At 38.9% G+C, this 112,422-nt stretch overlaps 5 protein-coding genes across 9 annotated transcripts in view; 1 reads left to right on the top strand and 4 right to left on the bottom strand.

The window, feature by feature from the left end:
- The window catches only part of LOC129770434 (mediator of RNA polymerase II transcription subunit 24), an 18,756-nt gene extending 5,599 nt beyond the window's left edge, over positions 1 to 13,157 (bottom strand). The window contains exons 1-3 of the mRNA XM_055773272.1: positions 12,925 to 13,157; positions 2,545 to 2,631; positions 1,288 to 2,482 (exon numbers count right to left, since the gene is read on the bottom strand). Coding sequence (XP_055629247.1) covers positions 1,288 to 2,482; positions 2,545 to 2,631; positions 12,925 to 13,032 — 1,390 coding nt within the window. The 5' untranslated portion in view covers positions 13,033 to 13,157. The remainder of the gene's footprint in view (positions 1 to 1,287; positions 2,483 to 2,544; positions 2,632 to 12,924) is intronic.
- Positions 13,158 to 20,671: 7,514 nt separating this feature from the next.
- Positions 20,672 to 36,630, top strand: LOC129768285 (SWI/SNF-related matrix-associated actin-dependent regulator of chromatin subfamily E member 1). Its single transcript, XM_055769817.1, has 3 exons — positions 20,672 to 20,829; positions 20,894 to 22,187; positions 33,852 to 36,630. The coding sequence occupies exons 2-3, from the start codon at positions 20,906 to 20,908 to the stop codon at positions 34,619 to 34,621; spliced, it is 2,052 nt and encodes a 683-aa protein (XP_055625792.1). The 5' UTR covers positions 20,672 to 20,829; positions 20,894 to 20,905; the 3' UTR covers positions 34,622 to 36,630.
- Positions 36,631 to 51,630: 15,000 nt separating this feature from the next.
- On the bottom strand, positions 51,631 to 75,457 carry LOC129769355 (WD repeat domain phosphoinositide-interacting protein 2). 2 transcript variants are annotated; one of them, XM_055771576.1, is made up of 6 exons: positions 75,153 to 75,457; positions 73,841 to 74,029; positions 69,221 to 69,392; positions 68,418 to 69,157; positions 52,681 to 52,808; positions 51,631 to 52,545 (listed from the first exon to the last, which is right to left on the bottom strand). In XM_055771576.1, the coding sequence occupies exons 2-6, from the start codon at positions 73,906 to 73,908 to the stop codon at positions 52,382 to 52,384; spliced, it is 1,272 nt and encodes a 423-aa protein (XP_055627551.1). In that variant the 5' UTR covers positions 73,909 to 74,029; positions 75,153 to 75,457; the 3' UTR covers positions 51,631 to 52,381. The 2 variants fall into 2 exon arrangements, with proteins under 2 accessions (XP_055627551.1, XP_055627550.1); XM_055771575.1 differs by having other exon boundaries at positions 75,095 to 75,457.
- A 12,549-nt stretch (positions 75,458 to 88,006) lies between these two features.
- LOC129765489 (guanine nucleotide-binding protein subunit beta-1-like) lies at positions 88,007 to 94,727 on the bottom strand. Of its 4 annotated transcripts, none has more exons than XM_055765861.1 (3): positions 94,493 to 94,727; positions 94,078 to 94,278; positions 88,007 to 93,939 (listed from the first exon to the last, which is right to left on the bottom strand). In XM_055765861.1, exon 3 carries the CDS (start codon positions 93,618 to 93,620, stop codon positions 92,595 to 92,597), a length of 1,026 nt encoding a protein of 341 aa, XP_055621836.1. In that variant the 5' UTR covers positions 93,621 to 93,939; positions 94,078 to 94,278; positions 94,493 to 94,727; the 3' UTR covers positions 88,007 to 92,594. The 4 variants fall into 4 exon arrangements, with proteins under 4 accessions (XP_055621836.1, XP_055621833.1, XP_055621835.1 ...); XM_055765858.1 differs by having other exon boundaries at positions 94,063 to 94,278; XM_055765860.1 differs by having other exon boundaries at positions 94,056 to 94,278.
- A 4,466-nt stretch (positions 94,728 to 99,193) lies between these two features.
- LOC129767609 (guanine nucleotide-binding protein subunit beta-1) lies at positions 99,194 to 106,630 on the bottom strand. The gene has a single exon (XM_055768657.1). The coding sequence runs from the start codon at positions 105,610 to 105,612 to the stop codon at positions 104,590 to 104,592; it is 1,023 nt and encodes a 340-aa protein (XP_055624632.1). The 5' UTR covers positions 105,613 to 106,630; the 3' UTR covers positions 99,194 to 104,589.
- Positions 106,631 to 112,422: the final 5,792 nt, after the last annotated feature.

The raw sequence follows: 112,422 nt of genomic DNA on the forward strand, positions 1-112,422 counted from the left end.
AATTATAGTTTATTACCAGGCTTTGTCAGCTTTATCACGCTTTCAGCATGGCTTATGTACTCATTTCTGGTTTGGAAGAACGAACTAATTCTCAAACAATTAAAAAAATTAACAGAACACGTGTACACTTTGTTATCGAATACCTAAAAACAACGAGATTTATATTCTGCAAAATATTCCAGATCCCTTCTTCATAGAACGATGTTTTTATGCATAGTCTTTCGGAAAAACACAAAAAAAAACTTATTGTTTGTTCTCAATATTTCGAAAACAACATCAAGTCCAATTGTGCCATGTTAATATTCTAGGCATAACTGTCTCGCCATGAATTTTCAAGTCTGTAACCAAAATTGTTTGATTCAAATGAGAAGATCTTTTCACATTTCATTAAACAATAGTTCTTTGCTTATTAACCCGTTTTATGTCAAGTGTTCGAAAAATCGAACAGTAACTTCGATAATTTTTCATTGCTTTGGAAAGCAACCATATGGTAAGGTTTTGGCATCAAATGTTAGCTTAATCTATTAGCTACCACTTACTATCAATTTTATTCAAATCTGTATCACTTTATTGGGCATAAAAATCAATTTAAAGCAACTATGTGCGAAAAGTACATAACCTCACATAACCTAACAAAAAACAAAACCTTACCAACTATGAAAATATGTAAACTTTTCTAGAATATTACTTCGGTAAAAGATCACACATTGTGATGTAGGAAAAAAAAGCATTGGATTGAACCTCATACAGGAACAAAAATGTAGGTTTTGGCCAATGTTTTTGTTTGGCGCTTTTTTGATTTTTTGTCATTTTCCGGGAAACGGAAGAACGGAAAAAAATAATTCTTGAAGAGGTTTCTGTAACGCCCATAATCAAAATTACACCAATGGCTTTTGTTAAAAAAATATTTTTCGCAGCTTGGTCGTTAATGGGTTAAAAACCCCGTGTATTGCTAAACCGGAATGCGTAGAACGGCAGTGCTATAAAATGAACAATGATTTCGGATTCTAACTGAATCAAACCTTAGCAGCTAAAGGTTTTGTTATCAGATTTGAATAGTTTTAGGGTAACAAAAGAACCGAAATACAATACAATAATTTTCAAAATAAAAAATACAGATTCACCGGTAGATATCTTGAAAACCGCCAGTAAATAATACTATTGACTTCTTGTAACATCCTGCAAGAATGATTTCTACTAACATCTTACCGAAATGCGATCAAATTGAATCTATTGTAGGTTGCAAATTAAATGGTTTAAAAATTTCATAACAAACTGATCACTCACCCGATAACACTTGACACAGCATCCCGAGTAGCGCCTCTTGCACCTTGTTGTAATCTGCGGTCAACGTCTTCAGTATCCCAACCAGAGGGGACTCAGCACGCAGCACAAACTTCACAATCGAGTGCTGATTGCTGCTCAGTTCGAGTTTATGTAGCCCAGCGGAGATCATCTCCCTCTTGGCGACAATCAGCTTCAAATACTGTTCGTTTACTAGATGATGTTTCAACATTTCGTTGAGTAGACATTCAACAGTGTTACAGGCACATCTCGTGTCCATAAAGTCGAGAATGGGTGAGTCCTGAAGTAAGGAATCGAACGCTTCAACCACTTCCGGCGCATAATCGAGCTTGGCGTCTTCGAAATCGTTCGGATTGAGCACCCGACATTGAAGGTGGATTTGACGTATTATTTGTGGCACTTTGATGAAGGTAAACGCACAAACAATAGACTCCCGAGCTGTCCCGCTCACGTTGTTGAGGCTTATCAGGGAGGCTCGAATAATCTCACAGTATAGCCGAGACAGTGAATATCCCTTGAGACGTTGTATCGATAGAAACTGCGAGACGTAGGTTTGGGTATCGCAATTCGGGTTGAATAGAATGTTGATGGCGATCAGTGGCTGCAAACAGTACGTGATGGGTTCGATGCTTCTTCCGTCGAATTCTCTCATCTCCAAAGATTCACTATCGATGAAAGCCACCTTTCGAATCGAATCGTTGAGCGTTGCATTTCTGTTGTTGATTACAGGAGAAACGAAGCCACAAGCAACGGTCAGATTATCAATATGATTGCATTTCTTCGCCAACAAGCTGAACAAATCCGGATCCTCTAGTTTTCCCACATACACTACTCCCAGCAGGAACTGGCTTTGCACGATCTTCTCGAAAACATTGGCCATTTTTTCAACCACTTCCTGCTGCTCGCCACCCAAAGCGTGCTGCTCGCTGTATGTTTCGATTGCGTGTTCATAGATTTGCATCAACCAGTAGACCAGCGAAAGCATCGCTTTCGTTAGAAGGCTTTCCTCCTGTTTGCCCCGACAGGTCACTCCACCGATGATCGAATCGAGAAATTCGAGCAGCGCAATCAAACAGTAATGCATATCGAGATGCTCATACATCGATATCCGTTTGAGGACAGCTGCGTGTGATATCAAATGGGCACACAGAGAGTGTTTGAGGTAGGACAGAAACAGCTGCGATGGGGGAAAATAATTCAAGTTATCGTTATCAAGTTATCAAATTGGGTGCCACTTACAGTATTTGCTCCTGAGCCTACGACCGCCTGTTGGAGGATACAATCCGAAAGATTATAGACATCGCCACTCACGCCTCGTGTTAGAACCTAAAAATTATAAATTCACAATTAGCGTGTTTGAATGAAAATGGTGTAAGTGATAAAATTGAAAAAAATGAGATACTGGCACGAAACAATACTTTGAGCATAGTTTTATACCCGGTAGAAACGTGGATTTTTTTTCTTCTAGTGCTTTTTTAGCGATATAAAAACACTACATAATAGAAGTTCGTTAAAATTTTGTGGGAAATTAGAAGACTCGGTGTCAAATTTCGAAATATTTCAGTATAGTGGCTATATATGGGGTACAGACTAGGGGGCGTTGCTGATTAACGGTCAGCTGCATCCCAATAGGAAGTATCCCGTGTCGGGCACACGTACAGAGCATTGAAGACTGCAACATCCCAATTATGAGAACACTTGTTATACTAACCTCGAGCCAACCGCGAGTAATCAGTTACATATTACTAACATAGTTGTAAGCAAACATTGTCGAAATATTGAACTCCCGGCCCCGATAGGCTGACGCCATATGAGCCTTGATAAAAATATATATTACTAGTTGTACCCTGCCACGCTTTGCTGTGGCACATTGTGCTTGCATGGTTGAGTTGAATTTTTCATTTTTTATGTTGTAACAACAATCTTAGATGGTTGTTTTGTATATTGTGTCATAGTTTGAGATCAATCGGTTCCGTATTTTTCGAGTTTTGAACGCGCACACAAACGAACAGAACATTTTTACATATATAGAGATAGAGATAGATGAGGGAAATCGATAAATTTTAAATCACTTCGAAACAAAATTTCAGTTCATGATTTTGTCAAACACATATTCATTGCTGAGTAGTCGATTTTCATTAGAAGCTCAATTTCAGAAACGCACTCTGGTCATATAAAATCATTTTTTTCCCAATTTTCCAATTTTTTATGCCGTAACAATACTCCTTAAAGTGGATTGTATATTGTGTCCAACTTTGAGCTCAATCGGTCCCGTACTTTTCCGAGTTTTTGACGCGTACACAAGCGAACAGAACATTTATATATATATAGAGATGGATAAAAAAATAGTGGCTTAGATCTATAGTTAATTCCACATTATGATACTGCAGGAAGTCCATCTGCTATAGAATTTTCACAGCTAAGAATGGAATGAAACCGAACTAAAGAATAGATGATTAGCATGGGGATCCGGAACAACATGGAGAACTACATCACCTCAAATACAAAGCTCATCAAGAATTGAAGAATCGACGTTAAACAGAACGCCGAATCAATTGATTTTTACGCTTCTATCACTTGCGTTTTTCAACTCTACTTACTTTTTGTTACAACTTCTCTCTCCAATGCTGTTCAGAGCAGAATCAATTATGTTTCATTGGCGACGGAAATATGTTTATGTTAGGGTATAAGTACCTCTTATCGCAATAGTATCTATTATGGTAATGTGAGTGAGTTTTTTGTTAGTTTAGAAAACATATCTCATTTTCAAAGGCTCTAATAAGGTTTTTAAACATCAGGAATCTCTTCTTTGTCGATTTTGGTACTTGATTATATGAGAAACCTTATTTTTTTGTTGAAAAATCGAAAGTTCGGTTATAGTGTGTTCGATTATAAAGAGTTCGAAAATAGTGTGTCCCATTGATGCTTGCTTCTTAGCAGTTTATTAAGGAGTATGTGATCAAAATATTGAGATTTTTATACTGTAAAGCGGTTGTTTTGATGCAAATACAGTGTAGACGCATACATTACAACCTTGTTGATGTAGTGATTCGACCAATTTACACGGTGTTATTGAAATAAACTTGTATTTTGTACTGTACGTATTTTAAGCAAAAAAAAAGCTGGATAAATTTCCTGTCTAATGGTATATAACACAACATATGTAGCGATAACGTTTTTGAATAATATGCCTTTGAAATCTCTTAATGAATCGTTACATTTTTCGTAAAGTGACGCCCCAATAAAGAAATCAAAGACATAGTCCTATGTCAACATTTTTGAGGCCAAATGTATTGAAATTGCATGAAACGTCGAGATCTATTGTCATCTAAAAAATGTCTTTTTTTCGGAATACGAGCAAAACGTATGGTTTAGAGTGATCATCTCGAATTTTCATATGGAACTTCGTGCGAAATGTTGATTCACACGATAAAATACCAAGTGCAAAATATTGGCTCAATCGGACTTCATTTTCTAGTGTCGCAACCGTGAAGATTTGAGTTTTTTGAAAACCGCAGACAAACAACAGCAAAAGGTGAAAAGACGTCATCCCGATACATGCGTGACATGTGATGTTCTTGAAACTGAAGTAGAGAATAATGTTTTTTTTCAAATCATCTAAATGAGCCAAATGGAGGGGGGAACAACATTTGCGTCGGACAGAGAAAGCCAAATCCTCTATGGAGCAAACAACTAGCAATAGACAATCCGGCAAATGTGAAATCTATTTGCTTTGATTTACAGAAAACACATCCGATGCTCATACTCTCAGTTGGTATTTTGTATTACACCCATACCTCGCTATATGGCCGCTCTTTATACGGCATTTCGCCATGACGGCTCTCTTCAATTAAGGCTCGTTTTCGATTGATGGCCTAAAATGTTTCGCTATAACGGCAAAAAAAAATTTGGCGTTGGACTACGTCTTTCATTTCTATACCGGGATGTAAAATCAAAGTTTCGAAAACGAAAGCGTTACGCCGGAGACCAAGATATTGAGCGTTAATAGCTCCTAAACAACTGAACGAAATGGTATGATAAACACTTCATTCGAAAGATGAAATGGCTACGCGTTATATACTTGTTACTTTTTGATCCAAAAGCTTGTTTCAATAACCTTAAACTTGCTTTCACAATTCACCAAAAATTGCTATTGAAATCACCAATCAATATATAAGCGAGCGCCGCTCGGAAATCCACTCAGTTATAATTGAACAGCGATTGGAGCATGTTGTCGCTGTTGTGGTGAAGCTAACTTCATTCATCATGAAAGTGCTGATGAACGGTGTTACCAAGAGCCTATTTGTGCATCTTAGGCCAGAAGGGAATCCATCAGGAGGAGAGTGATGCCACTGAAAAGGCGACCAAGAGAGTATCAGCATCGAAAAACGGTTCCGCTTGAGCAGCCGCCACAAACACAAATACACGCGCGGAATTCTTTTCATTTGGTTGCTATCCAGCATCGAGAAGATTCCGGAAAGATGTCATCGTTGCTGAAAAATAATCTGTCAGTTCCCCTTGGAATTGGAGAATACATTCAATCGAAAGAGTTTATTTTAAAGTTTTCTATTTATAAAACATTGCGACCAAATACATTTGGTTTTGTGATTTTCCAATCAAGTGCAATTAACATGTGGTTATCGAGTTAGCCTTCGAGTATCGAGAAGAATCTGCAAAGATGTTATCGTTTATTAGAGGTGCAATGAATCTTAAGAAGGAATCCCCGCTTTACGCGCACTGGCAAACGATGTTTACTCAACAATTTCTCAAACGAGAAATGGGTGTTGTGAGAAAGGATGAGCGAACGCAAAAATTATGTAGACTGATTTGATGCAACAGATATTTTGTCTATTGGAAATGGAATACAAATCATATCACAATACAAGCAATGTATTATGTATTATACAACGTTTGTGTGATTGCTTCTTTTGCTGAATATTGTGCCTCCAACGAAACGCTCTTGTTTTCGAAGTCCCCCAAATATTCATTCATTCACTCATTCAGTATTGATTCAGATGCAACTAAAAACAAATGATCACTAAATCGATAGTCCTACGTCACCCTTGCGGTTATACCACAGATATAACCCACATCCTGTTTTTTCGATGTCGATATTAATACATAATTCATGGAACATGAAGTTGTTTCATTTTTATTTATAGATTATTGTTGGGTTTTTGAGTATGTTATTATTTTATGAACAAATAAAATGAAAAGATAATATGTATTTTGTAGATAACCATAATGTTAACAATAATGTTACATATTTTCCGTATTTAGATTCGATTGAATTTTTATGAATTTGTATTAGAATAATTGATTCCTTATGGGTCCTCGTAGCCTAATTGGTTGCGTGTCCGCTACTAAGCGAACGATCATGAACTCATAACTCAGGGCGCCTCAACTGACCATCTTTGTGTGTTATTCTAGCTACTATGCCTACGCAACAATCATCATGTGACGGTAACCCCAGTCCCTTACCACTCACATTTTCGGTCTGCTGCATCGGTAATTGACACTATTAATAACGCAACAAAGGAAACCTCATATCAACAGTCCCGTTGTGAACAGCCCAACTGTGAACATTTGAACAATAGCAATATTCTTACGCCGAAAAAGGCGACATGTGTTGTGCATCGATAGAATAGGAATTCTCTTACGCCTAAACGACTACTGTGTTATAGATAAAAGAAATGTTTATCGATAGATAGCGATACTCTTACGTGTGACGTCGAGTACCCCTCGTCGCCTGGTTGTAAAACCGGCCAACTCCACAAATTTGAGAAATTCGTTTTTTCGGTTTCATAGACCTTAGATACATTTTTCCACTTATTGGTAGTGAAAAACAGCATCACTAATCGATCAATTCTCTATAAAACACGCATTTGATAATCATGATGTGCTGCATAAGAGGTGGCATGATGCAACAAAAAATCGTTCTTGAATGGCGTTAACGTTCCCTGTGGAACTTTTGCCGTCTCAACGTATGCATTAACTAGCGTCATTTATTAACACTTAGTTGAGATTTCCTAAGCCGAACAACACGCCTTAAATGTATTCTGAGGGGCAAGCTCTAGAATACGCGTGACCACCAGTGCAAGTCGGAGGAAATTTCTTTTTGACGAAAAATTCCCCCGGCCAGGACGGGAATCGAACCCGAACACCCGGCATGATAATGTGAGACGCTAACCACTCGGCCACGGGTGCAAAAATCGTCTTTCCTGTGATTTTTTCTTTTTAGAGTTGACCGGTTTTGCATTTAGGCGACACAATTGTAAGAGTATTGGTGTATTTTTGCATGTCAGCTTAGCAGCTTAGTTGTATATGTTCAATTTATGCTCGAATCATTCTCACCCCTACTCAGCGTAAATAAGAGATTAGGATAAATTATCTTAGTTTGTCCGATTTAGGGTGTTTTTACGCAACTAGTAAATGCAAATCAACTTTTCTTCATGAAAATAACATATAATCGATACCAGTTTGGGTTTGTTGAAAAGTCCCAAGACTCTAGTTGCTAATGCTACCATAAGGCGTTGAAAATATTCATTTTTTTATGTTTTTTAACGATTTTCCTCAAAGAGAAATTATGATCATGGTTTGACCACCTTTGATCATGGTTTGACCACCTTTGATCATGGTTTGTCCAAAAAATTATCATGGTTTGTCCGGTTTTAGAAATCATTATTTTTGAATGAAAAAATTTGAATTTTCAAGTAGATGTTGCATTCATCATTGTTCGAGTTTACTGTCATCATATTGATCCATTCATAATTTAGGCTTTCTTCAGAATATTGCCTATTCTTGGGCATTTTAAAAGTGTTCACCACAACACAGAGAAACTAAATTTCTGCTATGCGCGAAGGACACAATAAACAAACTGCAGCGCGCCAAGCGGTTGCCATAGAAATTATGTGGACAAAACAACATTAGTGAATTGGACAATTCATGATCAGAATTGAGGTCATCGAAATGCGTTAATTTAATGGTTTAGCTATGTAAATCTGATACAAATGGTGTGCAAGCATTATGTTTACAATATTTGTAAGTGTTATGATCCAGAAAAGGTCTGAATATGTGCTAAATAATCATCTGGTGATTGATTGAAAGTTTGCTCAAATGAGGGGCGCATTGACACCAATAGAAGGTGTATTTTATAATCCTTTTAAACATGTGAATCCGTAAAAATCTATCTATCTATCTATCTATATATATATATATATATATATATATAAATGGAGTGATGTCTGTCTATCTGTCTGATTCTTATAGACTCGGAAACTACTGAACCGATCGACATGAAAATTGGTATGTAGGGGTTTTTGGGGCCGGGGAAGGTTTTCGTGATATTTTGAGACCCCCCCCCTCTCTAAGGGGGGGCTGCCATACAAAAAGAAACACAAATTTCTGCATTACTCGGAAATTAACCAAGCAAACGAAACCAAAGTTGGCATGTGAAAGTTTTAGGGTGCAATAAATGTTTCTATGATGGTTAGACAGTCCTTCCCCCACTCAAAGGGGGGGCTGCCATACAAATGAAACACAGCAAATGAAACCAAATTTGGCATGTGGAGGTTTTAAGATGCAATAAATGTTTCTATGGTGATAAGATACTCCTTCCCCCTCTCTTAGAGGGGGCTGCCATACAAATGAAACACAATTTTTTGCATTACTCGGAAATTAATCAATCAAACGAAACCAAAGTTGGCATGTGAAAGTTTTAGGGTGCAATAAATGTTTCTATGATGGTTAGACAGTCCTTCCCCCACTCAAAGGGGGGGCTGCCATACAAATGAAACACAAATTTCTGCATTACTCGAGAATTAATCAAGCAAATGAAACCAAATTTGGCATGTGGAGGTTTTAGGATGCAATAAATGTTTCTATGGTGTTAAGATACTCCTTCCCCCTCTCTTAGAGGGGGCTGCCAAATGAAACACAAATTTTTGCATTACCCGAGAATTAATCAAGCAAATTAAACCAAATTAGGCATATGGAAACTTTAGGGTGCAATGAATGTTTCTATGGTGGTTAGATACCCCTCCCCCCTCTCTTAGGGGTGGCTGCCATACAAATAAAACACAAATTTCTGCATTACTCGAGAATTAATCAAGTAAATGGGCGGGACGAAGTTTGCCGGGTTAGCTAGTATACTATAAAACTACTGTAATTCATGGAAAAGCCAATTTTATTTATATGTTTTGAAACATTCAAATACCTGATTTGACAAAGGTGTGCTGAATTAGAGGATTCAAAAAAAATGGAAAAAGCATGATTATATTTTCGACAGGACAAACCAAAATCCTTTACCTTATTTCGAAAATGTTGAAATTCCATTAAAAAAAACTTTTTTTATGTTCAAAAACAATAATGATTCATCTAGACAAGACATAAAAGAAACATTCTGTCCAATGTTTAACCTTGTAGTAGTTCTGTATAAGGCTGAGCATTAGATTTTTCTGGTGTGTTGTTTAATGTCTATTTACACATCAAATTTTGATGAATTATTAAAAAATAACTTTTTGTACTTTTTGTTTTTGTAAGTATTATGCATTGGAATTGATAATATGTATCCTACTAAATTCCATTCCATTCTTTGTTTTTGAGAGGCTTTTAACTTTACAGTTCTAAATAATTTACAGCTTTAAAAAATATTCGCAATATTTGTCATGATATTTTTTTTTAACTTTCATTTATTTTCAACTGGCTCAGCAACGTTAAGCATCAATGAGCCGTGTTTATGAATAGGGAAAAGCCGCTGAAGGCATAAAAACCCTATAGTTTTTTTTAGAAATGGTACAATATAAATAATTACATAACAATGCGTAACAATTGTTAAGATATTACTAATAGCAATTTTCTTCGTGTTTGACTCAATCTCACCCCAAACGACGATACGTCGAGAAATATGAAATAAGATAAAATAAGAATCATGTTGCGGCAGACGTTACGACCAATCTAGTACCGTCAAACATTACCGATGGGCACAGTGATCTAATGTAGACCTAGAGCTCGGACTGGGTTACGGATAACGTCAACAAGAATCGCCATTCGCGTTGACGGCGGAATGGTGTCGATATCTGGATATGACATTAGTTTGTATGGGGCCAATTATTCTCTATCAGATTAGTCGGCCCTAAGGCAGTTTTGAATTGCTTAACATTTGTATGAAAATTTTTTCTTGGCGTTATTTATCTACTAGAAGTACGTTGTTCTAACCCTAATTTGTACTATTTTCTATTAATTTTCCGATATTCTCACCAAAACGTACCATTATAGTATAAAATTATCTTTAGACACAATTTTCGTATGATATTTTTTTACTACTTGCAAGCAAAAGTGATTTTCATTTACATAGAGTACTAATTTGATTTGGGAAAAATAATTTTCATTCATAATTTCTCATTTCTTCTGCAAATTGTCATGCCTACTCTCCTATTTTGTAATACGAAGCTCAATGCCGTCAACGCGGATTGAATTTGGATAGTTTTGGTTTTCTCAAACTATATGCGCAAAAGGAAGAAGTAAAGTTGAATTTTGGAAAAATAATATTTCGGTGCACTTGCATTTTATTTGGACTTGAAACAATAATTCGATTTGTAAGTAGAGATCTACCCATAATCATCGATACTAAATACTAAAAAAACCTCTAAAATTAGTTTCGAATATTGAAAAGGCTGCAATTAGAAAGCAGATCCGTGAGAGGTTAGGAGAAACTATATCATTGAAATTATAAGTTGAAATTACGAAATACTATTTGAATTAAAACTAATTTTATGTACAATTTTGAAGCTTAAAACTAGTTCTAAATATACATAGCTGATAGAACTGTGACTTGTTTTCTTTGCTGGGGGCAACAAATCACAATATCATAAAATACTCATATACTTGTACGTTATCAGGACTACGAGCTTAGCAAACATTGCTCATAAGTTTCTATTAACGGGACATCCTTATTGCAGATCCATATGATGAACAGGCCAGTCAAGATAATGAAGCACGATACTGGTATGTATCAATACTTATTGCTCCCCTACATATACCATGTTGTATGAATCAAACAGATTGAAAATGGGAAAATGGGTACAAATGTACATCTTAGAGGGAAAGGGGTGTAAGTGAAAATACGACTTTCAAAAAAGTTCAACAAATCCAACAGAAATTTTGTTTCAAGCTTCAGCAGGACCTAATTAACCTTAATGCTACATTAGTTTAGATATATAACACCTGACGAATTTTCTATATGATGCTAACTTTGCAACCGATTTGCTCGAAAGATACTTTTTGTCACATACACCCCATTTCTCCTGACTTTCCTCAATTATATTACATCAATCATAGTAAGCACTGCATTTGCTTGAGAGTGCATCTGACAAACTGATAGGGAAACAAAGAAATGACTGACAAATTCAGAATAGGTTCCGGATTGATCCGATATATACGTGGAAGGCCTACAACACCATCGCCGCCGTCAAACCCCAAATTTAAGTATATCAAACCATCAACAGCCCCTGTGAACGATCATCAACTGACGGCACCACCAAAAGATTATCATAACATTTTGGGAGTAAAAAGATCCGCGAGCTATCGTGACATCAAACAAGCATACTATTCACTGGCTAAAGAGTTTCATCCAGATTCGCACCGCGCCGGCGATGGAAACCAATCTCCTCTGAACGAAGTCAGGTTCAACCAAATAACCGAAGCTTATGAGGCTCTCATGGATGAACGCAAAAAAGATGACAGCGTCATCGAACTGAACTCGGAAATGTACAGGCAAGTTTTTTTTTTTTGAATATAACGCTGTAAAATGTTACTGTATTTAATTCAAGTCTATCTACTATCCCAGAAATGTAAAACACCAACGTCGTCAGTCGATCGCATCCAGCTGGAATGCAATCAACGAGCTGAACTACTAAGACGTCGTTTTCAGCATCTCGTTCAAAGAAGCTGCCGAGGGTAGCAGACGGGAAATTCAACTTCCCTTCGGGACAAAGTGCGATAAATGTTCGGCTTGGGGGAGATTTCCTCCGTTGGATAATGAAGGACTCTGCAGGGTTTGTCAGGGAACCGGAAAGCAAACGCTACAAACAGAAAATGGAACACTATGTACGACATGAAAATTTTGTAAGGGCGGTAGAACTACGCCACACAAGTTGGTGTACCCCAAGTGCCACGGTAAAGGAATCATATTGAAACCCCATCCAGTGATGTTAACCATACCAAAAGGATCCAAAAACAAGGACGTTGTTAAGATCAGAATCCCAGGTCACCATCGGTCGGTCAATATTATCTTAAACATACAAGACATCGAACGTTTCCAGCTGGAAGGCATTAACGTCCAAACACATGAGGAAATTTCGTTGACACAAGCTGTGTTGGGTGCAAATATAACAATCAAAGGTATTCATGGATGTTTCAAGGTTCACATTCCGCCCGGAACACAATCTGACAGTGAAATTAGCATACCCTGCAAAGGTGTTTGGAACAATCAGACACAGCAAAGAGGACAGCACATAATCAAGCTAAAAATACACATTCCAACGAAGGTAACAGCTCGGCAAAGACACTTGCTAAAAGAGTTGGAGGTATCACTTAGAAGAAACAACGCTGCTAACTCACCGTCTTCACGTTGATTCCCCACTGGCAGTCAGTCCATCGCTCCCTCCAAGCTCTCATCAGCATCTGCTTGAGCAGAGCCGTCTTGCTGGTGGATTTTTGGGTATCCATAAGTATTTTGAAACCACTATACAAAATTTGTATAATTAAATTTTTGTTCAGCGAACACTCGCTGAAAATTCACCGTTTTATGCCGATACCGAATTTGCTTTTCAGAACGCTTTGTTGATGTTGACGAATTATGACAGCCGCATGTTCAGCTGCGTTAACACTGTACACTGTCTGGATTATTGTAACTGTTTTGTATGAATTCTAGGATTTGCTACACTAAGGATTTTTTTAGTAATTTTGATTATAAAAAATTGCGAATTTATTATTCAAACCATAAAATATGACAAAAAATTTAAATTGAATGTAGCTGCTGTAAAACACTGGTGCGTAAATGGAGCAGATCTGCCTCTTGCTGATAATTCGAGAAATAATAACCGATTTACTGTACTTAGCATACAGTAAATTACCTCTAATTAGACATCTAGCTTAGAGTGATGCCAGAATGAACGCGAACAGGAGTCGCTCATCGACTTGTCAAAAATCGCGACCAAGCTGCGTTCATTTGGTTCTTGCAAAAAACTGCCTCATATGCCAGAGTAAATGCGATGCGATACGACGCGATAAGCGAATTTCTGCGTGGCGCAAAATCAACCCCGACATTTACAGCTTCTTGACGCGATGAACGCGCGACAATTGACAAGAATTTCAATTTTATATTTTACTTACATCATTGCGGAAGATGTTTCTGTGGTTATGTAAACGGTGATCGGAGTTATATTTCACAAACATTGAGATCAGCGAACTTGAAAATCTTGAAAAGTGATGGAAAGAAAATGAAATGAAATTGCTCGAATATACATTAAAAAGGTTTTTTTTTCTCAATTTCAGACTATGCTCCCAAGGGAATTTTACGTGACACTTCTCGGCGTGAACTGCGGAAGTTACCGGAGTAGAGATCTGGCAATATTGATTATGACAGTATTTCCACTAACTAGCTATACTTCAGCAGTCTATTTTTTGGGCTGAAGAAGCACTTCAGTGGCAACCTCATTTGTAACCGACAACCAGAGTACGGAATGATACTCATACATCGATGCTTTGGAAGGTTCTTTCGAAACTCCACCGAGTCAATTTGAAACGTTGCAGGTAGTCGAAACATCCATCGTACAGTCATCAAGTGCCTGAGTTCTCCTACAGAATGAAATTACAGGACAGAGCTACGGAAAGAATACTCAAGCAGAACGGCTTCTGGAATAAGAGCAGCGATAAATTGATGTGAAGTTTCTATGAATATGTAATCCTTATGACATATGAATATTATTGTAAAATTTGTAGAAGTTTATCTAATCGACAACAAATCATTGTTCAACGGTTAGTCCGTTTTAACTATGTTTATAAAAAATTCATAAGCTCATGATTTTGTGTTTATGGTAGAATGAATGTTTGGCTTCGTTCAACAGGGACTTTTCTCTCAGAACAGATTTAATCGGTGTTATTTTATAAGGTGGTCGGCTTCCTTTTTCTAATTGACTATGTTAACTAAATGAGGAATACTACTTTTCATTAGTTCATATTGCAAATATCTTCACAAAATATCTTCATAAAACTCAACATATTATTAGTTCATACAATGCATTTTTCTTTCTGAAATAAATTAGAGTTTCCCGGAATAAAACTGCAATCTGAAAATTGAATCATTTTATTTTATGATTCCTTTGTGCTGCTAACAAAACCATAAAACGCATCGTAAACCTGCTTCCCGGTTTCTGTTATATCGCGATGAAAAGGATTATGCAATGAGATCATAACTGTTCGGCTGAAAAGTTTATGAGGTAACACAGTTAAACTATTTTTTTTTTTGCAAAAATCTATTTTATTATTCAATATAATTGTCTCCGAGGGCGATACAGCGATTATAGCGATCTTGCAACTTGATACCATTTTTATAGTACTCTTTCGGTTTTTCCTCAAAATAGGCCTCAGTTTCGGTAGTCACTTCATCATCGGTTTTAAATTTCTAGCCAGCAAGCATTCTCTTCAGGTTTGCGAACAGAAAATAGTCGGTGGGGGGGGCAGATCTGTAGAAAACGGTGCGGAAGCAATTTGAAGCCCAATTCATGCAATTTTGCCATCGTTTTCACTGATTTGTGATTTTTTCATTTTTTTCACGATAACAAAAGTTGCTTCACTCTCAATGCTGTAACTCACGAACCAATCGACCGATTTCTGTCAAATTTTGACACGTATCCATAGAAAGATGGTGCTTTGTGATGGTCAAGTAGATTTTTGCAAGAGGCGCCATAGACGTCAACCTTATGAACTTTTCAGCCGAGCTGTTAATTGTAGAACATATGGGAATTCAATACTCCGAATTTTCCGACTTTCCTTCAGGGTTTTCCGATTTTTTCTTCGATTTTTATCCCGCTCCGCTCCGCTTTATTAAATAGATTATATAGATTATGCTTTCTGTTATCTTGATTTATCTCTCACTAATGTGTCAGTACATCGCTTAAACGCTTCGTACAGTTGACTATAGAGCATTTTCATGTCAAGTTAACGGACGCATCCCCGCCCCTCACCGATTCTTTTTAAATCTTACACACACGCTGGTGGTTACTCAAATGACAATTTTTAAAAAATACATCAGAACTAAGCTTTTCGTTTTTTTTTGGAGAATCAATTAACGCCTTCGGGTTTCTTAAAGTATATTAACACTGTCGAGGAAACTTTTTTTTATTGCTCAAAAATTTTATTTAAAAAATCATATCTTTTATACCTCAGAGCACTCGATACTTCTTCATTTATTTTCATCAGAATACTGACTAAATTTCTAAAGTTTAATGGACAACGGGAAACAGCGATAGATGCGCCATTTTCTAAAAAAATTAAAAGCTGCGTTGAGCATTATGCGAACTGTCGGGTTCCCAATCAGTGCACATATTCTGTGAGTTTCTCCAGATCCAATGAAGTTTTCCTCTGCACCTCGAACTCTTGTGTGTGTGCTGTTCAGGTGTTCATAATAGCAGTCTATCGGTCAGTGTGCATAATGATCAATCAAAAATGCATACAGCAGCTACACATTACGACTAAGGCTTCGAAAGTGTGCTGAGCAGCGAGTAAATTCGACGTGGAAAGAGCTCGTTAATTACACGTTAATTATTCTTCATAATATGATAATCGAAGATGAACGAGATGATCCTACTCCAGGCTTTGTACATGGAAACATTAATGGCGAAGTATCTGTGGATTATTTTGAGGCGTATTTGAATCGATATCAAGAAGTGCATAGGGGCTGTCCACATACCACGTGGACAGAAAAAGCACGGTTTTAGACTCCCCCCTCCCCCTACGTGGACAAGCGTGGACATTTTCATACCCCTGCCCTCCTTTGTCCACGTGGACATTTTTCCTTTTTAAATTAAAATAATTGAGGAAATAACTGATTTGCGCCTAAATTCCATTTTAAATCAATTTAAGTTGTTTTTATTTCAAATTTTACTTGCTGTACCCTGTATCTGCTTTGTTGTGGCCCATTGTTCTTGTATGGTTGAGAAATGAGTGGCATAACAAAGCACATGTTTCTTGTGAGTTTAATTTTGAAACATTTGTGAGTATACAATATTTTTTGTTTTTCCATTATCAGGGAAGATATAAAGGCTATTTGGTTTGCTAACACGGAAACACGCAATGTAAAGTTAACCAGGTGAGGAACAATCCGCATCTGAATATAAACTACACAACTTCAAAGTTTGATCTTGAGCTTTGCTAATTGAAATTGCAAGCTCCAATCGAATAGAAATAAATGGATTTAAACTCATTTTCAAATGTATAGTTCACGATTTTCTAAACACTTGCGAAAAAATTGTTGATATCACATTCCAAAGTTCCAAATTTGATATCACATAGACGCCGGTCATAATCCAGTCAACTTAAGTATTTCGCTTTCATTTGATTCATATGGAATTTCAGTAGAACCTTTTACTACAGAGATATTCTCAATCGAATGAAAAGTTATCCTTTCATTTTGGATTATGAATATTTAATGACATAACGATTGCACAACAAATCGAAGGGGAAATATGGAAACTATAAAATGTTCTATACAAGATCCAGTTATTGCTTTGACAAATGCATTGTTTCATTTGTCAATTGCATTGTTACAGTGTTACAGTGGTAAGTGCGATTCACATGAAATAATTCACATTAAACGTCACGTTGCGTCAATTATTCTTCCAAGCAGTTCTTATGCAAACATTCATATACATCGGCAACGGCAACTTCGACTTGCCGTTGCTGGTGAATGTGAATGCTTCAATAGTAATTGCATGGAAGAATAATTAACGCAACATGACGTGAAGGAACTTCAACGTGACGTCAATTATTCATCCATGCAATTCTTATGGAATCATTCACATACACCAGCAACGGCAAGTCGAATTTTCCGTTGCCGATGTATGTGAATGCTTTCATAAGAATTGCATGGGAGAATAATTGACGCAATATGACGTGACGAAACGTGAACGTGACGTGGATGTTGAATGTGAATCGCACTTTAGTCGGTAGCGCAAGTCAAAACCAAGGCGCCTCTATATATATGTTGCTTCACCTGTTATACATTAATATAAACGCCTTGGTCAAAACCTTTTCGCCATAGTTCGGAGAATTTTCAGAGGGTATTGAAGGCGTTTTAAAATATTTTATTATTTTTCAAATCCCATTCTGCATTGAGTGTCTAGATGACTTTCAAAGTGCATGCGGGGAAAAATGACATCAGACAACTTATGATACATTGATTCCCAACTATGAAATTAAGCTCAAATCTCAACTGTGAAAGTTGAATTTCTCTTGAGACTTATTTTTTGGTCTAAATTGACCTCAATTCAAAATTACGCTACTTAGAAGAATTTAATTGCATTCATTTGAAAGATGAGAAAAATTTCTGTTGTGGAACATTTTAAGTAGTAAAAGATAACAATAGGAATAACATTGTAGTGTCGAGGAAGGAATTGTAGAAGGGTTGGAGAGCTTTAATTTTGTTGATAGAAACAATCAACCTTGAAAAACGACAAATTTTAAGTATTTTTTATCTTCTAAAAGCTACTTCAATCCATCAATTCAAATGTTTTACAACGGCATTATATGCGAAATTTTCGGAAAAAATAGAATACTGGGTCAACTGATTCAATTTTGACGACTAGTGGTGCATGGATCATTTCACGCAAATGTAAATATTAATTCCTAGAAATTGACGGAATTCCAATACTTTGAAAAATTCAGCCTTTTCGAGAAAAATACAGGAAAACCTGTTTTTGTACGGTTGCTTTTTAAGCGATTTCTCATTTGTGTGACTGTTAGGTGCGATAGTATTATTTGTGCGATTAGTTTGTGTGATTCAAGACCCGATGTCATAATAAAATCGCACAAAAAGAGTCGCATAAACGGGGAATCACGCAAAAAGGGACCGCGCAAAAACAGGTTTGCCTGTAATGCGAGAAAATAATTTTACACAAAATTCTGCATGAAAAATTATTCAGACATTATTGTCCTAAGACTAACTGTTCTCGAGATAGAACAAAATTTATAGAGAATTATATTTGATGAAAAAAACATATGTGTAATATTATGAAAACTTAACCATTATGGAATGGTTTATTTTTTTTAGGTTTTAGCTATGTCTATGCACAGGCCGCAACTATAAAATTATAGGATCATGCAAATTAGCTCTGTCGCTCACAGTTAACATGAGTTATTTTCAGAATATAGATTTCAGTGAAGAAGTTCAATGATATTAGTAAAAATATATGCACTCTCAGGCAGCGTTTATTGATAAATACGGAGTACTCAGGATGTGCGAAAAGTTTTAAAATTCTTGAATTCTTGGATCAGTTTTTATTTAATTTAGAATGTATCGGTGATTATATTTGAAAAAATATTTATTTTTCGTGTCCACGTGGACATAGTCTATACCCCCTACCCCCCCTAAAATTGTCCACGTGGTATTTGGACAGCCCCATAGTGCCAGGCTTCATCATCAACTTCAGAATGATCTGATTGAGCACTTGTGGAACGTTTGAGGCGATGAAGAGTAGTTAGATACTCTTTTCAATGATGTTTCGATTTTTCTTAATTTTTATTGAATAACATCGATGATAAATATAAATGGCGTCCAAAAAAAAAAAGAAAGAATTAACTGATTATATATATATATATTTTCAATGTTAATTATTTTTAAAAAATCCCACATCTGGCCAGCCTTCATCATCTAAATAAATCGAGCTCGACTCTAATTCGTCTCTAGATTGCTGGTGATTCGACGTGGACAGAACTCATTAGTTAACATTATTTTTGTAGTTTCGCTATAGTGGTGAAATGAATACTCTTGTAGTGTCATTAAGAATAGTCCAATTGCTTTGTCTATGGTGAAAATGTATGTGAATAAATTCCTACTGTATTGACATCCGCCACAAATAAAAAATGTTCTACCCAATCCAACGATATCAATGCTAGGACATGAATGGATGTCTATGTATGTTGAGTTTCAGCTAATGTCCAATGTTGTTCACCATTGTACAGCGCTAGAACCATGCAAGCAACTCGATACAATCGCTGTATCTGTACCGACCTGTTTTACCGTTGTACATAGCTACAGTTGTACTGTGCGCAGCGCTATAGACGGTTAGTGGTGAGTAGCATGAACAAGCCGAATAAAAACACTTGGTAAACATTCTTTTCATTGACTTTCTCTTGAGTTAATAAATCAGATTGTAAACTTGTTTGTTGTGTTTGATAGTTTAGACACTAAATAAACCTATATTAGACGTGAAGTGTTGCGGATTACGGATTTTCGTAGCACTAAAAAAACAACAAGGCAACAACAATACAAAAGATAACTGAGTGTCCGTGCAAACAATAAAATCGCTCTCTATTGTATTTCGACTTCGGTGGCGTTAGTACGTCAGTACCAAATTGATTTATTTGATTTGCTCGTTTATCACCTTGGATATTATTTTATATTGAAATGAGATTTGAGAACTAATTCTTTAGAAGAAACAACAGAAAGAACAGTATACAAACTGGCTATTTATCGGACTCCTCTAGTGCAACTCAATCTCAGCCTGCAGTATCACCAACCAGAATAGGAACTCATCACATGCTGACCATATGATTTTTCCATCGACTGTACTGCAATAAAAGGTTGCTCTTTCATCACCCATTGAATTGGTTGCGGTAATGTAGACGAACCGAAACACTTTACGTCTTCGATTTCTGCTGAGGCATGTGTGTTCAGCTTTCTTTTCGTTTTTGCATTTTATTTCGAGTTTCCGATTTTTTTTCATTCCCGGTCAACAATTGAGATAAATTCTTGTAAGAACAATAATTTATACCATCAATTTTACAGTACTACCTCAGCAATGCGGTTATGTATTGCACCTTTATAATTTTATTATCATACAATAGAAGTACGTGAAACTTCCTTTTCTTTGTCTTTGTCTTTAAGAGGCTTTTAACTTTGTAGTTCAAAACATTATTTCTATTTATTAGTATTCACACCTAAAGATAAATAATTCTAAAATAACAATTCTTACGGGAATTTCGCTACATAAAGTGAACATCCCTCTACTCAGTCAAAACTACACTTTAGCAGTCGATTGAATATTCGTCGATTTTTTCGTAGTTTCAAATCTGAGTGTAAAGTATACTGACGTTTCAACTTTATAAGCGGTACGCAGATTTTGATGCTTATTTGAAGTGGAAGGAAATAGTGAAATGAAGAAATATTTGCATTTGTGTATTTAAGCTGTGTATTCTTCATAAAATTTACAACTATCGACTGCGCAAGAAACTGGATCACTTCAGGTATTGGTATTACAAATATCGAAAAGAAAACCGGGAATCACAAAAATAATCCTTTTTGCTGCAGCACGAATCCAAAATGGCGCTCCCATCCAACTACAAACAAAATGCACCCATTTCGACACCCACAACGCAACGATTGCGTCCGTCCGGCTCGAGTTCCGACAGTCGCAAGCCGGACAATTCGAGTCCCTTCATGCACAGTCCCCACGGAAATCCAGCGTTCACACCGCAGAAGCTAGGCAAATCTGCTGCCACAGCGGAGGCGAAAATAATTAAGCCCCCAAAGGCACCGGAGAAACCCCTAATGCCGTATATGCGATACTCGAGGAAAGTATGGGACTCGATCAAAGCATCCAATTCGGATTTAAAACTGTGGGAGGTTGGGAAAATAATTGGACAGCAGTGGCGAGATTTGCCGGAGAGTGACAAGGAGGAATACATAGCGGAATATGAAACTGAAAAACTGGAATACGAAAAGAATCTCAAAGCGTATCACAGTTCACCGGCTTATTTGGCTTATCTGACCGCGAAAAATAAATTGAAACCTGGTGGTGATGGTGATGGCCATGAGAGTTCCAGGTCCGGTTCGAAGAGTACTCAGCAAGACCGCAGGATCGATATACAACCGGCTGAAGATGAGGAAGATCAGGATGATGGTTATTCGTTTAAACATGTTGCATATGCACGATACTCGCGTAATCATCGTCTTATAAATGAAATATTTTCGGATGCCGTTGTTCCAGATGTTCGCTCGGTGGTAACCACGCAAAGAATGCACGTTTTGAAAAGGCAAGTTCAGTCATTGGCAATGCATCAAATGAAGTTGCAACATGAGCTTCAACTGATTGAAGAAAAGTTCGAAACTAGAAAACGTAAATTCGTTGAATCAAGTGAAATGTTTCAAGACGAACTGAAGAAGCACTGCAAACCGGCAGTAGATGATGAAACTTTTCAAAAAATGGTTGAACGGCAATATGAAGTGTTGAAACGTGAAAGATTGCGTACCGTTGATGATCAACAAAAAGTGCAGCAGGGTGTATCCCAAAGCACGAAGCCAGACGATCAGCCAACAGAAAGTGCTGCACCAGCACCTCCAGAAGGTAATATTTCCAATGCAGCTGTGCCGGCTGAAGAACCACGTCAAGAACCTGTTGTGAAGCCAGTGGAACCGCCAGTTACTAGGAAAGAAGAAAAAGATGAAGCAATGAAAACAGATGACACTATCAAAGCGGAACCTCCTGTTGCACATAAGTCGGCGGAGGAGATTATGAAGCCCATGGAGAATAAACACCCTTCACCGGAACAAATATCTCCATTGGCTCCTGCAGCACCCACGGGACCTGTAGCTCCGTCTCCAGGTAAAGTTGAACTGCACTTGTTCACTAACTGGGCTATAGCCTATAAATCAGTTAAGCGTCAAATATAATATAAACAAGAACATTGGTGAGGGGTACTCCAATGCATCACAAATCTATAATCATCAATACTCTGAGAGGAATAATTATTACGTATTTATATAACAAATTTTATTCTGACTAGTACCAGTTCCATAATCATTTTCTACCGTACTAACTATTCGTACATTCTACGTGAGTAAATGTTGAATACAAATGCCAACATTTATAGCCGAATATCGGCTCAACATCGATTCAGCTTTCGGGACTTCGAACCAACGTCCAATTCATCAATATCGAGTTGCTTTTGTATTGTTATTGTATTTTCAGTTCTTGCAATTATGGGAAAAAAAAACGTTACGTTTTGTTCATCTATTTCCATAAAATAAAATTTCAACAATGTAGAGTAAGTGTACCAATTATGGAGGACATATGTCACCAACTTGCAGAAATTGGCGAATAAATACTCTATTTTAGTTCAAAAGTATGCAAAAGTATATTTTGAAGATTCTCACTGATATTTCGATGATTAATTGACTAAATTGTATAAAAAACATGTTTGTGTTCCTGGAGTTTCGTAATAAGTGTACATATTATGGTAATAGTCGGTGTCACATTGAAAAAGCGTTAAAAGGGTTCAAATAATACTTCAATAATAATTTTTAAATAAAACTATGCCTCTAAATCTTATTCCTAGTACGCAATACTATGTGGTTGATTCTACACTCGACAAAAATTATGGGAACTGAGCGTGAAGTCGAAGTTTTTAAGTGATTTCAGAAACGCTGTAACTTTGTGAAAAACCAACGCATGAAAAAGGGATATACTCCATTTTAAAACTTCATGTTTTGAGATTTAATATTTTAATGCTTCTATCTTTTTGTGTGTAGGTGTAGTGGATAACAATACTGGGAAAAAATGGACTTTTCCGTTTTTTATAAAGATTTTGTAGATTAACAGTGTTTTATTAACCACGTCAGTAGTAAACCCACTTAACCTTATCAATCAGTTTTTACTTGATTCCAAGAACGCTCCTGTAGGTCATTTTACTACAGGAAAAAGTATTCATAGAATAAAAATTTCCCTTTTTCAATAATGCGATTATTCCTAAATCAGAAGGCAGTTTTGAAAATTCCAACAAATTCTGTACAAGACTTATTTATTTTTCATTATTCGGCAATTTTTGCTTTTAATTTGATCGATTCTTTTAATTGATTTTCTCTTACGATAACCATGGCCTTCCAGACAGCTGTTGTGCCACATAATTGCAATATGCGAAGAACATCAACCAATTACTTGTATTCAAAATGAAAAACTAAAGAGCTTCCGGGATGATAATCTGAGAGAGTGTACACTCAATTAACTACAAATAAAAAAAGAATTAACAAGCATTACAGGTTCCGGTTATGATTTACCTTCTGTGCGAAATTATTGTGTTTTTTTTTTAATATCCGGTATCCGGCCGGTTACCAAACATTGACCGGATAGGCAGGATACCGAATTTTCGTTTCATCTCTAGATTAGGCTGTTGTTATGTGCTTCCTAGTTGTAAAATAACTGCCTGCTTCTCGTTGTCTGGCCTTTCTGCTAGCTGACAGGAGAATCAAAGTCATGAGGGTTGTGAAGCAGTTTTCGCTCCTCTTCAGAAACTGAACAAAGGATATTATCACATTAACCTAAGATTTAATTTGCAACAGAGTACATCAAACAAATATGCTTCGGTCGGATACTCATAGTGCTATTTCACAACACTACTGAGCGCTCAAAAGCGCCCTATGATATGCAATTGCACAGCGTAAAACGTGAGTTATAACCATAATAGCATAACAACCATAACATAACAACGTACAACCATAATAGGAACATACAAGCTCTGCTATGCAGCGATTTCGTACAACCATAATTGAGACAAGGCAGCTTTCGATATTGCGATCATTGACACGTAGATGTAAAATTGTAACAATTGTGGTAATACAAAAATACATGTTTATTTCTATAAAATCGTATAAATTGGTCGAATCACAACAACAAAAAGGTTTTTATGTATGCGTCAACACTGTGTTTGCATCAAAACAGCCACTTCACAGCATAAAAATCTCATTATTTTGACCGCATATTCCTTAGCAAAATGCAAGCAAGCATCAATGGGACACACTATTTTCAAACTAAATTCTTCTACAAAAGAACAATGTTTTGCATGGAATCATGTACCAAAATCAACAAAAAAGAGATTTCTGATGCTTAAAAATTATATTAGAGTCTTTAAAAATGAGATATGTTTTCTAAACTAATAAAAATCTCACTCGTATTACCGTAATAGGTAGTATTTGAGAAGTAGAAAATCGAAGCTTGATGCTAATGAACTTTGTGGCGATGGTCCGAAACTATTCGAACTTGGGCACTTGTTTATGGTGGCACAATTTGCAATTGGGTTCACTTCCACGCTCGAAGTATTTTGCTGCTGAATGATTGGCAAGTTGGTAATGCATATCTGCGCTGGTATTTTGCTGCCGGTGCCGTCTAGAGTGTTGATTAGAATTGGAAGAATTTTGCTGGCACAATATTTGTGCAATAGATGAATTGAACCAGCTGAAGGCTAATTGAAGAACCCAGCAAACATTAAATCGTATAACCAGCGTATATACATCATCATTTATCCAATATTTTGGGTGGTATATGATACACCTAACTGGCATATACATATTTACTAGACAACAACATACACTCTGTCCAACTTCTATAAGGCCACCTTGATTCTATTTCGTTGCAACAAAAACAGTTAAAATTTCAACAAGATACATTCATACATTGTTAAATGCTTAGAATAAAGTATATTTAACGTGAATTTCGTTCAAAAGAGTTGTTTGTTTATTCATTCTGCTTAAATATGATAATTTCAGCTGTCCAGTTTCTATAAGACCACTTCAAAATTCACAAGTATTCAATGAAAAATTCAAAACGATAGGCTGATTTACATATCAATAATTGGTTACCTTGCCATTTCAACTAATAACCTGGAAAATTCGTGTTCGAATACTATTTACCAAATTCTGCCGAACGGATTTCGCGATGATTTCCATGCTTCCGAAATTGCGACCCTGAGCTCTTCAATCGTACCGTACCCTCAGTGTAGATTCTGCGTATCTTTGTAAGATTTTCAACAGGATTCAAGTCTGGAGAGCGAGCCGGCCAGTCCAAAAAATGAAGTTTTTGGTCCTTAATCCATTACTTTGTTTCCTTGTTGGTATGAATAGTAGCATTATTTTGCTGGAATGTGATTTTTTTGTGACGATATCCACGCAAAAACGGTAGGAGAGAGAATTCCGGAACATGTATGTAATCCTTAAATGATGTGGAAACTATCTTGAGTTTCACGGTTGCACAAAATCTCGCCCATACCCCGCACGAGTCCCCACCAAAATTCCTGGTTAAAAAAATACTGTTCTTTCCGTAAATCACGCCAGTAACCGTTGAAACCTATATATTGAAGAACTGTTCGTTTTGTATACAGCAAAATGTATTATTTTGGAAACATTCTTTGTCACAACATACGATGTCCCACTGTAGGTTCATGTGAGCTTTGTCAAAATTCAGACAGCTTCCGATGTGAGATGGCGTAAGATGAGGAGCTTTACCCTTTCAAGCCCTCTTTATATGAGGATTTTTTACCAAAACTTAACGAATTGTCACCCGAGTAACATTTAAATTGAAATATTCCTTCATTTGCATAAGCGATTTCGAGAAATTCGAAACGTTCCTAGCTATTTCCCGCTTATCCCGGTCAGAGAGCTTCGATTTACGTGGAGCTCTCTCTTTCTTACCGTATCCTTGAGGATTCGCCAAATAATTGAGCACTACTTGACGAGATCGTCCAATCCGACCAATTTCTCTGATACCAACATTTTCTTGGTGAAATGCATCGATTTGTCTTTCTTCTCTATCCGTGAGCACATTTCCCTTCGGCATTTTCCTGATTTATTGATCAAAACATTTGAAACAACGGAAAATGTAACTGGTCTTATAGAAACTTGACACTTTGAAAAATACAAAAAAAATCGTTTACGCTCAGCGTTTGCACAGAAACATATGAAAATGTAGTATGTAGTGTATGGTAGTCACCAATACCTACACACTAGAATATAAATTGAAACATTGTTTGTTTACAATGACACAAAGCAGCAAGATCATATACCTGGTATTATAGAAGTTGGACCGAGTGTACACAAATACATATACAAATAAATAAGTATTGTCATTCGAATATACGATTAATTATCGACATAGAAAAAAGCAAATTTACGTCAACTGTGATTATAACCTTACGAATCGTCATTTGTATGTATGAGAATATTTATGGGATAAAAATTGTGTATCAGGACGTTGTAAAAGTTTTTACTTATCTGTGCTTTGGTGGTTCCGTACGAACGTGAGCATGATGGGTGCATCCAACGTGGTCATGGATGTTGGAAGCAAGGTGGAGCACAGTCTTGCAGCCTGCGTAAGAGGGGCATGCGATGACGCGCATGATACGGTACCAAGTGGCCTGCGTGAGAGAGGTACGATAGCACTCATAAAGGCTGCATGCGATGCTCTCACCGAATGGTGGAATGCAAGGGGGAGCACAGTCTCGTAAGCCTGCAGGACGGTCTCGTGCATGATTCGAGCGCATCATGGGCGCTGTGTATTGTATTTGCTGTGTATGCGATTGAGTATCGCGTATACGTACCCTGTTGCAACGTTGAAATAGACGGTGTAATAAACGAAAAGGGTTTGACTCGAAAAGAGATACTCGATGGTGTCGGTCGCTTCAAGAACTCCTCACTTAAAAGTGTGAAGATTCTTGAATGCGATCGACTGAAGTCTGTGTCACTTAAAAATGACAAACGAGTTCTCAATCGGACAAACTCTTTTCGTGTGACATTTGAGGGTTCCGCTCTTCCAAACTACGTTGCAATAGGTGCACTTCGTTTACCTGTTCGGTTGTTTGTACCCCGGGTAATGAAATGCAACAAATGTATGCAACTCGGTCACACGGCCGCCTATTGTTGCAATAAACAACGTTGCGCAGATTGTGGAGAGAGTCATGATGGGACTTCTTGCGCAAAAGAGCGCAAATGTCTTCATTGCGACGAGGTTCCACATGATCTTTCTCAATGCCCGGTGTACAAACAACGAGGGGAAAAACTCAAGCGTTCCTTAAAGGAACGTTCCAAGCGGACTTATGCAGAAATGCTTAAGAGTTCCGCTTCAACGACTCAGGATAATCCCTACTCCATTCTGCAGAACGACGAGCCTGTTGCTGACGCTCCCAATGCAGGAAGTTCCGGTACATCGCAGGGTGCCATTAGGAAAAGAAAAATTACTTCTTTTCCATCACTCCCCAGAAAGAAGACCGAAACTTCCCAAATAGGAATGAAACCTCGTATCGAACGTGCTGAGAATAGACCGAAGCAAGTACCTCCTGGTTTAAGCGGTTCTTCTACGCACCAGGGGTCCTCAGCACTTCCCGGAGCAGAGCCCAACACGTCTGTTCCTTTTTCGCGGTCGAGGCAACAGCCACAATCTGGCTTGCTTGCGCTTTCTGACCTGGTGGACAATATTTTAAATGCTTTAAATATAAATGACCCTCTTAAAAGCATAGTATTATGTTTGCTCCCGATTGTGAGAACATTTTTGAAAGAAAAATGTGGTTTTTTAGCAGCGTTCATTTCCCTCGATGCCTGATTCAGTGCAAGAGGTCAAGGATTTGACCACTGTAATACAGTGGAATTGCAGAAGCATCATCCCTAAACTAGATCAATTTAAATTTTTAATTCATAGTTCTAACTGTGATGTATTTTCCCTCTGTGAAACATGGCTTTCTTCAGCCGATGAGCTGATTTTCCACGATTTCAACATTATTCGCCTCGATCGAAATGACTCGTTTGGTGGCGTACTATTGGGGATCAAAAAATGTCACTCCTTCTATAGAGTCACTCTCCCATCGATGACAGGCATTGAAGTTGTCGCTTGCCAGACGCAAATCAATGGCAAAGACCTCTGCATTGCCTCGATATATATTCCTCCAAGAACTATGGTTAGCCGCCATCAGTTTTTTGATATCATCGAGGCACTGCCGGAGCCGCAGCTAATCTTAGGTGACCTCAACTCCCATGGAACAGCATGGGGTTCACTCTACGATGACAACCGTGCCACTTTGATTTATGATCTGTGTGACAACTTCAAATTGACAGTTTTGAATACTGGGGAAGCAACTAGAATAGCCAACCCTCCTGCACGGGCAAGCATGCTAGACATATCACTTTGCTCTTCTTCGTTATCCCTGGATTGCACGTGGAAGGTAATCCAAGATCCCCACGGTAGTGACCACCTGCCAATAATTTTATCGATCGCCAATGAATCAGGTTCTCGTGAGTCAGTCGATATTGCGTATGACCTCACGAAAAATATTGACTGGAGAAAATTTGCAGAAATAATATCTGAAGCACTTGTTTTAATGCATGAACTTCCTCCACTCGAAGAGTATAATTTTATATCGAGTTTGATTTACGAAAGCGCACTTCAAGCTCAAAAGAAACGTGTTCCTGCTACCACTTTCCGACGTCGTCCTCCATCACTTTGGTGGGACAAGGAATGTTCAAAAGTCTACCTTGAAAAATCATCCGCTTTCAAAAAATTCCGGAAAACTGGACTAGTGGAATGGTTTCGAAAGTACCAAGCTCTAGAAGCCAAACTAAAAGGTCTGATTAAAGCAAAAAAGCGTAGATATTGGCGAAAGTTCGTCAATGGTTTGTCAAGGGAGACCGCTATGAGCACTCTTTGGAATACGGCTAGGAGAATGCGTGGCTGGAACCATACAAACGAAAGTGAGGAATACTCTGACCGTTGGATTTTCAAATTTGCAAGAAAGGTTTGTCCCGATTCCGTTCCTGCACAAAGCGTCGTACGCGACATTCCGCTCCAATGCGACTATGAGAATTTTTCGATGGTAGAATTCTCAATTGCCCTCCTCTCATGTAACAATTCAGCTCCTGGGTCGGACAAGATTAAATTCAACTTGTTGAAGAATCTTCCCGACTTGGCGAAACAGCGTTTGCTGAACTTGTTCAACAAGTTTCTGGAGCTGAATATTGTCCCACATGACTGGAGACAAGTGAGAGTGATAGCCATACGAAAACCCAACAAGCCGGCTTGCGATCACAACTCGTATAGGCCGATTGCAATGTTATCCTGTATTCGTAAATTGTTAGAGAAAATGATTCTACTTCGTTTGGACAAGTGGGTTGATGCGAATAATTTGCTGTCAAATACGCAGTTTGGCTTCCGCCGAGGTAAAGGGACGAACGATTGTCTCGCGCTGCTATCTTCTGAAATCCAAATCGCATTTGCTCGTAAAGAACAAATGGCTTCCGTTTTTCTCGATATCAAAGGGGCATTTGATTCAGTTTCCATGGAAATTCTCTCAGAGAAACTTCATAATCGTGGACTTTCGCCAATTCTGAATAATTTCCTGTACAATTTACTCTCAGAAAAGCACATGTTTTTCAATCATGGCAGCTTGAAATCTTCTCGATACAGTTTTATGGGCCTACCGCAAGGCTCCTGCCTAAGCCCCCTCTTGTACAGTTTTTACGTCAATGATATAGATGATCTAACTAGAGACTGCACGCTGAGACAACTTGCAGACGATGGAGTTATTTCTATCACGGGTACTAATCCCATCGTTCTGCAAAAGTCGTTGCAAGATACCCTGAACAATCTGTTCACGTGGGCCCTCAAGCTGGGTATCGAATTCTCTACGGAGAAAACTGAAATGGTCGTTTTTTCTAGGAAGCACGAACCCGCCCAATTCCAGCTTCACCTATCCGGCAAAACGATCAAGCACTCGATGTTTTTCAAATACCTTGGAGTATATTTTGACTCTAAATGTACCTGGGGAATACACATTGCGTATTTGAAACAGAAATGCCAGCAAAGAATCAATTTTCTCCAAACAATAACCGGAACATGGTGGGGTGCCCATCCAGGAGACCTCATTCAGTTATACAAAACAACGATATTATCAGTGTTAGAATATGGCAGTTTTTGCTTCCGATCAGCTGCCAGGATTCATATTCTCAAGCTGGAGAGAATACAATATCGTTGCTTGCGTATAGCAATGGGGTGTTTGCATTCGACACATACGATGAGTCTCGAAGTTTTGGCAGGAGTACCCCCGCTTACTCTTCGGTTCACAGAATTATCCTACAGATTTCTCATCCGTTGCAAGATCATGAATCCATTGGTGATTGATAACTTCGAAAATCTACTCCAACTGATTCCTCAGTCAAGTTTTATGTCTTTATACCATGAGTACCTTACCCACGACGTGCACCCTTCACCAGGCATCTCCAACCAAGTTTGCTTCCCATACTTTTGCAATTCTTCTGTCATTTTTGATCTGTCCATGAGACAAAAAATCCATGGAATCCCAGATCACCTACGCTCCGATTCTATTCCGCCGATATTTTCGGCAGAATATGGGAAAGTTAGATCTGATAAAATGTTCTTTACTGACGGTTCATACATAAACGGGTCCACTGGCTTCGGCATCTTCAATGAAAATTCCAGTGCCTCTTTCAAACTCAAAGATCCTTGTTCCGTGTATGTCGCTGAACTGGGTGCGATATACTACGCACTGGGGATCATTGAAACATTGCCCATCGACCACTATTTTATTTTTTCAGACAGTCTCAGCTCAATAGAGGCAATCCGCTCAATGAAAGTTGATAAACGCTCATCTTATTTCTTAACTAGAATAAGACAACTATTGAGTGTTTTGGTCGAAAAATTATTCAAGATTACCTTAGCATGGGTTCCCTCTCATTGTTCGATTCCGGGGAATGAGAAAGCGGACTCGCTAGCTAAGGTGGGCGCTTTAGAAGGCACACTTTTTGAAAGGCAAATTGCTTATAATGAAATTTTCCACATTCCTCGTCAGTACACGCTCGTAAGTTGGCAGCGCATGTGGAGTGGAGATGAGTTCGGTCGTTGGTTACACACGATTATCCCTAAGATCTCGACGAGTGCATGGTTCAAGGGATTGAATGTAGGTCGTGATTTCATTCGCGTGATATCTCGGCTTATGTCCAATCACTACAACCTAAACGCGCATCTCTATCGCATTGGGCTCGCAGCAAACAATCTTTGTGATTGTGGCGATGGCTACCACGACATCGAGCATGTTGTCTGGTCGTGTATCCGGTTCCATGCTGCTCGCTCTCAGCTCTCTAGAGCACTGAGAGCACAAGGCAGACAATCGGAGATCCCCGTCCGGGATATCTTAGGTAGCCGTGATCCTGATCTTCTGCTTCATCTATGCCTGTTCCTCAGGAACGCCGATGTCAACGTTTAATGATGTTTCCTTCGTTGTGTCCCCGTTTTATATCCCTCCTATCCGATCGATAAACTTTTACTTAGTCGCGGCAATACATACACACACTCTTTACAGATACACGGGCCGAAGGTTGTGCAGTCCACTGATGATTCAACAAGAGCCAAAGGTTGTACCGCTCATGACAACTCTACATGAACTGATGATTGCGCCGGTTAGTGACCATTCTATCCTGGATTCCTCGAGTCGAGAAAGACGCACCACGCTAGATACGAGGTACAGACTAGGGGGGCGTTGCTGATTAAGGGTCAGCTGCATCCCAATAGGAAGTATCCCGTGTCGGGCACACGCACAGAGTATTGGAGACAGCAACATCCGAATTACGAAAACACTTGTAATACTAACCTCGAGACAACCGCGAATAATCGGTTACATATTACTAACATAGATAATAAGAAAAATTGTCAAAGTATTGAACTCCCGGCCCCGTGAGGCTAACGCCATATGAGCCTTGATAAAAATATATATTTTGGAAAAAAAAATGGGCGCTGTTGCGCCGTGTGAGCATATGCACGACACAGAGTATGCCGAGTATACCAGCCCGTGCATGATGAGGCATCTCTTCTGTATGAAAAGCATTAAGATGGTGATGAATATGCCATTCAGCATGTTGCCAAATACTTAGGAAGCGATTGCCTTTTGAGGGTAAAAACTTTTGAAACAACCCGATATATATAGTGGAAGTGGAATAGAAATGATTAAAACGAGTGGTGGCGATTATTAAGAACATTGCTCTGATAGGATTCTAGCTCCGTTTGCTTGGATTGTTTAGCAGTGGCTATCTCGCACGGCGTTCCGAAATATAATTTCAGAGCCGTTAAAAATTGTACATATAAAACAAAAGAGATGCAATCGGATACGTCATTTCTGGTCGGCTGTTATATTTTAGTGGAAATGTACCGAAATATATACATAGAAATGTGGACAGTTAGGATTCAGTGCTACGTGTTTTAATAATCAAATAACATGAAGTAAAAATTGTCATTTTAATTTTACCAATTTAAAGATGCTTTCATGCCTGCTATCATATCACCACCAGAAGTCGACACTGTACATACGACATCACAAAACTTTATATGTCAAATTCCTAATACGAGGTAATATGACCTCAATTACGATCTAATATGATTTACTGTAGAACGATTTCCCACAGCATGTCCCAGCAAACATTAAAACATATGAATAGCCGTAATTAGAGGCGATACACATACGTCCGAAGAAACATTTGGATGATATATAATGCATGTAACTGGCATATACACGCAAAAGTTGATGCCATATTTTATGCGCATACAAAGCCGTATATAAAAATACACGATGCTTTTTACACCGATATGCGATTTGACTCGACAAAGCTATATAAACTAAATAGAATGTGCGTTTATAATACTGCATAACGCGATACTAGGATGATCGTTATGACGATATACGAGTCCATCAATAATATAGTAAATCGCGTTTTGGTATTTTATACGATTTCGAATATACATGATGCATCCTCTGATATTCTATACGACCTAGCACATGCAAAAGTTATACGATTTAATGTTTACTGGGGTAATACAATTTTTACGCAGTACTGCATTGATTTAATTAAAATGTTCATGGAATTACAAAATGCATCAGCCTAATATGCATAACTGATTTCGTATAGATCGATTTTACGATAGTGTATATCATAAAACCGATGTTTGTTACACCGGAGACTTAATCTGTAGTGATAAATAAAATAGTGGTTTCCACATTTTATACGATTTCAAATGTACACAATGTATCCTTTCATAGACATTGTAAGAGTTTTGATATAATTGTAACACGTGCATTATCACCGGGCCAATATTCGGCTTTCGAATCATGGAGCTGCTTGACATATATGTTCAACAATTTCTCCTTGTAGACTAGATCAATAATTAGCACGGTAGAAAATGACTAGATTGGTTGCATTTTTCAAAAAGTTCGTTATACTTACTAATTTTTTCTTCCAGTGTAGTTTTTATTTTGTGCTTCCATATTTTTCAATTAATATTTTTTGAGTGCATCATTGACGTTCCCCTCGGTGTTTTTTGACGTTTGAAAAGTTAGCCCAGCTAATGGGCAGCTTTCGTTAACTGGGCTTTGCCTCCCGCCCAGTTAGCGGACAAGTGTTGTAGTCTTACAAAAATAGCATATTGTTATCAATTGATTTTACATTACAGAACATTATCGCCCTCCACAACCCCAAGCTGCAAACATTCCGGAACATAAACAGGAAGTTCCAATACCATCCCCTGTTCTGGTTGCACCTCCACCAGCTGCTGCCACCCCTCCACCACCACCTCATCATCATAATCCACCAGCTCCCACTTCCGCTCCCTCGTCCCCGTATCCGCCGAATCCTCCACACAGTAGCGAGTCCAATGTTCCGCCACCGAACGTGACAGTCCCTCATCACCAGGGACCCCCTCCTCCACCACCCGGCCATCATATGCCACCTCACATGCAGCCTCACCCCGGCATGCCATCTCATTCGGGCTATCCTGGATATCCACACGCTGGTCCTCCTCGTCCTTACTATCTTCCAACTGCTTACGGTGCTCATCCACAACCATATGGTCAGTATGGCCACTACCCCTATCATCAACAGTATGCACCACCTCCACCAGGGCAGTATATGCCAGGACCACCACGTCCAAGCCACGGAGGGCCAATAGGTCACTATGGGGCTGATCCTCACCATGGAGGGCCAGCTGGAGATGGACATCATCCACACTCACCGTACGGACCAGGGCCAGCTTCGGGCGGGGCTCCTTCTCCAAGTGGCAGTGGGCCCACTCCAGGTGGACCATTGCAACCGTCCGTTCAACCAGGCGGACATCCAGGGGACAGTGACATCCCGGAGAAACCCGAGAAACCGGAGAAGACTCCTGCGAAGAAGAAAAAGTCAAGCAAGAAGGATGCCGAGAAGAAAATTATTCACGATGATTAATATGGCTAGCAGCGCCTTTATGCTTTGGGTGAAAATATATGACATTATTTCGAATACATTTATAATTTATCATGCAATGGTTAACACACCAATATAATTATTATCTACCTATTTGTCAAACTATTGTGTAATGAATTTGCTCGCTGGGATATGAATATGTTTTTTTTCGTTTGCTATTAAAGAAATCCTATGAATTTTCGGAATCACAAACAACAATTTGAATCAACTATAACATATTTTTGGTGGATCGTTAACTGATGATTCATATGATCATATTAGAACACAAACAAATGTAGGGTATATAGTGGCAATATGGTCCCCCTAAGAACTAAACGTCCTAAATCATGTATGAACATCTATAAATTATGCTACATATTAAAACCTCACGATTTGAAACCTTATTGATCAATGTAGATCGTATGAATACGTTTAAAAAAGATTCATGTTTAAAAATTACACTTTTAAAAATGTGTTCCATTTCCGTCGATCGAAAACACTACGGGTTAAAATGGGGCACCATGGGCAATACGACCATGTTTATTGATTGAATAATTCAAGCATGTTTTTGTAGGGGAATAACGTAACAAGTTCATAAAACGAAAGCTTATTCTATTTTGCAACTTTCACGTGTATTCTATTGGATTTAATTCAGTTTGCATGTACAAAAAATAACAATGTGATCGAAGTGATTGGACTAAAATTTTACGTTGCTCAAATCAGGAACATAGAATATCTGTGCATCGATAGCATTGGTTCCGTTTATCGCCACCCGTAGAGGAACTGAATTGAGTCACTCAGTAGCAACTGGAATGGAATATTCTATAATGGTTAATTCTTGCTCAGCACCCAGCGCTCATCTGCCTTTTTCTCCGCATTGCTAGGATTTTGGAATTTTTGGTCTGCACCTGTTGAATAAAGATAATAATTTTTAGTTTACTGTGTGCTCCTATGAAAAAAAAGATAGTTACTGGAATCACTGATGTTTTATCGACGTTGAATTGCTTTTTTGGTGGAGTGTTGTATTTCTGCTGTACGTCCTCCAGTGAACCGTAGAATTTCCCGACTTACTTCTGGTGTCCGAAGTGAGATTTGTGGATGACACTTTCGAAAACCAGCCAACCAATCTATTCCGGCTAATTGCTTTTACTATTGAAAGGGTGAGAAATATGGAGCAGCAAAGGATCTGCACAACGTAAATAACGTTTAAGTGTTTCTCGCGGGACACAATGCACTAAGGGGCTGTCCACATATCACGTGGACAACATTAGGCGGGGTAGGGATCGCGAAAATGTCCACGGTGGGCGAGAAGGGGGTTTAGATAATATCCACGTGGACACGATAAATTTTCAAGCGGTGTTTTCAAGAATTATTGAACTTTTTGCCCTCTCAGTACTGTGTTTTTTAAAAAAGGGTTGAGCTGCTTGAGTGCATCAAACATCCGTATTTTTCATATGGCAGAATTTCTTCTCTGAAATGTATTCTGAAAGTCATTCATATGAACTGAGAGCGATCGATTTGTTTCCATTGATAGGAGAGAATCATGTATTCCACTGGGATGAAGACACTATCGAAGAATATTACTATTGTATAATACACTCGACAAAGAAATTAGAGGAACAGAGTATTATGTTGAAAATTTTAAGTGATTTTGAAATGCTGTAACTCCGTGAAAAACCAACATACATCATTCAAAATCATCAACTTCAACATTTCAAAGCTTCAAGTATATATTACGGACACATTGTTATCTTGGTGTGTATGAATGTAGTGAATAAAAATATAGGTACAAATAAAAACACATCCTCTTTCTGTTATTTCAAGGTCTTTCGGGACGTTTAGCTAAATAAGTCAAAAAAAATCCAGTCAACCCTATCAACCAGTTTTCATTGGATTCCAAGAACTTTCCTGTAGAACCTTTTAATACAAAGTTATGTTTGTTTGAATGAAAAAGTGCTCCATCGTCTTCGATGATTAATAATTTAATAAATGATGAACGCGCTGCAGTTTTGAAAATTCCATTAAATTGTGTGCAAAGTTAATTCGTTGATTCGATGAAAAAACGAACGAGATTTTATATGATTTTTTGTATCGATTTTTTAAAAGTGCCAAAAACAGTTTTGCTATAGTGTTTCAGAAAGTCGTCTGTAATTTTGCAAATACTGCAAATATTCTAATGTAAGTACAACATTTTGAGTTTTCATGCATTTGTGTTGAAAATTAAAGCATCAAATTATGTATATCCTTTATTCATGCGTTGATTTTTCACGTTATTCCAAAAATTACTTCAAAATTTCGACTTTAAACTCTGTGCCTCTTATTTTTTTTGTCGAATGTATTCAAAGCACGACTTTATTTTTGTATGCGCGGGTTTCGATTCAGCTTCCGCTCCTTCGCTTCTATTTATTGAGGTTTCTCGAAAATGAAGGCAAATAATACATTCTTTGATGCATTGGCCATATCTCTGGAGATGTGTTCCTAGCAGCGATGCTCTTTTTTAAATGAAGTAATTTTTGCAATACAGATTCACTACAGATATCTAAAAGTACCGTTCATTAGAACTTGGTGAATAATGGTTCATAAAATGCTGCAATGGATGGGTTACATATTATTTGATCAAAAAAATTTGATTGAATGCATCTCCATTTGCGATTCACTTAATCAATGCAACTAAAACACGTATCTGTTTTTGCCTTGAAGAAATCATACACTGTGTCTGGTTGGATTGGAAAAAAAATCTGTATTGCGAGTTCCTACTCTCCCAGAATCCCCTATCTTACGGGCCCTGCTCGGAAAATGACATATCTCAATTGCTCGCCGTATTTACCAGATATTAATTTCTTTAGATTATCATTTGTTCAGGAACCTGTAAGAACTGTGGCTCACCAGATAGCACAAACATACAAAACGGTGCATATACAACTATAGAACCACTCGTTTTTTCTGAATTTTCAGAGATATGTAAGAAGTCGGTTGAATTGAAGTATATAGTGTAGGATATAATAGCTATCGTCATTTAAAAGACCGGCCATTTGAACTCTATTGTTGTGTTCAGATTCACATTCAAAAAACTAAAATTCTAGTGTTTCATAACTATAGAACCAGATGAAAAAACTCTCACTCCTTTACAAAATTAACGTCAATTTCACATAAATTACAATAAGTTTATAATTCGTAGGTTATTATTAGTTCATTAATACTTGGTTGAGATTTCTATGCCGAATAACACGCCTTGAATGTACTCTAAAGTGGCAAGCTCTAGAATACGCGTGACCACAGTGCAAGCCGGAAGAATTTTCTTTGACGAAAAATCCCCCAACCAGAACGGGAATCGAACCCGAACACCCGGCATGATAGTGTGGGACGCTAACCACTCGGCCACGGGTGCACATAGAGATCGAAACCATATCAAGAACTTATGAGGAGTGATTGTACCATAGTAGATGCAGCTTACAAGCAGTATGAGTGATTTGAAGAGCTTAAACGAGCAGTATCTTCTGCGTAGAACGAGATACACACTACAACTTGGCGCAGCTTGGTCGTAACCACGTCGAATGGGTTATTTGAATTGATTGGGAACTAAAGATGACTTACGAATTATAAATTCATCGTAATTCATGTTAGATTGGCGTTAATTTTGTAAAGGAGTGAGAGTTCTCCCATCTGGTTCTATAGTTATGAAACACTAGAAATACTTAATAAGAGTATTTCTAACACAATTGTTGACAAATAAATGTTATTGGTTCAATAACAAGTCCAAACGAACAGTGACCCATTTCGCCCCGCCTGACTTATTTTCAGCTTGTTTTTGTAGTCAAATACAATATGTTTCAATTCAAAGAGCAACAACATCGTTAAAAAAATAGCCATCAGCCAAAAATCTCTTGATCGGTCGGTCAGATAACGAATAGTTGTAGATTTATGTATCTATTAAAAGTCACTCTAGATATTATAATAATAAATGGATTGTATAGATTCCTAAAGGATGAATAAACCCCCAAGAAAAGGAATAAAAAATTTTCGAGAAAAAATCTTGAAAAAGTTTTTGTTAGAAAACCTTTTTTGTCTTAAATATGCACAAGTTGCGATGTATGGAAGAGTTGTAGGACACATATTTACCTACCATTTCATCAAAATCTGAGATGATCATTTTGAGAATATCGACTTTTAGTTTTTGAAATCGTTTTTTTGACGTAGGACTACGTCTAACCGGAAGATATAGGGGGTGAAATGGAAATCTAGGCACTGAACAAGTAGGAAAAAATGCAAGATTTGGAACGCTTATAACTCGAGCATTTCTCAATAGATCGCAAAGGTTTTTGCATCAATTGATAGGAAATATATCCACGCATCTATCATAACGAATAACATTTCATTTTTCTTGAGTTAAATAATTGAATAATTGTGAAATATCAAGCATTGTCAAAATGCACTATGTGCCCATTTTTGATTGGTCCATTTTGTGCTTCTCAAATCGTTCCGACCAAAACGGGCAACCAGAGCAGCAGCGAAATACAATGAAGCACGATTGGAAAGGAAAAAGAAAAAAATGAACGAAACATTGGTCGCAGTCTCACACATGCGTAATTCTCGAGCCAGCCAGTCAGCTTAAAAATCCCCGCTCCGCTGCCGTAACGATCATTCTCATTCAAACCGTACACCACATCAGTTCTCATCACAACACATCAACAAACCAACCCAAGCAGCCATGTCTGGACATGGTAAAGGAGGAAAAGTGAAGGGAAAGGCAAAACCCGCTCGAATCGTGTCGGTCTGGAGTTCCCCGCAAGGGTAGCTAGGCCGAGCGCGTTAGTACCAGTGCACCAGTCCACATAGCCGGCGTTATATAGTTTCGGCCGTCGAAGTGATCGAGTTAGCTGGCAAAGCTGCTCGCGACGATAAGAAAACCCTCATTCGGAACAGAACACATTCGGTTCGGTGGACATCAAGACAACAGGCAGTTGCAGCGAGTGGCGAGTGGCAAACGCAATCGCAAAACGCAAAAGAAGAAAAAAGTTTGTTCTTTATACAAACTGCTTTGGTGGCAAATCCAGAACAAGGCGGCATCGAGGGCGTTCGAAATGGTTTTTTTCAAAACCACGAGTACTAAGTTTTCTAAATTGGAACCATTCCATAAAACAAGGCCCTTTTCAGGGCCATTAAACCTTCCAAAAAAGAGTTTAGGAAATACAGTTCGATGCTTTCTAAAACAATATCCAAAATAATAATAAAACACAAATTGATTTTTTCATAATTTGTTTGCCAGGATATGATGAGTATGTAAATTTGGCAGTTGTTCTGAGCTTATTGATTTTCACAAATTCTTAAATTGCTTCTAGATTGAAAGTACAGTAATTTACACTTATCTCGATATTTAGCTAATTGGACGGACCTGTAATGCGTAATGTAATGTAATGTGTAATGTCCAACTAAATGGACATTTTTGTAAACATAGAGTTCGGGGTCCAAATTATGACCCCACATTGATAGTCGACATTGTACCACTGTCATCGCAAATGTTCAATTACAGGTTAAAATTACCTCCAATCCGATACTGAGTGGTGGTAATGCGACGTGTCATTGAATGTAATTTACTGTAAAATATGTCACAAGCTGGAAGGCAAGAAATTTTCCAACTGTGAAAGCTGTGGCGAGTGGCAAATGCAATCGCTAAACAGAAAAGTTTAGCCGAACTAGATGGGGATATCGAGTGATAACAAAACAATAAACTCTTTAGATTGAAGATAATTTTGTGATCCTGAAAAGGACCCTTTTTAGCCTGCATGTGAATCCAACGGGCGAACAAATCGTAATGAATGTATTTTTTGCCATCGCTCCCTTTTAACGCTCATTCGTTCGTCTCGTTGGACTCGCCCCTCTGGCTGAGTCTGCCGATTTGTCTCTATCCTGTGAGTGTGTACCGCTAGAGTATAAAACACGCGGACCCCAAAAAAATATCTTATTTTCTTTCAAACCGTAAACCCGTGTGGTTGTACGGCATCGGCATCGTGGACGTAACAAAGGAGGACAAGTTAATGGAAAGGCAAAGTCTCACTCGAACCGTGCAGGTCTCCAGTTCCCTGTTGGTCGCATTCACTGATTGCTCCGCAAGGGTAACTAGGCCGAACGGATTGGTGCCGTAGTCACAAGCTGGATGGGAAGAAATTTTCCAACTGTGAAAGCTGTGGCGAGATGCAAACGCAATAGCTAAACAGGAAGGTTTAACCGAACAAGATGGGAATATCGAGTGATAACAAAAACACAACACCAAAGGTTCTTTTCAGAACCATCAACATATTCATAAAGAGTAAACAGTAAACTAATCCATTTTTCAGGTAGATAGGTAGGTATTCACGTAGGAGAAGAAAATAAAACAATATATTTAAAATATATATTTAACAAAAGCTGTCCCCTTTGTATAGTCCTACGTCACTCCGGTTATGTTCCCGACATTACCCACCCGTCTTTTTTTAGTGTAGGATTTCAAAAAATATTTTTTCAGTATTTTTTTCTAAAAAATCAATTATTTTCCTAAAACTCTTCCATGGATCACATTTTTGTAGGATTTACCATTTTCGAGTAAAAAAATTTTATTAAAAAAAAATTTCAAAAATATTTTTATTATCATCAGTTTGAAGACGCCCTCCATTGACACTCGCTCCGTGGCAATGACCATCATAGTAATCCAACCAGTATCCGTTTACCCCGTCACAGCTACATGATGTGTACGATTGCACTGTTCAACGTGTTCCAGGTGCCCTCGTCTCGACACTTTTCCTCTACGATGTTCCCAGCAGGCCCCTCGCGCCTTTCGGTGAATCTGGAACATACGAATACCACGTGTTCCGGTGTTTTCTCTACATTTCCACACTCCGGACAGAGTGGCGACCTTGCGTGCCTGAACCGATGTAGATATTGCCTGAAGCTGCCATGTACAGACAATGCTTCCTGTGTTTGTAGCACTCGCTACACACACAGCTTCTGTCGCAATGGTCCTAAAAGCACTAACAACTCGCATGGCCATGAGTCGGGATGTGCTGTTCATCTTTCTTCGATTTCGGTGAGTTTCCAGAGCCACCAACCAGACAGGGGAACCGCATCTCAGTATTGACGAAGATACGGTTGCCAGGAGGCACCTTTTGCTTCTGATTGGACCAAAGCTATTCGGCATGACCCTCGTCACCACGTTGATAGTCTTCCCACATGCTTAATCGACGTGCTGGTTGAAAGTTAATCGATCGTCTATCATAACTCCAAGGTATTTCACTACCCTCCTCGAAACGATGATATGTCCTCCGACCGAGACTTCTGGATCACCGTTGTTACAATGTCCTCCGCGAAGCGTACGATCTCAACATCTTTGGGTAGCTTCAATGTTAGAACACCATCGTACGTGTCCCAAAGTTTGGACCTAGGGACCTTGTGGAACTCCAGCCGAGATGTTCTTCTGTATCTGTCCCCTGTCTGTATTGTATTACCAAGATCCGGTTCTGAAAGTATCTCCTCAGTATCTTGTACAGGTAACCAGGGACCTTCAATCTGTATAGCGCCTCGGCTATAGCCTCCCAGCTGACACTATAGAAGGCGTTCTTCACATCGATCAAAATCACCGCGCAGTAACGATCACCTCTTCGTTTTTCTTCAAGTGAGACCTGAGCTTTCTCGATAACTGTTCGAATAGCGTCCGCTGTCGACTTTCCTTTCCGGAACCCGAACTGCATGCTCGAAAATCCGTGATCACCCTCCGTGCATTTCATCAATCTTTTGAGAATAATCCTCTCCAAGAGCTTTCCTAAAGTGTCCATCAAACAAATAGGCCTATACGATACTGGATCTCCAGGTGGCTTTCCCTGCTTCGGAAGCAACACCAGCTTTTGGTTTTTCCATTTTACAGGAAAGTGACCGTCATCCAGGCATTTCTGCAAAACCATCCTGAACATGTCGGGGAAAGCGAGAATCGCCGATTTTAAGGCCATGTTGGGGATTCCATCGGGGCCGGGTGCCAGTAGGCTGGGCGTCGTTTGCCAGTTGAGTCCAGTCTCCTTGGCATCGCTGTGACGCATGCCCTCACCAATGTTCCTGTCGGCTCGTTTGCGTTCGAACTAAGAGTTCCGCTGTCTATGCGTAGTGCTGCGACAAAAAGCTTCTTGTCAAAAGCATTTGTCCTCCACTTCCGCTCACAGTTTCTTGTTTTTCGTACCACCGCAAGATTCTGTTGATCGGCACTATACAGGATTGCCTGGTGGTCGCTATGTGTGTATCCCTCCGACACTCTCCACTTCGTGTTTGCCGCCATCGATGGACTGCAGAAAGTTACATCGATGATGGATTTGCGACCATCTTTCCGAAAGGTGCAGCTGATACCTAAGTTCAGAAGTATGACGTCTAGTTTTGCGAAGGCTTCTAATAGACTGTACCCCCTGGAGCTGGTACATCTGCTTTCTCATTCCTTAGCCCAAGCGTTGCAGTCTCCTCCGATGATGACTGCTTTTCGGCCGATAAACTTATCTGTGAGTACGTCCAGCATCTGGTGAAACTGCTCCGCTGAGCAGCTTGGGAATGCATAGTAACTACACATGAAGATCCCGTTGATTTGGTGATCACGAAACCTTCCTGTGAGCTCTCTACCGCTTCTTGAAAGTACTACCTTCCCATCACCAGTATTACAGCCTGTTTTATTCGCCACCCAGTTACCGTTGTCGCGAGGAACTCGATGCAGCTCTCTCCCTCTCTCTCTATCGTTGCAAGATGGTTACACATACGAAATGAGTACAGTTTTCATCGTGATGGGGGGATGCAGAAACGGATTAATGTGTGGTGTCTGGTTGTCGAATCGATTTTTCGATCGTCGAATCGACTGATTCAATCGGTACCAAAGAATCGATCTTTGAAAAATTAAAAGATTTTTGTCAATTGGTATTAAAAAAAATAATTGAAAAGGCATTATTAGAATTTTAACCACTGGTATCTGCTCAGAACTCAGCTGACAACGATCCCATGAAAGCCAATCGTGCCTTACGTCTGTCATTCAGTCGAAGTCGATTCTTGATTTTGGCGTCAGTTCTAAAAACATTTCGCCTGGAATTGATGTCAACATTTAGTTCAGTGATCTATTAGCCACTGGTTACAGTACATCCCCTCAGTTGCTGCCGTTAGTTCTGTCTTTGTCAGCATTTGTACGGAAATAAAACGTAGAAAAAGCGATCCAAATGTTGACATTATGTTTGAAAAAAAATGTTAGGTGGTCTTTGGTGAGATTGAGGCGAAGGTTGAAGGAAGCCACAAATTACTGCCACAATGGCGCTCATTTCTTTCATCTCCCTCCCTCACCCCTCGCCCGAAAATCAATAATTTTGCGAAACAGTGTGAAGAAAATGATCGTTTTCGCACACTTCCCATCAAGTAATATCAATCAAACTTTAATCGATTACTCACAAGATATTAAATTTTCATCTGCCGTCGCAATGTATATTGAAAAACGTCGGAAAACTCGATCTAGTGCTCTGAAAGTTAAATTTTCATTTTTAATTTTCCGCAATGGTTTTGTTTGTATTGGTGGAAACATGGTGGTCCCAATTCGCATGTGTTATAAATTCGCTCATATTACGCTCGCGTATAATCAGAATTTTACTTCATATGCCAATACATATATATTTATATTTGTTCCTACATCTTTCATACATTTTACGCTAGTATTGAATTGTTTTTTTTTCAAATGTATTGTAAGACTCGTGTTAGTGAAGCGCCACACAGTCTGATTGATCTAGTGTGCTTTGCTCTTCTCTCACAAACACTATTACTCCATAAAAAACACGTGGTTTTACCTATACTACTACAATGGCTTCGTTCTACCTTCACCTTAAGGTTGCACGAGTACCTCGAGAATAAGAATCTGTGGCATCGTGTCATCGAAAAAAAATTGAGAATCGCGAATTCCACGGTGCCTGGTATCATAAAACGGTTCGAAGAACGTCTGACTATAATTGAAGCGAAGATCTGGAAAAAAGCCGTAAGGTGAACGAGAACGATCACAAAGGCGTGGTTGGGGCATTTAAACGAAAACCGGACGCCTCAGTTCGAGATGTGGCTAAAAAGTTGCATGTGAGCAAGAATTTCGTGCAGAATACCAAAACTCGAGCTGGACTACGTACGTTTAAGGTTCAGAAGTCCCCAAACCGTGATGAGATACAGAATACAATCGCAAAAAGCCATTCCCGGAAGTTGTACGACCTGAAGTCAACGAAACCACACTGCTACGTAATGGATGACGAGTCATATGTGAAGGCAGACTTCAACCAGATTCCAGGTGTTGTAGGAATCACCGACCCTTTTTGCAATGAACACGTTGCATTCTCATATTTTATATTATTATCAGTAGTTACTGCCAACATTGGAGAGACAAATAACGTAGCGATCATTGCATTTCGTATGCACTAATTTGTTCCAGGCCCCGGTCAATAGGATATGATCCGCGAGTCAAGATGTTTTGCAAATTTAGCTGTCATTGCCAAACTATCAAACTGCTCGATAAGCTCAAGGCAGATCTATGGAACAAGGTGCGCCCATTCGCTAATCATATAGGGTTGGGGAAAAAGAAATGTAGTATTTCTGATCGAAATTTGACGCTTTATTTAACATACTTAAAATTATCCAATTTAAGTCAAATATGCGCCGTTTTGTTTGCAAACTTGTTGCCATTTAGAAGGCAACTTCATTATCCCCCCTTATAATACCAACCTCCTCATTTGCAAAAAACTCAGACAGCCAGTTTTCGCAAGCCTCTTTTGAGGCCAACTTACTATCACCAAGAGTGTTTCGCATGGACCAGAGAGGATGATAATCACTTGGAGCCAGGTCCGGACTATACGGTCGGTGCAATAGGACATCCCATCCGAGCTCCCGTAACTTCTGGCGGGTCATCAAAGATGTGTGAGGCCGAGCGTTGTCCTGGTGGAAAACAACACCATTCCTGTTGATCATTTCTGGCCGCTTCTGGTCAATCGCCTGCTTCAAACGGTTAAGCTGCTCACAGTAGAGAACCGAGTTGAGGTCTGGCCATAGTTGAGCAGCTCTTAGTGGATGATTCCCTTCCAATCCCACCAAACACACAGCAAAACCCTCCTGGTCGTCAATCCGGTCTCGGCGATGGTTTGGGCCGGCCTACCGCGCTTCGACCACGACTTTTTTCGCTTTAGGTTGTCGTACGTGATCCACTTTTCATTGCTAGTCACCATCTTCTTCAAAAATGGGTCCAGTTCGTTCCGTTTCAGCAGTGAATCGTTGGCGTTGATTCGGTCTAAAAGATGTGTCAACTCGTGTGGCACCCATTCATCCAGCTTTTTTGGGATCCAATCTTCTGCAAATGGTTCCAAACGGTTTTATGATTTATACCCAGTTCCTGGAAAATCGAGCGAGTGCTCACGGTCTACTTGGATGATTTCAACGATTTTATTGGTTTCCACGACGATTGGCCTACCAGTACGGAGTGTATCATCGACAGCCACTACACCAGAACGAAATCGATCAAACCAACGCTGTGCTGCGTTACAGTATCAGGTCCATAAACTACACGATTTTTTTCAGCCGCCTTCGTTGCAGGTTTACCTCGCAGGTAGTGAAAACATAAAATATGGCGAATTTCTTGCTTGGTGAACTCCATCTTTGACGCGCTATAACTTGAAACTGAAAAGGACAATCACAACACTGTCAAAACGACACTTGTAGCACAGATTGTCGTCTCTGAATAGCCGTATAGTATGACCCGATGCGATAAGTACAACACAAGATATGTTTAAGTGTTGCCATATATTGACAATATACGACATTTCTTTTTCCCCAACCCAATATTTAACTCGAAACAATCGTCAAATTCCCGAAAATTTAAAGAAGGCAGTTTTGCAATCCTAAAATTTTCTTAAGTTATTCGATTACATAAACCACGACGCTCTCTTAACCATTTGGCTATATATTTCACAACACACAACATTGGGCCTGATTCTCTTGCGCGAATGGAATGTGACAGCAATGAACTCCTCAAAGTCACATGACCCAAGTCGCCGTATCGCCGAAGGCGATTGCCCTGACGTGAGAGGTTCATTTTGGAGTAAAATATCCAATGAATGACAAATGGTGCAGTGTTCATTGAAATATATGTCCAAGCTTGTGTTTTTTGCAAAGACTCTATGCATTCAATGTGTTTCATGATTATATATTTTTTTGATTTTGAAAATTTTCATTCCTCGTTACAAACATGTACAGGAAATAATTTCGTTCATCTTTATAAATGTTTTCCTTTTATTAAAATTGATGAAAAATAATATCACTGGGATAAGAAGATAAAAAAATATATATTTTCAAATCTGTTATTGCCGTTTTTGCATAGTCCCTTTGCATTAATATGAGTGTATGTTATTTCAATTGTTTTGATTTCGTATCCGTGTTTTGATTCCGCATTCGTGTGTTGACTTAGTGCCCGGTGCTGATTCCGTAATAATTACGCTAAAAGGTTGGTGGATGGTTGACTATTCTTCATAACATTGCAGTGAACATTATTTTATAGTCGCCTTACATAAAACCCATCAAGGTAAGATATATTTACTACCGCATTTAAATAAATTTAAAAGCTGAATTTTATCCATAGACAATGAGCCGATACGAAACTGCACTGTTATTGTCTGGATTCTCACTGGATGAGTCAGGTGTGCACGCATCTCGCATCTATCTTATGGTCAAGCTGGGTCTTAGAATCGATAAGGACGAAGCTATGAGCACAGATGATACTCCAGCCGCAACTACTGGTGAAGATGCTCCTCCACTACCCTTAGAAAAATCCTCGGTCGAAAACTACTAAATGCATTTGGTAATGCAAAATTAGTAGAATGTACAATTTTTTTGTACATATTGTCAACAAACCCGCATCCCTACCAAAGATTAGTATATTTTACTCGATAACATTAGTAAGCTTGGATATTGTCATATCTGAAAATTGGTGAGAAAAGCTCGTATTAACCATTTTCATTGTTCCCATAAGGCAATACGGAGGTATAATAAGGATATAATTCTGATACGTGCATTTTCGGCGAGAAAATGTCGCCGATATTGGGCTTCCGAATCATGGTTCTGCTTGACATATGTGTTTATTAGTACGGTCGAAAATGACTATAGATTGGTAGTATTTACCAAAAAATTCGTTATATTTACTAATTATTTCTCTCAGTGTAGAGGATGACATCGAGGATGCCTCACACATGGAAGAAGTTGATTAAACATATACGATTTTTAACTACTTAAGTAGCTTTTTGTAATTTTTGAAAGTCTGATTTGTGTTTTTGGAGTAAGGAAACGGTATGCTGAATTGAGTTTCTCGTATCAGTTAGGGTCAACTATTGTAAATTTACATTTTAATTTTGTACCGTGTTATAGCGGCTGCAGAAGATGTATATTCGTGTCATTCATAATAGCACACCAAGTACTTGAACCGACTACTTGTTAATAATAAATATAAATTATTTAAAAAAGCACAGTTTAACTGGATTGCATTCGAAACTGCCTGTTTTTGTCCGAAAATTTTCACAATGTGGATGATGACTACATCTTTGAATCTGGAGCAGCAATTGCCCGTTTGAAACTACGAATGATTAGAGATCGTTCAAATCCTTTGGAAACGCCTAATCCTATTTTTGGCTACCATTGCTGGTACTAGTCGATAACAAATGAGGATACGACTTCAAAAGTCACAAAATGGCATGTTTTCCACTGCAATCGCCCACGAGAATTGAGTGAGTGTTCATGAGAGTTCATTCAAGGTAAAAATCTCACCACAGTCGCCTTCGGAAATTGAGTGAGACAATTTTTGCGAGCTGTCACTTCGCATTCGCGCATCAGAATCAGCCCCACTGTATTGCATAGAATACATATTCGAAACAGAAAAGTAAATTTTCATTTATTATTTTTTTTAAGAAGTGTGTTAATGTTATCCTGTAAATTCATGGCTGTAGAGTGGTTTTCACATTTTGACCCACCTGGCAGTATGTTAAGTACCTTGATTTACACGAGCTTGAGAGTTTGATAGTTCTCGCGATTGACAGTGGTCGCAAGCATTGCATTTGCGACCCGGACATGTTTGACGCTGCCCATCCATATACTAATGCTGTGTATTAGTCCATATATTAATGCTGTGTATTAGTATATGGATGCCCTAAGGGTGATTTGTTGAGTTGACAATTATATTCCGTCGTGTAAAAACCTCCCATTATAGAAAGTGTATTTTATTTGAATAAGGAAGTATTCCCTTTCTTTTCTTGTTCCACTACTTCGCCGGTTCGCTTTGTGTTAAATCTGCGGGCTCTGCCCACATCGGGAAACCTGTATGTGACTGCCATATACATTAAACACAAATTTCTACATTACTCGGGAATTGATCAAGCAAATGAAACGAAATTTGGCATGTGGAGGTTTTAGGGTGCAATAAATGATTCTATGGTGGTTAGACTCTCCACCCCCCTCTCTAAGGGGGGGATGCCATACAAATGAAACACAAATTTCTGCATTACTCGAGAATTAATCATGCAAATGAAACCAAATTAGGCATATTGAAGTTTTAGGGTGCAATAAATATTTCTATACTATATTTGAAGTTTTAGGGTGCAATAAATGTTTCTATAGTAGTTAGACTATCCACCCCCCTTTCCAAAGGGGGGGGGGGGGTCCTCTGCCATACAAATGAAACACAAATTTCCGCGTTATTCGAGAAATTATCAAGCAAATGAAACCAAATTTGGCATGTGAAGGTTTTAGGGAGCAATATACGTTTGGGTTGGAGGAAATATAAGTTTTCCACAGTAATTGGAAATTTCGTCAAAAATAGTTTTACCATCTTGGGTCCATTTTTAAAATTTTCTACATGACTTCTATTTTGTATGAAAAAATTTTAAAAATTGTATTTTGGATATTGCAAATTGAATTTTTATTTTGTAAATAAAAAAAAGAGTACTAATTTTTTTTCTCAGTGTACATTTTTTTCATATTAAGCCATCAATACTCTATAACTCTTTCAAACGCACTATTTCGATACGACTCATATTTTTTGAGATATAAATGATCAAAGATTTCTCTTACTCAAAAATACATGTTTTCAAAATCTGCTTTTTTAGGACGATTTCATTTGGAATTGCTGAATGCCTAATTTGGTCTTATTTGCTTGATTAGTTCTCGAGTTATGTAGAAATTTGTGTTTCACTTGTATGGCAAAGTTACGTTTGAGTAAAAAAATTCCCAATTGCTGTGGAAAACTCTAATTTCCTCTAAACCAAACGGAATACACACTTTCATTCGAATCAAAAATTCTCATGTGTTGTCATTTGTCGATTTCATTTGGAATAACTCATATGGAGGTTTTAGAGTGCAATAAATGTTTCTATGGTGGTTAGACTCTCCACCCCCCTCTCTAAGGGAGAGGTACCATACAAATTAAAGACAAATTTCAGCATAATTCGAAAACTAATCAAGCAAATGGAACCAAATTTGTCATGCGAAGGTTTTAGGGGACACGAAACGTTTCCATGGCGAGTAGGCACCACTCTTTCTGAGGGGAGGGGGGGGGGTATTCTACCAAACAAGTGGCCCGTGGCCGAGTGGTTAGCGTCTCACATTATCATGCCGGGTGTTCGGGTTAGATTCCCGTTCTGGCCGGAGGATTTTTCGTCAGAGAAATTTCCTTCGACTTGCACTGTGGTCACGCGTATTCTAGAGCTTGCCCCTCGGAATACATTGAATGCGTGTTATTTGGCTTAAGAAATCTCAACTAAGTATTAATAAATGACGCTAGTTAATGCATTCGTTGAGACGGCAAAAGTTCCACAGAGAACGTTAACGCCATTCAAGAAGAAGAAGGTGGTTAAACACACCCCCACCTCCTCTCTAAGAGGGGGCTGCCATACAAATGAAACACAAATTATAGGGGGCGTCTTTATTCTATCATATTTTCTGTATAAAACATTTATTCCATGTAACGGAGAAACATGTTATTTGCAAGTGGTTGAAAAATCATGAACGAGAATTATGTCTGAAAATAATCTGATATTATAATGATGAGTTTTGTTAGAAATACTTGGAATTTTATAGTAAAAGGTAAATTCAACGGGGTTGATAAGAAGATCAATCAATGAACAGTTTTACGATTGGACTCATGAACTTGCTCATAGTAAGAAAACGTGAATGTTTGAAGGTATTGATAACAAAAAACAAATGTTGGTCGGGACGAAGTTTGCCGGGTCAGTTAGTTCGGATATAAAGGCGAAATAAATTAAATTAATGATGCTAAAACTAATTTTAATTGTTTCTTTTTACTTTCTGAGCATTTGGTGATAATCGGATAAAAACTCGAATTTCGAGTTTTTGAATTGAACATTGAAAACAACTGACAACAACAACAAACGTAAAATTCGAAGACACATGTCAATGGAAGTCACGCCTTCTCCGCAGATCCTTAAGGTCCAACAAACCTCGATCCCGTACGAAGTGTATCATATACAAATTCCTGATACAAAGCATGAATGGTGCTCAAAGAGCACGTGCAAGCACGCCTAGTACTCAGAGCAATATACGGCGGTGTACAGGAAAAAGGAGTGTGGAGAAGGAGAGTGAATCACAAACAAGAAGAAGAGTAGCCCAGCGAGCGAGGCGATTGGATTAGGTGGAGCAGGACTTGGCAAGAATCGATGCGGCCGGAAGCTGGAGAACTGCAGCTATGAACCGGAACAATGTTGTGAATAAGATCCAATCTCGTCATGGGAGATAGTATTATTGTAAATAAATGTGAGTTTGAGGAATGCGCAGATTTCGGCCTACCTTTTGGAATCAGTGAACTTGTGATAAGACATTTTACAGTCAGTTTAAAAGTTCAACTTAAATATACCCAAGATTTCTCGTTTCTCACAAATCGCTAACCATTCAATTCAAAATTCCTCGCCACACTACAAGGACAATGTCAAATTGAAGTAAATATATGTTTTCTTTATTTACTTTAAATTTACTTATATTGATAAGATTATTTTTACTAAAATTTACACACTAGCGTTTTTTAACTTATTCACTAGTTCATCTTCAGCAAGTATTCTACACTGTCCTCATTGATATTTTTGTTATATTTCATATACCATTCAATTCTATTTTTGTGACTTAGTCAAATGGAACTGTCTCTTATTTCTTTTTAAAATATTTGCCCTTATGCAAAAACCTTTGACACTTTTTTGTGATGAGAATGTTTTACAAAATATATAGCTGTCCTCGTCATGACATTACATTCCCCTTCCTAGTTCCAATCATGAATAACCCGATGCACTCACAGTTATCGGAATTACGCTAATGATCAGCATTCACCTGTTGTATTTCATAATAATAGTCGCGAGTTCACCAGCGACATTCCATTTATGGGTCCACTCGTTTAATTGCAATATTAATTTAATTCTGTCGTTTGTGTCATATCACAATAAATGATACGCTAGCGGAACTAAGCATAAATAAGTTTCAGAGATGCTGAAAATTATATTTGAATAAAACTATTTTACTTTCCGGCAAAATTCATAAAAAAATCCGAATTAAAACAAAGTGTCTAATAAAGAAGAAGAAAAACGTCTCACAAGCCATAGAATATCGCTTCATCTTCAACCAAAAGGTTCTCTGAAAATGGTCCGACACTGTAGTATAACGAATCTATGTCATTTGGGCAAATGCCAATTACTTCGGTTATCGATTAGAATGTATTTATTGCTGTTCGTCGTGAACATTCTCATTGGAATCGGAAGCAGCGTTCGATTTGTTACTGCTGGATGTCGCCACCACAGCAGCATGACCCCCTTTCACGGCGGCCGCATAGGTAGTGCCAGCTAGTTGTGGAGACGCTGTTGGAACACCAATCGGTAGAGATTCTACAGGGAAAAAAAGCGTTTCACAAACTGTTTCTTCTAGAAGGGTGATATAAAAATTCAAGGGAGGAGACGGACGGTGGGTTGTGCAGGGGTCAAATGAATCTGTGTGGGTGGGTGATATACTTAAGCTTTTACCTGGCCGTGGGGCAGGATTCACTGGCTCTACGCATCGGAGATCATGTTTTTTAATCAAGTGACACTCGCCACCCTCCAGGGGCAACTGGTACACATACAGATAGCCATCCTGTGATGCCACTAGCAGTCTGCAAGAAAAAAAACAATAGTAAAATATAACAAATCTGAATAATTTATTAGGTGTATATAGAGACGAATGAACCTGAAAAAAGTTTAAAGTCTCTATAATTCAAGACCTTCCTTCCTTAGGCATACCGGTAGGTTTCTTCGGTTTTACAACAGTTGACGTAACTTGATTATTATTCCAGTGAATCAAATATCAGACATTCGTTGGAAAGCTACTGCCATTGTGCGTCTTTTCAGTATATGTTAAAAAAATTGAAGCGTAAACAACATAGTTTTTTTTGCCACTTTGAATTTGTCGAATTTCGTACCAACGAGAGTGTTTTTGCTGGGAGTGTTACTCCATTTCTTCAATATGAAGAAAAAAGCTGCGGAAAGTCATCGCATATTGGTGGAAGTTTATGGTGACCATGCTCCAACTGAGCGAACGTGACAGACGTGGTTTGCACGTTTTTTGACGTAGGACAACGTCTAACCTTTCAATATAGGGGCCCATTTCAATATTTCGGTGTTCAGTATTTGAACGCTAATACCTCCTCATTTAATGAATGGATTTTGGTTCCAAATACACACATTGATAGGAAAATATCCTCAGCAATTGTTTATATGCTACACATTACGAGTTTTCAGCTCATATAAAGTTCAAATTGAGGAAAAATGGGAAGAAAGAATTCCCTACTTTCCCATAAATTTTGTCTGCGCTCCCGCAGCAAACAGCTATTCATTACAAGCAACCACGGGTACGGGCGAACCGTATGGACAAGGTGAAGGAGGGAGACAAAAAAATCTAGGAGGTTGTGTTCAAGACACGACCGCATTGTTGACGTAGAACTACGCTGTGGCTAAATTCAAGTCGCTTGTTTGTAACGGATATTATTTTATAATGCTACGAAAAGTTTGAAATAACCATTCTACCAGTTTGATCGCCCTGAAATTTTTTTTGATTGTAGAACCATTTGATGATAATTGTTTGATGATTCATTCTTGTGCTCGCAGAACAATACATGCTCGAGATAAGCGCAGCTGTCATCCTCAGTCGAGAAAGTTTTGCTACTGGCAAGCGAAACCAAATCACATACAAAATTTCAGAACGACATTTACTTTCTTGGTGACTAAAGAAACGAAATAAACTCTATCTGTTAATCTCAACAACCTTGAAAAAACAGAAAGTGGGTTATATCTATGGTATAACCGCAATGGTGACGTAGGACTATCGTTGATTAAGTGATTTCCACATTTTCCACGATAATGGAAGCCCACCAGTGGTTTATGCTAACTCGATAACCATCTGTTAATAGCACTTGATTGAAACATATTTGGTCACAGTGTTACATGGATAGAAAACATTCAAATAAACTCTTTCACATGAATGTATTTTTAAATTCCCAGAGGAACTGGCAGATTATTTTCAGTAACGATTAGATATTTCCACATTTTCCTCAATACTGGAAGCCCACCAGTGGTTAATGCTAATTCAATAACCACCTGTTAATAGCACTTGATTGAAAAATATTTGGTCACAGTGTTACATGGATAGAAAACATCAAAATAAACTCTTTCACATGAATGTAATTTTAAATTCCCAGAGGAACTGGCAGATTATTTTCCGGATCTTTCTCGATGCTGAATGGCATCCAAACGGAAAGAATTCCGTGCGTGTATGTGTGTGTGTAGCGGCTGCTTCGATGGTCACCTTCTCTTCTCCTGAAGGATCGGCTTCTCTGTGCTCCCTCACAGTTTCAAACAAACTGCTCGCGTTTCAGGGCAGATCTCGATCCTTCGCCGTCCAGCATCCTCAGCAACGATGTTGTCTTGTCGATGTCCTCACGAAAAATGAATGCGTCTCACCACCAGAATATCGCTTAAGTATGCTTTTTGTGCGTGATTGAATCGAGAGAAGGCGTGGTTTACGATGGCAATTTGGAAGGCAAACTAGAGGGGAATGAACTCTCTGAGCTCGGAACTTTCGGCGACTGAGCAATAATCGATTGCGGGCGCATACAATATTGGAGACGGAAATATCCTACTGATGGGGAAGAATAATCTTCAGAAGCCATCCTGTTAATTGCGATTGATTGAAAAATCACAAAACCAAATGTATTTGGTCACAGTGTTACATGGATAGAAAACATTAAAATAAACTCTTTCACATGAATGTATTTTTAAATTCCCAGAGGAACTGGCAGATTATTTTCAGTAACGATTAGATATTTCCACATTTTCCTCGATACTGGAAGCCCACCAGTGGTTTATGCTAACTCGATAACCATCTGTTAAGGTGAAGGTGGAAGCTAGCCACAATGGCGCTCATTTCTTTCATCTCCCTCCCTCACCCCTCGCCCGAAAATCAATAATTTTGCGAAACAGTGTGAAGAAAATGATCGTTTTCGCACACTTCCCATGAAGTAATATCAACCAAACTCTAATCGATTACTCACAAGATATTAAATTTTCACCTGCTGTCGCACTGTATAGTGAAAAACGTCGGAAAACTCGAGCAAGTGCTCTGAAAGTTAAATTTTCATTTTTCAATCTTCGGTAATGATTTTGTTTGTATTGGTGAAAGCATCGTTATTTTTTCGACACTGATGCCAGACAACATCATCGAAACAGCTATCAAAACCACTCAATAAAATGTTATTCCTGAGTTATAGCGGTTCATGTTATGAAAATCAATAGGATAAAATTGTGTTGATATCAATACAATCATTATTTTTACGTTTAATGGGTATATAATGTAAGTTTTAGCAACTTTAACATAGGGTAAAAAAATTGTATTGCAGAGCTCGGAACATGCCACGGCTCCCTATGCTTTCGAAAACAATAAACGGAAAAGTATTACATTCAATCTAAATGTCTCGGCCAACGAAGAGAAAGGTTAAGGCTCTCCAACGTGAATATGTGAAAACAATACGACCAACGAAGGAAAAAAATTGAGGAATTATCAGCATCGATACTATGCGGAAGAACTTGTTAATATCAAAAGAGCCCCAATTCGCATGTGTTATAAATTTGCTCATGTTACGCTCGCGTATAATCAGAATTTTACTTCATATTCAAATGCACCTTCCATATATATTTATGTTTGCAATCGTTCATCGGAACATATCGTTCATACATTTATCTTCAGTATTGAATTGTTATTTTTTTCAAATGTATTCAAAGACTCGTGTCAATGAAGCGCCACACAGTCTGATAAGTGAATTGATCTATTTACATGTGCTTTGCTCTTCTCTCACAAACACTATTACCCCATTTTTACACGTGGGTTTACCTATACTACTACAATGGCTAGCTTCCACCTTCACCTTAATAGCACTTGATTGAAACATATTTGGTCACAGTGTTACATGGATAGAAAACATTCAAATAAACTCTTTCACATGAATGTATTTTTAAATTCCCAGAGGAACTGGCAGATTATTTTCCGGATCTTTCTCGATGCTGAATGGCATCCAAACGGAAAGAATTCCGCGCGTGTATGTGTGTGTGTGTGTAGCGGCTGCTTCGAGATCTTCCCGGGGAACCGTTTGTGGCATCACTCTCTTCCTGATGGATTCATGTCTGGCCTAAGGTGCACCAACAGGCTCTTAGTGACACCGTTCATCAGCGCTTTCATGATAAACGAAGAGCTTCGCCACAACAGCGACAACATGCTCCAATCGCTGTTCAATTAGAACTGAGTGGATTTTCGAGCGGCGCTCGCTTATATACCGATTGGTGATTTCAATAGCCTGTTTTGAAAGCAATTTTACTATTATTGAAACAAGTTTTTGGATCAAAAAATAACAAGTATAGAACGCGTAGACATTTTATCTTTCGAATGAAGTGTTTATCATACCATTTCGTTCAGTTGTTTAGGAGCTATTAACGCTCAAAATCTCGGTCTCCGGCGTAACGCTTTCGTTTTCGAAACTTTGATTTTACACCCCGGTATAGAAATGAAAGATGTAGTCCTACGTCAAAAGTAGCACTGCTTCATTATGATCAAGATTAGCGCAAATGCAATCCTAGTTGAAAGCAGTTTTGCTACTGGCACGCGAACCCAAATAACTTAATAACTTAATATAACTTATTGAATAACTTGGTATTCCCCAAATATTTTTTTTGGTGCACAACCTGAACACCTGCTCCACCATAGCGTCAGCTTAATGCATTGAGGACAGAAAACAAACAATGTTAACTGCTTGGAAAAAGGCTGAATATTTGTCTCAGCAGAGATTCATTACTAATACCCTAGCATAAATATTTCCCTCCCGCTATCTCCCCTCCTTGTTAATGTTTATCATTGCGACTGCATAATTTGCAACACCAAACAATCGTCAATCATAGCATAAAAAAATTAAGCGATGGTTGCATCGTTACAGGGCCAATGCACACGAGAGCAGATACAAATGGAGTTTCAGCGTAGCGAAGATGCACTATATTTTACGTACGGGTTAAGAAGCACGCACGTACGCACACAAATATCCATATATCGATGGCTTGAAGCAACTAAATATACACACACGCATCTCCGTCCTGCGCTCTGTTCATATTGCCAGTCTAGATTACCTTAGCTGTTATCTTTTATAGAGAGAATTTTTCTACCGTCATGCGAGTTTTTCTATCGTCCAGTTCATTCGTCTCTAACCTTCAAAAAGGTCCTTGGAAAACTTTACTTCATCTATCATATTACTCCTCCACTCCCATTGCCTTGAGAAAGGCATTCGATCCCTCGCCGTCCAGCTCGCCCAGCAACGATGTTATTCAGTCGATTTCCTCACGAAGAATGAAAGTTTGTCTGACTGACTGATGATGAATTAGAGAGGTTTTAAACTTTTCAGTTCATTCGCTTCTTAAAAGTTTGCTTCAGCGAGATCCACTGTTTATACTCTAGGCAAATATTCCCCTTCGTTCTTCTTCTTTGCCTTTGTTCACGGAGACTTTAAATCTTACGATTTCCCCTTCGATGCTCGTCGATAAGTTGCTCGTTATTGACAGCTATGTTCGGGAAAGCACACAAATGTATGAGGAAATGGGAATGCTTCCAATTTTCATCAATTTAAACCATATACAGACTATGGGATTGTAATGTATAGCATATCAAACAAATCTTAGGGAATTTCCGATTCGTTTGGTATGTAAACCGCCAAAATCCGTTCGCGACAAAAATAGTTATTAAAGTTAACTTTATTTCATAAAAACGTGACCTGTTTTCTGATTTGGCACCCTTAATGAAAGACGTAGTTCTACGTCAAAAAGATATCATAAATAAATATAGGCGGTCGCTACAAGGTTAACTATATGGCTGTATAAAGTGAGCTATAGTGGGGCTTGGCCACATTCTATCATCGGACGCCAAGCAGGAAAGACGCTATCTTGAAATTGATTTTCAGCATAAGGGATTGCTGCATTTGCGGGAGATGTATGCGGTGCGATACCGCAAGAGTGAGAGACAGGAGTTTCAATGGGATGTGGAGCAGGAGAGCCTATCGTGTTAAAAACGAAACGGTGGAAGCGTCGCGCCGGGTGAATGAGTGGCTAATCGCGCTCGATTTGATAGAATGCTGGAGTTTTCAAACGGTTTTATTTAGTTGTGACATATTTGTATGTTTGTATGTAACATGTTTTACTATAGCGCTGTACCACTTTAATTGAAATTTGACCCCTTTCCTGTTGTCCGGTTGATCTGAAATTTGGAATACACCTTTATCTCTGCAATCATTATAAAACAGCATATTTCATGATCTTGAAAATCCAAGATGGCGATCGCTACAAAATGGCGGATTACATATTTTTTCAAAGCCCCATCAATATGGGTATGAAATGAAAAGGATGACTAGTAAAACACAGTTATTTATGAAAAATGCAAATCCAAGATGGCCGCCACCGCAAGATGGCGCCATATATATTTTTTTCACAACCCCATCAATATGGGTATCAAATGAAGGACTTTACTAGTAGAACACAGTTATTCATGAGGAGTGCAAAGCCCAATTATATCACGGTACCAGACGGTGAATTCCTATTTCAATATGCTTGCCATCAAGTATGTGTTCGTTGACGGCTGAACAATAATCCCTGCATCATTTGCACCGCACGACATTTGCACGACAAACTTTGATTCTTTCGTATTTGAATCTAAACATTTGAGTGTTTGCTGAGTGCTGAGGTTTTATTTTATCCTTTTATTTGACGTAGGACTACGTCTAACCGGAAGATATAGGGGGTGAAATGGAAATCTAGGCACTGAACAAGTAGGAAAAAATGCAAGATTTGGAACGCTTATAACTCGAGCATTTCTCAATAGATCGCAAAGGTTTTTGCATCAATTGATAGGAAATATATCTACGCATCTATCATAACGAATAACATTTAATTTTTCTTGAGATAAATAATTGAATAATTGTGAAATATCAAGCATTGTCAAAATGCACTATGTGCCCATTTTTTATTGGTCCATTTTGTGCTCCTCAAATCGTACCGACCAAAACGGGCAACCAGAGCAGCAGCGAAATAGAATGAAGCACGATTGGAAAGGAAAAAGAAAAAAAAATGAACGAAACATTGGTCGCAGTCTCACACATGCGTAATTCTCGAGCCAGCCAGTCAGCTTAAAAATCCCCGCTCCGCTGCCGTAACGATCATTCTCATCGAAACCGTACACCACATCGGTTCGCATCACAACACATCAACAAACCAACTCAAGCACCCATGTCTGGACATGGTAAAGGAGGAAAAGTGAAGGGAAAGACAAAATCCCGCTCGAACCGTGTTGGTCTGGAGTTCTCCGCAAGGGTAGCTAGGCCTAGCGCGTTAGTACCAGTGCACCAGTCCACCTAGTCGGCGTTATATAGTTTCGGCCGCCGAAGTGATCGAGTTGGCTGGTAAAGCTGCTCGCGACGATAAGAAAACCCGCATTCGGAACAGAACACATTCGGTTCGGTGGACATCAAGACAACAGGCAGTTGCAGCGAGTGACGAGTGGCAAACGCAATCGCAAAACGACATCAGGTAGCAGAAGAAAAAAAGTTTGTTCTTTATACAAAATGCTTTGGTGGCAAATCCAGAACAAGGCTGCATCGAGGGCGTTCGAAATAGTTTTTTTTCAAAGCCACGAGTAATAAGTTTTATAAATTGGAACCATTCCATAAAACAAGGCGCTTTTCAGGGCCATTAAACCTTCCAAAAAAGAGTTTAGGAAATACAGTTCAATGCTTTCTAAAACATTATCCAAAATAATAATAAAACACAAATTGATTTTTTCATAATTTGTTTGCCAGGATCTGATGAGTATGTGTATTTGGCAGTTGTTCTGAGCTTATTGATAGTTGGGGACTTTCCTGATTATTCAATTTTCACCAATTCTTAAATTGTTTCCCGATTGAAAGTACAGTAATACAATTAGTTCGACATTTAGCTAATTGGACGGACATGTAATGCGACTTATTTAGTTGGACATTTTTGTAAACATAGAGATCCAAATTATGACCCCACATTGAAAGTCGACACTGTACCACTGTCATCGCAAATGTTCAATTACAGGTTAAAATCGCCTCCAATGCGACACTGAGTGGCGCTTCGGCACGTCGCATTGAATGTAATTTACTGTACAACATGTCACAAAGCTGAATGGGAAGAAATTTTCCAACTGTGAAAGCTGTGGCGAGTGGCAAACGCAATCGCTAAACAGAAAGGTTTAGCCGAACAAGATGGGGATATCGAGTGATAACAAAACAATAAACTCTTTAGATTGAAGATAATTTTGTGATCCTGAAAAGGACCCTTTTTAGCCTGCATGTGAATCCAACGAGCGAACAAATCGTAATGAATGTATTTTTCTTTCTTTCTTTCTTTGTTTTTAAGAGGATTTAAACTTTGAAGTTCATTCGCCTCTAGCCCAGTGGAGAGCCACAATAAAACCAGCCCAGAGGGGACTGTCGAAAGGGAAACCAAAAAACGCAAAAACACAACGCCAAAGGTTCTTTTCAGAACCACCAACATGTTCATAAAGAGTAAACAGTACACTCATCCATTTTTCAGGTAGATAGGTAGGTATTCACGTAGGAGAAGAAAATAAAACAATATATTTAAAATATATATTTAACAAGAGCTGTCCCCTTTGTATAGTCCTACGTCACTCCGGTTATGTCACCGACATTACCCACCCGTCTTTTTTTTCTGTAATTTTGTACATGAAAATTTGATCATTTTGGGATCTGTGCTCCATGATATTCGAATAATGGACACCCCTTGGTGTAGTCCTACATTTCTCCGGTTATGTCCCCGACATTACCCACCAGTCCTTTTTAATAATTTTAATTATTTTTACAGGCTCAGTTACATAAATTTAAAGGAGCCGAATTCTGAACTTAACATATTAACTATATCTATATATCTATAAACAATTTTCCTCAATTCTATTGTTAATATGGTAGAAAACCGATTAATCGCAGTTGACTCAAGTTTAGAAGGATGACATATTTTTATTAGGAAAAGGATGGGATATAAGGAGATTGTAAGAAAGTTGTTGATCACACTCAATTCTTAAACCTATCTTATATCTATTACGTATTTACATTTCAACTTATTCTATTGTTAGTAAGAACAGAACCGATTGCTCGCGAAGGAAGAAAAGGAGGGGATAAGGGTATAAGGACAATCACACACGAAGATCGATAGCTTTAAGGAAAACATATATTTGGGACATGTAATCAAGGTCTAACCGAGCCAGCACATCTCTCACCGGCACATTGGGTTGCCTTCCTCGGGACCGAAGGGAGTTTTTTAAATTCGATCTGGCGACAAGATACGCCTCGCACGACCAAACAATGTGTTCGATGTCGTGATAACCTTAGCCACAAACGCAGAGATTGCTGCTGGCAAGATTGAAGCGGAAGAGTAGTGCATCTAACGAACAGTGATTGGACATGAGTTGGGAGAAGGTGTGCATAAATTCCCGACTCAAGTCCAGACTTTTTAACCAGAACAGACTGAACAGACTTTTGAGACTAGAGTGAATCCACCGGCCCAATTCATCCAATTCATTCATTCCATTTGCGCTGCCAGTTAGCGATGGTGTTTTTACGGACTAAAGAATAAAATTCATTGAAGGCGATTTGACGCTAATAAATATCGCATTCAATTGCACATACCTTTGCTCAGACAAAGGTAATGACATAACAGCGTCTGGTTGAAGCATTCAAAATTTCTCGTATTCTCTCAAGGAAGTACGGCGAGTGCTTTTCCAGCCTCACTGAACGGATAGCTTCGACAGAGCTAAGACTATCCGTTACAATGTAATAGTGTTCAACAGGTCGTGAGGCGACTAGCAAATCATTCTCTTTGTGCAATTTTCGGTGATTCGAGCTTTAAATAGTCAATAACGACGCCGACCATGTCCTTACAGTCAACAGGAGAAGGGAAGGAATGTTAGTATGATATTCGGCGCCCAAAGGCCAGAATGGTCGCCTCTATAGCGTGGTTCCCTAGCGTTTATCATGGAAGGGATAGTTGTTAGAGGAAATGGTTAAGAATAATCAGGATTCACTGCGGTAAGTGATGTGATTCTAAAAACGTGACAACATTCCTTTCCACTTTGACGCACAAAACCCACAAATAACCACCGAAACCCGTAATAACAAGACGATCGTGAAAGCGCACGACCATTGCGACCCGTTGTATAATTCGCACTCGGTGTGTTTTAGCAGCTGATTAAAAACAGAAACTGCCATACTCCATCACCAAGAGAATACAGTTCAGACTCGATTATGTGATTCGATTATATACAATTCTGGACTCTATATACAGTTTGGAAAAAAATATTTTCTAATTTTTTTTATACTTATTATTTCAAGAAGAAATGTAACCTTACAACGTTGAGGTAAAGTTTAACTGGCTATTACATGTGCAGTGGGGTAAAAATTTAATTTTTGAAGATTTTGCTTGAATTTTTACCTGGAATTGTTTATATCGATATTGCAGCCAAATTAGGAAAGATAGAAGTTGGACGTCAAAGAACAAATTGTAGAGCGGTTAAAGAACTTCATTTTAATTGATAGAAACAATCTAGCTTAATATAATTTTTTAGGATAAAATAAATAATAACATATTAAAAATAATTAACTTTTAAATTTTACACTTCCAAAGTGTTATTAAAATCCACTAATTTAGTTGTTCCACTACTGTATCCTGTACTAAATTTTCTCATCTTTCAAATGAAAGCATTGGAATCGTCTTCCGTAGCGTAGAGACAACACAGTCCGAAACAAAAAAAAAAGTTCTATAACTCTGTCATTGTTGAAATTCGAACATATGCGTAGGATTTTTTTTATCAAATATGATCGTCTATCACCTTCTGAGATAATCTGGATAAATTAATTTTTTTCATGTGAGAAAGGTGTTTTCTGACTTTAAGGCTTTCTGACTTAAAATCAAATTCCTCTTTTGTTTTCGAAAAAAACTCTTTTATTTTCAAAATACATGCAAAAAATTTTTTTTTGACTCGATTATATACAGGATTTGATTATATATAGTGAAAAGAAATCAAAAACTGTATATATTCGAGTCCGCGCTGTAGTTGTTCGATACAACATTATAAGATCTTCGGGATGGGCTCCCAACCAGGTGCCGGTAATTATTCGGAGAAAGTTTATTCTTTGTTGACATTTTTTACTCAGATACCTAATATGGGCCCCCAAGTACATTTGGAGTCGAACCAGACCCCAAGATACTTGAATGACATAGCATAAGTGATCGGTTTACCCAAAAGTTGAAGCTTTGGTTTTGCTGGTCTGTGCTTCCAAGAAAAGACGACCATCTATGTTTTCTCTGTGGAGAACTCAATCCCTAGACCAATGACCCAGGTAGATGAATTATTCAAAGCATCTTGTAATAGTTCTTGCAGGTCGGATTCGTTTGATCCTACGACGGACATCACTCCATTTTCTGTAAGTTGTCTTAGGCTGCAATTTTGTGTAAGGCCATTGTCAATGTCGCTTACGTAGAAGTTGTACAAAAGAGCGGGTTTTCCGGGTTTTTGAATAGCTATAACTCGTACTTGTCTCCAATCATCTGGAACAATATTATGTTCCACGAACTTATTGAATAAATTCAACAAGCGATGTTTCGCCACATCAGAGAGGTTTTGCAACTCCATTCTCAACTCAATTCGATTCGATCCTGGAGCAGCCATCGACAACTAGGAATCAAGATCGCACCTATCTTGTGGTATATCTCGAACAATTTTTTGCACAGAAACTGAATCGGGACAAACCTTCCGTGCAAACTTAAAAATCCATCGATGTGAATATTTTTCGCTTTCATTCGTTGAAGAGCGATTTCTCATGTCTCGACCCACTTTCCATATTTTTCTCATTGACGTTTCTCGTGACAAACCTCCCACGAAATTTCGCCAATAAGTACGTTTTTTCCCTTTGATCAAATTTCTAATTTGATTTTCAATGGCTTAATACGTTCGAAAATTGTCAATGGTTCCACGTTTCCGAAAAGCTTTAAATGCATTCAACTTTTCTACATAAAGCTTGGAACACTGGCTATTCCACCATAGATTGGGAGGCCTATGACGAGTAGTTGAACCTAGGATGAGTTTCGTTTGAGCGCGAAATGCGCTGTCATAAATCAAACGAGAAAGGAAGTTATACTCCTCCAATGGAGGTAAACCATCTGTGGAATTGATGGCTAGAGCAATCGCGTCCGCATATTTTTTCCAGTCAATATACCTTGTGATGTCATATGCCATGTTTATAGTTCCTGGAGAATTCGACCCATTGGTGATGGAAATTTTGATTAGCAAGTGATCACTATCGTTGGGATCCTTGCAATCTAGCGATAGTGAATTCAAGCAAAGCAAAAAGTCAAGAGCACTTGGGTTAGCAGGAGGTTTAGGTACACGTGTTGTTTCCTCAGTGTTCAAAACGGTCATATTGTCATATTGTTCAAAACGGTCATATTGAAGCTGTTACAAAGGTCATATATCAAAGATGAACGGTTGTCGTCTTACAGTTCCCCCCAGGCGGTTTTGTGAGAGTTGAAGTCTCCCAAGATCAACCGTTGCTCAGAAGAAGTGAGCACATGTCAGCAAGCTGTTTCTGGTTAACTGTAACTTTCGGAGGCCAATACAAGCTTCGATCCCTCCAATGACAGTCAACTTCGATCCACAATGTCAGTCAACTTTATAAATCCCGATTGGGAAGTTGAATGTGACAGAAAAACAGGGACAGTTGGGGTTTTTGATGTCCCCTCTAGTTCTGGGTCATTCGAAGGTGAACTATTCCCACGGAAGCCAGGAGGAACCTGATTTAGCTTGTCCGCTGCACTCGATTTTTTAGGCAAACTAACAGGGGGTATCACCGAAAGGACTTGTCGTTGAACTTTGGGAGTGGTCACACTTTTGCACCGGGAATTCTCTTGGAAAATAAACGGTGTGTCCCCGTTAGCTCTATCCGCTTCTATTTCGTCAACTGGCAGCGAATTGTATGTTGGTAATGGTTGATGTTGTTGAGCCAGTGGAGAAGCACCCTTTATAATTTCCGCAAAAGTGCGCTATGAGAGTTCCTCCAAAGAGCGCTTCTGTTTATCCCAGCGACTCTTATAAGTTTCACAAGCTGAGAGCACGTGTGGGCAAGGATGCAAAATTTCGAAAGAACATGTTGAAATCGAAAAGCAATTTTTATCAGCGCAAAATATCTCCACCGACACTCTTCACTTCTTTCTATCGCGGTGCCGCGGTGCCTATGACTGCTGGCTCACCATCACGTTTGTTTTGATATAGTTTTCGTTTCATCGACTGAAATATCAGTTCATTCTAGATGTCAGTGAATGCTCATGCCAAAAATATCATCTTTCATTGGGTCCTGATGAAATTTTCGTTGGTCATACACCCATAAACTCAGCACTAGAATGTGCCGTTGCCCATCGATGTGTGTGCAATAAGCGGCACAAAAATGGGACCGGGGCTAGAAACATACCAGGAAAACATACACACGAACACGCGTTTAAACGTCTGACGCGATGTCAGTGAGATGATATTTCTCTGAATGGAATTTTGCTCCCTTCCACTGTTCCACTGATCGAAGATGCATATGAATATTTCGGGTGTTCATTCTCAGTGAGACAGTGAAACGAATGAGTGTGGGGAATAATGCAAAATCAAATGTTCCACGTGACGGAGTGTGGGTTGCACGTAATTAAGTTCGGTTTATTTGTCATGAACTGCAGGGGCATTAGTGATTGAATTTGATGTTGTCTCAATATCTTGCGCTATCAGTAAAATGAGTGTTAGATTTTGCTACTCTGCGTGTGGGGATCCCCCACAATATGGACACTTATGCTCAGTCACATTGCAGGATTTCCCCACATGTTGCTCTCCGCAAGTGGCACAGCGCTCCAACTAACTTGCATTTGTTGCAAGTCATGGGCTTTGGCAAGAAGAGCCGCCATGTTTGAAGATCTCTCACACTCTGCCATAGTTTATACGGATGATAATTATAATATTTTAAAATAATTTCTATAACCTAATAAAATAATAATAACGACATTAACATTGATACAAAGTACTTGGTAGTCAACCACCAATGCAACTAATCAGAAAATGACTGCTCATCAATTGGTTGGTCACAGGCACAGCTGTGATCAGGGCTTTGCATAATCATAGTCAACTGAGGATAGTCAGCTGACTTATTAACTGACTATATCCACAGTCAGTTAGTAATGACTTTTGGCTTTCTCACGCAGTTTCTCCACCAAAACGACTGAACATTTCGGAACATGAACAGTCGGGCGTTTAGTCGCTATCTCCCTCTACCGACTCGACTATATCATTTCATTCTTCCCAGTCAAATTGTTCTCATTGCATTTTGAAGTGACTTCCCCCAAAATGAATTCGTTCCTCTCTTTCTCTCACCCATGTACATACGCATGCATCGATGTTTGAGTTCAACGTGGTTTGACATACGCTACAGGTGAGCTAAATTCTTTTGTATCGTACACGAAAAATACCTTCACGTGTAAAATAACGTGCAGTGTGTGTGCGCTATTTTGCACGCCTAATACTAACTAATCCTAACGCGAGGACCTTTATAGCATACTTGATAAATGTCTAAGTTCGTTGGTTTGTGTTCACGATGGGTAGACAATAAACCGTCCATTAATGTGGTAACTTCTTTTTTGCACCAGAAATCATGTTTTCGTTCCTCTTTATATGGACGAAAAAATAAGATTGTGTACGCGGGTATGAATTAGTGTCAGGAGGAAATGGAAGAGTGGATTGAAGTCAGTTGAATGAAGAGGCAGATTTGTATTCATTAGTCGAGTCAGTTAAAAATAACCACAGACTGGACTAGTTCACCAGTCATCCTCGCTAGTCAACGCTAGTCAATTCATTTTCTAGCCAAGTCACTTTTTATTGGCGGCGACTACCGAAGCAGTTCTAGTCAAAATGAAGCTACTGAGAGTAGACTCGGTCCTCATATTTCACCTTCGTAGATTTCGGGCCCTGGCTGTGATAATGAATCGAACAATCACGCTTCGGTACACACTAAATGCACACACCAATGCAGATGAACTAGAAACTTCTCGATCGGTTGAACACGTGATCGACGCTCGCCGCAATTGAAATTGTGTATCCCACACACGCACTGGTTTGCACGGTAATTGGTAATTTTGTCATGGAAGACTAAGAACGTTCCGGACCGCCAAGAAGATGGAGAGTTGGAGGCTTTACTCGATCAAGATCCGTCACAAACACAACAATAACTTGCTGATACACTTGGAGTAGCTCAGCAAACCATATCCGATCGTTTAAAAGCAATAGGAATGATCCGAAAGATAGGACATTGGGTGCCGTATGAATTGAAGCCACTAGACGTCGAACGCCGTTTTTTCACGTGCGAACAACTACTCCAACGACATAAAAGATAGGGTTTTTTTTTGCATCGAATCGTTACTGGCGATGAAAAGTGGGTCCATTACTACAATTCTAAACGTCGGGCAACGTATGGATACCCCGGCCATGCATCACATTGACGACCGCGAGGAGTAGTCACGACCAGAAGGTTATGCTGTCTATTTGGTGGAACAAGCTGGGTGTGGTGTACTATGAGCTGCTAAAACCGAATGAAACCATTACGGGGGTCCTCTACCGACGACAAATGATGCGTTTGAGCCGTGCACTGAAGGAAAAACTACCACATTACGAGCAAAGACACGATAAAGTTATTTTGCAGCACGACAATGCTCGGCCGCGTGTTGCGAAACCGGTTAAAACATACTTGTAAATGCTGAAATGGGAGGTCATATTCCACCCGCCGTATTCTCCAGAGATTGCTCCGTCCGATTACTACCTTTTTTGATCGATGCAACATGACCTGGTTGACCAGCACTTCTCCAATTGAAGTCAAACGAAGTCAAAAATTGGATCGATTCGTGGTTAGCCGAATATTTCCGCAAAGGAATCCGCGAATAACCAGAAAGATGTGAAAAATTGTAACTAGTGATGTGCAATTTTTTGAATATTAAGTTTGTAACCATTTTTGCAGAATAAAGCATGATTTTTTGAAAAAAAAAACCAAGAAACTTACCGGTACTCCCATTATATAATTTCTTTATCTTACCTCAATACTTTCTGGATTACATTGATGACACAGGAATGTCTTAACCCAGCGACCGGAAGCGAAGCAGCGGCGAACGCTCTACCCTGCGTGAACACATCTGTGACCTGCGTTGGTAACGCCAGTGGTAAGTAGCTCGACATCGCCCTGCTGAGGTAGCCCATCCAGTGGTCCTTGCTCGGATCATCGTTTGCCTCCGGAGAGCTGCGTTCCAGCTTGAAAACGTGAACCGTTTCCGTGTTCGAGCTACAGCACAGATATTTGGAGCAGGTACTGAACGCTAGCGAAGCAATCGTTACGCATCGTTTCACACCACGGCGGAATTCGAACAGCTTGGAACCATCGTTGACGGAGAATACCCGGATAACAGTCCCCTTTTCGCTAGCGGTCGCTACCTCGGTGCCCTTTTGGCTGAACGCAATCGCCGCAAGGGGGGAATCATGCGCAGGAATCATAGTCTTGGCGTGCAAATTGACCGCATCGAAAATCTGCACTTCGCCTACCGTTGCACTGCCCGGGTAAGCCAGGTAGCAATGGTCCGAATCAGACGCCAAAGCGCACAATCCAGCGAAATTCGGTGGGGTGTCCCGGATCGTGTGCACAACCTTCATATCGCGAATGTTATGAATGTAAAGGCTTTCCTCCAAACAGACCACCAGCCGGGATCGGTTCAATTTGACGGCCAGAATCGTGTTCGAGTATGAATAGTTGCAAATTTCCGTTCCTTTCTTGAAGTGACATACCTGAGGGTCAGACAACATAAGCTTTGTAAGTTTCAATTTGAAGTCATATGATGCACAATTTACCTTGAGCTTTCTCGGGGCATTCAAAGAAACTACCGCCACCAGCGAGCTGCCGAAAAGGCGTTCCACCAGAACGATCTCTTCCTTGGCGCTGTGATAAATTAGGTCCAGATTAGCATCAACCGAGTTCAGCGAGAATAAACTATAGCCATTTCTCGATCCAACTGCAAGGGACCTGAAAAAGAGAATTGGCTGGTGTTGATTATTCCTAACTGGATGTGAAATTTGTGCATTCATTGCAGTAGAACTAATTTCGCAGTTGCTCATCATTATGCTTTCTGTCCTGAGAGAACATAGAAAACCCATTATGTTTTTTTTTCATCTTATTTCTTCTGAAATAGTGCCAATCGACAAACCCGCAATTTTTTTTACAAGTCGAAAGTCGAGATGACTTCTTGGGTGTTCTGAAACGTTATCCGGCTATTTAAGTTTTGGGAAATCAACAAAAGTCCTATAGCCTCATATTCAGTGGCTGGTGAGAATGATTTTCGTTGAATGTTCGCCAAAAATTACAAACGAACATGACTGTACAAACCGATGAATTGATGTGGTACAAAACTAGTGAGTTTTCAGCCCACGAATCTGGCAGTTCTCGATGGGAAATGTCGCACAAATGCATCAAGACATTAACAAATCTTCTATCACTGTTCGCTGCCCTTACATGCCACAGCATGGAGGCGGAAACATCATAATGTGGGGGTGCTTCTCCTGGTACAGGGTTGACCCCCTGTACTGAGTTGATAAAATCATGGATCAGTACCTCTACGTCAATTCCTAAGGGATGTTATGCTGCCACACGCCGAGTGAGAGATGCCCCTGAAATGACAGTTCATGCAGGATAACGATCCGAAGCACACCGCCAAGGCCGTTGAAAAGTGGGTCCAGGATAACGAAGTCGACGTCATAGAGTGGCCAGCGCTGTCACCGTATCTAAACCCTATAGAGAACCTTTGGGAAATCGTAAAAAGGTCGGTGCATACGGAGAAGTCCAAGAATAAGCAGCAACTATGGGATAAGATCCAAGCTTGTTGGTACGTCATCCCGGTCACCATGTGCCAGAAGCTGGTGGGATCCATGCCGAACCGGGTGCGTGAAGTAATGCGTAATAAAGATTACACCACCAAGTAGTAACCTTAGAAGCTTTTCAAGGTATGATTTTTTTTTGTTTTTATTTTTTTACCATGAATTTCAGAACCGGTCTTCATTTTTGTCGCGTCATTTTATACCTCAATATGCTTAAAACGCATTTTTTTAATGAATGACTATTGTTTTAGTGTTATAATGTTATAAATTTCTTCGAACAAAGCAAATAAACTATTATAAATAGACTAAAGCACTGGATTGGAACACTTTTCTCGAAGTTTTGTCACTTTCTTTTTTAGCTTGAGCAGTGGCCTTAACGTTTTACCGACACTGTATTACTACTTATTTAATTAAACTATTCAATCAAATTCAATGATAATTCCATCAAAATCATCGAAGGCAATCAAATAAACAAATACTTCTAGCATAGATGTAAGAAGGCCTTGCAATATTCTAGCAGACCGGTCGAGCTCGCCCCTGCTCGGAAGTTGTTCCTGATACCGTTCACAACGAGAACAGTTGGGAACCTCCAGTCGTTCGCACCAAACCAGGATTGGCAAAACACCAGGGGGAGGTTGGAAATCGCCCCCCGTTGCAGGATCGTGTTGCTAATGGCAGTCAGGTGGGTCTCCCCCGTACCGCTGGTTTTCTACAAAAAAACTGGCAGTCCTGGAGGTTTTCCAAACAGAGGTGCCAGAGTTTGTGTGCGCTTGTCTCCAGCCGAACACGTCAGTTCGAGGCCATAGGTGAGACGGCTGCTGAAGATAGCTTTGGCCACCCGTAGCCGGATCTTTCTGTTGTTGCTCCGGTGCGGTTTGGAGATTCAGATTCAACAGATTCAACCGGGTGGCACAGTTCTTTTTAAGTTCCTCGAAATAGTGGAGGAAGCTAAGTTTTTGGTCAACCAACAGTCCGAGGATCTTTAGCGTTTTTCGGCGAGGGATGTTGTTTTTGTATAGCTGAACCCTGGAGTTAGGACCCTGATGTCTGCCGCTGCATATCACCATATGACCGCTCTTCTGCGCTGGAAGTCTAAATTCTCTCTCGGCCTTCCACCGGCCTGTAACATTGATAGCTGCCTATATACTCATGCATGGAATCCTATGGGTGTCACCCATTGCCATCAGAAGAATGCCGTTCGCGTAGGCAAACACGAAGACTCCCCCAGGCAGAACCTAGAACAGGCTATTCATGGCGACAAGAAAGAGAGTGACGGCAAGAACAGAACCTTGAGGTACTTCTGTTTCCTCGTGGAAGACTCGGGAGTTTATGTTACCAATTTTGACCTCAAAGATTCGGCGTGTGGCGAAGTTCTTGATGAAGTGCAGTAATTGACCGTCTACCCCTCAATCTGCCAGAGTTTTCAGCACTAACGGGATCCATGTTCTGTTGTATGCCTTTTCCAGGTGCAACGCTACTATTTCCATGTGCTGACGGTTTCAGTTACGACAGCATATTTAGGGCTTTGTTATTTCGAAGCCCAATAGATCGCTCATGTGCTGGTCGATCAAATAAACAAAACACTTTTTCGTTCTTAATATTCTGTAATTAGGTCATTGGTGATGCGATGACCTCCGCTTTTGCCCAGTTCGTCATCTCGACCGAAGTCTTGGTTCACGTCATCCAATAGCATAACTTCAAGTGATTTTACAGATTCTGCATTCTGTACGACAGTGCCACGGATCAGCCGTTGGTCACTTCAAAGGATTTCAGCCCTTTAAGATAGGCCGTGATGTAGTTTGGAATTGAGAGAGTAATCATCTTCTGGAATGCTATCCTCGAACGGTGTCTTGATGATGTTTTTGGTCAGATACTGCTCCAAAGCAAAGATCTTTAGCTTTGATGCTGTTCTTTATTCCACATTGGACAGAAATAGCAGAAACTTTATGCTGTTCTTCATGCCACTCAAGTCTTTGACATGCCGAAACAAAGTTGATTCCGGTATGACGTAAAACCGTACCGATTCCCCTTGCGTCATAGATTGTCCTCGCACAACAACGCTGCAGCAACAGATAGACCATAATGGACAAAAAGTGCGGTCCACGAGTGGAAATAAGTCGATACTTACCTTTGTCCCGACTTGCCCCGTTATATGCGTTTCAGCTTACCACGGTCGAAGCAAAGCAAGGGATAAGTGAAAAAATAGAAAATCTGAATGCTTAATATTACCCTCGAAGATTCCTCAACTGAAATCCATTTAGTCATCATCCACCAACTAGCTGATGTGTAAGAAATTATAAATCACAGGAAATGTGTTTTGGGACGGATTAAGTTGCCTTAAAAAAAATCAATCTTACGAACGATCAAAAACAAACCATGTCATGGAACGCTTTAATCTTCCGGTTATGGCCGTCAGTTTGTGTATTTAGTGGTATCAGGAAAAGAATAATCATGGCGAATTAAAAGTTCCGGCAATAGTTACTTCTTTTTCGCCTTCAATTTTTTCCTTTTATGATTGTTTTGTTTTGTTGCTCTATATGTACTTCTACGTGCGGCAAATAATCGATGTCATTCGCGAAGTTGTGGAAGAGATCTTTGACATTTTGAAAAGGATGCAGTGAGATTTGGATTCATCATAAACACTACCGGAACAAAGTACATGGCGGATAGCAAAAATCCTAGCTGTAGATATTACCGTGGTTATCGACGGGATAATATCGCTATTGAATAGTCATTGAATTTTTGTTTTAATTATTTATATTCGTAAGTTCTCATTCTCTGTCTCAAAATGCAAAAATCTACAGCTAAGACTTAGGGCCTGATCACTATTAGTCAAGAAGTGGCAATCAAATACCTATTGCCGACATTGCGATGAAAGAGAAAATATGTTCAAATATGCAGAATTGGATAACCTGACCGAACCCCGTGACTTTCGACGGAAATTGACACAATGGTTATTAAAATGATATTAGTTAAAAACATCTCAAAGCCATGGAACAGATTGAGAATCAGGAAAATTGGATACTGTAATAGTTTTACGGTTCCTAATGCCAATATTTCATTATGTGTTTAAACCGAAGTAAAACAACAGATTGAATAGATCTCTTCTAAAATCGGACAGCTCTAAAAGTGTAGTGAAAACGAGCTACGGACTGCGTGACCAAGTGATCTACATCTCTCGTGTGAATTTTTCGCATCCTTCCTCCTACACATTTTGGTAACTATTTTCAGTCAGCTGCGAACCTTATCAACTCGCCGCCCATGGTTGTATATAATTCAGTGGGTGTAGGTTCTTATCAACAATAATCTGAATATGAGCCTTTATCTTACGACAATATTTATAAATCAACCGCAAAAACTGAATGGATAACTAGTTTAACGCAACAATCATTTATTTGCCACGGTTTCCTCATCGAAGTCACTATAGCTTTTAAGCCGATGTCCGAGTGTTACCTTCAAAACATATTGCTCAATAAAAGTAAACCAGAAGACTTATAGCGATCAACAGCACTATCAGATCCTTGCACTCTTTACAAGCTTCATTAGAAATAAACGAATGTGAAAGCCTATATATGACACAATGGTACAAGAGATACTTACGAGCAATCCTGGTTGAAGTTTACAAAGAATCCACCTGTTTCGACATCAGCACGTGACGCGAGATTCATTCTGACGTCCTTCCTAAGGGGTTCCGAGAAGTTATGACCGTTATCGTTTTTATGTCGATAAGCTATTGACGGTCACTTGTTATCGGAAAACTGTACTGCTGAGCCAACAGGCTTGCTGATTCTGAAATAAGTCAAAACTGTGTTATTTTGATTGCATTCTTTATACGCTCACAGACTGTTTATTCATTGCAAGTTCCGACAAATTAAACATAAAACTCGAAAGGAATAATAATAAGTGTGGGGCATCGATCCATGGAATAATAAAATGATTTTTTCGCATATGTTAGTCATTTATTCATTTTGGCAACGTAGTATCAAATGTCGTTGCAAGATATCCTCCACTCCAATGCTATCTCCATAAAACTCGTCTGGGAAGAAGGCTATACAGAACAAGAAAAATGGGAAAGTAATAAATAGTTTTAAATTGTTTGTTTCTTTTTTGTAAAGCATTATGGAAAAAACAGAGTAACGATAACATATTGATTTTATCAAATTTTTTTCCGAAATAAGCACTACAGTACTCGTTCGGCAACTGAGCGAGAAAGGAAGCCCAGTTATCAACATTCGCTTGTTAATTGAGCCGGCATAAAATTGATGAAATTTTCAATTAATTTTTTGATTCTAGTTGATCGTGAAAATGCATTGAGTGCGACAAGTATAATATATAATTTGGGGAAATTATGTTTCTGTAATTTCATCAATGTTTTTGCCATGCGAAAAAAATGTCCATTTTGATAACATCTCAAATTACATTCGAATGCCCCCCTCACAGCAAATCTTCAAATTGAATATGACGTCAATTGTTTGCGAATTGCTGTTTTCAAACTGGGCCATGCTCCAGTTAACGATTCCCAGTGCTAAAGCAGTCCATTTATCGAACGATTACTGTAATTATTTGGATGATATGTGTTTTGTTGATATGATCAACAATCATGAAATCAGTCGAAGCTGAAACAAACATGTCCCTCTCTACGGAACGATGATTATTTGAGCAGGTAAAAATCATTTTAAAGACTCGTATTTTTTCTCTAACAATTGATACATAAAAGGATGTGTTGTAGAGACCGAAAGAAGCAAAATAAAAACAACTCCTATTTTGAATCTTCTATTGAATGATAACTAATTCTTTGATAGTACGATGGTTATATTTTGAAAAACAATCCCGAAATATGCACTAACTACTTACACACGATGGTACACTAGATTTGTTGATATGATCAACTATTTCAAAATCAGGGTCTCACTTGCGTTGGGTAAAGATAAACAGCTGATGAAATTAGCGTGCCTCAAAATGGTTCCTTTGTATATGGACAGGATGAGTCCACCACCTTAGGACGAATTGCTTCGGTGCAGAACTGTAATTGTCTTAAACTCAGTATCAACTTTAGTCCTTGATACACTTTTTATTGTTCTATCACTGTTTCCTGCTCGCGATTTGTAAAATTTTCAAACCGAGATCTTTTTGCGACGATAGAAATACTAGCCGTCCGATCTTTTGCGATGCGATGTTTGTGTTTGCCTTCTTGTTGTGTTCTCTCACTCTTCTTTGTTTGCTTTCCCGTGAAGAGTTGAGATGACAGCTGTCGTACTAGAGAGTATTCGACTGGGAAACATACCTGCGAGTTTTGGTACTCAGAAAAAAAAAATAGTAAGTTTATTCGACCAAGCTGGCGGGATGTTGAAATTTGTATTTTGTTATACGCAGTGCAAACCGCTTGTTTAAGATCATCAACACTCCCATACTGCCCAAACTATCAAAATCTCATCTCCAAATATACACGAGTCGAAATATAACGTGATGGTTAATCACATTGAGCTCACTATTTCAGGTGATCTTCTCTCATTAATATGGATTCATTGCTCTATACTGGAGAGACTTGCGGAACGAGTCACATCATTTTTTCCAAAAAAGCTTATTTGTTAAATCTATACTAATTGAAACAAGCATATTGAAAAAGCTTATTTTCAAGCAGTGTTAAACAATGAATTGAATTGTCTTCCAGTGAAGCCACTGTAAAACGGACTTCGAATTTTTTTCAAACGACAATCTGTGCTACAAGTGTCGTTTTGACAGTGTTGTGATTGTCTTTTTCAGTCTCAAGTTATAGCGCGTCAAAGATGGAGTCCACCAAGCAAGAAATTCGCCATATTTTACATTTTTACTAGCTGCGAGGTAAAACTGCAACGAAGGCATGTGAGCACTCGCTCGATTGGCCAGGAACTGGGTATAGACCATAAAACCGTTTGGAACTATTGCAGAAGATTGGATTCCAAAAAAAGCTGGATGTATGGGTGCCACACGAGTTGACGCAAAAAAACTTTTAGACCCAATCAACGCTTGCGATGCACTGCTGAAACGGAACGAACTCGAACATTTTTGAAGAAGATGGTGACTGGTGACGAAAAGTGGATCACGTACGACAACCTAAAGCGAAAAAAGTCGTGGTCGAAGCGCGGTGAGCCGGCCCAACCCAGCAAACATTAAATCGCATAACAAGCGTATATATATAACATCATACCCAGCAAACATTAAATCGTATAATTTTGCACGAGCCAAGTCTTACAAGAAATCCGAATAAATCATAATCGCATATAATATCAATCAAAGTATGTATCGTGTATATTTGAAATCGCATAAAATGTAAAAACTCGATTTTATATATCATTATCAAATAAAGTCGCAATTCGTTATAATAAACATCAATTTTATGATGTACATTGTCGTAAAATATATTTAATCCGCATCATATGCGTATATTACGCTGATGCAATTTGTGTGTCGTATAAGCGTATAATTTAAATCGGTTCAGTACTGTAGTAAATCGTGTTGCATGCTGAAGAAAATTATGAAACAGTAAATCATATTAAATCCTAATGAAGAACATATTACATCATATTGAAATGTCAATGAAATGCTGATGCACTCGAAAGTTTTAACTGCTGTTGAATCAAATTTCAGATAGCCGCGCGAGATAGCTGGTAATCCAGACGACCGGAGTTCGAACCCACATCGCAGCAGTTTTCACCAAACATCAATCTGTGCCATTTTAAACATTCATATTCCACTCCCAACACAAGTCAATCAAACAATTATTTTTTCTACAAACATAAATACTCATATATAAAAATGGCGATTCGTGAGGTTAATTGAACGATTTAATGTTTGCTGGGAAACCATCGCCAAGCCCGGATTGACGACCAGGAAAGTTTTGCTGTGTGTTTGGTGGGATTGGAAGGGAATCATCCACTATGCTCAACTATGGCCAGACCTCTCTACTGTGAGCAGCTTGACCGTTTGAAGCAGGCGATCGACCAGAAGCGGCCAGAAATGATCAATAGGAATGATGTGGTTTTCCACCAGGACAACGCTCGGCCTCACACATCTTTGATGACCCGCCAGAAGCTTCGGGAGCTCGGATGAGATATCCTATTGCACCCACCGTATCGTCCGGACCTGGTTCCAAGTGATTATCATCTCTTCCGGTCCATGCAAAACGCTCTTTGTGATACTAAGCTGGCCTCAAAAGAGGCTTGCGAAAACTGGCTGTCTGGGTTTTATGCAAATAAGGAGGGGAGGGGGGGTTTTTATAAGGGGGGGGGGATAATGAAGTTGCCTTCTAAATGGCAACAAGTTTGCGAACAAAACGGTGCATTGACTTAAATTGGATAATTTTAAATATGTTAAATAGAGCGTCAAATTTCGATCAGAGATACGACATTTCTTTTTCCCCAACCCTATAATAATCGGCAGCAAACAGGCTCCCGTCGCTGTTGGAGCTGAAAGAAATAGTTGTGGAGAATGCGTTATAAGTGCGATTCACATACAACATCCACGTCACGTCACGTTACGTCAGTTATTCTACCATGCAATTATTATGGAATCATTCACATACACCGGCAACGTAACGACCCGTCAGCATACATTCAACGAAAACGACCGGCAGGATTTGTAGAAAAGAATAATTGACGGAGACGGACGGCTCATTTGGTTTTTATCTGGGCTTTGTGTCTCGGCTTTTGTTATAATTTGGTTGTACAGTTATTTACATCTAATTCGGCATTAAGCTAATAAAACAGACCTGTGATACAACACGTTTAATTGGACATTTTTACCTCTAATTGGACATTTTTGTGAACATTAAGTTGTGCTCCCGTGGCCGAGTGGTTAGCGTCAAACCTAACATGCCGGGGGTTCGGGTTCGATTCCCGTTCTGGTCGGGGAAATTTTTCTTCAAAGAAATTTCCTCTGACTTGCACTGTGGTCACGCGTATTCTAGAGCTTGCCACTCAGAATGCATTCGACGCGTGTTATTTCGCATAGAAAACTCAACTAAGTACCAATTAAAATGACGCAAGTAATACTACGTTGAGACGGCGGAGTTCCTCTAGGAATGTTAGTGCCATATAAGAAGAAGAAGTTCGGGCCCAAATTATGGCCCCACATTGAAAGTCGCCACCAGTCGCGAATGTCCAATTGCTGATCAAAATCGACTCCAATGCGACACTGAGAGGTACATCAGCTTACCGCATTATTATGAGTAACTTACTTTTTTTTATGCCAACATATCTCTTAACTCTAAATTTCAAAGTGAAAATCATTAGCGACTAGCTGAGAGAAACAGTCTATATATTATTATTGTTGGATAAGGGTCGGACTACGGGGTTTTAGCATTTAAATAATTGAATTCAATGATTTTCATTGATTTTTTTCAAAATTTAGAACTGATTCTAGGCATGCTGATTCGAAAGAGGCATTGCAAATTAAAATTGTTGTAGGTGCCGATACCATTAATAAATCATTCGTTTGACATTTGACGTGACTGTGCTGGTGGAAGCATTGACTGCCAGTGTAAATTGGTGGAGACGTTGACGGAACGGAACGTATTGGTTGAATGGACATCCCAATAATTGTTTTTGTCAAGAATCCTTCCCTTTCTAAGATATTGAAGACATCCCTCATGCATAACAGTTCAAAGTTATTTTTAGTCTGTTCATTAATTGTTGAGTGACATTGGTGTATACAAAGTCACCATACAAAAAATGAGGAAAAACTAGCGTTTTGAAAAGCTTGGAGCTTTTCGAAATATTTGGTAAAACACTGAAAATTATACCAACTTGAGAGTTAATATGCGATTCCCAACATAAATTAGAGGTAAAAATTACGCCAAGGTTGGTGATGTTCCCAACTTCGATATAAACATTGCTTCAATTTTAGAAAAAATTATGGGCAAAGGTTTTTCTGCGACCAGCAATAAATTCGATACAGATCTTCGTTAATCTTGATAGAAATATCGTCCACCCAAAAATGATCTATACTCCAATATGAATTTGCATCAGCATAAAGATTTATACAACAATATTTCTAAACCGAAAGAAACCAAGATGGTTTTTTACCCAAAAACTCAAAAACTGATTTCAAGTTTATTTACTCAAACACAAAAAATAACAGTTCTGATAATCACACATGTAGAGTTAAATATGCTCTTTCAAATGCCGCCAATGAACTTTGTTTATGTTTGCCCCACAAAGAATGACAAACAATTGCAAAAAGCGTTTTTTTGGGAGAAATATCAATAACTTTGAGTGAAGTTAAGATACTGACAAGATCTGCATCGCAAAATGTTGGTAAGCTCTAAAAGTCTTTCCAAGACAGTTTGCATGTAGAATTTGAAATATAAAAGTTAGAGCAAAAAAACAGTTTTTTTCATAGTGACCCTAACGCAACTTAGAAAAAGCGCTATATCGGTTATTTCAAGAGATAGAAAAAAAAACTTTATTCTACAAAGATGTCTCAAATACTTGTGGATAGAATATTGTCGAACTAACATAAACATAAAAATGAGCACTCTATTATATGTAACAACTTTGTCGAAGACAGTTTTTGTGTAGAGCATAACTGTCGAACTATAAATGCTAATTCCCACGTAATTTCACCTCTTGGACCATTGTGCAATGGTATTAGCATTTTCAAGCTAGACAATGTGGGGTCCTTAGAGGAAGCACCTAACTTTTTTATATTCTTCCACATCTGTTTACTAGAACCAGAATCGAACGATCGTTTATCATAGTTCTGTTTTGCTATTTTAATCTTTGAGACAATTATATTGCTTAAGACGCGTCCACATTACGCCGAGCGGCCTTGGCCGCCCGGTAAAGCCGACTAAATGTGGACGTACCACCCGGGCTTGCCGAGGTGCCGAAAACCGACTCGAAACAAACCGAACCCAACCCGAAACAAGTGCGTCTGGTTCGAGAAAGTCGAACCAAAACAAAACGAAGTAAGTTAGCATTGACGACATTGTGCTTCGTGTGTTCGTGACAGCTTCGTACATCCGATGGGGCTTCGGCTTCGTGCACCCGATGTGGCGTCCACATTACATAACGAACCGAATATGCCGTCTGGTACATGCCGATCGGCATCATTCGGCATAATGTGGACGCGCCTTTAGACTATTATAATGTACTCCATCGAACAAAGATTGCTGCATGTCTGAATTGTGCATCCCTAGAGCCCGTTTTCAAGACGCCATTCAGGTTCCATATGGTGCACCTGGACTATTATGGAAAATTCCTTCATTCGTCGATGGAAAATATTTGCAAATATGCATTTGTGGTTTCATGAAATTTGTAACCCCTTTGAAGGGTTTTACCAGGTAACTGAATTGGACTAGCACCAGGCTATCCAACACGGATACTCGTAAACTTGTTTGCTCAGTAGATGGCTATAACGAGATTTTTAGGAGTTACGGCAGATCTGTTTGTAAGTTCCAATAGACATGTTTATATCTCGATGATGAAAGGTCTGAAGTGTTGGCTAGAGCAAGGCGCCTAGAAGTATATATAGGATATACTTCTAGGCGCCTTGGGCTAGAGTTAGGCTGTTTCTGAGCACTTCATCTTCTTCTTCTTGAATGCGGTTAACGTTCCTCGTGGAACTTTTGCAGTCTCAACGTATGCATTAACTAGCGTCATTTATTAATACTTAGTTGAGATTTCTTAAGCCAAATAACACGCCTTGAATGTATTCCGAGGAGCAAGCTCTAGAATACGCGTGACCACAGTGCAAGTCGAAGGAAATTTCTCTGACGAAAAATCCCCCGGCCAGAACGTGAATCGAACCCGAACACCCGGCATGATAATGTGATTAAGCCAATGTCGGTGTGAGTAAAAGGCTGCGTGAACGATGCTAATCGAGCCACTGAGAATGGTGACTTTCGTGGAACTATTGGTCTCACCACCATCCATTTGCACCACTACTTAGCTTAACCTCTAACAGAACAGTGTTTTTTCAAGAATCTGTAGAATGAAAAACTTAAGGGGGTAGTACACTATGGAAACTTGAAAAAAATTAAAAAAATATTTCTGGCTTAAAATGTCTCTGGAATGTCTAGTTTACTGTAGTTTTTGTCCAAGGTTTGTCCGATGCATTGTTCCAATGTTACAAGCCAATTAGTGGACCTAAGTCTTAAGGAGTGCGGATCCAAAATTTAAAACCCGTTTTTCTCGAAACCATATTTTGCAAACTGGTGGGAGTTCTACCTACTGAACGGCCCATCCGATTTTGATGAGATAGTTTTTCACAGATTCTCCACTAAATTTCCTGTCATCATAAACCTGTAGAACTCCCACCAGTTTACAAGGTTTTAGCTGCAAGGGTTCAACAAACCGGTTGCGGTTATTCAGGGGACAGTCAAATTGACACCAATATATTTTTTGTTTGTTAAGTAATATATACCTAATAAAACTGTGATATCAGATCAATCATAGTAATTTATTTTCTCGTTGGAAAAAATCGCGAAAATCCCATACTTTTTATGATGTTCATAGTGTACTACCCCCTTAACTAAACTAATTTGCACTACTGACACGGGACACTGGCATCCTGCTTCACAACTGTTCTCAGAGATGTGGTAAATTGCCTAATTTCGTTCACCACGGATTCAAAATCATCCACTCTTGAAGACTTGTTATACAAGTTGCTTGACTTCACTAAATCCGTCTGTCCTCTCGACAACTTGATCATCTTTTTGGGGTATGCTATGACTATGCACTCTTCAAGGCGCCTAGAAGTATATCCTAAGGTGAGGCCGTTTCGTCACTAAACTGGTTAGAAGAGCGGTATATGAAAACAGTACGAAAGAAAGCAGAAGGGGAATTATTCGCTTGAAGCGTGAAAGAGACAGACTGATCACGAGCGAGCTTGGGCACAAGCGTATTGTGTTTTGTTTACAAACAAAACACAGTAGACTTCAAAGATGGCTGAATAGTGGCAGTATTCCTTAGGATATACTGCTAGGCGACTTGGCACTCTCTATGGTTCGTCCTGCGTTAAATACACAGGAAACTATACCACCTGCAAAAGCGAGTGAACTCCACGATCGCTTCAATGATCGGACAAGCGATTGTTTAATTCTTTTGGAGGAATAGAAGTTGTCTGCTTGGACCAGTTTTCCTCGGGTTGTCGGAGGAGTTTCGGGTCTTCAACCAAACGGATTCCCCACAATATGTAACACTTAATGTATAACAGCGCGTTTTCTAAATTTCCTGATATCACTTAGCCTAGGACAAGGCTCGAAAAAAGACAAAGTACGGTCATGTGGGATTACTTTCAACACGCCAATTATTTTTGGAACTTCAGTTTTTTTTCAATGTAACAAAGAATTTTGAATAGTCATTTATATTGTAAGGTTATATTTGTTTATGCTTCTAGGCTCGAAAAAGGTTCCTAACTATGGGAAGACAAAACATTTTTGGAGATAGACAATTGATTTTGAATCAGATTTCAGATAATCAGCCCTATTCTGTATTCCGACGGATTTTCATTTCGTTCGAAACCGTTATTTCGTTCGAGTCATAATTTCGCATTCCATATTCCGAACGTTTTACCCATTCAATGTGCGAAGAGAAACAGATCGAACGAAATTCCAAAACAACCCGAACGGAATACAGAATTTTATCAAGTCGTTCGAAACATTTCGAATCGATCGAAATACATAATAGGGGTGAATGTCTCGATCAATTCAACATCTGACAAATTGCCAATGCAGAAGTTTCAAAATATCAGCGTAGAGGGCTTCAAAAAAGCAAGGATTTCGAAAGGCCGATGCGGAAACTTCATTTGTGTTCATTAGTGCATCAGAAAGTGTGGAGTCGTACCGTGGGAACAGCACGTAGTTGTTTGACGGCTTCCGGTGTGAGACTGTTGCTAACCAAGAAAAGTTGTTGAAATTTTCCCGTAGAGTGAACAAATGTCATCATGAAATAATTATAGATCAACAGATAGCAAATGTTGTTTTATGCGAATTAATTAGCTTTCTTTTTTTGGCAATTACATGTAGTATATTACTTAATGTACTTAATCCATACATTTTTTTTTCTTTTAATATTTTTCTTTTGTGTTCATTAGGTGATAGTAATAATTTTTTCTCTTTGTGTTTTGTGCTTAATACTATATCTTGAACTAAACTGATTTATATGTATCGACTTGATTTGTTAATGTGTTCAAGTTGTGATCATCATCATCATCATTTTGTCTTTCCTGCTGTTGTTTTTTCCAATTATTTTTCAATACACATCACATTTTTTCACTAGAAGATACTCATGATGATCGATTACTATGTTCGCTTCATGACTCTAAACATATATTTATTTGTTCGCTATTTGTAAAGGTAAAAATTATTTAGCTGTTGGGTAAATGCAAAGTAAGTACTGCCGGCATAACAATAAGAAACATATCTAGAAATCTAGAAATACGGGGTGTTATGATAACAGAGCAGCTCTTAAACGTTAGAAGCGACATTAGCGTGAAAAAATATTAAAAATTCTACTATGAACAACAAAGACCAACTAAAAAAAGAAAATAAATGTGTAATGAACGAGATGAACATGTGCTAGTCTGACAACTACAATTCCATTTTAGGATGGTTCGCTATCCATTCTGTCCAGATTGAGCGTCAAAAGACATTTCTACTATACACGACGAATAATTTGTCGATCTGGTTCATGGTAGCTAATGAAAAGTATCCGAGAATTTCGTAAAGAAAAGCTATAACCTATAATCATATTTCATGTTCGCGAGATGCCTTAGAAAAGCTTATTCGCACCAGCGCTGTGATATACATATGAGATATTTGTGAATAGAAGAATATTTTTGAACTGTATGAGACTTTTTAGCTCCAAGCACGGTAGGAATTTATTGCACAGAGTTTTTCGCATATACGCTTAATATCGGTCAATTTTTCTTTTATCTCTTTTAAATTACCTCATTTTATTTCACGCTTTTAATTTACTTTTTAGAGGACCAGCCTCGAAACACCTCTAGTAGTATCAAAAAAGCTTCCGGTGCTCGCTAGCATTTTGGTATCTGCCGAAAGAGACTTTTCTTTTCGCTTGTTTGCAATATGCCAATCGTGGACAATTGAACCATTTTCATTTCTCTAACAGTATGTTTTACACTTGTATGCTTCGATTAGTTCAAAACCATGAAAAGTATGTTTGTTTCTGTATTGTACATTTTCCAGTGCACGAAAATAACATTCACAAATCAGAATAAATACTGCATTGACTCTAGATACTAAATATGAACTACCATTCCTAATTTTTGATGCGTTTAAGATAAAATATAGTATATGATTAGTATTAAATAATCACCCTAGTGTATAACTAAATTCGTATTGTATATCAATCCAATGACAGCGCACTACAGTAAACTAAAAAATCATTATAATTCTTTAATTCCAACATTTTGTGGAATCGAACAAACACTTATTCGTTTGTAGAAAACTACGCATTCAGGTTTTTTTGTGTGCTTTTGAAGTCTCAAGTCCAATGACCTAATTTCAAATTCAAACACTGCGTGAATCGTCGCATAAACTGTATCAGAGGACAGTGATCAGGTATCTTTTTGTACGTTTGAAAAAGTGGCTGTCTTTTGATTAATTCGAAGGGTTGTTAAGCACATTCCATGAAAGCATAATGAAAACTACCCATTGCAATCATCATCTTTGGTTGTGCTTCAAAAGGTCTAGTTTTGTTGAGAATAAATTGAGTTCCCATCCCAATAGAAACAATATATGACTGAAAAATGATGGGTGGGGCACATTGTTAGATCGACTTGACAAACTCCATTCTGTATTTCGTTCGAGTTGTTTAGTTGTTTTAGAGTTCATTTGACCCTACTCGAATGTCAAACCCATTGTTGTTTTTGTTCGAGCTGTCGAATTCTTTCCGTCATTTTTTTACTGCGGATTGCTAGAAGGTAAGTTCGCATTTGTATCGGCTGCGTTCGATTGAACTATTTATGAAGAATGTTCGTCAATATTCGAACACAATCTCCGTTCCAGAAAGTTCAACATTTCAGGAAACCCGTTTTCAAGAACGAATCGGAAGGCTTCCTTATTTAAAAGGAAGCATTTAATAATAATGAAAATCAATAGTAAAAAAATCAAAGAAATTCTTAAGACGAATAAATTTAACTTACGCTCTATTCAAATACAGGATACGCAGGTTCCGTCGATTATAACGGAGTAATCCGATTACTTCCTAAGACGGAATCCATTTCGCTAAATTATTTTCTCATTTAGTGTTTATTCCAATAAAAAAATCCAATAAATTTAAATTCCAGCTCCCGGCACGATATTACCTTTTACTTAAGTGAAGTTTGCTTCTTTTGATAAGTCTGCTTCTATACGGGTTTTCTTCGAACAGTTTAAAATAAGTCGATTGAAATGCGCAATCGATCGAAATAGAGAATACGAAATGATCACCCCTGTTATGTATTTCGATCGATTCGAACCACTTAATAAAATTCCATTCTGCATTCCGTTCGAGTTGTTTTTGCGTTTCGTTCGTTCTGTTTTCCTTCGAACATTAAATGGGCAAAACGTTCGAAATAGCGAATGCGAAATTATAACTTGAACGAAATAACGGTTTCGAACGAAATGGAAATCCGTTGGAATACAGAATAGGGCTGTACAACTCAAACGAAAAAACAGTTTCGAATGAAGTGCAAAATGCATTGGACGCTGCGCATTCTCCCAATCTTTCATACCATTTATGTCTAGCAAAAAAAAAATCTTTTTTTTTCTAGGAGAACCTAGACGAAGAACAACGACTAGAATGAGGCGACAACGCGACAGGCGACAACGATAGACCGCATACCGTGGTGGTTTATTTGAGTCAACAAAACGTGAAAGTGATAGATTATTTGACAACTTGACATGAAATCAGATCTTACGGGAGCGAGGTTTTGCAGTCATAAAGCAAGTAGCAAGTACGATACGCATGGCTGTAAGAAGGAGGTTTTCACCGGCAAGCAGTATACAACCAGCGGAATCTCAGTATGGCCAACATATACTATCGGAAGGCTTATGACTTATGACATACTATATTTGTTTCTCGTCAGGGTATTGAAGGTCTGTGAAGTTGTGGCTTTGTCGGAAGCATGTCATCAATTAGTCTGGCTGAGACAAATACTCGAAGTAATGGAAGAAGACCATCCTGTTTGTTCTGCGTGATGGAACATTCATCTCGAATACTGACTTGCTCAGTTACAACTGTAGTCTTGAAGGATATTCGTAGTTGCATCGATATCGTGAAAACAGACTGCAAAACTATGTTCGTCAGGAAATAATACGAATGGGTATGTTGAAAAATGTAAACAGTAGGAATTTTTTGATACACCATGCGCATACAGAGCCATACTACATTAGAATCTCCAGAAAAGCAGAAGAAGCTTCCGACGAGCAATTTGAAATCCTCGGTGGTGAGAACAGTACAGAACGTAAGGTTAATCACGAGTGAAAATAGAGTCAGAAGAAATAAGTAAAATAACAGCGATTTTCGTTACTCGCGAGGAATTAGTGGCCAGTGATTGTAATCGTAGGTATTTGAACGCGAGTGATCAACTTCGAACCTATCCACGCGTGTGAAGAGTTGGTCGTCCTAAATCGCTAGGTATCTTCTGAGATTGCTTAAGGTAAGGGGCTGTTCAAATACCACGTTAACAAAAAAAGCTCGATTTTAGACACCCCCTTCCCCTCCGTGGACAAGGCTGGACATTATCCTTGAAAAAAAATCGGAAAATAATTGAATTGCGCTTAAATTCCATTTTGAGTTTGTTTTTTTTATTCTTTGGTTTGTCATTGATTGAAATGTTAGCTCTAGAAATGAAAGCGGTTTGTTCTCAATTCTTCGATTTGTTTCTCAACATTTCCCTTGAAGTTTGGGTTCATTTACGAAGATGTGCTATTGACAAGATTCCTGGTCGAAGATAGTGAATCCCCGCCATTCAAAGATGCCGTCTTTATCTGTTCTCCATATCGCGAAGCGAAAGAAACAAGGATCTTTGGATTACAATTTCTTATTCAAATTTCAAATTTTTTTTTTCGCGATTCGGGATCAGAAACCGTTAAGAATCGATTGAGACCCATCCGAGGTCCCTAAGTTGAAAGTTCAGCCTGTGAGATGGTTTCTTGTACAAGGTCTTCAAACAACCGAATAATATACCATGGAAATGTCGATACATTCACCCGAAGTAACAAAAACAAGCAAGATTGAAACGTATTTTGTGCTCAAACTTGTTCACTAGTGTGACAACATACCACAGAAGAGGTCGGAAACTTGTTTTTTTACCCTAAGTCCTCTTACTTCCCAGACGACCACATATATGTTGGCATCTTTTAGAAAACACAGTTGCGGTTTATGAGGGGTCATCATCAAGGATGATCACAAATCCTTAGTCTGGACAGGATTTGCTGCTCCCTTATCGCTTTTACACCTTTGAACCTGGTTATGGGCCCTTTAATTCCCCAGAGGAAGAACCTCGCTTCAACGGACCATTTTCGTGGTATTTTCGTTAGATAAATTCGACAAAAGTTTGCTTCAGGCCCATTGAGCTCACCCCAGCTCGGAAGTTGTTTCTGCATCCTCCATTGGCCTCAAACCAAAGTTGCTTAGTAATCGGTGAGGAGTTGGAGTGTGTTACCTATTGTACGATTTTTTTCGTAAGGTCAGTCAGGTACGTCTCCTCATTTCCGCTGGTTTAGGCGAGGAAGCTAGCAGTGTTGGAGACTATCGCCATATCCACGAAGATGTCCAATATAAATCGGAGATAGAGCTTTCCGGAGAGTTTTATTTCTGGCAAGTCAGGTAGAAATCGTTTTTGGCCGCCCGAGAACGTGTCATTCGTTTATTACTCCGGTGAGGTTTGGTAACAGTTTTTAAAAAGATTAAACCGGATGGCACAGTTCTTCCTCACCTTGTCAACATGGTGCTGGAAATTCAGGTTACAGTCGACCATCACAGTATTTTCAATGTTTTACGGCGAGGGATGTGTTTGTTGTAAATGTTTGCTCCCGAACGCATCCCCGTTGAAAATTTTAACCACCTCGTTCAACAGTTCATTTACCAATAGCATTAGTCGAGGCCCAGATCTTGATGCTTGATGCCATATGCCACCACTAGAAGGTTGTCGTCCGCATAGGTTAATACGAACACTAAGATGGAATCTTGAGGTACACTAATTTATTCTTGTAGGCGCCTGGAACTTTTACTTTGAAGGTTCGGTTTGTCGCGAGGTTTTTCACAAAATGCAGTAGATTGCCATCTGTCAATGTCTTCAGAACTAGTGGAATCCAGGTTCGGCTGTGCGTCTTCTCCAGACTCAGGGCTACCATCTTCATGTACTCTCGATTCTTTCTGAATTTATAATACAGAATTCCCAATCCCACCAGACTCAGAGAACGACTTTCTCCAAGTGAAGATCGATTTTGGGGATAGCTAATGGTCGTTCATTTCGCAACATTTTGGAACAACTTTGTTACAAATGATTGAACTTTTCATCGTCCATCACTTTTTGCTTGAAAACTGTGAATATTCGTTGAGTTGAGTTGAGTTGAGCCAACTCAACTAAAACCCATACATTGCAGCGTTTTTCGTAACCAATTTCATGCTATTTCATCTGTTGTGATTCTTGATCAGAGTCTCCATTTGATTATCATCAGTGGCTGAACAAACTTTCCGAGCAACGAAGTATATTCCAGAAATTATTACATTTCAACAATTTTGTCTTCGTTGCTAGGGGCACTTCTTCAAAAATACGATCTGTGCACCCATGAAAAAATTTGTTGTTCGTGTTCCATTTTCACAAAGCTTGGGAGTTTTAAAAAATTAGAACGAAGCTGTTTTTACCATGGTAGCGTCTTCATTTCGCATCTTCATCCATGATTCTCTAAAACAAATCGATCGCTCTTAGAAAATAATTTCGACGATATAAAATCATATTTTATTGATAAATATGTTTGGGTATGCTTGACCATACAATAATGAAACAAATCAAATGCGATTTCTTTTATTTGGGAAAGAAAAAAGCTTGGGATTTCGCTTTCCATACACCCATACCTCGCTATACGGCCGCTCTTTATACGGCATTTTGCTATAACGGCTCTCTTCAATTCAGGCACGTTTTCGATTTACGGCCTAAAATGTTTCGTTATAACGGCAAAAAAAATTGAAGATTGATTCAAAATCGCTTTTGTACAGAAATGAAAAAATATTTGCGAGACAATAATTCAAGCAACAAAAAAATTAGGTATGCATACATACATATTGGGTTGGGGAAAAAAAGTCGTATATTGTCAATATATGGCAACACTCAAACATATCTTGTGTTGTACTTATCGCATCGGGTCATACTATACGGCTATTTAAAGACGACAATCTGTGCTACAAGTGTCGTTTTGACAGTGTTGTGATTGTCTTTTTCAGTTTCAAGTTATAGCGCGTCAAAGATGGAGTCCACCAAGCAAGAAATTCGCCATATTTTACGTTTTTACTACCTGCGAGGTAAAACTGCAACGAAGGCGGCTGAAAAAATTCGTGTAGTTTATGGACCCGATACTGTAACGATTCGCACAGCACAGCGTTGGTTTGATCGATTTCGTTCTGGTGCAGTGGCTGTCGCAGATACACCCCGTACTGGTAGGCCAATCGTCGCGGAAACCGATAAAATCGTTGAAATCATTCAAGTAGACCGGCATGTGAGCACTCGCTCGATTGGCCAGGAACTGAGTATAGACCACAAAACCGTTTGGAATCATTTGCAGAAGATTGGATTCCGAAAAAAGCTGGATGTATGGGTGCCACACGAGTTGACGCAAAAAAATCTTTTAGACCGAATCAACGCCTGCGATGCACTGCTGAAACGGAACGAACTCGACCCATTTTTGAAGAAGATGGTGACTGGAGATGAAAAGTGGATCACGTACGACAACCTAAAGCGAAAAAAGTCGTGGTCGAAGCGCGGTGAGCCGGCCCAAACCATCGCCAAGCCTGGATTGCCGGCCAGGAAGGTTTTGCTGTGTGTTTGGATGGAAGGATGGAAGTGAATCATCCACTATGAGCTGCTCAACTATGACCAGACCCTCAACTCAGTTCTATACTGTGAGCAGCTTGACCGTTTGAAGCAGGCTATTGACCAGAAGCGGCCATAAATGATCAATAGGAATGGTGTTGTTTTCCACCAGGACAACGCTCGGCCTCACACATCTTTGATGACCCGCCAGAAGCTACGGGAGCTCGGATGGGATGTCCTATTGAACCCACCGTATAGTCTGGACCTGGCTCCAAGTGATTATCATCTCTTCCGGTCCATGCAAAACGCTCTTGGTGATACTAAGTTGGCCTCAAAAGAGGCTTGCGAAAACTGGCTGTCTGGGTTTTTTGCAAATAAGGAGGGGGGGGGGGGTTTATAAGGGGGGGGATAATGAAGTTGCCTTCTAAATGGCAACAAGTTTGCGAACAAAACGGCGCATATTTGACTTAAATTGGATAATTTTAAGTATCTTAAATAACGCGTCAAATTTCGAACAGAAATACGACATTTCTTTTTCCCCAACCCTATGTATTCCATGTAATAAGGAATTGTTTCATTTTTGTTTATAGATTATTGTAGGTACAGGATGGGCCATTTAAAGTGGAAGCATCTGGCAACCCCATAACTTTTGACAGAGATGTCAGATTAACAAATGTCATACCGCGTTGGAAGCGTCATTTCAGTACAATTTTAACCATGGAACAATACACACCTAAACAACGCGCTGAAATTGTTCAGCTGTACATTAAAAATAACTCCTCAATTGTGTTAACTAAACGTGCGTGGAAAAATAAAAATAAAGTTAAAACATCGCCTGGAGACAACACTATACGTCGATTATATGCCAAATTTATATCGTCTGGTAGTGTTGGTAATGCCAGTCATCTGTCCAGACAACGACCAAGACGTTTCGACGAGAATATTGATGCCGTTCGAGCCAGTGTTGCAGAGACTCCATCGACATCAGGTCGCCATCGTTCGCAAGAGTTAGGCATCTTTTTATTGCCATTTGTTCGTGAAAATGAATTGGACAATTACTGGTTCCAACAGGACGGCGCTACATGCCATACAGCGGCTGCCACGACCAAATTATTGCGCGAAATGTTCCCCGGAAGATTAATATCGAAAAACGGCGATTATGACTGGCCACCGAGATCACCTGATTTGACGCCTCCTGACTTTTTTTACGGGGATATTTAAAATCCATAGTATACACTGGTAAACCAAGGACCCTGGCTGCGCTGAAAGACAATATCCGACAAGAAATTGCTGCCATATCGGCCGAAACATTGGGCAAAGTGATGGAAAATGCCGAAAAAAGGGCACATTTTGCGGTCAAGGCCAGAGGCGGTCATTTACGAGATATCATGATCAAAAAGTAGTTAGAACAAATCTCCTTGGACCAAAATAAATGAATTTCAAAAAAAAAATTAAAATTCCACTTCTTTACTTTGCTATTGCAAAAACAAATCCTTCCACTTTAAATGGCCCACCCTGTATGTTGTATGTATTGTTTTTTTTATTCAAATAAAATAAATTTAAAATAATTTAAGTTTTGATTCAAATGAAATAAAAATAAAAATATTAAATGCATTTTGAATGATAAATCATGTTACATATTCAACAAATTTGGAACTGATCTGATTGAATTTGTATGAATTTGTATTAGAATAATTGATTCCTTATACGGCTTTTCGCCGATACTGTGAAGCTACCGAAATTGGTTAGGAAAGAGAGCAAATCCAAATAATTATAATACTAGTGATATAACAGACAAATAATATAATATAAACGAATTTGATTCACGAATTCGTATGGTGGTAAATAGCAGATAACAATGATATTATACACTATGGTGAAACAATTGAAACTCTAAAGTCAAATTACGATTCCACATATTCCTACATTATTGATCCATTTTCATCGGATTTCGCTACAAATCCATTCAATTGTGCTCAAAGACTCGCAAAACATAACTTAGCCAACTAATTTACGATCACAATTAGGGAGGAGAAAGATATAAAATATTTACATTGAAGCTTTGTGCATCATAGACATCGTATAGGATAAAATCTTTCAGTCATTCAAAAACACAATGAACTGAAACGAATGGTGATTAAAATGCGTTTCATTTTCATACTTATTACGCAGTTTACTGGTTTAATATTCAATTCATTCGGTTAAATCGAATGTTGTGGCTGTCGTATGTGTGTATGTGCATTTTTGCTCTGGAAATTTGCGCCTCGGTTTTGTATTGTTATAAAAAATATGTTATTGCGTTACTCAAAAATTTGTTAATTAAAATCCCACCGCTTTAATTCCACACCCGCAGAAAAGAGTCCCACGATCCGGTGGCAACTGCCATCCCATTTTCCGTTACACCTAAACAAGAAACGCGGTTGTCATGGCCAGCGAGTATACCGGCCCGTTCCGCCTTCAGCGTGTCCCAAACGTTACAGTTGAAATCATCGTAGCCAGCCAGCAGCAGACGGCCCGATTTGGAGAACGCTACCGAGGTGATACCACAGATGATGTTATCGTGCGAGTACATGGCCATCTCCTGGTCAGCTCGAATATCGAACAGCCGACAAGTGGCATCATCGGAACCGGTAGCAAACGCGTGCCCATTCGGGAAAAATGTGACCGCGTTTATATCGCTCTCGTGTCCCGGAAACGTTTGCTTGCACTGGCCCTCTCGAATGTCCCACAGCTTAGCTGAGGCATCACACGCCCCAGAGACGAACACTCGACACTGTGGGGAGAGGGACAGTGCCATCACGTCGCCAGTGTGCCCGAGGAACGATGTACACTGCTGACCGGTTTCGATATCCCATAGCCCACAGGACATATCACCGGAGCTGGTGACGATTTGATTATCATCTAGGAAACGGCAGCAGGACAAATATCCGGTGTGGCCGGGTAGCTCCCTGGATACACGGACATTTCCTTCTCTGGTTTTCAGGTTGTAGATCGAACAAATGTTGTCCAGACCGCCGCATGCCACAAAGCTACCGGAAGGTGCGTACGCACAAGTCATAACCCAAGACGAACGCAACGGTATAGCGTGTACCTTGTTCGTCGTATACGAATCCCACACGATCAGCTTACCATCCTGGGAGGCGGATACTAAATTTCTGGAATCACTGCCCCAGTGCATGGCATAGATTTTCGCTAAATGTCCCCGCAGTGTACGCCTGGTTCGCATCTGTATCCTACCAATAGGTTCCAGATTGTTTGTGGCCTGCACCAACGACGTATCGCAGGCCGCCTTTCGTGCATCACGAATCGCATTTTTCAGTGTTTCCGCCTCCTGTCTAAGTGCCTCAAGCTCATTCATCATTACTTTGCACCTTTAAATTAAGCAGTATGCTGACGTGACTAATACTAACCGCTCTATTTTAATAGTAATGAACACTTATTTCACTATGAAAGCGCCTCGTAGGCAAATGTATCCGCAGTGGTATTTGGTAACGTTATGTTTTTTTTTTATCTTTATGTTTCACTTTGTGCCGTGTTATCAGCTGAAGACGCTGATATCTGTCGGTGTCACTCCTTCCTATTTCCGATCACTCTCGCAGACTAGAATTGTAGGAAGCCTTCCTGAAGTTTTTTTTACCTTCACACAAATTGAGAAACTTCTCTAATTGCAACGTTAGGATCTGCAAAATGTTGTAAACACGAAAAACAAATATTACCAGGTGTCGGGTTACGTTTCACGCGAGGGACGAAAAAAATCTTTCACGGCATAATGCTGGGTTATAAATCTTCAAAATACCACTAACACAATATCACCACACCCTGAGAATTTGTAGCAAGAAACGTAGTGCAGACGTGCTCCCTCCTTGCTTCTTGTTTCCCCACACGCACACCCCGTCTCGTGTTCGGTATCACGATGTGGCCGTCACGTTTTCTCACGCGTATTGCTGCTCCGTTTGGCTCAGCAACGAAGCTTGCCTGAGATTTATGCAATGTAGATCCTTTGCTGCTGATTTTTTCACCTATCCACGTAAGTCAAATGGAAGTAAAACAAGTAAAAAGATAAATAAGTTTCAATTTCGAACTGGAGAAACATCAACTAGCAGCTTCATTGGGGGAAAAATCGAACGTGACGTAATTTAATGACTCGCCATGATGTTTTATAGCTTTAGAGTCACTACTGTGGAAAATTGCTCTTTTCAATCCAGTTGTCGTAGATTCGGACAATGTACCTACCGGTTAAAATAAGCCACCATAGCCCGATGCTAGATTCTACTTTCCCTACATTAAAAGACACATACTGAAGATTATTTCCTTGCAACGAATCTACCACCGTTTTGTGGTTCGCTAGCTAGTATCCAGTTCAGATAATATCGATGAGCACATACAGGAAAAATGGAAACTTCACAGCAGCAAGACACGATTTTCCTTTCTTCACTCGTGAGTGAGTGACAATGATGAGTACGAATCTTTTCCATACGAGAGAGAGATGTAAAAATTCTTCTTCGAGGAAAACCGTCCACGGAAGGCGCCTGCGCTGGCCAGAGTTTGGCAGGTTGTGTGAAGATTTCTGACAACCCCCGGTGGAAAGGACCTAGATAGGGAGTTCTTGTACATTATGTCCAGCCGGAAAGCTTTGAACTGACGGTTTCTGGTTTTAGTCATTTAAGCGAGTGGTCGATGTACACCAGTAATGATGTTGTCAATTTTCTTATTATTTGAACAAAATTGAATAAAATAAAGTATTTTGGAATAATGTTGCAATCAGTAACAGTGTTCTGGGATCGATAACAGGTGCATGGCCATATTCCAGACCAGAAAAATGAGATTGAGACCATCTCGAATTCTGCATGGGTTTTTTCACTGTTGTTCGAACATTTTCAAACAGTTTCAATGCTTGGTCAAAGAAAATCCGTTTTTGATGGCATGCGTTGCTCTTCCTTCTTCCAACGTTGTCCTCTTTTTGTAATTCAGCGGCATCTGAAATCAATTAGACTAAAAAAAAACATCAAATCTGTAGGACCAATTCACCCCACAAAAACGTGTCCATGTCACCCCACACAACATGCAAAAATTAAAACACCATCATTTCATTTATTGTTTTCAAACTTACAGTTTCGCTGCATCAAATTGTTCCTCTTCTGTAGGCGAACAGAACTTTACTGCACAATACACGAAAAGTTTGTTTAATCAGCGGGAAAAACATTAAAACCACGATCGGAAAATTCACATTTTTTGACAATCAGAGTGCTTGCTGTGTTCATGCTACCATTTCCTTCCACCTGTCGAATTTTACCAAAGTTTTTTTTACGTTAGTTACATACGGTTCATTAATGAAAGAAGATGACATTATAAAAAATCCAAGTTGAGCCGTACTTTTCGAGATAATGGGGTGGTCCAAATAAATAACCAAATAACGTATGTCCAACTCACCCCGTGTTACCCTACTTGCTCTACACTGATCTGCAGTACTCAACATTAATATGATCATTTAATGTTTTGCTTAAATGAGGCGAATATGGTACTACTCAACGATTTTCAACGTCAATGTCTGCGTTGTTGATATTCGTGAATGATTGTCCGCCATTATCAATATTTATTCGTTGATATATTGGATATCCGTACACTTGTGATCGTTTCGTTGATGAAACCTCTAGGAAACCTCTAGGAAACCTATATTCTATCTGCCATGCAAGGCGATAAAAGTTTCTGATCATCGCATGGGTCATGAACCATGCATGCGGTAACAGTAGCAAACAGTTATTCAGTTTCTAGAATCCAATTGATTTGAAGCTCGATCGAATTTTAAGATTCGATTGAAATCGACTTTTGCATTCTTAAATTCGTCCGACTCAATCGATACAAATGTGGCAACCTTGCCTTGTCGCAAAATAAACGTTAAAATAATCCATATGAATTCGTGGAGCAATTTACTCTCTATCAAATAGGCAGACCGGAAAACAATTTTGAATTGCTGAAATTTGAATGAAAATTATCACTCGATGTCGTTTAAATATGCAAAACACCTAGTCTTGACTCAAACATAACTTTTTTCTATGAATTGCCTTGCATTTCCACCAAACCTTTTTCCATAATATAAAATCATCATCAGACATAGTACCCTGTTTCAGAAAACGAGACGAGCAATTCGTCGAGCAAAATATCCTATTCCAGTACACGAGTTCCATTGAAATGCTTTATTTGGTAGACTGGAAAGACTTCTGTCATTTTTTCTCGGTATGATCAGTGATGTCAGATGTGAAGACATGTTCTTATTTTGAGAAAAACTACATTTTTTAAATTCATCAATCGAGACTCTTTTCTCAGTGCCAAAATCCTAAAATCATAACAAATCATAATAATCAATTAATATATCTTTTTGTTTAATTGATATTTTTCTACCAGCATATGGTTTCATCATTCAGACGTTTCGTTATTATGGAGTTATTGGGGCCAATGTTTATTCACCTAATCAACGATTTATAAAGAATAGTTTCAAATCAATGTGCATGTATTTCCCTTAACAAGTTGACTGCGACGTCAGTCACCGGTGATTGACACCGAGTTTTCGCTCAGGCTGCGTCAGCCACCAGTGACTGACAGTATAATATATGATAATGAAGGTAACTGATATAAACATATAAGCTTATAAGCATTCCCTTTCTAACAAAAATACCTTCCACTACGATAAGAAACGATGGCCCTAATACGTTTGAAAATTTCCATAGAGTCGCTAGAAAACCGTGGCACTCAACGTGATAACAGTTGCACAATAAAGTATTTTCTTCACATGCTAACCAATGTACTTCAAGGTACGATTGATTGAAGTTCAATGTTTACATTTGGTTGTGGGGGTTTGTAAAATGCTCATTTGTGAATCTGTAAAAAATTCAAATTACTGAATTAAATTTTATGATTGCAGTTAAAAACATGCATTGCTTATGCAATTCTAGTTTAGACGTGCCACATTTACACAAATCGAATGGACTTGAATCGCACGGATTACGGAATGCAAAATTGCAATCAGTTCGAGTAATTCTGACTAGATCGGTTTTCAGAATACGGGTGAGTAGTGGATCAGTAGACAGATCTTAAATTTCTGAGGAAATTATACTATCAATTTCCTCAGGTCGTATTTTGCGGACTAATCAAATTAAAATGTGTGTATGAGATAATCTTCGCTTCTTCTATACAACCGGATACATCCAGCATGGGGTGAGACCGAATCCGACATGACTCCTTTTGTTGTTTGAACACACGCGCTGTAAAGTCATGACAATGCATTGCGTTGTGGCTTGGCAATAGAAAAAACTGTATCGGCTTTGTTCATGATAGCGTCTCGCAGAGTAATGTCTACTTCCTCATGCCGCTTTTGTTGATTGTCTCGTAGGAATCGCAGTCGTTTGTGTATGTCAACGATGAATTCCAGATTATTGTTTTTTCTTCGAATCACAATTTCTCGCGTCACTGTGCAGTTGCCTACTATGATTTCATCGACTTCAGTTGGTGTTTCATCAGGATTGATGACAATAACGTGATTGTCATTTTGTAATTTATTGTGCTCATTCAAAAAGGCTTCCAGCACGCAGGCGATGTACCTGACTTTAGACGAATTGAGTTACTTGCGCATGTATGGATTAAAGTTCGATGAAGAGGACGTAGCGCCCTCTGTCATTTAACACCGTACATAAATTCGTTTTGTTTAAAAACAAACTACGGTTAAATTATTTGAATACTAGCTGACCCGGCGAATTTCGTCCCGCCAAAATTATTTTCTGATATGAATTCTTTCGAACATTTACATTTTCTTACTGAGCGAACGTTCGTGGGTTAATCGCAGAACTCTCCATTGATTGATCTTTACAATTTCCATTTAGATCTTCACAATTTCGGATGGACTAACAACGCTTATCATGATGTAATTTCCGAACAAATGGGAATTCAATTTTGCGACCTTTCTTCAGAATTTTCCGAAATTTTTCCGATTTTTCTCTTCATTATATTGATGGGTAGAGAAAAAATAACGAAATAAAGACGGCTCAAATCGAACCATTCCTTCTTCGGATTTTGAGCAAAGCAACACCTTTGGCCTTCCATTTTTATTTACATAGATTGTTCATACAAGAATAGTAAAATCGCTTTTAAAAATAGGGGAAGGGGTTTCAAATTATATGTATGGTTTGAATAAAAATTTAAGATAAAGAATTATTCAGAGTATTTGATCTGCATAGAGCCACCCTAATCGGTATTCAAAATATGATAATCGATACCCTAGCAGTATCTTCATATGCTGATGATGGTATTTTTCTCCAATCATCTCCTGATTCACCTGATGTAGAATTTACGAATGATGATCCAAGAACCTACGAAGAAGTTCAGCAATGGGATGACAGGGACCATTGGATTCAAGCAATGGACGTTTTGGCATGCTTGAAGCGTACTCTATATCAACCTGCAGATCCAGGTGGATGACAGGACAAATCAATGGGTCAAGGGAATCCTAGAAAAGTTGCGGAGATGAACAAGTTCCCTTCAAGGACGCTATTGCTATGTCTGCTATGTCGCTATGTCTGTCCGTATCCGTATCCGTATCCCAGATGACTCGTTCGGACATTTCTTTTGCGGTGGATGCTGTCATGTATGTCAGTTAATTACCAGTTCAGGTATCCAACATTGGGGAGCCGTGAAGAAGATTATTCGCTGTTTGAAGAAAACGTAGAAGAAGTTGGAGTTTCCCAGCGTGGATCAACCAGTACTCACACCCTTTAGCATTTTCAACTACCTTGGATTAGTGCAGCGAGTTCAAAGCGCCCCAATATTGCGTTTGTATGCCGACATTCGACAATCGGGTCATAGTCACGTCTTTCTCTGTAATATGGCGACTGTCATCGATCAAGTCGTCCAAAAAACACAAATAAAATGAAAAGCCAGACGAACTTATTTTTGTTCTTATTAATTTATTTTTGTTATTCATAATAAGTTAATTGTATTCTATACTTTTATTATTTTGTTACCTTAATGACTAAAGTTTCCTTTTTTAATATTTCTTTATAATTCAAAATGTATCTGTTACTTATGTTCGTGCTGCTCCTCGATATCTATTTAGTCAACGGTTGTGTTTTCTCCTTTCTTATTCCTTCAACTGTTCCATTTTTCACAACTCCAATCTCGCAATGCTATGTTTTATCGCTAGGTCTTGGTCTTGGATCATTTCGTTTACTGTTTTTTTTTGTTTGTATTCGTTTCGCAACAACCGTTTTTACAATGTGTTTACTTGGTTTGGTTCCGAGTGTTGCTATCATTCATCGTTTTCACATTTTTTTCTGTTACATATCAGATACACAGATTCCGTCGCATGTGGTTGATTTTATTTCCCTTCAAAATCTCTTACACAGTTATTCGCGATTCGGTAGAAATTCGAGTAGGTTTTGTTTTGCTGTCTGTTCTCCTCCAGAGGATTGTTTTTTATTCATATAAAACGCTGTTTTAGTAAATGTGTGACATTTTCGACTGTGTAATGACGTGATGGTGGTATGCATGGAGTTGTTGTTTTGCGCGACGTTGTTTGGAATGATTTCAAAATCTTTCCGCCCGAAGTTAAAATGTGTGTGTCTGTGTGTAAGAATCATCTCATTGGCTAAATTGAAAAATCGTTCGTAGAATGAAATGTTCTTCTAAAGCGTTTATTGAGTGTAAGAGCCCACAGAAATGTACTTCCAATACTCAAGGAAAACCTGTAACCATAAATAAGGCAACGCTCTTAACCGCGGCAATCGATTCTAGAAGCAAGATTTCATCCATCGAATATGACATGAATCAGTTGACATATTCGAAGGATTGAGTGATTGTAGAAGCTTCACGAAGAAGCTTGTACAAATCACTCTTTCATAAGAAATAAAAGACGGATCAAGCCCTCTCTATCAATAACCGATTGCAAAAAATATATATGTTTCCATGAGTGAAAAGTCAAAATTTAGAACTCAAACAGACGATGAGATGATGTTGAATCTTTTGAAATATTTTACTCTTAGTCACACTGTTTCTCGTTAGCGGCTTCAGGGATTGTAAAGTATGGATATTTTTTTCTGGATAGTTATTCGCGCACTCACACAATGATAGAAGCAATACACAATCACTTATGTGTTTTTCCTCTGTTTTATGTTTACTTGGTTCATCAAAATTCATTTTCTATTTTGTTATTAATGTTGCTTCTTTGTTTATTACTAACTCTCTCTCTCTATTCGATTTTGTTAGTTTACGTGTTGGCTTCACATAATCTTTTTGTATTTTTGTTGTTGTTTTGTTTTGTTTTGAAGATACTAGGCAGTGGGTGGCGCTTACAGAATTGCATCCATTGTGTGGACAGTTTCTGGTTCTTTAGTTTTGACACGCTGCTATTTTGCAGAATCTATTTTCAGTTCGTGACGGAGCACGGCACAGCAAAGTGGGCCTGATTTGAAAGGGATAAATGATTCGATTCAAGATCGAATTGAACATAGGAGGATGTTCTTTGAAATTACAGCCCCAATTTGTTGAACCTGATTTTTAACGAAGTACACGAGGTGCTTCCTCATAACACACCCACCCGTCTGCGTGAAATGGCGCGCTTTGTCGTGCCATTTCGTGTGCCTAATAGAGCCCTTTTCTAAACAGCTGGCAGACGGATGGGTGTTCCCGGATCCCTCATGAAGTGAAATAAATACGCGTCTAGAAACTGATGCATTCTCCTTTTCGACATCTAGTCGATTTAATGATTTTTGTGTGTGAACGCACGTTATCTTTCCGCTGGTTTGTCCATGGTATATATGTGTGTGAGTGCTTTAATAATCCTCTCACACTTACCAACGTGTATATACTTATTTTCTTTTGAATGATTTTGTTTGTTTTACGAGAGTAACTTAACAGTGTGTAATGCATGTGTTTGTGTGAGTTTTATACGGATGCGATTCCTTTTCGCTTGATTTTCTTTAAAAATTGTCTTACAAATATTTGTTTTTTTTAATTCAGTTATAGGCATTTCTATTTTCTGTTCATTTTTCTTACAATTTTTGAGAAAAGATCAATCGGTCAATGTTCTTCCGTGAGTTTTTGTTAATAAGTGCAAAAAAGCTTACGATGAAATCGATAGATCCTATAAAGTAGGCTATGATTTGCGCGTAAAGGAAAAGAAATGCTGTCACCTGATAATGACTAGCGCAACGTTGTCGCGAAACTAGGTAACCTTTCCATATGATTAACTACAAATCCAATTAAAAGTACATAAACTATATGGCTTTTGGGGAGGAAAGCGTTTGGTGATGAGGACTTGTCGCTAGATACACAAAATGACGCTTCAAAATCTCTCCTAGTGCAGAAGTTCGGATTCCTAAGGAAATTTTCCGTGACCAAGACGAGTGATAGTAATCTTATGTTTATAACATTGCCGTTAGGATAGCCCCTTTTGGAACTCCTGCACAATGGAGTGATTCCCGTTTATGATTTGATGAACTACAATTCTCCATAAATATTTGTTAATGACTAAATGAATAAATACATAGAAAGAACTATTAAAATATCAAGTTATAAACATTATGTATGTGTACAAAAACGAAGGAATAACAGGTTATTTTCATACAACAGAAATCTCATACAGCTTAAAAGCAGTACCTTAAATAATACTCGAATGTAAATCGTGAGACGAAACAAACATAGATATAAAATTTGTGCGCGTATGCCTTCTCTCTCATCGACAAAAGACGATATGCATAAGAAAGAAAAAAAGGCTCCGGTACTCACATGTTTGTAAAAATTTGTAAAAAAAATAAAACGTTTTATAAACCTATAAGTTCAACATAGTGGTTTTTGGTTTTTATCCTTTCTCACTCGCATAACTAACAAGTAGTAGTAAAAAGTATTGTAGCAAATTTTAAAACTTCCTTAGGCGACAAAATAAATATTTGTGCGTACCTATCACGAGATTATAGATAATATTTTAAAAACAATATTTCTGCTAAACGCCACTAATAAATACAATGTAAACTGGCTCCCTATTAACACTTTAAGGACCACTCACGAGTTCTCTCGTTCCTTCTTTACGGACTTGTGTGAAGTTAGCGGATAAAAGTTTTTGTTGCGTGCAAGTGTCTGTTCAACGGCTTGCTGGATTTAATGAATAATGAATTATTTCAGTTGAAATAAATTGATTGTTTATCAAGTAAAAACCTTCAAAATCATGTTCATTAGACAGAGAATTGAATCATTCATCATTCCACATAATTATTATTTTTTTCTCCAGACAAAAGTTATAAACTGAAACTTGAGCATGGGTCAATATAGGAAAATATACAGAATTTTGAAAATAAAAAAAAAAAGTTGTTCGAATAGAGTTATCGAAGATATTCGATAGATGAATATTTTGTAGAAAATGTATGAGAGAAATTAATTATTTTGAAGAAAATTGAAAAAAGTTATTCGAAAGGACCCAAAACACATTCTCGAGATAGCACTTATTCGATATAGAACGTTTTGTAGGACCATTCAGTACAGAGATATTATTGTTTGAACGAAAAATTTCGAATTCGTATCTGATGATGAATAGTTCAACAAATAATTATCGAGCAACAGTTTTAAAAACTCCAATAAATTCTATACAAACAGGATTTTTTATGCGCGGGTTTTGGAAAATCCGCGAAAAAAAAACTAAATCACCTAAAAACGTGAGTATCGCGATATTGAATGGCGTTAACGTTCCCTATGCAACTTTTGCCTACTCTACGTATGCATTAACTAGCGTCATTTATTAATACTTAGTTGAGATTTCTTAAGCCAAATAACACGCCTTGAATGTATTCCTAGGGGTAAGCTCTAGAATACGCGTGACCACAGTGCAAGTCGAAGGAAATTTCTTTGACGAAAAATCTCCCAGCCAGAACGGGAATCGAACCCGAACACCCGGCATGATAATGTGAGACGCTAACCACTCGGCCACGGGTACATCTCGTGCACGTGATATGATGGGCATTAATTTTCGTCATAAGAACTAAGTTTCGTCACAAGCACAAACCCAAACACTACCATCATATGCTCTGAGGGAGCATAAGGGAGAGATGTGATATTGCTCAGGTTTTTTCTTGCGCGGGGACCCCGTAAAAATGCGTTAGTTGGAAAATTCACGGAAAAAACCTCGTAAAAACCTCAGTGTACAAGAATAATGTGTTACTTTGACGAAAAAAAAATATCTAAACTAAAGATTTGGTTGAAGATGGATAAAAATATTCTCTATCCAATAAGTATTATCTCAAAAATGTGTTTTGGGTCCTTTCAAATACCTTTTTTCAGTTTTCTCTAAATTGATTAATTTCTCCCATACAAGTGGTATAGGATTTGGCCTATAATTTTTCTTAGACCCTTTTCCGACCAATGATAATTTGCTGAAGATAGATAAAAATATTCTCTATCGAATGTGTACTATCTCGAGAATGTGTTTTGGGTACTTTCAAATAACTTTTTACAATTTTCTTTAAAATAATTAGTTTCTCCCATACCAACTTGTCCTATTACTTTTCTCAGACTCTTTTCCGATTAATAAAATTGTGGCTGGAAGATAGGTAAAATATTTCTCTATCGAATAACTTCGATAAGTCTATACAAACAACTTATTTTTGATTTTCAAAATTCTGTATCAGTCTATAACTTTTCTGTCACGATAAAAAAAATAATGGGGAAAGATGAATGATTCAATTCTCTGTCTAATGAGCATGATTTTGACGGTTTTTACTTGATAAACAATTTCAGCAAGTTCAATCAAGTTATTTTAACTGAAATGATTCATTATTTATTAAATCCAACAAGACGTCAAACAGAAACTTGCACGCAACAAAAACTTTTATCCGCTAACTTCACACAAGTCAAAACGTGCGGTCCCAGGCGTATGTCTTACAGATTTCTTTCCGGTCCTTAATATGCTAATCAAATGCATGTTCTGTTCGAGAGAACTTAAAAATTCAATTAATTTTTCAGTAAATTTTGTTGCCGTTTTATCCTTAGTTTCTGCGTGTTTGTGTAACTTTTTTGCTTCATTGTTGATAGTACAAGCAATTTTATGTTGTGGTGTTTCAGTATTATGCCAGGTCATAAATAACCTCGGTTTCTGGAACATTTTCTGAATTACACAAAAAAAACATGATGAATTGGATTCTGCACTAAAGTAACCTATGACCTGACCCAATACCAAATTGTTTTCCTCAGAGTTTTTACAAAGTATATCATTTATGTATGTGTGTGTGTGTGTGTGTGTACGTCTATGCGGATGTGAGAGTGAATTTATATAAATGATTCTAAATATATTTATGCGCTTAGTTCCAGACACGCAGGAACGAGTCCCACGAACCCGTTGCGACGGCCATTCCATTCTCGGTAACTCCTAAGCAAGAAACGCGATTATCGTGGCCGGCCAGGATGCCAGCCCGCTCCGCCTTCATCGTGTCCCACACGTTGCAGTTGAAGTCATCATACCCGGCCAGCAGCAGACGGCCCGATTTGGAGAACGCAACCGAGGTTATACCGCAGATGATGTTATCGTGCGAGTACATGGCCAATTCCTGGTCGGCACGGATGTCGAAAAGGCGACAGGTGGCATCGTCCGAGCCGGTAGCGAACGCGTGTCCGTTGGGGAAGAAGGTAACCGCGTTGATGTCGCTTTCATGTCCGGGGAAAGTCTGCTTACACTGACCCTCACGGATGTCCCACAGTTTTGCGGACGCATCGCACGCTCCCGAGACGAAAACACGACATTGGGGAGAAAGAGACAGTGCCATCACATCACCGGTGTGTCCAAGAAAAGAAGTACACTGCTGGCCGGTTTCGATATCCCACAGCCCACAGGACATGTCTCCCGAGCTGGTCACTATCTGGTTATCATCGAGGAACCGGCAGCACGACAGGTATCCAGTGTGCCCTGGAAGCTCCCTCGATACTCGCACATTTCCTTCTCTAGTTTTAAGATTGTAGATCGAACAAATATTGTCCAAGCCACCACACGCGACGAAATTACCTGACGGAGCATACGCACAGGTCATCACCCAGGAGGAGCGCAACGGAATTGCGTGTACCTTGTTCGTCGTATGAGAATCCCATACGATCAGCTTGCCGTCCTGGGAAGCGGACACTAAATTTCTGGAGTCACTTCCCCAGTGCATAGCATAAATCTTAGCTAAATGTCCCCTTAGCGTTCGTCGGGTTCGCATCTGTATCCGACCTATCGGTTCCAGGTTATTTGTCGCCTGAACCAGCGATGTGTCACAGGCGGCCTTCCGTGCATCGCGGATTGCATTTTTCAGCGTTTCCGCCTCCTGTCTAAGTGCTTCAAGCTCATTCATTTTTTTCTAATGCAGCCGAGGAGAGGGAGACTTTAGCAACTACTGAACACTTTCGATTTTCCGTGGGATTATCCCACTGCAATAAGCTACACACACCGAAACTTTGGAAAACTGAGGATGATGTTTTCTCCCCTCTTCTTTTTCTTCCTTCTTCCGAACAGATTGAGTTTTTCGCCACACTTTTTGTCTTCCTTAAATGCCTAGGTCACGCTGAGAAGAAAAGTTCAACACCGATATATCGATTATCTGCAGTTTACAGTCGTTCCGAAAAATCTTTACAGTCTCAAGCAGGATTCCTTATTACTCCGTCCAGCATTAATCATCCGATATTCCGATCCCCAAACACTAGCGCTAACTGGTGCCGTTCCACTCCAGCTCGTTTTTGTGCAATTTTCCGCCGAAAAAAAAACTTTTCAACTCTATATTCCACTAAAACACTTCACCATCTTTCAGATCCTCCATATTACTTCACGTATAAAAATCCAATATCCACCTTTCTGAACGGTAGGGATTTTGCAGTCTCTCGCAATTCACTCCAGCACGTACACTCCCTCTCGCACTGTTTCTCTCCAACGGACGTTACACTCCTATTCTTCGTTTTCCTTTTTCAGACGGGAGCCACGATGGGAGTTGATTTTCCACACTCCCTACTTTTTTCCTTGCTACGCTTCGAACTCCCACTGCTCTCACTCTCTCTCAAACAATGTCTCTTCTCAGCTATTGGGAGAACGGGTTTTCAACTTTTTTTTCTCCACTGGACAAATTGATCGCTGATCGAATTTTTCGATCATTGATTGCACTACGAAAAATGTTTACACCTGGTGAATACCGTACTCGGACATTGCAATAACTATCGGCACTGTTTGTCCACCATCGGATTTGTGCATTATTCAACGACGATACCGTATCAATCCAGCAAGATAAGACGGGGTTTGTTACTTTCGATGATTGAATCTAAAAACGAAACAGAATGTACGTGAGTAGCTCCCACCACGGCCTACGGGCAATCTGAAAGCGGTCACTCACCGAAAAAGGGATTTTTCTGCCCCGCTGGTAATGGGCGAGATGTGGGATATTTGACGAGCATTCATCCCAATCGGCCGCTCTCTGTTTCTCCATGTCTCTTTCTCGGACGATGAGTAAAATATGGAAATTCCTCTCACCGCACCAAACTCTTATCGGGTACTCACACACAAGTGGACACTACATTATTCTCTCCTTATCTCTAGCAGGTGATATCACTCCGATTTTCGATAAAAACGATGGGTGTGTTACATCGAAGTAGTGCACTGTACGGAGAGTATGGTCGTCATCGCTCTATAACTTACGTTTTTATTCAAAAAAAAAATTTAGAAAATGACCAACATTTGTGTGGATAACACACAGTGTTAGGAAATGTAGCTGTTATATATTATGATGATGGTCCCACCTCATTCCCCTACAAAGGTTTGAGCGGGACGAGTTATCTTATTGATAACTATTATATTACGGTATTTATATTTTTCATTAACTAACCAGTATGCAAATTGAAATTGAAAGGAAAACGGTTATCTCGCAGACATAGATTACTATTTGAAAGAACAATATAAGCCATTATATGATCGTATTTATTCCATGGCATGTCGAGAGAATTTCCAACCCGGGAAGACCCTAGACCGATCGGGAATTGAACCCAATACCTATGTCAGTATTAGCCACAAATTTACAAGGGAATTCCCGCTTTATCAGATCCCCGGCCACGATTCTATCGTTTCCGAGTTCAAGCAGCTGAGCAAACCCAAGCCTAATTCTAGCCGATACTTCAGGCCCACTACTTATCCCAAGGCATGTCAAGAAAGTTTCCAACCCGAAAAAAACAGGAAGTGGGTTATATCTATGGTATAACTGCAATGGTGACGTAGGACTATCTTTGATTCAGTGATCATTTGTTTGAAGTTGAATCTGAATCCATTCTGAATGAATGACCAAATGGATATTTGAGGCACTTCGAAAACGAAAGCTCTTTCGCTTGCATGTTATTTTCAATGCCAAGAGGAACTGTCAGATTATTTAGCAGCAGCGATATCTTTCCGGATTCTTCTCGAAGTCCACCACCAGTGGTTAATGTTAACTCGATAACCACCAGTTAATTGCACATGATTGAAAAACCACAAAATCAATTGTATTTGGTCGCAGTATTATATGGATAGAAAACGTTAAAATAAACTCTTTCGCTTGAATGTAATTTTCAATTCTCAAGGGATCTGGCAGATTATTTTTTCAGCAACGATAATATCTTTCCGGAATCTTCTCGATGCTGGATGGCAACCAAACAAAAATAGTTCCGCGCGTGTATGTGTGTGTGGTGGCTGCTCCGATATCTCAATCGGAACCGTTTTTCGGTGCTGATACTCTCTTGGTCACCTTCTTTTCTTCTCCTGCCTCTTGCCTCCTGGCTTTTCTGCCCTCTCTCACAGTTCCAAACAAACTGCATGTCTTTCAGGTCAGGTCAGGCTAGGTAATGAATCCCTCGATCCCTTGATTCCTCGCCGAAAAAGAATAATTTTCAGAAGCTTTCCTGTTAATTGCGATCAATTGAAAAATCACAAAACCAAATGTATTTGGTTGCATTGTTATATGGATAGAAAACATTAGAATAAACTCTTTCTCATCAATGTAATTTTAAATTCCCAGGGGAACTGACAGAGTATTTTTCAGCAACGATTAGTTCTTTCCTGATTTTCCTCGATACTCGAAGCCCACCAGTGGTTAATGCTAACTCAATAACCACCAATAAGCACTTAATTGAAAAATATTTGGTCGCAGTGTTACATGGATAGAAAACATTAAAATGAACTCTTTCGCATGAATGTATTTTTCAGTTCTCAGGGGAACTGGCAGATTATTTTTCAACAACGATTGCATCTTTCCTGAAATTTCTCGATGCTGAATGGCATCCAAACGAAAATAGTTCCGCGCGTGTATGTGTGTGTGTTGGCTGCTCCGATGTTTCAAGCGGAACCGTTTGTGGCATCACTCTCCTCCTGATGGATTCCCTTTCGGCCTAAGGTGTGATGATAAACGAAGAGCTTCACCACAACAGCGACAACATGCTCCAATCACTGTTCAATTATAACTGAGTGAATTTCCGAGTGGCGCTCGCTTATATACCGATTGGTGATTTCAATAGCCTGTTTTGAAAGCAATTTTAAGACTATTGAAACAAGTTTTTGGATCAAAAAGTAACAAGTATATAACGCGTAGACATTTTATCTTTAGAATGAAGTGTTAATCATACCATTTCGTTCAGCTGTTTAGGAGCTATTAACGCTCAAAATCTCGGTCTCCGGCGTAACGCTTTCGTTTTCGAAACTTTGATTTTACACCCCGGTACAGAAATGAAAGACGTAGTCCTACGTCAAAATCCTTGACCGATCAGGAATTGAACCCAATACCTATGTCAGTATTAGCCTTGAATTTTTAAGATAAGATAAGTAATAAGAAAATTCGAGTTTAGGGGAAATGCGGTTTAAATGAACGATGTAGTAAAATGAACCAGTGCTTAAACTTCGATAATTTTACTAAAAACCAATTGATACTCCTTGATGATCCTATTCCTAGAACATATGAAGCTATTCAAGATATCCTGTTATACATGAAACTGTCAAATGTTGAAAATCTATATATATATATATATATATATATATATATATATATATATATATATATATATATATATATATATATATATATATATATATATATATATATATATATATATATGAATGAATTTATGAATTTATGAAACTACTGAACCGATCGACATGAAAATTGGTGTGTAGGGGTTTTTGAGGTCGAGAAAGTTTCTTATGATAGTTCAAGAGCTCTCCCCCTCTCTAAAAGGGGCTGTCATACAAATGAAACACAAATTTCTGCATTACTCGGGAATTAATCAAGCAAACGAAACCAAATTTGGCATGTGGAGGTTTTAGGATGCAATAATTTTTTCTATGGTGGTTAGACACTCCTCCCCCTCTCTAAGGGGGGGGGCTGCCATACAAAAGAAACACAAATTTCTGCATTACTCGGGAATTAATCAAGCAAACGAAACCAAATTTGTCCTGTGGAGGTTTTAGGGTGCAATGAATGTTTCTATGGTGGTTAGACACTCCTCCCCCCTCTCTAAAGGTAGACTGCCATAGAAATGAAGCATCAATTTATGCATAACTCACGAACTAATCAAGCAAGCAAAACCAAATTTGGCATGTAAAGGTTTTAGGAGGCAAGAAACGTTTCTAAGGTGGTTTGACACTCCTCTCTACAGGGGGAGGGCTGCATTACTCGAAAATCAATCAAGCAAACGAAACCAAAATTATGCATTGATGTTTCAGAGGGAGGGGGGGGTGTCAGTTTGCATAACTCAAGAACTAATTAAATTGATGAAAACTAGAAGCATTTTCATTTTCTCATATATTTGTCATTTGTGAGCTTCCCTACCCATGCCGTCAATAACGAGCAACTTATCGGCGATCAATGAAGGGGAATGATTTAAAGTCTCCGTGAACGAAGAAGAGACTTTGAGGCGAATGAACTACAAAGTTTAAAACCTCTCTGAAACAAAGAACGGAACGGAAGACGAGAAAAAGAAGAAGAAGAACGAAGGGAATTGTTTTCGTAAAGCATAAATGTTGGATCTCACTGAGGCAAACTTTCAGTATCGTACTAGATACGAACCAAAGAACATCGCTTCCGTTCTTCCTTGTTCCTTGTCATCACATGTCTTGGTATCGGATTGAGCTATGGACGCGACCAAATTACTTACTCACTGATGTCTTTGGCATTGCAATCATTACATCAAATTGACGCCATGTCATTAAGGTTCTGAACTACACAATTCTGCGAGGAATCATCAAACTAGGCTATCATCGGCTCACCAAGAAAATAATTGTTCAGGAATTATGTGTGTGATTTGGTTTCGCATGACAGTAAAAAAAAACTATCACCACCAAGGATGACAGCTAAGCTGATCGAGACCGGGAATATTGATAGAAAAGGCTTCTGTTGAGAAGAGCGCAAAGCGGAGGACTTGAACAAAATAACAGCGTAGTTCTACGTCAACAATGTGGTCATGTCTTGGACACAACCTCCTATATTTTTTTCATTATCCCGAATACTTCTCACTTTCCTCTGAGATCTCCCCTTACCCTTCTAAAAGGTCAGCCTATAGGGATGTGCTAACGCGACCGGTGGCCCTGAACCTACCCCTCACTTTTGCATTTCAGGAACGGTGTTTCCTACCGAATTTTCAGTCATGTTTCAGTTGATAATACAGGCAAACAATTTTTGTGCGGGGAATAGCGACCGCACAAAAAAAATCGTGTTCCGTACACAATTTGAAAAAAAAACTTTTTTTTGGGCGGTAGATAGGGACCGTATAAAAAAAGTTTCCCCAAGAAATTAACTCAAATCCACGTCGTTCACCGTTCAATTTAATTTTGTTTCCCTGCTTTGCGATGGAACAGTTTGCCTCTTCGGTTGCGCGTGGCTGTGTTGTGCTTTTAATTGCATGTCGAAACTTGTTACTATTAGAAATCATGGCATGCGCAAATTAGATCATTTGATGGAAGAATGGGAATGAAGTGGATAATTCAGACGCAAATATGCTTTTTCGCAATGAAATGAAATAAACTAAATGGACGATGACTTTGTCAAATATGCTTCCAAAAAATCGCACAAGAACAGAAAATCGCTCAAAAGAAGACCACACAAAAAAAGGTTTGCATGTGTGGTGACTTTTTTCTAGCTATCTTCATTCTAGCGTTTTAACCCCAGTTTGCATTTGCAAAAATGAAAAGTAATATTAGGTTGGGGAAAAAGTTATCCATTATTTTCTCGTTGGCTGGCTTTAGTGATCAATATTTCAGGTAATATCCATCATACAATTTCAAGTTTAGGCTCGTTGTAAAGGCATTTCACATTAAAAAAAAATCTTTTGGTGTTCTTTGTTTGTTCCATCAAGTTATGAGTTACAGAGCGTTAACAATGGAGGTCAACAAATTCGGTACATTTCACACTTTTTATTTTATAAATGCGAAAATTGAATCTCACCCAAAAATAATGGATTACTTTTTCCCCAACCTAATATTTTTGACCTGTATGGAAAATGAGTTCAATGTTTAGTTAGCTTGATTTTAGATTGCGAAACATTACAAAACAAGGCAATTTGAATTGCTCTTGGTATGTTCATCAAAATATGTTATATAAATTGAATCTACCTGTTACCTTTTATTCGGTTGTGCATTTGCATGGATGGGACGATAGGAAATCCTCGGATTTTCTTCCTAGGAACAGCTTCTGTTGAAGCTCCTCTTTCAACAGTAACCTCGATTGAGGCACTCTTCAGGGCACAATTCACTTTGCGAAATGGACTGCATTGGATGGGCTAATTTACTCTTTCGGGGTGTTTTGAAAAAAGACACCAATCAACCAATCAGCGTGCGCCACGTCATGTGTAAGGCATGCATAACGATCCTGTTATTGTTGTTGCAATTGTTTCCAGAAAGTGTGCATTGAGACAAAGGGAAGCTAGAGATTCTAGAAGGCGTGATTATTAGGGTGACTAGAAGATTCTAAAAGGCGTGTTCATTAGTTTTAGTTGGAACAATGTAGCAAAAGGCGACTAGAAGGTTCTAGAAGGTACTTTGTTAGTTATTGTTGGGAGCCATTTATCCGCGGCTTACTCGGGGTTAGTAGATGGGATACAAGGTGGGAATAATGGAAATGCTAATACTATTGGACTTGGATTTCTAATTACAAGACCGAACACCTGTA

Source organism: Toxorhynchites rutilus, chromosome 2, assembly GCF_029784135.1.
Source record: "Toxorhynchites rutilus septentrionalis strain SRP chromosome 2, ASM2978413v1, whole genome shotgun sequence".
Classification (NCBI taxonomy): Eukaryota; Metazoa; Arthropoda; class Insecta; order Diptera; family Culicidae; genus Toxorhynchites; species Toxorhynchites rutilus.

Coding starts and splice junctions, on each gene's coding strand:
- LOC129765489 (XM_055765861.1), bottom strand. CDS start 93,620: ATGATGAATGAGCTTGAGGCACTTAGACAGGAGGCGGAAACACTGAAA.
- LOC129767609 (XM_055768657.1), bottom strand. CDS start 105,612: ATGAATGAGCTTGAAGCACTTAGACAGGAGGCGGAAACGCTGAAAAAT.
- LOC129768285 (XM_055769817.1), top strand. CDS start 20,906: ATGGCGCTCCCATCCAACTACAAACAAAATGCACCCATTTCGACACCC. Junction 22,188..33,851: donor ACCTGTAGCTCCGTCTCCAG/GTAAAGTTGAAC, acceptor TTTACATTACAG/AACATTATCGCCCTCCACAA.
- LOC129769355 (XM_055771576.1), bottom strand. CDS start 73,908: ATGAATCTCGCGTCACGTGCTGATGTCGAAACAGGTGGATTCTTTGTA. Junction 69,158..69,220: donor ATGCCCCGAGAAAGCTCAAG/GTAAATTGTGCA, acceptor TCTGACCCTCAG/GTATGTCACTTCAAGAAAGG. Junction 52,546..52,680: donor GAATCCTGCCCCACGGCCAG/GTAAAAGCTTAA, acceptor TTTTCCCTGTAG/AATCTCTACCGATTGGTGTT.